Here is a 121896-nt window from a genome sequence, read left to right on the forward strand (position 1 = left end):
GGCCTTGCTGATGGATGTTAGAATGCTGCATCACCCATTGGGTTGCCTGAAAACACTATAAGTCTTATGCCCGGAGATGCCCACGTAAGTCTTATGACTGGAAAAGGCTGTAAATTTTATGCCTGGAGAATGTCCTGTCAGTTGATGCTTTTCAATTTTAGACAAATGTCTTTTATGACAATCTTGGACTAGATTTGCTTCTTCCTTATATCCAGAAGAACTCTAGCCCTGGCCAGAGTCCCAGGCTAGAACAGTTACAGTCTGCACATGGTGCTTTGTATTCAAGGAGACTTTTCAGAAAGTACATATCTTCAGATAAATGAATATCATCTAAAACAGTGGTTCTCAAACTTTTAGCACAGGAACCCATATTTTAGAATGAGAAACTGTCAGGACCCACTGGAAGTGATATAATGACTGGAAGTGACATCATCAATCAGGAAAATTTTTAACAATCCTAGGCTGCAATCCTACCGACACTTACCCAGGAGTAAGTCCCATTGACTATCATTGTTAAAAACATATACCTAGTAGCCTGTTGGAAGTACAGATCTGTCACATTTCCACAAATGGAGTCACATACCATAGTAGCATCAAGTCTAATATATTAAAAATAAAATATTGAAATGAATGGGGACCCAACTGAAATTGGCTCACGGCCCACCTAGTGGGTCCCGACCCACAGTTTGAGAAACACTGGTCTAAAATGTATAAGGCCTTGTCTCACTTTTAGAGCAAAGGTTGTTTTGACAAGAGTATTGATCATGAGACAGTACCTATAAGCCATACTTTCTCAAAGATAAATGTGGCATTCACTGAGTATCATGCTGCATGCTGATGTGATTTTTGGCAAGTTTGGGGAAACCATAATAATATTCTTGTTCCAAGATGAGATAATATTTAATAAGAACAAAATATTTTACTCGGCTGAACACATATTGCTTTTTTTTTCTTTTTATGTATACATTATGGTGTATCAGCAATTTACTTCTTTCTTCGAACTGAATGTAGCCCAATTAGGGCACATAGGTCTCAGGGCATGGTCCAAGGACATATGATACAGCCACCTTGGTGACACTATATAGGCCTGGAGGGAAACCACCTGGAAGCTTCATGTATGTCACCATGAGTTATATCATGTCAGAAAGATGGAATATAAACATCATAAAATAACCACTCATTCGCAATGATAGTTTCATCTGTCCCAAATGCACGTTGATGATTACAACTAAACCAGGAATCTGTAAATCAGAGACCTTCAACCTTTTTCGTGCCACAACCTCAATAAGTAAATAAACTATGAGACCAGGGACCCACCACTGATCCTGTCCCCTCCAGGCCCCAGTCTACCCACTCCACCCACCTCATGTGTTTTCACAACCACCCTGTGAGGGGTTCATAACAAGCCTGAGCAGGACTGGCCTTAGATTGGTTGGCAACCTTAAGCCTACAGTGCCCGGTATTCCCAGGCGGTCTCCCATCCAAGTGCTAACCAGGCCTGACGCTGCTTAGCTTCCGAGATCAGACGAGATCGGGCATGTGCAGGGAAACCCTTTTATGACTGGCCTTAGGAGCTACAGAGCAAGACAGCAAGAAGAAGCTGTGCAAGATTACAGTATGTCAAGAACTCGGTTTTGATAAGGCATACCATTATTGGATTAGAACTGAGCCCTCTCGCACAGAAAGGTTGAAAGGTTGCAGTGACCCCCTAAATGAGGCTTTGTGACCCCTTTGGGGATTGCGACTCACGCGTTGAAGAACACTGCTGTAAATAACGTGATTCTCCAGCTATTCCCTAATAGCTGTATGCATTTTCTCCATGCCAAATGATCTGGCTGAGGTATCTGAAGAAATGAGTGGCTGTTAATAGCAGCTCTCTGATGGGCCAAAGACTAGCTAATTTTGTGAAATGTGAAAAGTGGACTGCAGCCATACATCTTTGGAATATGCCAGTGGGCTTCATTCATATCACATGAGTAAATGAAGGCTGCATTTGGCCCAGTGTTTTTATATCATTTTAATATTTTTAAACACCTTCAACATTCTATATACAGTATTATAGATGCAATTGCTGGGAGCAATCAATCACCCATTAAACCTGCCAAATGTTTTCCATTACTTTTCAGCTAGCAAAACACTAATTGTCCAGGCAGAATTTTTTGATGCCGCCTTTCTGACTACAGTTTAACTGAAAGAAAGAAAGAAAGAAAGAAAGAAAGAAAGAAAGAAAGAAAGAAAGAAAGAAAGAAAGAAAGAAAGAAAGAAAGAAAGAAAGAATTACAGTGAGTTTGCTGAAGTTACTCTAGCAGCTCCTCAGAATGAGGTTGCTAAGAAAAAAAAAGTTAGTTTTGTCAGCATTAAGTGTTTAACCACAACCCATTTTGTTAAGAGTTCTAGCATTTCTAGCACCTCTATAGGATCCTGGAACTTGGCAGGGACTAAAACTGAATTTTCATTGCCCCAGGCTTCGCTTGGATCATCCTTAGTGAACTGGCAGCGGCAGCAGTAGCTCTTTGGGAAAAAAAAGAAATAAGCCACACTTCTTGCAGAGAACAGATTCGCAATGGTTGACACGCTCTACAAACCCGCTCTGACTGTGTGCAGAAAGTCAGCGAAGCCCCTGCAATGTGTAGAAGCAAGGAGAGGGCAGTGGGGAAAATCGTGATAGTTTGAAAGTGTTGTAAAGAGAGAGAAAGCATTCTTCCTACTTAGGATAGGATCAGAAACAGGTACCCTGTGTGTGCCAGATCTCATCTGATCTTGGAAGCTAAGCAAGGTCAGGCCTGGTTAGTACTTGGATGGGAGACTGCCTGGGAATCTTGGGTGCTGTAGGCTTATACCATAGTCTTTCGAGACTGAAGGTTGCCAACCATTAGAAACCAATTCCTTTGAGCCACAAGGAAGCACATTTTGGCATGGCATTGTCGGGGTTCAACTATGTTGGACAATGCCTAGGGCCCATGTCCATTTGATGGCCCACCCACATGGGCTACTCCTGAAACCTATAGGTATAGATAAGTCTCCTTTTTGTCTGTTTAAGCTTTTCTTGTTTGATTACTGTGTTACTCTGCCTGAAACAGTGGTGTACAGCAGTGTATGCTGAGCTGAGATGCTATGCACTATAATCAGGGGCAGAAGTGAGCCCTCGATTCCCTTCACAACATGCCTCAGTTCCACCCATTCACCACCTCCTATCGCTTGGCAGTTATTATTGCATAACAATAATGTAAGGGAACAAACATTCCCTTACTTTGAGGAGGCCTCCTTGAGTGACACCCAACTGCAGGATGCAGCACATGTCCCATTGGCACCACTATGCCTGTGCTGGAAAGCACTGACATAAGGGGTTAGGATTGCACCCTTAACCTTATGCTAGCTGAATGCTAAAAATCATCACAGTGATTTCCTGGACCAAGACCATGGTGGGTCCCAGCCTGGATTCCCACTCTCTGCTGTGACTACTATTTACCAAGATGAAAAACACATCTCACTGGTGCCAGATTTTTCTTCCTAATTTGCAAACGGCAGCTCTGGAGGGGATCCTGATTGGGGCTAGAGTGGGATACCAAAAAATTTTTCCTTCTTGTGGTCCCAGTCTGTGGGGGGACCAATCCAGATGCTATATATATAACAATTAAAAAAAACAAAAACCCTCGCTTACAAAGCATATACTTAAAGTAAGTTGTAATTTTACTCTTGTAGGGTTGCTGGCGTAACAAGATATGCAATCCTATCCTCACCCAATCAGTGTAACTCAAGGACAGGATTCCACTGATTGAATAAGGCCCAACTCCTAACCAACTTGCCCGCACTGACACAGCTGTGCCAATGGGGCATGAGCTGCATCCTGCACTTGGGTGGCAGACACGGTGGCCTCCTCAAGGTAAGGGAACGTTTGTCCCCTTACCTTGGAGTTGCACTGCCCTTACCTTGGTGCTGGAAAGTTGGTTCGGATTTCCTAAGTGTTCCTATTTTTCTCTGCGAAATGTGGGATTAGTAATCACTGATGACATATTCAGGACAAGAACCATTGCACATTTAGAGCTGCATTTGGGGTTTGGGGTGATGCTTAATTTTTTTTTTCTTTTTTTGTGCTTAACATGCAGGTAGAGAAGTACATCCTTCAGCCACGGCAGAGATCTTGTTTTTGAGATCCTATTTCTGTCCAGCATTTGTTCTTTTAAAAGGGAAGCAGCCGGTTGATTAGCTCTTACACGACCTTTGATAACTGCTCTCTTTGTTTTGTTCAGCCGTGCTGGGCCAAATGTGGGCCAAGCATTCCAAACCCTGGAGCAGAGCAGCTTGAGTAGAGAGGGAGAAAAAAATTAAATAAGTCACTCAAGGCAAAAAAAAAGAATTAAAAAAAAAAATAAAAATACACACCAAGCACTTGCCGCACACAATAGCTGGAAAGCGGGAGTGGAGTGGTGTTTTCCTCTGTCAGTGGATCAATGTGTTCTGAAAGCACTTCCATCCTGTCAGGTCCCCTGCTCCGTCTCCACCTGCTAGTTGGCTGACTCTGGAGGGAATGCTGACCAGGCCACTCCCTCGCTTTGCTGGCGCCAGCGGCTTGATGGGCCTTGCACTTTGATTATTTGTGTTAACAGTTAATTTAGCACCAGGGACACGTGTGCCAAAGCTGCCTCCACTTCCTTCAGCCTTCCAACAAATGGGACTTTTATGAGATGCCTTTCGCAGCTCTCCTGCCTGCCTGTCTCCCTCTACCCCACCCCCCGCCCCCTGGAGCATAACCCCCCCCCTCCCTTGCTTCAGCCTCAGCTGTAATCTTTTCTACATCTTGCAGGAAAAGAGCTATTTCTGGCAGCTCTGTCTCTTAACACTCACCCCAGTCCAACTGATTTAATGGAGATTTATCGATGCAGCGCTACACCACTCTGAGGCACTTTCCCAAAAGTGCCATAATGCCAACATTATGTCTGGAAATTATATTTAATGTATAGCGTTGAGCCACACTAGTGACTATGAGTGTGGCATCGTTTGGGTGTTTATTTTGTTTTCTTTGCAAAACAATGCCAATGAAATTATTTCAATTAACTACAGTCCTGCTCATTCTAGCTAGTCATATACCAATATCAACAGAGAAAGGCAGGTCCAGGTTCATCAAATCTAAGACTGTGCAGTACTTTGTGTTAATACTTCCTCTGATCTCCAGTAGTGTAAAGTCTGGGATTCCACAAGAAATAAATTGGATCTTAAGACTCTTTTTGCCATTACACTTTACTGCAACCATTAAAAACATGGATTCAAGAAGGATTCATGGAAAGGATTTTTTTTTTTCTGTATATGTATTTTCTTTCTATTTTACAAAATGGGTTTTTTTTTCCTAAACAAATTAGATTTGGGAGTTCTAATGTCAGTCTCACTGTAAAGGTTCCTATGAAATATTCTGAACCTGTGCAGAGGTCCTAAATGAAGCTATTCGTCTTTCAATTTGCTGCACTTCCTGGCGTACTAAAAGGAATTTAGGGTCCAAAACTGAAGTAAGCAAGCAAAGATAAGCACAAAAGTCCATCCTATGAAGCTCTGTATCATTCGCCCACATTAGTGTGGTCATGCAAACCTATCCTCAGCTGAGACTACAATTCTACAGTATATCCTTAACTGAGAGTAAGACCCATTGACCTCAATAGGTCTTGCATCTAAAAACATAAGAGCCCCGCTGGATCAGGCCAAAGGCCCATCTAGTCCAGCTTCCTGTATCTCACAGTGACCCACCAAATGCTTCAGAGAGCACACAAGAAAACAAGACACAACCTGCATCCTGGTGCCCTCCCCGGGATCTGGCAATCTGAAGTAGCCTATCTCTGAAACCAGGAGCTTGCACATACCTTGTAACTTGTGATGAACTTTTCCTCCAGAAATTTGTCCAATCCCCTTTTTAAAAAGGCATCTAGGCAAGATGCCATCACTACTTCCTGTGGCAAGGAGTTCCACAGACTTACAAGGAGTTCCACAGACTGGCAAATTGTTCCACAGTAGAGAAGATACACACAAGATTTTGCTGTTAAGGGGACATTCTAACTTTTATTCCCCCCCCCCCCCCCGGTATATACAACCAAACCCTTGTAGTATTTTCTTGGGAAGTTTATTTTATGGGTCAGGGCTGACTTCAGGTTTCAGGGAAGCCTCGGAAAACTACTGCCCACAGACTCCTTCCAACCTGGAAGTCACTTTGCCACCATCCCAGAAGAGTTCAAGAATCAACAGTTCAAGAAGCGGGCCCTTCAGGTGGTCTTGGGCCCTCTTCCGCTGCCCAATGATGCCAACACCCAATACCAGCCCTGGAGTTATACAAAGATGCACTCAGACGTGCTGCCCTTCACCTGCCAGAGGAACCGATAAGGCTTTAGCTCATGATGATTCTACATGTCTGTAGAACAGCTCTCAGTTACAAGATCTGTGCAAGGCCCAGATAATTGTTCACATGGGAGAGGAAAGAGACTGAGAGGAGACCAAGACCCAAGAGGATAATGCGGAGCTGTGCCCATTGTATTGGTCATTACAGGACAACAGAGGGTGGGTAGATATTTGGGTGAGTAAGGCTACAATCTGTACACATTTTCCTTTGAATAAGCCCCATTGCATACAGTGGGGCTTACTTCTGAGTAGACATGCCTAGGATTGCACTGAAGTAGCAAGAAAAACAGGAGCACCTCATGCTCAACTTGCCCTCCCCTCCCACTCCCAGTCACTGCTCTGCAATGTGGAAGAGCCTTTGGAAGAAATCAGACATATGACTGTGGGTAAAATGGGGGAAAGAATTAGAAACTGTAATTCAGTCTAATATTTGAGGCTTGGCAAGTGCACCTATGGGATTTCATGAAAAATCCTGAATCTTTTTCATTTTTGAGCAATTAACCAGATCCCCAGTATTGCTGGCTCCAGTGAGCCGCTTAGCTCTCAATTTTATTACCCCATTTCCTTTCCCCATTGCCAGCATTCGCTCCCAGCGCTGTTCTTGACAAAAAGAAAATCCCAGGCTGTTAAGGTGCCACAAAGGGGCCACCACAGACAAGTGCCAGGCAGTGCATTTCAGAGCTAACGCACAGCATGCATCAATGAGACCCACATTTGGATTCAAATGCTGTTGTGTGGAGCCATTTATGTGTGGCATAATTAAAAACATCCAGCAGTAATTTAATAGATCCCACCAAGCACAGACATAAAGTCTAGCAGGTTTTTTTTCCCCCTTCTTCTGCAGATTTAACCCTTAGAAACAGCAACAGAGAGACTAGAGGAAACACATTGGGACTACAGAAGGCTCTTTTGTTCACAGCTCTTTTTATTGAAAAAGAATACAAATAGCTTTTGGAAGATGGGGGGCAGTATAAATAGCAATCACATTTAAATTGCTCTTAAGCCACCCCCTCCCTCAGCAACAATGCTAGGAAATGAATCCTTGGTTTGCACAGTGCATTGTTTGTGGTTACATGGAAAGATTAATGAGCTGTGAAGATGCTAGGGGTATTTCAGTATATGAGGCATGTGGTTGATTCGAAAGAATTTGTGTGCATGCCTGCCTGTTTCTGCTGTTGTGCTTTTCCTGGATGGATGGCCGTCTTTATGCATAATTTGTGAAATATGCATAATATGCATTTTATGAAAGGGTCGGCGTGTAGCATAATAGAGCATGTGTTCAAGTTGAGATGTCTCCAATGCATCTCCAATACATTAATACATCTCAATACAGTACCTGAGGAGGTGGAGAGGGTTGCTAGTTTCAAATTCCTAGGTATTTACATCACAGGGGACCTCTCATGGACTATTAAAACCAGCATGTTGATAAAAAAGGCACAAAAGCGGTCATATTTTCTGAGGAAGCTTGGGGGGTTAAATTTGTCACAGCAGCTGCTTGTGTCTTACTATGGTTGCACCATTGAGAGTGTCCTATGATATCTTGGTGTGGTGTGGAAATTGCTCTGCAGTGGACAAAAAAGCTCTGCAGAGAATTATTAAGATCACGCAGCACATCATCAACCTTCATCTAACAGCTTTGGAGGACATCTATACATCTCGCTGACTGCAGAAGTCACATAGTATTCTGAGAGACCCCTTCTATCCGGCTCATAAGTTCTTTGAACTGTTGCCTTCGGGTAGATGATACAGAACTATTAGAGCAGCACCACACGATTCCTGAACAGCTTTTATCCCACAGCCATAATTACATTGAATAAGGCGATATAGTTGTTACCATGCTCTGGGGCATTATGGTCCGTTATACTGTTTTTATATTATGATGCATGTTGTGTAGAATGTGTGGGTGAGTGTGTAGAGTGTGATTGTTGGAATTGTAGTATATATTTATGCTTGTATCTCAAAGGTGCATAAATTTCGTTGTGCTGTAGCACAATGACAATAAAGTGACTACTACAATAAAGTTACTACTACTACTACTACTACTAAATGCTAGTTTGCTTATTCACTAACAGAATGAACACAGGCAACTTACAAGGAGTGGCTGTAGCACAGTGGTAGAGCAAATGCTTTGCATGAAAAAGGTTGCAGGTTCAATCCCTGATAACTGTAGGGAGGAGTGGAAAAGATCATTGACTGAAACTGGAGCAGTCACTCGACTGAGTTTGCCGAATTACTTATCTTACACAGTATAAGGTAGCATCGTATTTATTAAACTCAGATAATAATAACAGCCTACCTTAAAGGGTTGTTGTAAGGACTGGTGAGAAGCTCTGCTGTGAGCACTTCCGAATCATGCAATATAAATGCTAAACATCATTTCCACATTATCTTGCTATCCAAATAGTCCATCTGTTCAGAAGAGCCTCTTAAAGAGCAAGAGCATGTAAGAACTTCTCCCATTATACTCTTTGCAACGCGTGGTTTTACAGACTTGTGATATGTCCTAGCACTGACGTTGAATGGATTGTAGAAAGACTGGCTACAATATAGGTTTTTCCTGAATGAAAAGTACCAAGTCGGTTTTTCAAGAGTACAAAAGGGAGATGCTTTTAAAACATATTACTGGGGGGAAAAATCGAGTCTTGGCCTTTTGAGTCTGATTATTTTGTCAGTTGCTGGGATTCCATGTACACTGGGCTCTGAATCTGTTACTCCCCCACCCCCACAGATAGGATTACCTGCCAGTTTAGTAAATTGCCTTGCTGTCTGTAAAAAAAAATAAGTAAATGTTACTCTCCCCGACCAAGACAGAGCAACTCACAAAGGGAGAGAAAGCAAAGAAAAAAAGCAAAACCCAATCATAGCTGAAGGGTTTTGCTTTTTTTCCCCTCAATAAATTCATGTTTCATTGGCATGCCAGGCCTGAGTTTCAGTATCTGTGGATGAAATGAAAAACATGGCAATGAGTAGGGTCATAACCTAGGATGCACAGCCCAGTTCCCAATGCAGCCAGTATGACTTTGCAATAGCCACATAGGCCCATTGTAGACATCAGGTACAATCCAGAAAAAGTGACATGTGATTCATAAAGCCAGTAGAACCTATATGGTAGCCCCTAGAATTGAGTGGGGCATTCAACAGGCTTACAGGACTAACTGTGGACTCAGAATTCACTCAAGATCTCTGAAAGAGAGCCATTATATACTGTAAACCAGTTCTATATGGTAGGGAACCTACAGCTGACACAATTTGCACACCTTTCCGGCTGTTCAGATTGAATAACTCAGAAAGCCACATAATCCTGGCTTGGCAACAAACATCCACCAACAACCTCACACCCTCCCGCAGCCCACTGAATGGGGACAGTCAGCTGCATGAATTAGCCTGCATCATATAGAAATTATCAGGATTTAGGTTAATCACAATGCAGGTGACACTCCTATATTATTATTATTATTATTAACAGTATTTATATACCACTTTTCAACTAAAAGTTCACAAAGCGGTTTACAGAGAAAAATCAAATAACTATACACATTTACCTGGGAGTATAATGACTATAATGGGACATATTTCTGAGTAGACATGTATAGGATGGGGCTCTGGAACATCCTAACTAGTACAAGTGTACAAAATTGTGCTGCATGCCACATTTCTGCATTGAAAATGGCTTTTTATCTAATATTAAACAATATCCTGTTTTTGTGGCAGCAAATCAATGTGAGATGTGACTGCACAAGTGTCATGGCACCTATTGGCTAATGTCTGTAACGTCATACTTCCACCCACCCATTATACTTATGACATTATGGGCATAATCCTAAAATGTACTTAGGCTGACACAAGTTCTTTGTGCCAGCCCAGGAGTGTCGCAAAAGTGCCATAAAGCACTTTTGCACCATCAAAGGGGAGACAGGCCGGCGCACAGATGTGTGCCAACCTCCCTACACTGCCATGGGTCTCAGAAAAAGGGTAAGTTGCATTGGCCAATGCTGGGGTTGGGGAGGGCGGGGAGGGAGGCATTTCAGGATGGGGGTGGCAGGTAGCAGGCAGAACTGTGTACAGGCGGGGAGCGGGAGGCAGGGCCAGGACCCAGCAGCTAGACCTGTTCCTAGGCAGCCCAGGGCAGTCCCAGGCTGCTTGGATTTGTGCCACCTCATCAGGTGCAGCAGATCCAAGTAGACCCCTTGGGGCCACTGCAGCGCAACATGGGGTAAGGAGAAATGTTTCCCCTTGCCTCAGGCTGCACTGCTTTGGCTCCAAACTTGCACTGGGTGCAGCACAGGCCTAATGGCCTGCCTGCTTCCAGCACGTTAGGATTGCGCTATATGTGACTTTTAAAAATGGATTGATTTAATTTTTGAAATTTTTCTAGACTGATCAGTCCCTTGTCTATTTCTCCAGCTGCAGTTACTCCATCACTTCCTAGAGCTTCTCTTAGTTTCTGAAGGCAGTGTGCTCCTCTTCTCCATCACAGCTCTATCTCTTCCTAACTTGCCAATTTCATGTCAGTTTTAATAGCCTGAAATCAGGGCAGAAACATGTGGGCATGTAGTTTGTCCTTATGAGAAAGTATAGTCAATGCTCTTCTAAGTAGCTGGTTGATGGTACTACTCTATAGTACCTATTGATTTACTTGACACCCACCTTGTGTGTACCTTTGGTTGGATGTATCTTGAAATAAATAAGGGGGTGCAGGGGATAGCAATTGCACCTGGCAACAAGTTTTAGGGGGGGCAACAAGCTGAGTTTGATACTATTGGCCAAAATTGTGAAAACCTTGGTATGAAAGAATAATGCCATCAAGTTTTATATCATTGGAAAAGTAATTTAATTTAGAATGCAATGAAACAAACCACATTGGAATGTCTGTATTCTATCAAGGCCAATTAACCAGAATTGGCTTGGGCGCCATCTTCTTTGCCCGCCACTTTTCTATAACGCTCAGGCGCCATCTTGCGGACAGCCCGCCATTTTAGCTTCGTGGGGTTTGGGCTCTGCGGGCAGGGGGGTGTGCTGGCCAGCTGCTGCTGCCCCCCGGTGGTGGTTTCTTTAGCCCCCCCCTGTTTTTCCCTCTCGCTGGAAGTGCCCCCCACACACACATAAAAAAAATAAAGCATTCCCTTAAGAGCTTTAGTGGGAGGGCATTGGGTTTAGACCATTGGTTGCCTGGGAAGGGGCATCAGGGACCCAATAAAAATAAATAAATAAATAAATAAATAAATAAATAAATAAATAAAAATAAAAAATAATAATTAAAAATAAATAAAATAAAAATAAATAAAATAAAAATAAATTATTATTATTATTATTATTATTATTATATATACATCTCTTCCCTTGCAGTGCTGCGAAGGTAAGCACTCATCATGCCTAAGCGCCCTCAAAAGCGGTGCGGCAAGGCTTCGAAGCGCCCACCTCCCACACCTGTAGAGTCTTCTTCGTCAGATGACGAAGGAAGGGATCTAGGCAAGCTCAAGGCGTTAGTAGCCCGCCTAGAGGCTCGCCAGAAGGAAAAGGCCATGCGTAGGGCGGGCAAAGGCGACGGGGGTGGGGCTTCGGGAGTCGGGGGATCTCGACGCAGTTTCGACCGCCCAGTGGTTGTCTTCCACTAAAAAAGGTAGAGTCAGAGGGTCTCGGACGAGGAGTCGTCAGTGGTTTCCGGGGTTCCAGCGGCTGCTGACACTGAGACATCGGCCCGGGGCAAGGCAACGGCAGCCAAGGGGTGTGCAGGTGAGATAGAAGGGCCAGAACACGATCCATTTACGCCAGTTTGGGGTGCGGAAGGTGGGGCACCTGACCACCCTAATGTACAGGCATTTAACTATCCTTTTGGTAGTTTTTGGTGGCCTTCCCAGGCGCCGTTGCCTTATGGCAGTCCTGCTTCCCTCTGGACCCCCGGGTCTTCTGGCTTTGCTGGTCCGGTTGCCCAGCATTCCGGAACTCCTAGCGGGCCTTTTAATGCTCCCTTTACACCAGGCCAAGTGCTTCCCCTTGCTCTAGGGCAGCAGTTGGCACCTCAGGGTGCCCCGATCCTTTCGGGCCTGGTGGCTGAACCCAGCGAGTGCTGCCGGATTTCTTATGGCGATATTGCCTTGCCGCTGGGTGGGCACTTGGCCCTTTCAGTCAAGGAGCGAATTTGGCGGGGGGAGTTTGTTGATATCTTCAGTCTGTTACAGGTGGAGCCAGAGCCTGCCCCGAAGCTGGGTGAGCCCCTTAGGGACCAGGAATTAGTAAGGCGTAGGAAAATTGACAAGAACTGGACGAACTGGCTCAATGGCTTCATAATTTATGCCTCAGTCGTCCTTCAAATGTATCCTAACAAGGCGCCTTCACTTTTCAAGTACCTTGACATTATCCATAGGGCATTTCGTGATTATTCAGGCCCTGCCTGGTGTTCCTATGATGAGCACTTTCGCCTTAGATCCTCCCACGATCCCTCGCTAGACTTGCGTGTCCCACAGTGGGAGCTTTGGGCGCAGTTAGTTATCCCTTCGAGACCCACGATGGGTGACCGGTCAGACAGTGGTCATCTGATCGCTAGGAACCGGTCTGAGCCAGCCCGAGCACCTCAGGGTGCGCAGGGGGTTCAATACCCGCGCACCTGTTACAAATTCAATGCCGCGGGCTGCTGCAGCCGGCCAAACTTTTCCTTCTCCCATTTGTGTGTCCAATGTGGGGCCAAGCACGCAGTGTCCAGTTGCCCCAAGCTCGGCTGGGCTAGGTCCCGTGGCAGAGGTCAGGCCGGGGGTGGGCCAAGAGGTGGTGAAAAAACCGAGGGTCCCACCACTTGCCTTACTTTTTTGGGGGTGGAGCTCAACTCTGTCCTGCAGCAGAGCCGTCTCCCCCTTGCAAAACTGGTTAAGCTCCGTGATTTGCTGGACGCCGCTTGTGCGGCCCGCAAGATCACGTTGCGGGACCTCCAAGTATTAATTGGTCATTTAAATTTTGCTTGCCATGTCATCGCCCCGGGCAGGGCCTTCCTCCGGCGTCTGTGTGATGCCATGAGGGGCTTGCGACATCTGCATCACAGAACGTGTATTACGGCCCCCATGCGCGCGGATATGGGCATGTGGTCTGACTTCATGCGGCATTTCAACAGTGTCTCATTTTGGAGAAGCCAGAAGTTGCTGGAGGCAGAACTACAGGTTCATTCTGACGCCACGGGGGGTTTAGGCTTCGGCCTTTATTTTAGGGGGCGCTGGTGCTCCACCGTCTGGCCGCCTTCCTGGACGGCAGCGGGGGTCACCAAAGATTTGACCTTTTTGGAATTATTCCCGATAGTGGTGGCAGTTTTTATTTGGGCTGACATTTTTCGAGACTCGGCTATTTTGTTCTGCTGCGATAATCTCTCTGTAGTGCACATCCTTAATCGGCAGACTTCCAAATCGGGCAGGGTCATGCGCCTGGTTCGGGTGTTTGTTAGACGGTGCCTCTCGATTAATGCAATCTTTACTGCTAGGCATGTGCCAGGGCTTGACAATGGTATTGCTGACGCCCTCTCTCATTTGCAGGGGGAGCGTTTTCAGCAGTTGGTCCCGGAGGCGGCGCAGGACCCAGATCCCATGCCCAGCCGGCTGTGGAACCTTGGTTCGTCTGAGCCCAAGGGGCCATTTGGGCATCTCTAGCTCCTTCCAGTCGGGCTAGTTACCGCAGTAAGGCACAGGAATTTACCTCGTTCTGCATGAACGCGGCCCCTGCCCTTTCCACGGCCTCTCCGCCCGAGGCTGTTATGTGTTTTCTCTTGGCCCTTAGGGACCGCAATATTTCAGTAGGGACCATGGCCGTTTACCTGGCGGCCATATCTTTTACCGCCAAGGCATCCGGATCTAAGGATCCAGCTGCAGATTTTAGAGTCCGCAAGATGCTCGAGGGTTTCAAAAAAGTCAAGCCCCCGCTGCCGGATCACCACAGGCCAATCACAGCCACCTTGCTGCATGGACTCTATATCGAATTTGGCTTATTGTGCTCATCTCAATTTGAGATCTGTTTATTTCGCACGGTGTCCATCGTTTTCTTCTTCGGGGCATTTCGTGTTAGTGAGCTTCTCGCCCCTTCAAAGGCGGCTTCCACGGAGAGAACCATGCAGTGGGATGACTGCGAAATCCTGGGCGACTCGGCTCGCTTGCACCTTTGCCGCTCCAAGACTGACCAGTTGGGTAGGGGCCAAACTGTGCTTCTTCGCAGGTCACCGAATGTACGTTTGTGCCCTGTTCATGCCCTTACAGTGTATCGGGCAATGGCCCCCCCAGGTCCCGGCTGTCTCTTTCGGCATGGGGATTTAACGCCACTCACTCTTTACCAGTTTAAGCGGTTGTTTAAACGGGCTATTGAGCAGATGGGGCTGTCGCCTGAACAGTATGGGCTCCATTCTTTTCGTATTGGGGCTGCCTCCTTAGCGGCACAACTCGGTTTGCCCACCCCTGTCATCCAGAGGATTGGCAGGTGGCGCTCCGGCGCCTACCGCTACTATCTGAGGTAAGTGCATGGTGTAAGCCAACTTCATGGCCTACTGTTACTGTCCCATTGCAGCTTTGTTGCCTTGTTGGCCTTCGGTTTGTTACGGGGGATGCATGCCCAGTTGTAGGCTGATCCCAGTAGTTCATGTGGGGACTCCCTCTTCCCCCTAAGAGGGTTTCTCTGAGGCTGTTGCCTTTGGGCCTATGGGTCTTGTGTTGGGGGAGGCCCGCCGCCTCCCCTGTGTTGGCCCTAGGGCAGGGGTGCTCAAACTTTCAACTTTAGGGATGCTGAACCTTTAACAAGTGTATAGAAGAGAGAATTGCAGCAGGTGCAACTTGTCATCCCACAGATGACAAGCTGCACCTGCTGAAATTCTCTCTTCTATACACTTGTTAAAGGCCCAGCATCCCTAAAGTTGAAAGTTTGAGCACCCCTGCCCTAGGGGGATGTTGGGCCAGTGAATCATAGTCCTGCGGGGCTAGCACTCATGCCTCCCTGTGGGGGGGCTCCAGCGGCTTCGGCCGTGTGCAATCATCCAGTCAGGTTTTGTGCTGTTTCTCTAAGGCTCAGTTCCCTTCCTTACTGTTCCTTTTGCCTCGACAGGTTCGCCTCAACCGCAGCTTGTTCAGACTTTAGTCATCGGGCATTCTATCGTTTTCTGGGCCAGGAAACACGTGATGTCCACCAGCTTCAGGTCTCAGCTGGGCCTGGCGGGTCACACCAATGTGGTTTGGCTGGCCCAAAGAGGCATGTGCTGGGGGCAATTCCTGCCCATGATTTATGAGTTTGTGTCCACCCATCCGCCTCTCCAGGTAATCATAGTGCATCTGGGAGAAAATGACCTCTGTCAGAGGACAACCCTGTCCTTGAGGCTGCAGGCCCATAGTGATTTTCTCACCATCCATAGTTGGTTCCCCGGGATTTCGATCCTGTGGTCCGACCTCCTACCCAGGAGGGTGTGGAGGGGAGCGCGTAGCATGCGCTGGGTTGATGTAGCCCGACGCCGTCTTAGCGATTACCTGGGGAAGGTCGCTGTGGCTTTGGGCGGGTCCGTCATCCCTCATCCCAATATTGTGTGGTCTAGCCCCGCCCTTTTCCGCAGCGACGGGATTCATCTTTCGTCTCTGGGCTACGATTTATTTTTGACCAATTTACAGCAGGGTTTGAAGAATTTCCTCCTTCATGGGGACAGGAACGACAAGCAGTAGGCTGTCTTTCCTTGTGGCGTGGTGCGTGCGGGGTCAGGGTAGGTAGACACACCCCCGGTGTCCGTCTAAGACAGCAAGGTCAAGGGGTGAGCCAGTACCGCTCACATGATGCTTTCCCGGCTCAAAGAGGCTGGCTGGCAAGCCCCTTTGACTGGACTGGCACGCCTGGCAGGCTTGACCTACGGGCCTCCAGTCCTGCTGTTTTATCCATTTGGGTGACGTTGACAGGCTGTCCTAGGCCGTAGGGTCTGGTGACAGCCTCGAGTCGGACGGTTTTGCCCTGTGACCTTGGGGGAGGTAGACGACTAGGGTCGTTTCCCCCTATTAGCGACCCCGCACGACTTAGGACTGGGTGTTTTTAGTCAACTATCCCAGTCACCCTGCTGTAATGTTAAAGATCAATAAAGTGGCCCAGTTTTAAACCCAAGCCACAGTCTGGTGCATTTATTTGGGGGAGTGCGTCGGTAAAAGTAATTTAATTTAGAATGCAATGAAACAAACCACATTGGAATGTCTGTATTCTATCAAGGCCAATTAACCAGAAAATGAAAACACAACTGCCTTATGGAACAAAAAGTGGATTTCTTTAACTCAAAACTGAACTGTGAGACTGACTGTTCTGAGAGCCAATGAGATTTTTTTATGATACAGCGTGGAAACAATAAGCTGGTAATGTAAGTCAGCTCTTATTTCCATGTATCATAATATAACTATCCCTGCTAACTGAGTAAAGAGGCACTTTTTCAAGTGGTGTGCCTCTTATATTTAGCAGGGGGAGAATAACCATCCCTCCTCACCCCTGCAGTGTCTCTGACTAATAAGGGGCACACTTTTTATTTATTTAATTCATTGATTTGATTTGATTTTGTTGTCAAACTGTCTGGGGGGAGACAGCAGAGCAGAGGGAGGGGAGTTGCTGTGGGGAGGAAGCAGATTTTCCTTGATTTTCACTTTTTTAAAAACCTGGGTTGTATGCCAATAAAGGTCTTATCTATCTATCTAAAAAGCCTGGGAGTGACATCACTTCGGTTGTGACACCACTTCCAGGGCATCATGTTGAGTTCGGCACTGGGCTACATAATCATTAGCTATGCCACTGGCTGCATGTAGTCTGTAACCTTTGCTTCTACATGTATGTAAAAAAGAGTAAATCCCCATGAATTTTAAATGCATTCATATAAATACATACTGGACCACAAAAAGGTACTGCATGCAAACGAGATGCTGCTTTTAACCTTTTCGGTTTGCGCAATTAGCATGTTTAATGAAGGGTGTTTAGATGGGAATGGGGTGTCTAATTCTGGAATGCCACTTGCTTCCAGACAGGGCTGTAACCATGTTGATTTTGATTCAAGGATTACTTTATTGCGGCTTTTATTGTTACTTGAGAAGAATGAAGAATCAGCATGAACAGAAAAACGAAGCCTCCCTCAGCTAGTGGAACTGTGGTTTTCTTCCAGTGGAATATCCTGATGCAAATCTCTTCCATGTATAAATAAAAGCAGAACACTTTTTATACTGCAATATTTTTGCAATGTTACAGTTTCTCACAATGTCATTTTGAAAGGGTGCTGGGTTGTAAACCATCCCATGAGTGAAATTAATCTGCCTTCCCCAATGAGTGCATAACTGCAACTCGTATAACTTTTTAATAGAGGGGGAAGATGGCATTATGCTGCAGACCACAGAATCAACAAGGGTCCTAAGCAACATCTAGCCCAAACTTTTCCCTTCGGTAGGATTCTCAATACATTAATAGATACACCATATATGTAGCCTCCAATTAATTAACCCACTCCCTCCAAATTATGCTCAGAATGGCATGCATTTCACAGCTGCATGAGTGGTGAAATTTTGATCCTGAGCACAAAATTCAGCACACGTAACTCTTAACTCTTCCAACTTTCAGAACTTAATGCTGCTCAAAAATAGGCTTGAAAGCATGTGGGGGGTAATGCCTGATAAAATCTCTATACATGGGGTAGACTCATTATCAAGAACTCTACTAGACAAATGGCAAGGCTTCAGAATAAATTAAGCAAACATGTGAAAATGGGTAAATTTGCAGGTAACAGAATTCGGGCCATAGAATTAGTCCAAGATGAAAGCAATCTTAACGCAGAGATGTGCTTGTTTGTCCACATTGTTTGACAATATGATGGATTCTTCTTGTCTGATCTCCACTTTGGCCTAAAAGGAGGAGGGTCTGGTTTAACAATGGAGGTGTTCAGACGTGTCCCATCCATGAAGCCAACATGGCAGTTGTCTCCGGCAGTGTACTGGCAGGGGGCACCCACTGCTTGCCTTTTAAACTACTAACTACTCCTACTCACTCTCCTCCCATGTACTCTTCTGTTCCATTTCACTCTTCTTTTTTGAATCCAGCGAGGGGGAGGCCAAGCCAAGGAGGAGGCATCTGGAGTGACAAGGCACTGCACAAAACAGAGAGTTGGAACAGACAAAAGCACAGCACTTTAAAAGAGACAAACTCATGCCAATTTGGAGCTGCAAAGGCAAGCTTTGTTTTCAACAAATTCAAGATATTTGACATTAGCACTTGATCTTTGCCTTAAAATGATTAAAAATTCAAAGAATTAAGGGATTAAAATAAAATGAAAGGAATTAAAAATGCATTCATAAATAAACTCAAGCTAAACCTGCCTTCTTCACATTGCTATAGCATGGGAGATGACAGCAAAATGGTACCATATAAGATGGTTATTAAATGCTACTTCCCACGGTCTGAAATCCCTGGTCAGCTTTAAAACATTAAGTACCATGAAAGCTATGAACACCAAACTCCAGCATTGCAATTTTAACAATGATCTAGATAATTTTCAATGCACTTTAAACAGAACTTGTAAAGGTTAAATTAATTCCCAGATCCATTGAATTAAAAGACCACAGCACAGGAAATCTGCTTTTCATTAAGATGATAAAGGTCACCTGGATGCATCTCTTTCCCCATTAAATCTATTACATTTACTTTAAAGGAAAACAATGCTTTAAATAAAATATGAAAGTATAGATAATAATAATATCTGCAAAAATACAAATATGCCTCCAAGCCCTCCAATGTTGGGAGGACCACTGGTGCACCTACTATAGCAGCATTAATTCTCATGCCTTCCAGCACAAATAGTTGTTGGTAATTGGAACAAATGCCCTTATCTCAGAAGAAAAGGAAGTGTCATAAAATTCTGACCCAAGTGCATTTTTTTCATTAGCTGTTTTCACACCAGACATTAGATGTGGAGGTTAACAAAATGTCTTTCACTTTTATTGTCCACCCCAATCGCAAAACTGATGCTCAAGGGAAATAACAGGCCAGCCAGCAGAGACGTTGTAGGAAATGCTCTCAGGTCCTTCTAGGGTAACATCACATCATCAAACTGCTTGCAAAACCAAGCTGTTTATGAGAAGAGCTCCAGCACAAGCCTCTATAAAACTTGGAAAGAAGGCTCTGTGGGGATGCCTTGTGACACAGAATTTGATGGAATAAAGCAGTCCAGCAAATAATGGCCTAGGTACTGGTGTGTGCATCACCACCCACAGGAGGGGCAAACTAGACCCTACCCATACATGTGTGTAATGAGGCCCCAACCCTTTTGTAAAATGAAAAGTCATTTAACGAAACTGCTGACCCAATCCTAACAGGGCCTTAGACTGCTAGTTTACGGCTACCCATTACGTCTATCACCAAGTGTGACAGGCCACACAACATAGCCTGGCTGCTGCCACAACCATTGAGCGGCCAGATCCATGCACCACCAGCGGCCTCCTGACAAGCCCTGGTGAAGGTAAGTCACCACGAGGGGTGGGAGGGAGGCGACGGTGGGCGGGGCAGGGCAGGGAGGGGGGAAGAATGGGGAGGAGGCTAAGGTGGGAAGGAGGATGGATTGAGGCCGGGAAGAGGGCTGTAGTAGCAGCAGCAGCAGCAGTGCCGCTAATATCCTGCGCTCCTGAATCTGTCTTGCCAGGTTTACTCAGACATGAAAGAGCTATATAGCTGGTACAGGTCCAAGTAGACCCAGTGGGGCAGTGAGGGCTTACCCTGGAGCAAAGGAACAAACAAAGTTCCCTAACTTCATGGCTCAAAACTCCTCTGCAGGATGCGGAATGCAACCCACTGGCATTGCCACATGGGGAGTTAGGTAGGATTGGGCTGCCCAAGTGTGAGTGGAGAAGTGACAATAAAAGGTCCTGCTCCTCCCCAATGCTAATTGAACAGTAAAGAGGGGGTGCTCTCAATAGCTTCCCCCATCTTGATTTAAAAAAAAAAATCATGGAATCCACACAGAAAGGCAATTTCTGGAAAAAACAGAGTCCAGTCTGTTAAATCTCTGACCATGGCTCTCCAGCTCAGGTACCAAAGGTTTTCTGCTCCCCTTGACTACTCTGTTTTGTTTTGGTGTTCCTTATGCATGTTGGCAACCTTCAGTCTCGAAAGACTATGGTATCGCGCTCTGAAAGGTGGTTCTGGAACAGCGTCTAGTGTGGCTGAAAAGGCCAATTCGGGAGTGACAATCCCTTCTACACTGGGAGCAAGTACAGTCTGTCCCTGGTCTGTCTCCCTGGCTATGGGCCTTCCTTCTTTGCCTCTTTGCCTCAGACTGTTGGCCAAGTGTCTCTTCAAACTGGGAAAGGCCATGCTGCACAGCCTGCCTCCAAGCGGGCCGCTCAGAGGCCAGGGTTTCCCACTTGTTGAGGTCCACCCCTAAGGCCTTCAGATCCCTCTTGCAGATGTCCTTGTATCGCAGCTGTGGTCTACCTGTAGGGCGCTTTCCTTGCACGAGTTCTCCATAGAGGAGATCCTTTGGGATCCGGCCATCATCCATTCTCACAACATGACCGAGCCAACGCAGGCGTCTCTGTTTCAGCAGTGCATACATGCTAGGGATTCCAGCACGTTCCAGGACTGTGTTGTTTGGAACTTTGTCCTGCCAGGTGATGCCGAGGATGCGTCGGAGGCAGCGCATGTGGAAAGCGCTCAGTTTCCTCTCCTGTTGTGAGCGAAGAGTCCATGACTCGCTGCAGTACAGAAGTGTACTCAGGATGCAAGCTCTGTAGACCTAGATCTTGGTATGTTCCGTCAGCTTCATGTTGGACCAGAGTCTCTTTGTGAGTCTGGAAAACGTGGTAGCTGCTTTACCGATGCGAAACATATGCCTGAAACTAACCGATATGATACTTATGCCTGAAACTCCCTCTAAGGCCTGCTACAGGGGTCCACCTCTCTAGCTTCTTCCAGACATTCTTTGACAAGAGAAGTCCTTTTCTGAAATTCTTTGAAAGTGTGGAGCGGGGGAGTGGGATCACACCCACTCTACTCACTCACATCCTCTACACATTGTTCTGAAGGTCAGCACAGAGACTGTGTACATACAAGTCCCAAATGCATGGAGAGAGCCATAGATTCATGCAATTATATGCAGCTAAACTACGTTCCAAGTCGAACTTCAAATGAACACGTGAGGGCAGGGAGCTCTCTTTACAAGGAGGTCCCAACTCATGTTATATCAGCTGCGCGGTAAAGGGACAAGGTGTACACCACTCCTCTACTATGTTAAGGCCTTGAGTAATACATGTGTACCCTAAACTTGGTGTGGGTTTCCTCATTCTTGCAGCCCCATTCATTTTCTGGGGTTCCTTTTTTAAGAGCGCAATCCTAACCCCTTATGTCAGTGCTTTCCAGCACTGACATAAGGGCAATGCAGCTCCAAGGTAAGGGAACAAACATTCTCTTACTTTGAGGAGGCCTCCGTGAGTGACACCCAACTGCAGGATGCAGCACATGTCCCAGTGGCACCGCTATGCCAGTGCTGGAAAGCACTGACATAAGGGGTTAGTATTGTGCCCTAAGTCAAGTCCATGAGGGCATGTCCCTGTCAGTTCATGAACTATTTGTATGGTCCAAATTAATTTTTGGAATCCCTATTCGTTTGTTATTTTTTTTCAAACTATTTTAAAAGTCATGCTTCTAAAATGTATCTTTACCACCCCCTGTCAGTAGCAGCAGTTGCTTCCTAGCAGCAGCCTTCTTAAGTCCCTATGTGTCCTGGGATGCAATGTTGTCCAAGGGCAATGTGGCTAAAAAATGGCCACTGCTACCCAAAGGACCACATGCCACCACTGACATAGGAGATGGAAAAGAAGAACTTAAAGTAAGATGTTATAAAATATAGAAACAAGGAATAAATGGGGGTTATAAAAACAGACCCCTCATTTGTCCCATTAATTCCCTCCCTTCTTTTCAGAACTATTGAAATTCTATTCAATTTGGATTCTGTTCTTTCAGAGTATGAATGTTCATCCCTTCTGTGTAACATATCAAGTGGAGCTCTATGTGAGGACAAGGTAATTTGTTCTCTCTTGCTCACTTTCCTCACAACAGCACTTTGCAAAGACCTTGGTGCCCACTCTACCATTTAGAAGGCCAAATAAGAGCCCAATCCTGTGCTCGGTGGAACGGCTTCGTGCCACCAAGCACTGTCACAAATGTGCCATAAGGCACGTTTGTGAGCCTCTCCGCCAGGCTCCCGCCCATGCTAGTCCAGAGCCGGCTGGTGCTGGGCTAGCATGGGGCGGTCGCCCAGCCTCCGTGGCTCGGCAGTCTCATGGACCGCCAAGCCGTGGCACAGTAAGCGGGGGCGAGGACAGGGAGGAGGTGTTCCGGGGAGGGGGGAGGCCGGCGGGGGGTGGAGTGAGGGCGGGGAGGAGGCATGACGTGAAGGCGTGACACAGGGAGGGGTGCCGGGGGGAGGGAGGGAGGTGGGTCCGCTCTGTAGGATCCAAGGCGCTTGTGGAGGGCTCGGTGCCCTACATGAGCGCTTTTACCTTACCACCGACCTTTTGGTAAAGTGAGTAGCCCCATTACAAGCTGTTTACCTTACCCAGGGGAAGGGAACAAAAGTCCCCTTCTCCCGAGGCGCCTCCTGCAGTAGCCCAGGGCACGCAGGATCCAGTGGCAGCCATTTTCGGTGCCACCGAGCCTGGGTACCCCAGGCAGCTCAGGATTGGGCTGCCCAACTCCTGTAAGAGGAAACCAGAGGTGACCCCATCTCTCTCACCTGTGTTAGCCATCCGCTTGGCAAAACCTCTTTCATTCTCCCATGCTTAAGCCTGGTTATATGTGAAGATGTTGTTTAAAATACACAAGTAATGCACACAAATTAGTAACAGTCCTGCAGGAGATTGCACACTGAGACAGGAGTTGGGTATGCCAAACAGGATAATTGTCATACCATTTGTTTGTCGCCTTTCATATAAGCAAGAACAAACTGTCAAATCAGCAAATAGCATACAACGTTGTTCTTTGTTTAGAATCCATGTGTGCCAGCTATAGCGTATGGGATAATAAAATATTTCATGTGTAATATATGAGTTGCTAAAAAAGAAGGGGAACTCATCATTTTACAACTAAGCACTTGGCAGAATTCAAATAAATTTCACAGCTTTGGTGGAAGTTCATTTTTCCTCACTTAATCAGTGTCTGTTGAGAGACATGCTGCTTTCCTTTTAAAAAAAACACAGAGTTTAAGTGATGGAAAAGGAATCTTGCTCTCATTCTTCATTACTTTTACCTTCCCCTTTAAGAAAAAGAAAACAGAATCAACTAGCCAAATGTAAACTTTTTTTGTTGTTGTTGAAAGTGTGAGAATTGGGAAAGCTATTTCCCACCATTATTTTCAATCTGGTCCCAATATTTCTTAGTACCAGAAGTATAAATATTAAGCACACTGTAAAGGAGAAAATGAGACAATACCTTTATCAGAGCCAACTAATATTTACATTGCTGGAAGCAGGCTTTTGAGTTGTACAGGACGTAGTAGCCATTATTCAAACCAGAGCACTGCAGACATCACTGTGCTATTAACTCCGAAAATATGTATGCAAGCTCAACTGTTAATCCCACATACAGTCTTATGGTTGTCATTCATGTACTCCAACCCTGCCCGTTGCCTGCTGTAAAGCTGGGCCATTGCCTTCCATGGCACGATTAACCAGGGGGTGAGGCAAGGAGGAATGGCTCATACAAGTCCTTGTCCCACACCTCACAAATTAGGTTGCTTCACACGAACCTTTTATATCCAGAGGGTCCATGTGGAGCAAGCATGATTGGACAGGAGTAGAAAAAGAGTTCCTATAGTTCATGGGTTCCTCCTCCATTCCCAGCCCCCCCCCCAGCCAATCATGTTGGTCCCAGGGTCTCTCATATGTCCTAAAAACCCGCTCCATAGCTTTCCCAGTCAGCAGACAACCAAGCCAGTAAGGTGGGAACAGGATGGGACAAAGGCGTGCAGGGCATGCAGGGGGGTGAAGAAATGTAGGGGAGAAAAGAAAGCCTGACCATGGGGGGAGGGGGGCTGCACATATGCACAAAGGCTTGCACAAAGGCTTCTCCATGGGTTGCCCTAGGGCCCAGCACAACCCTGTTAACTTGCTAACAGTTATTTCAATGGGCAGCTTGTGAGGAATTAGGAATGCAACAAGAAGTAGGAATGCAACAAGAATGCATATCCGAAGAAGTAGGCATTTATGAAAGTATGGTCATCTCCATGACTTACGCAGCCTAAGGGCTGCTTCCTGCAATACCTTTCCTCACATGTTGTTAAAACATGGAGTTTTTGTCATACTTGTATCCATCACATTCATCAGATATCCTGGACATTGGAACACATATATGAGATACATCTATGAGTCTTTACAAGTTACAAAGTACATCTGCCAGCTGCTTTCCACCAGTTACATCCTAGACTGGGTAGCTGAACAAGCACCATGTTTATTTCAGAAACCATATTAAGATTCTCCACACAAACTCTTTACTCTGTTCCTAAACAGTACCAGTACCAGAAACTTTGTGCTTTTAGGGATCAGAGAAAAATTCCTTATGCCCTAACATGTTTAGGGACCATAACAAACTAATTTATAATCACAGGATACAGCAGCATCTCAGAAAACCATTATTGTGAATGAGTGTCAGTATAGGGGTAAATTACAAGTGGCATCCTGACTAGCACCTCTACCATTGGAAACTCAGTCTACAAATGGAAGCTTCTCATGAGCAAGAACCTGTTCCATGAGTGGAACACTCCATTCACAGAGGAAGCTTCATTTGCATAGTGAACTCCCAAAAGCAGAAATGCCTGTTGGGGTGCCATCCAGTGAATTCTGTCCGAAGAACTGCATGACTAGTTCCATGCGCACAAGGCAGATATGGATCTGTATTACTTATATGGAGCTATATGAGGACTACATACTAAATCAGTGTTTCTCAAGGTTTGTCCTCCACCGTACCACTTCACATGGTCCACCAAAGTACCACCAGAAGTAACTGGTGATGACATCATTGCCAGTTACTTCTGGGTTGGGAAGCCAGATGCAACATGACAAACACTATTAAGAGGCTCAGGGTGGACTGGAGGGCTTTTTCTAGTGCAGAAAAGCATGCTTCGAAGCTCTGCCTGCCAACCAAGTCTCCTTCCACTGTTTGTTACATCATGTTCCAAGTCTTACTGCTGGATGACAGGTGTCCAGGGTCCTGTAAGTACCACCTCAAGTACCACTGGTGGTACCCGTACTACCAGTTGAGAAACACTAAACTAAACTGAGACAATCAAGGGTTTCAGCTAACTAAAAGTTGAACAGTGGTAGTCTATCTATGAATGTCTATATCCATAAAACCTCAAGGTATCAACCTGATTTGCAAATCTGTGCTTGTCACCCTTCTACCTGATACAAAAGCAGCCATGAACCAATGTGCAACAAATGCTCAGCAGATGTGCTCTTGGATCCCTGTTTCAGTAAATTAAAAGTTTTTTCTCGCATGGAATGGAACAGCAGGTTGCTCCTTCAGGGAAAAAAAATGGATATAACAGAATTACCAGTCTTTTTCATTAACACTTTTTTAAAAAATGCATTTTAAGAGTTAAGTAAGTGGAGGCTTTGAGAATCATACCCTGGGACATTAGTTTGACTTGTATCGTCTTTTAACTTGGCACAAAAATCACTGAAAGTGATCCAAAAACGATAAACATCTACTGAGGTCATTCCTGCAGTACTGTGGTGCTACAGTTCTATTTGAACACAGTGAGCTGTGTGGGTGACTCATTCAGTTCATTAAGTCAGTCCTGCCTAGACTGTGAATATGTTGGAAAGAATGACATCTAGTGGATCCTAGCGGCAGCTGGCATTCGTGTATCAAAGCAAAACGTTTATTAATGAAAAGGCAAGGGAGAGAAAATCCAAGGGCAAATAAAACAGGGACATGACAGGGATGTGACATGCAAGCTTTAAATTAGGAGAATGGCCTGGATTCTTTCTTTGAACATGTGCTTTTGTTTGGCATTTTTGTCCCAGCCATATTATGTCCGAGATTGCTTTGCCAAAAGCAACAACTCTTGTGCTAAAGCAGGTGAGTGCATCCTTGTGAATGAACTTCACAAGGAGAGACTCACTGTGTGGGAATGCGATGTGACACAACAGCCACAATTAGACAGAAAGAAGTTTGCCATGCTCTGAGGTTGCCCCAAACTTTCTACCTTATTGATGGATCGGTACTACCACTGTCAGTAACGAGATCAAGCTAGATCAAGAAGATGTTGCAGGTCATTGTGGCAATTTGACTTTTTTTAACCCGAATTCTACAGTGCACACATACACAAATGTGTGTAATTCAATGAGCCAGTTCATTCACATTCACATTCATGTAATTCATTCACACACACTGATACGTGTAATTCATTTCACGGATGAAAGCTGCAAACCGGAGACAAGGCTACGACAGGCACTGAACCCATTAATTGTTTGCTTAGGAGCCCATCTGCCTATCAGAGCAGCACAGATGACAATTGTCATCAGCATGTGGCATTGTTGGCAAACATTTGATAAAATGGCTTTGGCACTCTTATAAAAGGAGCCTGAGTGAAAGAAAAGTACTGATCTGCTACAAAGCTCTGGAATGTATCACTGACTCTAAGAAACACCAGATTATGGAAGTAGATTCCTCTCCCTACACCCTGAAATGGGAAGCAGGACTGAGTCTATATATTTAACCAGTCTGGACAAGGCCTTCTTCTGCACTCCTCCATCTCTTTCTCTCTTACAACTTCTTTTCTCCCTCCTGGCTTTTGTCTTTTCCTTCTCCCAAAATAATTCAGTGCTGTACTCCCCCAAAGAATCTGAGAATCAGTGGTTTAAAGGAGACTTTTACATCCATTTCAAAATTCAAATGAAATGCAACTAAGTCGCCTGATTGAGGTGGTTGCCTCAGGCAGCAGGTTGGTGGAGGTTCCCAACTCTGACCACCCACTCCACCACTGCTGCTCCTCTTCCTCCCTGAACTGGAAACAGAAGAGGAAGATGAAGGGAAAGAGGAAGCATGGAGGAGAGTGGTGGGCTAGAGTGCCTAAAAGGACCAAGTGAGTTCACTGCAACCAGCAAGCAACTCTGCCATTTTAGCACACCATTCTCCTCTCCACCACACTTCCTCTTCCTCTTCATCCTCCCCTTTCCTTTTTCAATCCAGGGAGCAGAAGGAGCAGATGCTGGCACACCACCAGGTAAGGGATGATAGCATTAGTCAGTCACCAGAAGTTCTTGAACCAGCCCTGCATTTTCCCATAATGTCATTAATTTATTAAAGGACAGAAGATGCACCAGCATCACTTCCTGTAGCAAACTCATGTTCCTTGTAAACCTCATCACTTGCCTACCACTGATTTTGCCTCCAGTATGAGGTCACTGCCCTTCAGACCTTTGTCTGGAAAATCATTTGCTCATCCAGTTCATGAGGATTTTTCTTTCTTTATTACTTTGCTTGCATAAAATCTAATAAAATTATTCACCAGATGAATCACATATGCCAGGAATGTGCAAAGAACCTTTCAAATGAATTTGTGCGTTTATACTCTGGGATGTGATCAAGCAACTCCCTTTCAGGTTTTATTTACTAGTAAAACAACTTAAAGGATTCCTGTTGTAAACGTTGCACAATGCTACAAGCCGAACCCACTTAACTCTGGGAAATCTGCCATTACCATGAAGACACATGAAGATACTAAGAAAGATGCATCTAGTTAGTGCCACCCCACCATGGAGCCATACCCCCTCATTGCCAGAAAATAAAATGTAGCTGAAAAATTAGAAGGAAGTCTACAAACTGGTTGTAGGGATCAGACCTTAGCTATTTGGGTAGGTTGCAACTGTTTCTTTCTGCTCTACCTTCTTTTACTTCTGCCAATTCAACAGCACTCAAACACAAGTGCAACTGTGCAATGCTACAAATTCAGCAGCAAGCAGTTTATGTCTTAGGGCTGCTTTGCACATTACATAACAACTTAAGAACATAAGAGCAGCCCCACTGGATCAGGCCATAGGCCCATCTAGTCCAGTTTCCTGTATCTCACAGTGGCCCACCAAGTGCCCCAGGGAGCACAGCAGATAACAAGAGACCTCATCCTGGTGCCCTCCCTTGCATCTGACATAGCCCATTTCTAAAATCAGGAGGTTGCACATACACATCATGGCTTGTAACCCGTAATGGATTTTTCCTCCAGAAACTTGTCCAATCCCCTTTTAAAGGCGTCCAGGCCAGACGCCATCACCACATCCACTGGCAAGGAGTTCCACAGACCAACCACATGCTGAGTAAATAAATATTTTCTTTTCTCTGTTCTAACTCTCCCAACACTCAATTTTAGTGGATGTCCCCTGGTTCTGGTGTTATGTGAAAGTGTAAAGAGCATCTCTCTATCCACTCTGTCCATCCCCTGCATAATTTTGTATGTCTCAATCATGTCCCCCCTCAGGCGCCTTTTCTAGGCTGAAGAGGCCCTAACGCCGTAGCCTTTCCTCATAAGGAAAGTGCCCCAGCCCAGTAATCATCTTAGTCTCTCTCTTTTGCACCTTTTCCATTTCCACCACATCTTTTTTGAGATGCAGCGACCAGAACTGGGCACAATACTCCAGGTGTGGCCTTACCATCGATTTGTACATTGGCATTATAATATTAGCCATTTTGTTCTCAATACCTTTTCTAATTATCTCAAGCATAGAATTGGCCTTCTTCACTGCCACCACAGATTGGGTTGACACTTTCATCGACCTGTCCACCACCACCCCAAGATCTCTCTCCTGATCTGTCACAGACAGCTCAGAAACCATCAGCCTATATGTGAAGTTTTGATTTTTTGCCCCAATGTACATGACCTTACACTTACTGACATTGAAGCACATCTGCCATTTTGCTGCCCATTCTGCCAGTCTGGAGAGATCCTTCTGGAGCTCCTCACAATCTCTTCTGGTCTTCACCACTTGGAAAAATTTGGTGTAGTCTGCAAACTTAGCCACCTCACTGCTCACCCCTGTCTCCAGGTCATTTATGAAGAGGTTGAAAAGCACCGGTCTCAGGACAGATCCTTGGGGCACACCGCTTTTCACCTCTCTCCATTGTGAAAAATGGCTCATTGACACCCACTCTCTGTTTCCTGGTCTTCAACCAGTTCTCAATCCATGAGAGGACCTGCCCTCTAATTCCATGACTGTGTTTTTTTAGTAGCCTTTGATGAGGGACCGTGTCGAACGCCTTCTGAAAGTCCAGATATATAATGTCCACGGGTTCTCCCGCATCCACATGCCTGTTGACCTTTTCAAAGAATTCTGTAAGGTTCGTGAGGCAAGACTTACCCTTACAGAAGCCATGTTGCTTCTCCCTCAGCAAGGCCTGTTCATCTATGTTTTTTGAGATTCTATCTTTGATGAGGCATTCCACCATCTTACCCGGTATAGATGTTAGGCTGACCAGCCTATAGTTTCCCGGGTCCCCCCTCTTTCCCTTTTTAAAAATAGGCGTTTTTTAAAATAAAAGAGGACATTTGCTATCCTCCAATCTTCTGGCACCGTGGCCGTTTTGAGGGACAAGTTGCATATTTTAGTCAAGAGATCAGCAACTTCATTCTTCAATTCCTTAATAACTCTTGGGTGGATGCCATCAGGGCCTTATTGATCTTTAATTTATCAATGAGGTCTGAAACATCTTCTCTTTTAACCTCTACCTGACTTAATTCCTTGGTCAGGAGGGGCCGTTTGGGCAGTGGTATCTGCCTGAGGTCTTCTGCTGTGAAGACAGATGCAAAGAACTCATTTAATCTCTCTGTCATCTCTAAGTCTCCTTTTATCTCCCCTTTCCCTTCCTCACCATCCAGAGGGCAAACCGCTTCTCTGGCGGTTTCCTGCTTCTAACATATTTGAAGAAGCTTTTATTATTTCCCCTAATGTTGCTGGCCATGCATTCCTCATAGTCTCTCTTGGCCTCCCGTATTACCTTCTTACATTTCTTTTGCCACAGTTTATGTTCCTTTTTATTCTCCTCATTAGGGCAAGACTTCCATTTACGGAAGGAAGCTTCCTTGCCCTTTACAGCCTCTCTAACTTGGCTCGTTAGCCATGCGGGCACCCTCCTGGATTTAGTGGAGCCCTTCTTTCTTTGTGGTATACACCTCTGCTGGGCCTCTATTACTGTTGTTTTAAGCAGCCTCCATGCACTCTGGAGAGATTGGACTCTTTTTACCTTCCCTTTCAACCTCCTCCTAACCAGCCTCCTCATTTGAGGGACGTTTGCTCGTCAGAAGTCAAGGGTTTTTGTGAGAGATTTGCCCGGTAATGTTCCCCCAACGTGCATGTCGAAACGGATCACAGCATGATCACTGTTCACCAACGGCTCCGTAACATTGATATCTCTAACCAGGTCCTGAGTACCGCACAATATTAAATCCAGAGTCACCTGTCCTCTGGTGGGCTCCATGACTAGCTGCTCTAAGGCACAGTCATTTAGCATGTCAAGGAATCCTTTTCATGACCAGAACACAATTGACCCAGTCAATATGAGGATAATTGAAGTCCCCCATGATTACAACCCTGTACCTCCTTGCCACCTCCCTGCTAATTACACAATTAGCAGGTACACTGTGTATAGTCCATAACAAAATAAAAAGCTGTTCTGTGCCTTTTGTCATGGTGCATACAGTTGCAGAAGTGGAAGCAGCATTGGTCATAGCTTTCCACTACCTGCTGGCAATAAACATCAACAGTCCTTCCTCTGTATCCATGGATGATATGTATCCCGTCCCTGCCGAATCCAAAACCATGGATAAAAGGGAACCCTATACTTACTGTGGCATCAAGCACTCCAGTCTCTTCTGTTATCAAGCACTAAAAGAGGAACGTGAGAAGCAGCCATCCTGAATGCTGGAGGAGGGAGACTAAAAGCAGGAAATTTCCTACTTCCTGTTAGCAGTCTCTGACCTCCAGTGTTCTGGATGGCTACTTGTGTTCCTCTTTAGTGTTCTGCAGCAGAAGAGACAGGAAGAAAACAAATAGGTAATGGGCATGGGGCGAATGGGAATGTGTGCAGAGAACTGTGTATAAGTGGATCCACAGTTATGGGATCCGTGGATATGAGGAGATGCCTGTATTCACCTTCCATGTTGCACGGTACACTGCAAGGATACACATTATACCCTGTTATACATACTAAACTATCATGATGCAGCCATTACACAATTACTTACTAATGTTGATTAACATCCTTTGATGCCTTCTTTTTAAGTCCCTTGGGATTAAGCCATTTCTGCCCAACATTGCATATATGCAACAGGAACCAAATGTGTACACCTGTGAGCCGGGCAAAAATGGGTTAAAATTCCTGTTTGCAAGGCCTTGTTGGGTGAGTGAATTCCAGTCTCATGCAGTTAAATAATATATTGGTTGGGGTCCAAAGAACCATGAAATAAATTCTTCACATTCAAGAAAGCTTTTGAAAGCTGTTAGTACTTGAGGAGCACTTGAGCACGTGTCCCCCACGTGCCACATGGCAAATGCCTTTGAAACTAAGGCTTTCAAAAGCAGATGATGAAGTGGCATATGGGAGTCTGTTCCTGGGGGAAGGAAACAATCCACAGGGTGTGTGCATAAAGTAGCTTGCCTGAGGTGTGCCAAGTGGTTCATAAGACCGTATGTCAGTATATTTAATAACCAAATAATTATCTTCGGCTGCAATCCTATACATGCTTACCTGGAAGTAGGCCCCATGAAACTCAACGCAACTTGCCTCTGAGCAGACACGCATAGAATTGGGCTGTCAATCAATGGCATGGCACACCAGATGACCTATTTCTGTAATACTTTGCTGGTTAGCATTCTTTACATGAATTCATTCCTTTTCCCCAGAATCAGTACAATGGCACAGTCTTTAATTATTCACTCATCGCACTAGCCAAGTAAAATAACATTCTGGCAGGACTTTTCTCTGTTTGTCTGAACATGTCTCTGCTTTGTTAAAAAAAAATGAACAGTAGCAGCAAGCAATCATATCTGAGAAAGAACAAGCTATCAGATGCCATTATTCTAAGATTATCAAAGTTTTTTCTTTGGTCTAAATTACAATAATGCCAGTTTCTTAATATGAAAGGTTGGTGGAGAGATGGCATTTTACTCTTACATACTGACAGTCCAGGGCTACTGCGAGTGTCAGGTAAAACCATGCTGTGGACAATACTTCTGCCAGAAAGTGGGCCTGCACTGGAGTCTTTTTTGTGATGTTGCTGCTGCAAGCTTTGGAATTGTCTCCACCACTAGGCCCACTGAACTACATTTCTTTATGCAGTTTTTTGGCACCAAGTTAACATCAACATCATCATCAAGTATTTCTATACTGCTTTTCATCAACAACAACAGCAACAACAACAAAAAGTTCACAAAACAGTTCACAGGCAGTCCAGTAACTAAATGGCTCCCTGTCCCAAATGGACTCACAATCTAAAAAGATGTTGAACACTACCAGCAGATAGCCACTAGAAAAGAGACTGTACTGGGGTGAAAAGGGGCAGTTATGTCTCCCCGTTATAAGAGTGGTGTTCCACTTGAAAAAGTGCAAATTGCCCAGTTACCAGTGGGGTGAGGCAGCTAGTGAACCACTGTGAGAAATGGAAAGCTGGACTAGATGAGCATTTGGCCTGATTCGGCAGGGCTTTGCTTATGTTCTTATGTAGCAGTTTGCTACAGCATTATCTCTGACCAGTTTGACTCAGTTAAGGTAAGTATTTGGAAATGAAAGGAAGCATATGACAATCTTTGTGTGTATGTGTGCCTGCTGGGTGCGTAACCTGTCAAAAACTGTTTTGGTGATCCCCCCCCCCCCCGGCTTTCACTTCCTATCTTTTTGAGTTGTTACCTTAAGGATGAATGTCAACTGTATCTATACAAGTAGTTTGCAAGAAGTTTAGATTAGCAGAATTGTTTTGCAGAGTGGCATTTATTTATTTTATATCCCTTTTCTCATGTAAAATCCCAGAGTGGCTTAGAAAAAACTAAGATAAAATGAAATCACAATTTAAACAATATAGGGCGCAATCCTACCCTGCGCTGGAACAGGCAAGCCAAGATGCTTGTGCTGTATCCAGCGCAGGATAGGGGCCCCAGGTGGCTCAGCCAGAGGCAAGGGGAAACTTTTCCCCTTACCCCTGGGTAAGGTGCCCTTGTCCCAATGGGTCTCCTTGGACTTGCGCCACCTCCTGAGTCGGAGGACAGCGAAGTCCGAGGACAGCGGAGTGGCTTGAAGCCACTCCAATCTCACTGGGAACGGGGGTTGGGATCTGGCATAACTACCGGATCCCAGCCCAGCTTCCCGCTTCCCACCCCCCCGCCCCCAGGGCCGCCCACTGCCCACCCTCTCCCCACCCTTCCCCTGCCCAGGAACGCCTCCCTACCCCAGCTGGGCCAATGCAGGGCTCAAGGAGTAAGCCGTCACTGAGGGTGGATTCACCGACACGGCTTATGCGCTAATATGGTTTATTCCCGAGGAGCCACAAACGTGCTTTACAGCACTTTTTCAAACCTCCTGGGCCAGCACAAGGGACTCATTCCCTTGCCGTCCCAACTCATTCTCAGGATTGAGCCCTTAAGCTTATAAAACACAATTTAAAAACTTCTACTACAAGAGAGGAAGATCAAGAAAATGTCGGTTTTGCACCAAGCTAAGCGTTTTCTGAAATAAGAATGTCTTTAATCTTCTTTTGAAGATGATGAAGGAAGGAACCTGTGGTGGTGTAAGGGGCTTACTGGGTTGGGCACTCCCCAAGGGCCCATACCCTTCAGAAGGTCCACCCAGCCAGGTCAATCCTTGGACTCGCAGTATCAATGGCAACCAGTGTGCCATCAGGGATTGCAAGTGACACCATAGAGGGCCTAATGCAAGACCTTATGTCAGGTTCCCCAACAAGCTGACATCACACTAAGGAAGCTAGTGAAATATCTTTAGGGAAGGAGTTTTACAGGTAGGGTACCATTACTGAAAAGGAGCCTTATATTATTGGCCGGGTCCCAGCTGGCCACCCATTTGGTCGGAGGCATCCCAGGGAGCTGCAATTCCCCTCCTGGCTGGCAGCCACTCCAACAAGGCTGCAGAACCCCCTGCAACAATGCCCACAGCCTGGAAAGGCAGAGCATGGTAAAAGAGCCACAGTTGGGGCTGAGGCTTTGGAAGACAGAGGCGAGGTGGGCAGAGTACAAGGAGGAACAGATGCATAGAGAGAGCAAGGGGGAGAAGGGGGGCAGGATCCTGCAACAGACTATACCAGAAAGGGAAGGAGGGGCAGTTCCAGAGGGGGCCGGCAAACCCTTTATAAGGCAGGAGCAGGCCAGGGATGAAGATCAGTGATGGCAGATCAGGAGGAAGCTGGCTGGCCTGTGAGCCTATAAGGAGCCATGAGCATGGAGCATAAGGGTGAAGCAACCCCCTTCCCCCCTATAGCTGAGGCCTATAGCTCTGAACCTGCAAAGGGGGAGTTTCTTCTTTTACCTGACAGCCATGACCCCTCATGGACCCCATTAAGCCTGACACCCCTGGGGTGGCAGGTGCCCAGCCCAGGGTTGGACAATTATCAATGCAGGTATTGAAAGAAGAGGATTATTTGTGTACTGAAGGTTTGCAAGCAGCACATGTTTCATATTGCTGTTGAGAATACTTGCAGGAGACCTTGTACTCAGGAGAGAGGTTATAGCTGTATAAATTAGTGCTCTGTGTGTGTGTGTGTGTGTGTGTGTGTGTGTGTGTGTGTGTGTGTGTGTGTAATTGCCTTTGAGTCTGCTTTAACATTCATCCTTTTAAACTAGCAGAAAAGGGGTTCAGCTGCATTTCTCCAGGGGTAAGGGGACATCTCACTTCCTGGAAAACAGAATTAGAATTCAAAACTACAGGTATAAGAACATAAGAACAGCCCCACTGGATCAGGCCATAGGCCCATCTAGTCCAGCTTCCTGTATCTCACAGCGGCCCACCAAATGCCCCAGGGAGCACACCAGATAACAAGAGACCTCATCCTGGTGCCCTCCCTTGCATCTGGCATTCTGACATAACCCATTTCTAAAATCAGGAGGTTGCGCATACACATCATGGCTTGTAACCCATAATGGATTTTTCCTCCAGAAACTTGTCCAATCCCCCTTTAAAGGTGTCTAGGCTAGATGCCAGCACCACATCCTGCGGCAAGGAGTTCCACAGACTAACCACACGCTGAGTAAAGAAATATTTTCTTTTGTCTGTCCTAACCCGCCCAACACTCAATTTTAGTGGATGTCCCCTGGTTCTGGTATTATGTGAGAGTGTAAAGAGCATCTCCCTATCCACTCTGTCCATCCCCTGCATAATTTTGTATGTCTCAATCATGTCCCCCCTCAGGCGTCTCTTTTCTAGGCTGAAGAGGCCCAAACGCCATAGCCTTTCCTCATAAGGAAGGTGCCCCAGCCCCGAAATCATCTTAGTCGCTCTCTTTTGCACCTTTTCCATTTCCACTATGTCTTTTTTGAGATGCAGCGACCAGAACTGGACACAATACTCCAGGTGTGGCCTTACCATAGATTTGTACAACAGCATTATAATACTAGCCGTTTTGTTCTCAATACCCTTCCTAATGATCCCAAGCATAGAATTGGCCTTCTTCACTGCCGCCTCACATTGGGTCGACACTTTCATCGACCTGTCCACCGCCACCCCAAGATCTCTCTCCTGATCTGTCACAGACAGCTCAGAACCCATCAGCCTATATCTAAAGTTTTGATTTTTTGCCCCAATGTGCACGACTTTACACTTACTGACATTGAAGCGCATCTGCCATTTTGCTGCCCATTCTGCCAGTCTGGAGAGATCCAGACTGGAGGTAGATTACCCTTTATCCAGACATCTGAAATCCAGACGTTTTTGCCCTTTTTTAACTTTCTGTACTGTGAACATTAGAAAATCTTGTGTTCATTCCAACAAACAGTAAGGGTACAGGCTGTAAGTTCTATTCTGTGGTGTGTACCTGTACAGACATTGTTGAACATGTCAAATAGGTCAGCAGATACCTGTATGTAACAGTGAAAAGAGCAAGCATTTCTCATTATATTTATGCAATTATTCCAAAATTCAGATAAATCTGACACCTTCTCATTCCAAGCAGTCCGGATAAGGAATACTCAACATGTATCATGACACTGGGCCCATACCAGTCCAATGAAATCCAATTGAGACCAATGCAAAGTTTTGCACATAACTTTTGTGGATAAATTCTGCTCTATTTTCCAAAGTTGACAGGTGTATTTATTATTTTTCTGCATGCATTATATTGTCTGCATGTTGCAAGTGTTTTCCTACAATTTACCCCCTTTATGGCTCCCCCTCTAGAATTTGTCCCTTTTTTTCCCTCCTGGATATATTTCTTTTGCAATAACTTTGGGCTCATGTGTGTTATAGCCAAACTTTTTCCAGTGAAAACAGACCTTTTGTATTTTTGGATAGTAAGTCTAGATTTTTGGATAATAAAATTTGGATAATAAAACAGAGCGCCTTGGGGAAGACTAGGTGAACCTCAACAATGGCCACCTGTTTTCAATTGATCATCAAAATGAGATACTATGATATAAAGAAACTGATTGGTTTGGGCCTTATTTAGATTTCTAGTTCTGCCTTGTTCGTCTCTCTGTGTATAGAAGACATTTCACATATATGATCATTTTAGTTGCGATTATCTGCCCATTCTACACTAGCTTTATACCTTATTGAAGACTGAGTAAGAAAGAATGGGATAAGATATGAACCTAAATAGCAGGCTGCTCACACATCATGCTGTACCTGGTTACAGTACACCTCTACCTGGATACAGCTTTCCATATGAATGACTGTACCTGGATTTATTTTAACAGCTCAACAGTCCCTATACACAAGTGGTTCCCAACCTGGTGGTCCACGAGACCCACAGAAGTGGTCCATGAAGTCTCAGAAAAAAAGATGATCACCTCTATCACTTGCAGTGTCTCGCTGAGTGGAGATTCCCCCACAGAACACCACAGAGAGTGGGGAATGGACAGAGGCATAACTAGAAGCCCCAGTGCCCAGGGCAATGATGTCATGATGTCACCTGACACTGTAATGTCACTTCCAGGTTCTTCCTGGAGTAGGAGGCACTGGCAGCTTCATGCCCTCTGTTCCTTCTCCTTTGGAGGCTACCCAAAGGGAAGCCTCCTTCTCCAGGAAGAATCCCAAAGTGACTGCCTTACATGTTGCCCCCTCCAGCATAGCACCTGTAGCATGGGCCCCTCAGGCTTCACCCTGGTTACACCTCTGAGAATGGACCACCCACAATGGGCACTGAAGTATTGGCTGCAACTTTAGGAGGGTCTGTTCTCCACTCATGCTGGTAGTCCGTGGGGGAGACCATTGAGAATGGACTGCCCATAGCCAGCACTTCCAAGGTCTCACTGAGCACTCCCCACAGACTACTAAAATTTTTGTGTGTGGGGGGGGGATTGCACGTAGTCCACAATGGTTCCAATTTTTGCCTTAGTGATTCATGAGCTCCTAAAGATTGGGAACCGCTGCTGTACACTGTGTGCAGATTATGCCTGAATTGAATGGAATATATGAAAAACTGTATCCAGGTAAAGACTAACAATGATGGCACCAGGGTACACAGATGTGCCCAGGCACATTTTAACATGTCAGTAGCCCTACTATAAACCCAAAGCCTTGGTATCCAAAGCCTACTCATTTCTCTACCTTTTTGCAACATTGATAGCCATGAGAATTGGATGTGAGATATGCTTCACAATCTAAGATGCCTACACTGCATCTTCGTAGAACTGCATTTTTGTGCTTCTTTTGTTAAGAAGAATGTGGGGTTCCTTTTTACAGACACACAAAACTTGAGAAACTTAGCATTCAGCTTTTTTTCCTAGTCCAAGTGAGGCTGCTGCGATGCCTGCTGGAGACCCAGCTTCTCTTCCAGATGGAAAGAGATCAGATCTTTCCTGGTGATTATCCCGACAACCTGGTTCTGCAAATCCACAACTGTCAGGTGGCGAAGGCCCAGAGACCGAAAGATGATGTATGTGCGCTGCAGTGAGCAATGAGCTTGAACCGACACTGCTGATTTGTTTATGTACGGCTCCTGCAAGATAAAGTAAAGACGCATGAAGAGAACAAGAGTGAAACCCTGACACATCTGGACTCCCAAATGAAGCCTTGGGGTGGCAGGATGCTAGTTGGCTTGTAGGTTTTCTTTTCTTTTTTTAAAACTCAGTTGCAGTTGCATAAAATGGCAAAAAGTGCACAGTAATGAGATTCTATTTTCCACTGGAAGATCAGGTTAATGCCAAGTTGTTATTATTGGAGTATACCCAGGTCACACAGGGTAGGGTAGCTGAGGCTAAACTCCATTGGTGTTCAGAGTTTCTGCTTGGAAATCATAAATTACCCTACATTTACCAACTTGAGGATGTTTTACAGCCAGGCTTTTGTTGCTCTGTCATTTATGACATCCTGTCATGTTCTGCAACTGGGGCTTACAAAACAAAACATGTTGCTTCTACACTAAAAACAACTACAATTGTCCCCCTCATCCCAAATGAGGCCCTTTGGCTGAAGATCCATCGCAGCCACAAGTATTTGTGAGTGAGCACTGCCACATCCAAAAGATATTCCTAGAAAATGCAACGTGCAACCATAGAGTTAATCTCCGAGTCAGAAAAATGAGTAGGCAAAGTCATTTTTCACTTGTGAAGAATGGCCTGGGAGGGTTGCAAATGTGTCGTAAAGCACATTTGCGCCTCCTCAGGTCAGTTGGGCCAGCGCACAGATGTGCACTGGCCCATGGAGGCTGAATCCAGCCTCCACAAGACAGATGAGTCTATGCTGGCTGAGCTCAGTCGGTGCGGGAGTCTGGGGGGGATGAGTGGAGCATGGGGAGCAGGCATTCTGGGGTAGGGAAGAGCAAGCAGCAGGCAGGCAGGGAGCAGGGGATGGGGCCAGGACCCAGCACTTGTGCTGGATCCTATCCCCAGGCCGCCAGGGGCAGTCCTGGACTGCTCAGATATGCACTACCTCTTTAGGTTGCGCAGATCTGAGTAGCCCCATTGGGGCTGCTGCAGCTTTACCTGGCGTAAAGGGAAATGATTCCCCTTGCCCCAGACTGAGCTGTGTTTAGCCCCAACCCTGCTTTGGATACAGGGCAGACCTACCAGCCTGCCTGCTCCAGAGCATGTTAAGATTGGGCTGCCTATCAGTTTCTGTCCTTCAGAAAAGTTCTTAGGAAGGGCACATGAGACTGCTGTGGGGAGGAGGGTGAAGAGATTTTCCTTTGACCTAACTAATGAACATTAGGATCCAATCCCATTTTTCCACGCTTATCAGACTGTCATTGGCAGAAGGTTGACAACAGGTGCACATACACAAAATTTAGCACTTCAGTCCAAGAAACATACCATGTTTTGGTAGCAGTCAACATTTGTATGCTTCTCAGGTTAGACCAGTGTAATGTACTTTTAATGAGATTGCTCTTGATGAGAGTTCAGAAGTTCCAGCCATATAAAGTCTACTGGCCTGCCCATGATGGATTGCTCCACTGAAAGCTCATTACACCACTATTCAATCATCAGCATTGGTTCCTTATTGTTTTTTAGGCACAAATCAAGGACTAGTTTGCAAAACAAAATCCTTAATCGCCTGAGTCCAACTTGCCATGTTACATCATGACCTCCATGATTTTCCAAAAGCATAAGATTGAGGCTGCCACCTGTGTGCCATGCCAGGCGCTAGTGCTTGCAAAAATACAAAAGCGGGCACACGGTAATCCTTAGGATACCCTACAGCTACTGTTAAGTGAAATGGCATTCGCAGGCAACACAGTATAGATCACTGAGTAGTCGCTTCATGGGCAAGTCAATAGAACAGAGGTGCCTTTGGCATTCACTTTCAGTGCAGCAGTTAAGAACAGGCACAGGAAAATCAGTTTGTCTCTCCTGTGTTGTTGGAATGAGATATGATGGTGAGATATGATGGTGAAAGGGAGGAGAAAAACTCAAGATCCTCATTGTGCCTTTTCAATTCCATAGGAGCCAAATCCTGACATTGAAATGATCTGTTCCATTAACATTGCATCTTTTTTCCCCCTGCCAATCTGGAATGTGTTTTCATTGCAAACCCCCTTGCAATGGTTGCCTTTGTTGTATTTTCTTGTTGGCTGACTGTATCAACATCTGTTATGTTTATATAATGTGAATTAAAACTCAGGAATGTTGTTTGTACTTGGCTACTTTGGTTGAGAGTGCAGCGTCCCAGGATTGGCAGTGTTTATGTAAATCAGTGTAGCTGACACAGCCGTCATAAACAGAAGAGAATGTATAACAAACACATTGTTCGCAGAGGAAATGTTTGTTTTCAGAGTTGGCTTCACTCTTACCAGATTGATGAAGAGCCGCTGATACCGAGGGTCTGTGCTGTAGCAACCCAACAACGTGGTCATCCGTTGCTGATCAGGCAGTTTTTCAACTCTCATCTGGAACAGACAACAACATGATGCATCACCATTGCTGGGCGCTGACGCTCCAAGTTTCTAGCACAAGTGTAATTAGGTTGCGTTTTAGCAAGAAAATCCCACCACAAGTTAAGAAACCTCTGCAATTCTTCCATAGGCATTTTCTCATAGAAATCTATCCTGTGACTGATTAGAAAAAGACACAACAAAGACCATAGCTCAGTGGTAGAGCACAGGCTTTGTATGTGGAAGGCCTCAAGTGCAGGCTGGAACTGGTACCCGCCTGGAACCCTAGCGAACCACTGCCAGTCAGGTAAATGGACCAGTGGCAATATAAGGCATCCTCCTATATTCAAATATATTCTTCTCAGCCATGGATTGTACCTAAGCTTCCACAGGTGGGAAGTTCACTCACCTCCCCAGCATCCTCTAAAACCCTAAAAACCTGGCAGGGTCCTTCAGGAATGGTTTGGAGTGGGGAACAGGGAGCTGCAGGAGAAGGGGAATTTCCCCCAAATTGGGTGCAAGCCTATTTCATGAGCAGAGCTCCACTTACAAATCATGTTTTTGCCTGGTTTGGGGGAATTCCCCCTCCTCTAACAGCTTCCCACATTCTACCCCATATATTCTTGGGGTGGTGTCTCCCCAACCCCCAAGGATCTGCTTTCCAGGGCCTCAGGGAAGGGAGCTACAATAGAATCCAGTAGGTTGCACACATATCCTAGCTCCACCCTTCCCTGTCTTGTTAATTTCTGTAATATACGGGAGTCATCCAAATCGCCCCTTTATACATGCTACATTAATTTTTTAACCATGATGCAAGCTCCCTTAAAAGGCTAAATTACAGAGAGATCCAGTGACACCTCTGTCTCTTAAACCCTTTTTTTCTGTGTTTGCCTGCTTTTGTCAAAAGTGTAGCAAATGCAGCCAACAAACAGTTGCTTTGGAAATAAAAAACAAGACAGATTTGAGACCTTATGACTTCAGATTAATACATCAGTGGAGGTCAGCAGATAGCCATCAGAATTTAGACCTGGGAAAACCCAGGTAAGAATTCCCCTGCTGTAAATGACTCACTGTAAGGCCTTGGGCATGTTGCTGTACCTCAGGAGCCCTGATAAAGACAACTGGTTGTGCAAATACATCGGGAAGTGGCACAGTCATGTTTATTTTATTTATTCAGTGCCATTTGGTCCCTAAAGGCTCACAATAAAATTTTAAAAATTACTAAAACAACAATAAATCAACCTAAAATTCAGTTTTAAAAAACAACTCAAATAAAAATTAACACAAATAGGAAATGTCAAATAGCAACCCAAGAAAAAACCAAGGAAGAGGAACTACACAACTCTTATGATTGGGATCTGTGAAAAGGAGGAATTCCCAATCAGCTGGAGAAAACGGTACAATGTATAGTTGTATTGGGGGGGCAGGCTCTGTTCTGGCTAGGAAATGAACACCCCTGGAGCAATTCTACTCAGTCCTACTCTCTCCCATCACACTCTCTCCCAACACACACAGCAGGGAAGGGTCAAATCAGTTCTCCTGTAGGCAAGGTTTTCACACCCCCAGTATTTAGATCAGCCATAAGGTCTTCAGATAACCTAAGAGAAAAATGTACATCTCCCTGATTCCCTGGGTTTACGCTCAAAATATGGAATGCATTTATACCAAGAACTCAAGAGCCAAAAGTTCCACCAAACAACTTATTGACTTTCTCTCGCTATAAAAATAGCATACATGTTACATAGAATGTCGACTCCTAACACAGATTATTTCAAGAAGTGGGGCTTCATAGTTCAAGAAGCATTGTCAAAGCATTTAAGGAGTATTGCCTCCATCAGTTTTGATCAAGGTCTTTCCACACTGGCTGGAAAGCTTCCCAAGTCAGGGAAAGGGTGAAGTATTTCCTCCAAGCTGCCTAGCAAATCCCTTGTCACTCCTTTGCTTCCTTGAACCTCTTTTTCTTAAGCAGGAGGTTGCTTCACCACAGCTATCTAGCCCCACAGATCCTGCATCTCTGTATAGTTTCAGAAAACCATCACAGCACAAAGGTAACCTTGGCCATTGGTCCTGCTATGCTGTTTGCTGTATCTCCTGTGCAGCAAAATCGGTGACATGTTGCAAGTGTATGTCAAGGACTCTTTGTTAGTCTATCTTTTCACAGGTTAAGCTGAAGGCCCAGAGATTAGCCCCCAAACTTCCATTTCAGGTGGATTTCTTTAATCAGCTGTTCACAGTTGAAGCAAGCCTCTTGTTTCAAAGGCTTTTCCTTCAGGATAAGGAAGGGAGGTGCCCTAGTACACAAAGAAGCTGTCAATGCAAGCACCTGCAAAGGCTTGTTAAGAGAATACGTAAAGATACAGTAGGAGAAAGCAGCTGTTTCACCACAAGCGAGTGGTGCATTATAGCCTCTCAAGGGGCTTACACCTGAAACTATTATTCTAGACCAGGGGTGTCCAAAGTTTTTGCCAGGAGGGCCACATCATCTCTCTGACACTGTGTCGGGGGCCAGGGGGAAAAAAGAATTAATTTACATTTAAAATTTGAATAAATTTGCATAAGTTTACATGAATGAATATATTAAAGATGAACTTATATGAATGAATGAAGGTCTTGCAATAGCTCAAGGCCTATAAAAGGTCTTGCACAAAGCCAGGCCAGCCTTTTCTTTGCTGCTGCTACTGCATCACAGACGTGAAACAGCAAGCAGTGGAGGGAGCCCTCATCCCACAGCTCACGCAAGAGGTCAAACAGTCACCCTCACGCTGAGAGCAGTTGCATCGGGCCAGTGTGGGCTCCAACAAATCTCTGGAGGGCCAGAGGCTCATTGGAGACTGGGGGCTCCCTGAGGGCCGCATTGAGAAGCCTTGAGGGCCGCATGTGGCCCCAGGGTCAGGGTTTGGGCACCCCTGTTCTAGACTACAGTGGGTCCTAGCTCCAGCAGCAGTCTCAGCTGACCTCTGCAGTTTCTTTCCCCCTTCTACCCAAACTTTATCCTCCTTTCACCCATGAACATGCAGTGCCCTTCCTATCTTTGTCCTCTCTGGGTTATCTCGCCTTCTACACATGCAATATCCTTGTGCTCCTCTTTTCTCAACTTCTTTCGTTTTGTGCATTTACAGCTTCCTCTCTTTCTAGGAATTCTTTGATTGACCTAGCTACTAAATTAGCAATTGCATTTTATCCTTGATTTCCCCTCCCTCTTATTATACATTTATCCACACAATAAACAGACTGCTTTGCAGCTATATCCTTGACTCTTTCATCCTTGCTAAATATCTAGTTCCACTGTGCCACAAGTCAATTGCACAAAGGTCCTTGTACACACATTTTTATTCCCCTGTGAGCACATTACACATGTCCCAGAGCACAGTTGGTAATCTCTATGAGATGTCATATACCTTATATGATTGCCCTGGTAAGGAATAGCCTGTTGCTGATCCTGTGTCAACCTCACCATCATAGCTATATGGAATTTGTAAATGACTTGGGTAGGTCTGGACTACAGGATTTCTCTACCTGAGAAGTGTCATATTGAGATTCCATATAACAAGTACTGGTTAAAGTCCTAGAATGATGTCTGAATCAGTTCTCAATCAACCTCAGGAGGAAGCAAATAGGTTCTCAGTGCAATCTTAAGATGTTAGAAGTTAACTCAAGTAGTATTCAATGGGAAGGTTTTATGGGCACCACAGGGTGGCAACAGCAGACATCCTTCCCTTCTTTAGGGGTCAGCTGGGATGGGCCCTCAGACATCCTTCCCTTCTTTAGGGATCAGCTGGGATGGGCCCTCAGGTAGGCATAGACCCTCAGCCAGTAGTCAACCTGGTTGACCCTTGATGCCAGTTTCGAGGCTTGAATTGATGGGAGGAAGGAGGGCTTATTCCGTATCAGAAGATAAAGACATGTCTGTTCTGTGCACCACGCATCACACATGTATTCATTACACATGAATGCATTACACACCCATCGACTACTTCAAAACAGATAGGGTGGTCCCCAGACCAATGTGATTTCTCTCTCACCCTGAATGAGACCAGATGTCCAAGAAAAATACAAGAGAAATTGTTACCTTCTGGTAGGAAAGAAGAGGTGGAGAAGATGGAGAAGTTTCCATAGCCTCTGCTTCAAAGGTGTCTTCATTCTGCAGTAGCACACAGAGCTCAAGCCTAGATTTATGGAGAATAAATGCATCAGCACACAAAATGACCAGTCCGAGGTAACTATGAGACTGGAAATAGAAAGGGGCCACCAGTGAATTCCCTTTCCAATATTGTGGCCCACCCATCCACCCCTGACTGCCATCCTCATAATGGCTTAGTTCTGCATTTCTTCTGAATGCAGGCAAATATTCAGATGAACACCAAACACCAGAGAAAAAGAACCCAATCCTGAGTTCATCAGTGCTGGTGGTACAAGTGTACTGCCAGTGGTGGGTGTTGCAAACATGCTGTAAGGCATGCCCATGACACCTTCCGCCGAGTCAGCGCTGGCGCCGGACCAGCACCAGTTGGTGCTGAGCCCAGTGCCAGTTGCACACTACCTGGAGCAAGGGAAGAGCTCCAGGCAGTGGTAAGATTTCATGGTAGGGGAGAGGCATTCTGGGGCAGGGGGAGAGTGGGGCAGGAGGAAAGAAGCAGGTTGGGAGGAGGGGAGCAGGACCAGCTGGATCCAGAACTCCGTGTCAGGCCTTCTTGCCTCAGGGCCCAATCCTATCCAACTTTCTAGCTGCAATGCAGGCCCAAGGCAAGGGAACAAACCTTCTCCTACTTTATAGAGGCCTCCATAACAACCCTCCCACCACAGGATGCAGCACACACCCCATTGGCACAGCTGCACCAGGGCTGGAAAGTTGGATAGGATTTGGCCCTCACACGGAGTCTCTTAACTCTGTGCTAGCAAAATAGTCGGCGCAGACTTGAGAAGCCCCATTGAGGGGCTTGGGGTTTTCCCTGGAGGAAGAAGACAAAAGTCTCCTTCCCCCGAGGAGCTCTCTAGTGGCTGCTGCAGGGCCATAGGATGCAGCAGTAGCCTCTTTGGCACTGCTGCACCTAGTGGGGACACAACCTTTAGGATCAAGCCTGAAGTCTACTTATCACCCTAGTTGCCTTCTCTCTAAGGGAGCAATCCTAATCCCTTATGTCAGTGTTTTCCAGCAGTGACACAAGGGCAATGCAGCTCTGAGGTAAGGGAACAAACATTCCCTTATGAGTGCCACCCAACTGCAGGATGCAGCACACATCCCATTGGCTGGAAAGCACTGACATAAGGGGTTAGGATTGCGCCCTAAGTCATTCTAAAGAGTACATTTTCACCTAGAAAGAGAAAGTTTCTCACTACAGGAAGAAGCAGACCTGCAACTATTAACAACAAACAGGGAGAACTGCACAGGAAACTTTAAGAAAGCCTATCAGAAAGGACATTCACAATTAAGGATCAATTTCCCATTGTTATACACTCTTCACTTTTCCAAGAAGTGAAACATTTCAGGGTAGTGGAAGAGAAAACAGCCCTGTTCCACAAAGTGAATTTCCTCTGTAGTATTGGCAACCTTCAGTCTCGAAAGACTATGGTATCGCGCTCTGAAAGGTGGTTCTGGCACAGCGTCTAGTGTGGCTGAAAAGGCCAATCCGGGAGTGACAATTGTCCTAACGTTCCAGGTGCCCAGCTTTAGGGCAGGAGTTTTCTGTTTTCTGTTGCATGGTGCAGAGTTGTCGATCCGCTTGTCAGTTTTCACCCTAAACCCCACGCACCCCATGAGGTTAACGGACCGTGGCGAGGCAACACCTTACTGGCTGGGGACTGCCCAGCTTAAGGCGGGCGGTAGCTGCCCAATGAGATGCAATGACCTCTCCCACCGTCGGAAGCAGCCCCTGGCGTCATGCTCTACGCCAGTCGAGCAAAGACTTATAACCGGTAAACTGCTGCTTCCCGTGTTGTGCCGACGCCGTATGGCGAAGTTGGAGTGTCCTCTCCAGTGCGCGAAGCCTGGGTAAAGAAGGTATGGAGGATAGGCTGTTACCCATGCAGCAAATCCCCCCTCTCCACGTCGCTGGAATGGTCCAATGGAAAGGCAGAAGCCAATACGGTTGGTTCCAGCGGCGTCGCAGGAGTTGCCAGAACGTGACTGTGTTCAGCCATGAACTGCCTAAGGAACTCCGGCTCCTGATTTTGCCTCGAGGTTGACTCCTGAAGCCTTTTCCAGAACTGGATGTAGCCACAAGGCAGTGGAGGTTTGGGATCAGAGTTTCCTTCTCTTAGATGAGCTGCCTTCCTAGGCTGACGAGTCCCATCTACCCGGTGGCTGTTTAGTCGCCTCTTACGACAAGTACAGCCAAACTGAGGGCCTATTCTTAGCCCCCAGCCCCCAGAGGGATTTCCTCTGTAGCCTGCCTGCAATAACACACACACCCCTCTCCAAAACCAGCAAGGTTTTCAGCCCTACCCAGTGCCCAGTTCAATTTAAGAACTTCTCTTTAAACCAGTTCCCTGTCAGGATCCACCTGGCTTTGCAAGTCTCAAAAAAGTTCACCTTATCAGTTGAAGCCTCTTTTGATCCTTTTTAATGGGGGGGGGGGGAGGCTGCCTTCTGGAGCACTTGTTTAGCTCCAGGTGCATAGGATCAGGACCATTCTGGTAGCCTTGTACTCTCCTTCACCACTGATCTTCCACACCACACAAGGCACATTTGCTTACTCACGAGTAAAGCAAAGGCTTAGTTTCGCTTTCCATAGGGCTCAATACATTCATCTGGATGGAGAGAGGGACTTCCTTCTCAGGTGTTTTTGGGGGTTGCATTCATTGGATCAGGACGATTCTGAGGGTGACTGTTTGCTCTTGCGAGAGCTGTGGGATGAGGGCTCCCTCCACTGCTTGCTGTTTCACATCTGTGATGCAACAGTGGCAGCAAAGGAAAGGCTGGCCTGGCTTTGTGTCAGGCCTTTTATAGGCCTTGAGCTATTCCAAGACCTTTATTCTTTCATATAAGTTCATCTTTAATATATTCATTTATGTAAACTTATATAAATTTATTCAAATTTTAAATATAAATTAATTCTTTTTTTCACTGGCCCCTGACACAGTGTCAGAAAGATGATGTGGCCCTCCTGGCAAAAACTTTGGACACCCCTGATATATAACACGATGCTATTATTCCTCCAAACTGTGATTTTAGTGATTTTGGTCACTAGTGGTGTCACCTCCCCCCGGGTGTCAATTTACTAACACCTTATTGCAGCAGTTCTCAAAATTTTAGCACTGGGACCCACTTTTTGGAGTGACAATCTGTCCAAGAACCACCAGATGTCATGGTGGAAGTGACATCATCAAGCAAATTAAAATAAATAAATATAAATAATTAAAGTAAAACAAATAATTAAATAAGCAGAAGCTAGCCCTGTTAGTATATCTTTTCACAGGTTAAGCTGTTGGGACCCACTAGGTGGGTCGTAAGCCAATTTCAGGTGGGTCCCCATTCATTTCAATTTATTTATTAGATTTGTATTCTGCCTTTCTCCCCGAAGGGCACCCAATTTTATTTTATTGAAACAAAATTTCAAAGTTATTTTTAATATATTAGACTTTATGCTCCCATGGTATGTGGCTACATTTGGGGAAAGTTACAAATCTGTACTTTTAATAGACTACTGTGTATATGCTTTTAACAATGATAGTCAATGGGACTTACTCCTGGGAAATTGTGGGTAGGATTGCAGCCTAGGCTTGTTAAAAATTTTCCTGCTTGATTATGTCACTTCTGGTCATGACATCACTTCCAGTGGGTCCTGACAGATTCTCATTCTAAAAAATGGGTCCTGGTGCTAAACATGTGAGAACTACTGAATAGAGCATAGGATACCTTGAAGAAGATTAGACTTGCCATTTAAAAACAGGCTGTGCAAGACTGTATTCTGACTCCCAAGCTCATTCGAGTAGACTTTTAAAAGGGGAACTCCATTAGTTTCGATAAACAAAACAGTCAGGAATCCATTAAAAAAAACATTATTTACTTGTAAATGTACAAGGAGTTTTATAATACCTCCTCAAAAACCCAGTGAGCTAGGTCATGTTGACATCCCTTTGGGAGCTGGGATCTTAGCCCAACTTCTTAGCCTTAACTTCTCAGCTTGCAGCATTCTCTTCACCATTCAATTTATAAGAAGCAGTGGCAGAGATGGAGGTTGTACGACGCAAGTCCTCCCTGTCCTATTTGCATGTGCTCTCCAAGTGCGCAAGAACAGAATGAAGTTGCCAGACAGGCTGCAGGCTGGAGGAGATGGCAGGCAGATGTGGGGATCAAGGGCACCCCCACCAGCTTGCCACCTGTTCCAGCCCGCCACCTGAGGCAAAGGGTTCAACCAGCTTCATGGCTGGGCTGGCTCTACAAAGAAATGTCAAAAGTTTCAGAACCACTTTGTTTTGCTCCCACACAGGTTGGAGGTTTGTGTAAAAACTTCTGTGTACACAATTCATCTAACAGCATGACCAGCATCCCACATTAGCAAAGGTCAGCTCCTCAAGAGGAGTCACAGTAAGACGATTCATGCAGCTGAAAGTCTTTACACGAATTCTTACCAGTGAGGAATCAACCACACTGTTTGCAGCACATATGAAGGGGCTTTCAGAATAAGAGTGTGTCAAAAGCACAGTGTATAAAAACACTCTGTGTGTACAAACAGGCAGGGCGTGAAAGATAACTTGGGTGGTGATGGGTCATAGCTCAGTGAAAGAGCATTCACTTTGTATGCAGAATTCAATCACATCTCCAGTTAGGGATGGGAAAGATTCCTCTTTGCAACCCTGAAGAGCCAATGCCAGTCAGTGCAGGCAGTACCAAGCTAGTTGTCAGAGGGCCCAGTCCAGAACTGTGCGCACCAGCTCAGTGCCAGAGCGCAGTGTTGCAAATGTGCCATAAGGCATGCCTGCAACATGTTCGCTGAGTGCTCAGCACAAGCCCATGCTGAACCAGTGCCAGGCAGAGAACAAGTGACTGCTGCCTGGAGCTCCAGGTGAGCGCATAAGTGGGGGCGTGGGGTCGACATTCCAGGGTGGGGAGAAGGAAGGGCAGAGCAGAGCCTCTGAAAGGAATTTTATCAGGGGGTACAAAGTTTCTTTTGGGCCCCTTCTCAAAGAAGACGGGGTGAAACAGAGTGGGGGGGTGGTCAGAATGGGGGCATAATAGGAAGGGGGAAAGTAGCAACAGCCAGAATTGACTTTGGAGCCCAGGTCTGCCAGTCTTCCCAATGCAGAGTGTTGGCAGCTAGATACAGTAATATGGAAAACGAAACACACTCCTAAGTCTCTCTAAAATCTTTCAAATGTAGAAAATCATTGCAAGAGATTAGTATCATTATATTTGGGCTCACACTAGAATGGAAAGTGTCCTGTATGTACCAAAACCTGCTTCTGCAGCAACTGCAGTCCTGCAGTTGTGTCACTGAGCTCCTCTACGCTCATTCATGGTAAGCGGATCCACAAGCCAAAGAGCTACTGTAGCAGGTCAGTTTCCTCCCAGGAGTGACACTGTTAAGTAATGTATGCATTCCTGGGCCTGGTGTGTATGTCTTGTGGCTGTAGTCACTGCCATGTGCCCATGCATCCTGCATGGACAGTGAGTCTGGGTGAGACTGGAAAATGTCAGATCCCAGGAAATTTCTGGGCCCCCTCCTTTGGCTCCTGGGCCCCCTTTTTGACTCTGGGCTCAGGTAAAAAGTTACACCCTTTACCTCTCTCTCCTAGGCCTTCGGGCAGGGGCAGGAGTGAGGCCGGAGGGTGGCAGAAACAACAGCCCTGCTGGATCCATAGCCCCGCATGAGGGCCTCCCGGTCTAACATGGGTCTGCTTTACTCTGCAATGGCTAAATATCTGGTGCACAATCGAGTAGCCCCATTGCGGGACATTTGACCTTACCCGTGGAAAGGGGTTGAATGACCTCTTCCTGCAAAAAACCGCTAACAGTTGCCCGGTGTGCTTAGGATGCTGCGGTAGCCATTTGGGTGCCACTGCAGCCCTGCACTCCAGGCAGCTCAGGTATAAGTCAATTTATTATGTAAGAATTTATCTGTTTTACTTTCGTCTTCAGGCAGGATGGAGGAAGAGAGCCAAAAACTTACCTACCCCCCCTTTTTTTTTGCCCTACTCTCTTTTGTTCAAGTTCATATGCTAGCCCCTTATCCCCTTCCACCTTTTACTTTAAATTATTAGATATTAATTTATTAAAGATCCAGGAGGCTCTCCAGACAATCCATCTGCCTCAAAGTTTTTGTTCCTTTCCAATCAAATAATAATATTAAACAGTTAGTAATATAAAGAGGAGCATCTTTGCCCAATTAGCTGAAGTAAGTGATGTATGAACTGACAAACATTTGCACAAATAAAATCAACACTCAAAACGATGCTCCCTCAAGCTGATCTAAAATGCTGTTTTAAAAATGACAAAGAGATGGAAATGAGATGTAGACTACTGGCACCCCTTCTGGAATTTGCTGCCTGAAATGTAACTTGGCAAGGCTGGCTGTGGAAGTCTTATAAAAAGATAACTACTTGGGCTGTCCAGTAAATGGTATACATCTGGAGCTACACTGCGTCCATCTGCAGCTCCAAAGGAAACACTTTCACATTCATGATATAAAACATCTCTACCTCAGTGTACTAAAGACCAGGGCTTTTTTTGTAATGGAACGCACCGGAACAGCATTCCAGCACCTTTTTTCCCCCTCCTCTCTGCCCCCACCTTTTTCCCCCCCTGCCTGTACTGCCCCACCCCCTTTTTTCCCTCCTCCTTGCCCCCACCTTTTTTCCCCTGCCTGCACCACCCCGCTCCACACTGCTGGCTAGGGAGGGATTCGAACCTCCAACCTTGTGCTCCACAACCCAGCACTCTTTCCATTGGGCTATAGGAAAGCCTATTGCTAAAGTGTTCAGAACTAATATATAAGGTCTTGAGCCCAGCTGGTGGCTATTAGTGCCTCAAGTATTAGTTCCAAACACTTTGAACCTAAGAGCTCTGGTGGCTCAATGGATAAACTGCAGGTCTGTGGAGCCAGAGGCTTGGGGTTCAAATCCCTATGAAGAATAATTCTTTTTAGGTGGGAAGGTGCTCCATGGCTGCAAAATATAAAGGTTGGTTGCTAGTTGCCAAAAGGGGAGCCAGTTGAGGCTGCAAAACTCCTCAAAGTTCAGTCCCAGGCAGGCTCTTTTTTGAACTTTTTTTTTTAAAAGTCCCAGGTAGGACTTAACCCACAGCCTCCAGCAGGGGGCTCACTCCAGGAGCTTAACTGTGGGTTAAGTTCTAACTGGAACTTAAAAAAAAAAAAGGTCAAAAAAGAGCCTGCCTGGGACTGAACTTTGAGGAGTTTTGCACTGATGGCCACCAGCTGGGCTCAAGACCTTATATATTTGTTCTGAACACTACTGTATAGGCTTTCCTATAGCCCAATGGAGCACCTCCCCACCTAAAAAAAATGGGGTGTTTCACTCCAGCTGTGGCAGGAGTGCTTTTGCTATCAGGGAGCTCACACGGGATGGATGTGTGTGTGTGTGTGTGCATGTGTGCATGTGTGCATGTGTGTGCGTGTGCGTGTGCATGTGTGTGCGCGCGTGCGCGTGTGTATAAAAAATGGTTTAAAAATAAATAAATAAATAAATAAATAAATAAATAAAAAGTTGTGAGTTCCTGCACCTATTTTTTTTACAAAAAAAGCACTGCTAAAGACTGAAATTGCATGATTGACTATGAAGTCATAAAAAAGCAAAACAAGAAAAATAGTTTGCCAAACATGGAAATCTCAGCATTTTTGTTCTTTGAGTATTTATCTGATGTATTTATACCTCATTCTGTCCAAAAGAACTCCCATAAATAAATGTAAAAGCTATAAAATACAAAGATTTAATAAAACAATACAATTATAAAACAAGAGAGAAGGCAGAAAGTGTCCACATTGCTACAAAATGAAACCTAAAAATCTCAAAGCTGCAAGATCCAGAAGTCCTGACCAAGCAAATAAATCTTCAGCACGGATTTGTTTTGAACGCCACTGATGTTATTGGTCTATCCTGGTGGGCGTGAGAAAAAGACATCATAGTGTCTGGTTGAGTCTCCTTGGGAAGAGTGTTCCATAGCCAGTTTCACACAACTTATCCCTAGACACTAGGGATACCTTACCTCTGGAGGTGAGGAAACCTAGAGAAGGGCCTCCAAGAATGATCTCATAGATTGTCTAGGTTCATGTTGAGAGAAGCGAGGTAGGTCTTAAGACACCCAGGTCCCAAGCCATTTCAAGCTATCAAGTCAATAGTTTTATTTTTTTAAGAATATCATAAATGTTCTATTTAGTATGATATGAATGAACAGAAACATTTACTGAGCACAAGGAGTCAAGCTGGTAAACTTGGTCAGATCCCAAATTATTCAGCACTCATTGAAACAAATTCTGCAGGGAGTCACATAGGAGTCAGGCTTTGAGAAATGAAAGAAAAACCAGGATCATGAAATGGGCACATGCAAGATATATACCACAGGCGCAATGAAGGAAAGTTTTGGAACAACACTGCTAATGAAAACAAGCCAAGGCAATGGAACTTGCCACATTCAAGAGAAAAATGAGCACCCATTATTTCACTTGGACTTGCAGAAGTCATGCTTCAGAGGCATAACAAGATCACTCTTTGATGTTGCATATATCCTTCCTATCACTTCATCAAGTCTGTAAAACAGCAGCCCAACCGTGTTTCTTGCACTATATTTTTTGAGCTTAAAGCAGTTCTAGGGATCAGGCAATGAATTGGCAATTGTTCCTTTACACTTTATTTATTTAGAAAAGGAAGAAACCCATTTAGAAGCTCTCTTTCAAAGATTGCCGGGCAAGGCTTTACAACAGTTTTATTTTACAAGGCTAGTTATAAAACAGGCATCACAAAGACACACAATTAAGATAACAAGTATCCAAAGTAATCCGAACCTGGATGCTATAGACAAGTATCTTGATGCTGAAGCTATCAAGACAGAAGACATCTAAATCTCTGTCTCAGAGTATAGAAAATTCTACACATGAGCAAAGTGACAAAAAAAAAACCTTTCCAAAATAGCAAAAAAAACAAACCAAAAAAAAGCATATGAAATAAATGGAGCACTTATATCATCAATGAGATAAAAGGCAGATATCAAGTTTCATCCCACTTGTTATCTTTGCATATTTCAGTCTAAATCTAATCTGGCAAAAAACTTCATCCAGGAATGTGTGGTGTACAGATCAGAGCATCGCAACCATGAGACAATTATAATTATGCTTCCAAATACAGCAATTGACTCATGGTGTATGTCCTATCTCCCAGTTGGATTTGTTTCAAAGCCTAGTGATGTGAATGGTGACATATTCTGATAGGTTTTAGATTTACAGAGTAAAGAAAAACATGGACGCAATATTTCCCATTCTGTCAGACCCCAAACGTCTTAAATTTTCCCCACCCCTCTGATTAGCCATAGTGAATGCCAGGTCCCAATGTTATCATTTACAAAATTTAAAGATACAAGCCTTTGTGAATCAAGTTAGGAGAGAAACTCTCAACAAAGGCATTGCCCTTGACTGCCATACTCCATAAGTGCTTCTGAAAGCACATCCATTTAATTGTCCCCAGGGAAGATTACCAACATGTATAAACATTTAAGTCTGAAAATATTTTTTGAGGCAAGCTGTCTTCTCAGCCCCTGCATTCAGTTACATAAAATGATACAACATGGAACAAGGATTTTACACATCAGCAGTGATCCTTCCTCTGGGTGAACCACAGATTAAAAGGGGTACAAATCAAGCCAAGAGGATGCTAATGTGGTTAAATGGCAGAAGCAACCAAGCCAAATAAAGCAAGAAGGCATCTTTTGAAAAGTGAAATGCCAAAATTAAGGAAGGAGGGAACAGTGCACAGATTCTAGCAAAAGAAATATATGTTGACAGCAAGCAAATGAAGAAGGAACTGGAGGAGAAAATTCCTAAATGCATAAAGACAAATGATAAAAATTTCTTTAAGTATACCCAAATCAGGAAACCAAGTAGGGAGGAAGTGGGACTGACAAACTTGTGCTAGGATGGCTGAAAAGAACAAAAATAGAAAACTTAGTGAAGCTGATGATTGCAAATTTCATGCATGCAATAATTTAACTGCTTGTTATATATTTTTTATTTCTGCTTGTTATATATTTTTTATTTCCTTATCAAATATATTTTGAGCAATTCCCTGTTTTTATGCCTGTATGGTCAACATTTATCTGACCAGGCAAATTTTTTTTTTAAGTCTCAAGAAAGATTGCAAAAGCCATTGAGACACACACAGAGAGAGAGAGAGAGAAAGAGAGATCCAGGAACAATTGTTTGACTTCTGTCCCAAATATTTGGAAGAATTTTAAGAGCTATAATTATTAAACATACAGAAGAACAAGCATTGCTGAGGTAGAATCTGCATGGCTTCTGTAAAGCGAACTCCAGTCTATGGAGGAAAGCTTCTGGGGTGTCTGGGCCTGGTAGAAACACTAGGAAACCAACATTTTGTATTTGCTTCACCATACAAGCAGTTTCTGTTGCCTGCTGTACTTTAGTATCCAGCTTAAATCTTCTGTTCTATGGATCAAGAGCAAGTCCTCATTCTGGTTTTGCTCCAGCTTCATCTACTGAGCTTAAGAAACTTACTCAAGGTCTAGATTTTATGGTTGGTCTGGTATGGCCAGCCAAGTGATGCTGGGATGCAGAAGAGATTAAAAACTTCAGTGAAAAAAGGCAAAGGAGAGTCTTCACCCTTGGATGTTGTACTGCAACCTCTAGCTAAAATTAAACTACCAATTTTTAATTAATTTTTTCTACCCCCAGCATTATTCCTGATGGAAACCCTCTGTAGTAATACTTTAATTTATATTCAGGATGTATTACAATTTCTGTTGTATTTTCATATAATTCATAGTAACTGCCATGTTGTCTGCAGTGCAAACTTTTCAAGTGTACACAAGGTTTTGCCCCATCAGAATAAACTCAGCTGCTGAATTCTGACTCTATTATCTCCATGATCTGGTCAGGTCTTGCTGTAGCCGTTTGGGCCTCTTCAGTCTAGAAAAGAGACGCCTGAGGGGGGACATGATTGAGACATACAAAATTATGCATGGGAAGAATAAAGTGGATAGAGAGATGCTCTTTACACTCTCACTTAACACCAGAACCAGGGGACATCCACTAAAATTGAGTGTTGGAAGAGTTAGAACAGACAAAAGAAAATATTTCTTTACTCAACATGTGGTTGGTCTGTGGAACTCCTTGCCACAGGATGTGGTGATGGCGTCTGGCCTGGACGCCTTTAAAAGGGGATTGGACAAGTTTCTGGAGGAAAAATCCATTACGGGGTACAAGCCATGTTGTGTATGCGCAACCTCCTGATTTTAGAAACGGATTATGTCAGAATGCCAGATGCAAGGGAGGGCACCAGGATGAGGTCTCTTGTTATCTGGTATGCTCCCTGGGGCATTTGGTGGGCCGCTGTGAGATACAGGAAGCTGGACTAGATGGGCCTATGGCCTGATCCAGTGGGGCTGTTCTTATGTTCTTATGTTCTTATGTTAGCCAAGAGACAAAAAACAATGGGGGGAGGAGGAAAGAATGCACACACATGCTTAAGAGGCTTTAAAACGCTACATTTGACTCTGGAACGGAGCAAGTCTCCTGCTCTTGCTGCTACTTCCAGTTGGTTCTTTTACAAAAAGTATTCAGAATCAACTAAACTACCATTCAATTTCAGATGAGCCCATCACATATTGAAGCTATAGGACAAAATCATGATCAGTCTTTCCACTCTTACCTAATTTTTACCTCATGCCCCTACATGATTCCAACTTTTAAGAACAGCCTGCACTTGCCTCAAAGCCACCCACGGCTGCAATTTGGCTCCATATGTTTTTAATTTGCCTTTCAGAGTTTTCATTTGCACACCAGATCCGTCCAGCATATTCTGGAGAATTCCACACACCTGCACAGTTATTTGAATAACAAAGCAAAACTTTTATTTTTAAAACAATACGAAATAATGTTTCTCTTAACAAAGACTTTTTTTTGCACTCTGGATACACTAGATCTGTGCCTCAGACATCTGCCCCAGAGCTCCCTTAAAACACCTTTTAGACACTGAAAAAAACAGAGAAAATGCTATATGGAAATTAAGTCACAACCCTATTCACCAGTTGTTCTTAACCTTTTTTGGGCCCCAACCGCCCTTGAGAATTTGATATAAAATGCGCATAAAAGCATACACACAGAAAAAAGCTGTACTCTGTTCATGGACCCCCATGAAGCCCATCCATGGTTAGGTATTCTTGATATACGCATTTACCTAGGAGTAAGTCTCAACGAGTTGACTAGAACTTACTTTCATCAGACATGTATAGCATTGTCTACTTGATAGGTTAATCATAGAAAGAACTCTTGTGAATGGATAATATACATGACTAGAAAAAAATGCTTAACCTCAGATAGTTTTATTTAAATTATAACTTTATTACTTTGTCAGTAAAGTAGGGAGAAGTGGAAGACGTGAGCCTATTGAGGGGTGGTTCATGACTGGAAAACAGTGGGACACTCTGTCCATTTGAACACTGTCTCTGCATGGTGGGAGACTCTGAGAATTTAGCAATAAAGTAAATAGTTAATCGGTTTGTTCCTTTCTGCTGCCTTTATAATATATGTAACTAAGAATGCAATCATACCCTGCACTGGAACAAGCAAGCCAAGAGGCTTGCACTGTATCCAGCACAGGATAGGGGTCCAAAGCAGCTCAGCCAGAAGCAAGGGGAAAGGGGAAAGCGCCCTTGCCCCTATGGGGGTCCTCGGACTTGTGCCACCTCCTGAGGTGACACAAGTCCGAGGAGAGCGGAACAGCTTGAAGTTGCTCTGAATTTCCCGGGAATGGGGGTTGATGCTGGGCTGACACAAGGCTTGCCACAGAGGCTGGATTCAACTTCCATGCACCGGTGCCACTTACTCCTGAGGAGGCACAAACGTGCTTCACAGCACGTTTGCAACCCTCCTGTGCTGGCAACAAGAGACTTGCGCCAGCACATGTCATTCTCTGGATTGCGCCCTCATTCACTTTTTAGAACCCTCCTTTAGAGCCCAGTATGTGAGGTGGAGAAACTCACCAACATGAAAAAGCATTAATTAAAATTTTAAGTAAATTGATGTAGTATGTGCTTATTCAGTGGTACTCAAACTTTTCTGGCCAGTGGCTCCCTTGACCCCCATGACTGTTGGCCATGAATCCCCAACATGTTTCTGAGGGCTGGAAGTGACATCATTAAACAGGAAGTGGTCAGAAATATTAACTATATTAAATATAATATTATATAATATTATATTTATTATAATATAATATTAAATATTAAATATATATTAACTATTAATATCAATTATATTAATCATATCATTAATTAAATGCGGATCTTAAAAATATATTATTAATACACAGCAATATACATGCTTTATAAATGATCAGCTGCTGATCACTGTTGGAGACAGGATGCTGGAGTAGGTAGATTTTGTCTGGTCCAGGAAGACTCATTTTTTTTTAACTTTGTAAGCATACCAATAGAATTGTTTTATCAAATGAACTTTGTGAACAATGTTGCGACCAGATCAGAAAGAAATGTCTAAATGTTGTGGTTTCTTGAAAGATAGAACCTTCTTTTAAATTGTAAAAATCCCTACGGGGATTTAATTAGCCTGCCTATGTAAACTGCCTTGAATAAAGTCCAAGGAGAAATCTGAGGACCAAGAAAGGTGGTATAGAAATACCTGAAGGGGAAAAAAAACCAGTCTGACCAACATTACACACACACACCCCTGCGGACCCCAATCCAACTAGTCATTTCTCCCATTCTCCTTGGATAGGACTGAACCTTTTATTAATTTAATGCAATTAAATTTTTCCAGCAGCTAGTGGGGAAAACAAAAATAGACCATGAAAATATATCAGCGCTGATAAGGGTTTGGTTAGGAAGCTGATTTGTCTCCTATACTAGGAGATGCACAGCTCAAGCCTATGCATGTCTACTCAGAAGTAAGTCCCATTCGAGTCAATGGGGCTTACTCCCAGGAAAGTGTGGATAGGATTGGGCTGGCAATCACTTCATCAATGGCTGATAAGTATTCCCTTCAAATAGCAAGATTCATAACTTTAAAAATACAGCCTTTCCTCTTCAGTAAAACAACAAGATTAATAAATCACTTTAAAAACAGTACCCTTTTTCTGCTCCTGGCCAAGTAAAGTGTGTGCTTGTCTCTCCCCTCCCCCCTTTGCCAACTGCATGGAAGCAACTTTAAGACCCCTGGTGACTGGTAAAAATAGGAAGCATTTTATTTGGGGAGGGGAAGGAAAGCGGGAAGGTTTGGAGATCGAAAGAGGGGAGTGGAAGAGGGAGGGGTTGAAAAGAGAGATTTCACTTTGATGAGAAGCGATCCCAGGCTGGGAACTAGGAACCAACCAGACAAGGATCAGGGAGAGTTAAGGACTGCAAGCTGAGCATGCTCGGTACTTGCCAGATGGGGGTTGGAGTCAAAAACAACATGCAGCAAACACAGAAGGCGGCAGCCTTGGAGTGGAGGGAGAAGAGAGCGGGGTGTCAGCAGCCACTCTTGCAGTCACTCTTGGAGGGAGCAGCTGAGCAACTCCCATTTCTTCTGCTTTAAAAAAAAAGGGCAGAAGATGGACTCGTATTCTGCCCAGGGGTGTGACTGTATCGCTGCAAGAGGACATCCCACGCCTCCCCTTTGAGTTCCTGGTGCCTCCCTAAAGAGCCGCACCTCACAGTTTGAATAACACTGTTATTGGTTGACCAGTGGGAACTTTTGGAAGTTTGGCTAAATTGCCTGATAACCCAGTGTTTCCCTTCTTTCTACCTGCGGCAGGAAACTTGAGAGCAGGGGGAGGTGGGTACGCTTAGCAGCTTGCTGGGTGGATGAGGTTGAAAGGAGGTGGGGTTTGGGTGTATAAGCTGGGGAACTGTGTAAACTGCAGCCCCTGTTGCCTGGAAGACCCTGGATGCCTTTGGTCTCTTGGGAAAACAAAAGGAGAAAGGACTCCCTCATTAATATTCCATCCATTTCACAGCTATTGTGTGGTTCTCAAACTTTTAGCACTGGGACCCACTTTTTAGAATGAGAATCTGTCAGCACCCAAGAGAAGTGACATCATCAAGCAGGAAATCTTTTAACAATCCTGGCCTGCATTCCTACCCACACTTACCCAGGAGTAAGTTCCATTGACTATCATTGTTAAAAGCATATATATAGTAGCCTGTTCAAAGTGAAGATCTGTAACATTTCCCTAAATGCAGTTATATACCATGGTAGAATCAAGTCTGACATGTTAAAATAAAATATTGAAATGAGTGGGGACCCACCTGAAATTGGCTCGTGACCAACCTACTGGGTCACAGTTTGAGAAACACTGATTTATGCAAATATGCAAATATTCCGCAAATATGCAAAAATATGCAAATATCACCTCTTCATAAGCCATGGCATAGACTGTAATAATGACTGTTTCATTGAATAAGGTCAAGGAAGTTCCTAGAAGGAAGCCCTCATATATCATCTCATTGCATTATATCATTTTATTAAGCCGTACATATTCAAAACACACTATTCCAGTGAAGAACATATTTGTCCCCAAGTAGTTTTGGCTTAGCAAGTTTTCAATTCACTTTGCCAACCAGAGGAAAAATTATACCCAATAAATCATGATGAAGTATACATAGACAGAGTCCTTTGGATCAATTATTTCTTTTTCAAGGATGTTACTGTATAATGCAGCTTTAAGTTTTCAACTTTGTCATATTTTCTAAACTATGATCTCTTCAATTTACTTTCAGTTATGGGACAGCACTTTACTGGAGTGAAAGTATTTATTAGCTAAACAAAGTAGTTTGGCTTTAGAGTTCCCATGCATCATCATGAAAATGTTTGTCTCAGCAATTTTGTAATTATTGTTACTGAGTACAGCTGCGCTGCCATCTCTAACATGGACAACAAGACTAACTATGGACCAGTATGCAGAAAAACTAATCTTATCCAGAACTATGGATTGGGGGTGTTAATAAGACAATGAGTTGAACAGCCCAATCCTATCTAACTCCCCAGGTGCCAATGCAGCCACGCCAACGGGGCATGTACTGCATCTTGCAGGGGAGTTTTGAGCTGTGAGGGCCTCCTTGAGATAAAAGGACATTTGTTCCCTTGCCCCGGGATAAGCCACTGCAGCCCCACTGGGTCTACTTGGACCTGTGCCAGCTACTTTGCTGGTATAAGTCAAATGAACCTGGGTCGAGGATCAAGGCTGGCAAGGGGGATAGTATATCAATGGCACCTCTGCCACCAATACCACTCTCCTTCCCAGCCTTGATCTGCCACTCTCTCTATCCTACTTTCTCTTACTCCCCCCTGCATTCTCCCTTTTTTCCCTATTCCATCCACCCCCACCCACCCCATCCTGACTTATCTCCACCAGGGTTCATGGGGCTCATTTTGCCACAGGCTCATTTTGCAACAGCCATAAAGCACATTGACTAAGTCACTTTGGCTTCTGAGGACAGGATTAGAAGCAGTGGACTGAAACTGCAGGGATGTATTTTTAGGCTGGATGTAGGGAAAACTTTCCTAATGTAACAGCTGGCCAGCGCTGGAACCGTTTGCCCTGTGCAGTTGTGGACAATCCCTCATTGGAGGTTTGCAAGAAGAGGCTGGATGGCCTCCTGTCAAGGGGGCGGGTGTGTGGGGAGCCGGGGGCAGGGCTGGGACCTGGCGGTTATGCCAGATCCCAACCCCCGTTCCCGGGATGGAGGTGGACGCAGATCCGAGGAGGTGGCGCAGATCCGAGGAGACCCATAGGGGCATGCAGCCCTCACCCATGGGTAAGGGGAAGAGCTTCCCCTTGCCCGTGGCTGAGCCGCTGCTCGCTGCAAACCCGTGTTGGATGCAGTGCAATCCTCCTGGGTTGCCTGCTCCAGTGCGGGTTTGGATTGCGACCTAAAATGCATATATAGATGGCTCAGGAATGAAATTATCTTATTGGACACAAAGTAGTGACGGTGGGGTTTTTCAGTTAATGGTGGGGGCACAGAGACCGAGATCACATGTGAGAATTCACGAAAGTAGAAGCGCAGTAAGGTGAGAACCAGATGTTTATTCACACTCAAACAGGAGCCTATAAGTAGAGATGTCGTTAATGTCACATCTGTTTTGACCCTCTGTTCTGAGGCCCTAGGACAAATCCTGTAAAATCAAATCAACTGCCTTTAAGTTTAATTTAAAGAAAGGCTGGAATGGGGTGGGATAAGTAAATAACTATCCTAGCATCTTCGGACAATGTTTCAAAACCAGTGATTTTCAACCAGTGTGCCACGGCACAGTGGTATGCTGGCGAATAGTCTACAGGAGTGCCATGGAAGTTTGGTCGTTTATTAGCAGGGCCATTGGGGGATGTGAGCTCCCTCCCAGCAGTGCAGTGTGCCTTGTCAATTGTCAAGAAACTGATGGCATGCCTTGACATTTTCAGCACCTTGTTGGTGTACTGTGAGATGAAAGAAAATGGTTGAAAATCACTGCTCTAACCCCTGTTAACTGGGCAGAGAGAACTTTTAAAGTGGCATTCTTCTCATATTTAGCAGGTGGAGAGCACTATAGAGCAACAGCATGTGAGCAAAACCACCCAGTCAGTGGTGTGGTTATGTGTCAACCCTCCACTAGCAAGGAGAGCTGTAACCTTGTTGCAGTTTTAAAAGCATGTGGGTTGCTCTCTCCTACTTTGACTAGATCTCTTTTTCCTGTCTTCTTGTTCTGCACATGTAACAATGGCTGCAGTTCTTTTGTTGTTGCAGTAAAGTTATTAATAAAACTCAGTTCTGCGGAGTTTTATTCTAATAGCAACTAACTTGATTAATTCCAATATAATACCTTCTCTAGAAAATGTTTGGTGGTATCTCTTGCATTATTATGTTTGTTTGTTTTAAGATGGGGAATGTGTTTTGCTATGTAAAGCAGTTTATAAACTTTTTTGGTTAAAGCACCTTCCAAAGGCATTCTTCATCGTGATAACAAAATAATAATTCATTGCCTAAGGTCATATTTTTTTACAAGAGGAAATTTTGTGATGATCTCATTTAATTAGTAAAAAGACAGATGAACAACTACATTGGATGCAAGCTATGCCAGCTTACTAATGTAGGTTATCCAAAAGTGAGCGAAAATACCTGCCACCCAAGTGAAACTGGCAGGGCTGTTTAAAAATAAAATCAAAACATCTTGGCTTATTTTCAGTTTCAGGTTGGGTAAGCTTGTGGCGGTATCTCCATTTTACAAAATGGTTTAGCCTGCAGTATAATAATTTCCATCAACCACTGATATTTTAGTAAGCTCCAAGGTTGGGAGGAGAAGGGGTTGCCTAAGTAATGACATTATAACGAAATTGGGGCAACATGCCAGAGCTTTTATTCATTTTGCCAAACTGGCAACATAAGAAGGTTTCACCAGTTTCTTTTTACAAGTAGAGTGTTTAGTATGTTCTTGGATACACTATATGCCATTGCCATTTCTGGGTAATCACCTTTTCCCAGTTCTGCTAAGTATACTTGAAACATTTCAACAGACAACAGATTTACCTGTGTTGCTGCTCTTGATATCATTTCTGCCCCCAATACTAGTCATTCCACCCTGTCCCTTTTCAAATGATCAAAAGGTGTACATGTGTGGACGGGGGAGATGGATGCCATTTTTCAGCATTTTAAAGGCCTTAGAAGCCGTTCTGGGGGCCAGGGAGGCCATGGGCAGTCTCCCCAACTTTTAAAAGGTCATCTAAGGCCTCAAAAATGGGCCAGAAAATAGGACCAAAAAAAGAAATAAAACAGTGGCGGGGGTAAGGTCACAGCAGTACCCCCTGCATGGTGTCACCTGAATAATTTGCCTCCCGGCACACCAGTGACTAGAAGCCTATGCTTTTTAGCTTTTTTTTTTTTAAAAAAAAAAAAAACTTTAAATACAATATCTTACTTATCACATAGCTTGATTTTCAGTCTTAGTGAAATTAGAATGTACAGATGGTGCCTTGATATCCTTGGGGGATCCATTCCTGGACCCTCTCCACAAATACTGAAATTTGTGGCTAATCAAATTTTTGGATTGTGGCACCTATCTTCCAATGCCAATTTTCAGCCTTCCAGAGGCCTCAGAGGGCCTTCTGTAGGTCGGGGAGTCCACGCACAGACTTCCTGGCCCTCAGAAGTGCCTCCAAATGTGACTGGAGCATAGCTCTGATCGTGATCAGAGGAAAACAGGTGGGGAGATCTGTGAATTCAGGAACAGCAGTGAGGTAAAACTGCAACTTCCAAATCCACAGATAAAGAGGTCCCACCTGTATTTCTTCTCTGCTTAGGAAAAAGGGACATCAATGTGATGGGGGTGCATTTCTGCTACTGATAGTCAAGGAAAGAGTAGGGTACATCAACGATATGTGTTGTATACCACTTTAACTGTCTTGGACATTCACCAGTCCATCTCACTGAGGAGCAAGTGTGAGCAACTGCTTTCTACCCACCTGGCGAAGGGTCAGTCCTTTGCATGGTTACAAGGAGGGTAGGAATGTTCAAATCACACCTAATTGCTCAGTTAATGTACTATAGTAAAGGAGTCATGTCAAAGAATTCTGGAAATTTTAGTCTGAAGATGGGTTGAGAATTGTTTATTTGAGAATTGTAGCACCTCCCAAAGAACTACAACTACCAGCATTCCCTGGAGATAAGGAATAACTTTTAAACAACTGTCACATAGACCTGACTCTCAGTCACCCCATCTCAAATACATAATGTATTTTCTGTAGTATCTAGGGCAGTGTGGTGGTAATCCTTTACTAACTCATATGGAAATGTGATACACTCCTTCACCTTATTCTCATTGTCTTCCAATTTACTGGGGTATTTGTGCACATTTTAGACACTCTCTCAACACTGGCAAGTGATGCAAAGAACAAAATAGTAGGGGTGAGTTAACAAGGGAAAGAATGAGGCAAGTCTTTTGGCTCCATAATTTACGACCATACGTTCTAGTTTTATTACAGTGGACGGCTGGGAAATAAATGAGTGGTCTAAGCTTATTTAATGCAACATGTAACATATTCAACCTGGTGGACTCTGCAGTTTCTGAGCCATCAGATATACAGCTCTGTGATTCTTCAAACACTTATTAACAGCATTTAATAGAAGTAGCAGGAAGACCGTAGATTAGGCATCACATGAACGTGTGCCTCGTCACACATTACATTTATAGGTGTACACCTAGAATGTAAAGTACAACTGTGACAACCACAGGTTCATAAACATGTGTATCATGTAGACAGACTTGTCAGGATGATAAGACTGGCTGCCTCAGTGGAAAAACTCCTGTTTGCCCTGCATAATGTGTGAAATGACTATGTAAGAAAAGAAACAATGGGAATGGTTATGACCATGGTTGAAATAGACAAGACTTGCATATAAATCACTCCAGTGTGCATTTCATGTATTTAATACTGATGCCTTGTATAGATTTTAAATCAAATGGTTTTCATTTTAAGACTTGGTTTTTTGTTATTGATTTGAAATATCCAAACGACATATGCTCATATTTCACAGTTCATCATCTTCAAGTTGTTAGGAATAAATTGTTAAAAAGTTCTCTGTTTACATTCCAAGTAGCTCCAAACTTTACTTCAGAAAAACACATTAATGGTTGGGTAAGCAAGGAGACCAATCATCTGGGCAGTGAAAAATGAAGATGCTCTGGTTCAACTTTCCCAAATTCTGATGAATGCCATATATACACACATGCATACAGGCCACTTCTGTCTCAGACAGGATGAAATCATGTAGATAGAGGATGCAGGGTTTTCTTTTTCATTTAGTTCTTCAGTTTTTGTTATTTGCAACTTCTTTTGGTTAATGATTTATTCATTAAAAATCATTAAAATTCATTCATTAGTATTTCATTCATTTTCAATGCGCCCATTTTTTAAAATTTGTCATTAATTTCAGTGGAATACCTAGCTGCCCTTCTCCTGCCAGCAGCTTCTATGCTCTCCATTCATCTGGCATAACATTTTAAAGTATTCTACTATCTCTTCAAGTTACCAGATCTACCAAGTTTTGGACAAATAGAAATAAAGGTCCCTGTTTTAGATGCAACTAGAAAGGGCACACAGAGACACAGCCTATTTATTATTTAAACGAATTGTACCTAGACCTAGTAAACAATGTACAAATGGCAGAGGAGGGGTCAGGCAAACAGATTTAGGAGGCAGGCTTCAGCAGAAGGTTTCAATAGGGCAGATGAGTGATCAGGCACTCCGCAAACAGATCTTAATAGAGATTACTATCAGCTAACATCAACTACCAACTACTAGAACTAAGTACAAAAGAATGGGAAAGACACACTAAAGTTGTTACAGGATCCGATTGATTGAGAAAAGTATTTTTTGCACAGATACAAAGAAGAGCCCAACAGAGCAGTCTGCAAACACTCAATCCCTAAAGAGAAAGAACTCACACAGCAGAGTTGGCCCAACCATGAAGCCAATTGAAGTAGTTGCCTCAGGCAGCACACTGAGAAGGGGGTCCCCTTCCATCCACCTGCTGGTGTTCACTAATCCTCCCACTCCCTGAATTGAAAAGGAAGAGGGCACAAAATGGAACTGTGGAGAAAAAGAGAGCATTGGGCTAGAGTGCTGGAGCATTAACTTGGAGGATGGTACATCACCAAGTTAAGTGAGGCAGCATTTGGCATGCTGCCTCAAGTGCCAGAAGGTTTTGGGCTGGCCCTGTCACACAAGCTATAAAACCCCCTATCCCATTTCTTTGGTGCCCTTTCTTATAGAGTTCCTAGACCCTCTTCTTGCCACTGTAGTTTCTGAGATGAATCTGAAAACAAGACCTATCAGACGTGGGACACTTCTGCAACAATGAGACCGAGGGCACAATCTAGAATTGGCCCAGGTTTGTCAAAAACATGTTGTAAGATGCAAGTTTATTGTGCCTCCTCAGGAGTTGGCTGGGCCAGCCCAACGATGTGCAGTGGCCCGCAGAGGCCGCATCCAGCCTCCTCACTGCAGGGAAATGGTAAGGTTGCGCCAGCGAAGGGTGAACGGCATGGGGGGTTGGAGAGGGCAGGGGAGGGTTCAACTGGGGAGATTCAGGGTAGGGATGGGCTGGTGGGTGGACCACACCCAGGAGAAGGGAGGGCACTTAGGCGAGATCCTAAATCCCTTCCAAGCACCCCAGCATTACACTGGGTTGACTGGATCTGTGCCAGTAATTTCACAGTGGCTGGAATATTACTCCAGGTAAGGGGACATAAGTCCCCTTACTGCAAGTTGCACTCCATCCACCTCCAACCCTGCAATGGATACAGCACAGGCCAACCGGCCTTCCTGCTGAGTGCAGGTTAGGATTGCGTTGTGGACTGAAGATTAGAAGGCTTTACAGCATCACTTTCCTCCCTTTCCATAACTTCAACCTGATATATTCTGACTGGTTCTAGGGAAAAAACAGATTGAACAAACCCAATTCAGAACTCAATCTGCCTCACATTTGTTTCTTTACTAGTAACAAACATGGATGGTGTTAGAGGTTGATCAGTTCAGGTACTAAATGAGAGCTCATGAACCTGACCCCTAATGCTCCTGGCAGCTGGCAAGCAGGTTCCAGTGGCCAAGATGGTAAAAACAGGGCAATTGCTCTTATCAAACCAGCAGTGCTGAGAAAGAAACAGCCACATTGCTCTACACACCAGTGTAATATGGGGGACCCAGGGCAGGTGTTTGTCTGAGGACTCCTTAGAACCCGGCAGTGATGCTGATAACAAATCAAACAAATTGACTCAATTCATTTCAATTGTTAATTTGTTACAAAACAACTATGTGGTCATATTACTAGACTTTTTTTTTATATCAGTGATCCAGCAGAACAGCAATGGTTCCAGAATGGCCCAAACATCAAAATACAAGAGCTGCATGACTGATAACAGGTGACTGAAGCATATGGATCTGGCCAGGCATTTAAAAAAAAGACTGATGCTTCCTTGCCCAACTTTTGGAAAAATTATGTCAAAAAATCTTATTGGAACGATTTGTGGTCTCAGCAGCACAGCAGGAAAATGTGGCATCCTTGATTGGAAAAAGGCTTTTGTAGGAAACTCTCCATCTCACACCATACCAACATTTGTACTTTTCAGTGGACAACTGCAGCGTTTGTCAGTAGTTCCTGGACTGACTTCAACCCTAACAGTCCACATAATGTTGTGCATGATCTTGCCCGAAGTTTCACATACTGTTAATGTTAGCAATTCTCGATTAGTCTGCAAACTTGAAAGGCACTAGTTGTCACAAAGGAACCTTGAAGAACAGACTGTAGTACAAAACTCATACTTCTAACAGTAGAGTTAACATCCAGCACTGTGGATCTTTTGAACATGCTACCATAATGAGTTTAGGTCTTATCATACTCTGGTAATGGTTAGCAAATAGGTAACTATAAGAGGCACACATCAGCTTTCAAGCAGAGCAAAGAATGTTCCCTGTTAATACTTGACTTTTGCAATCTGTCTCTTTCTGCTTACCCCTATCATCTCCTTTGGTTTTTGTCACCCTAGAGCAGTGGTTCTCAAACTGTGGGTCAGGACCCACCAGTGGGTTGTATCCCAATTTTTGGTAGTTCATAAAACTAACAAGCTGATAGCTGACAAGGAAAAAGTATTTAGTCCTACTGAAACGGAAATGGCGCAGCACTTGTGTATTTGTTTGTGAGTAGGTAAATGTGCCTCAATACACTTCAAAGGGCAGGCAGAGGGGAACACAAAACCACCAGAATTGTTCTGATCTGATCAACACAGGCCCCAACAAACTCTCAAGAAGGAAGTCCTCCCCTTCTTTCTACAAGGAAAATGTATTGAGCCCTATGGAAAGCAAACCTGAGCCACACATGTACACTTATTCACAAGTAGGTGACTGTGCCTTGGCTCTTATTGAAGGCCAGGTGAAGGGGACCACAAAGCCACACCAGAACAGCAGATCTGATGAACATGGAGCTCAGCAAATGCTCAAAAAGGTGTGTCCCCCCCACCAGAGTAAAAGAGATAAAAACAGAGGCTTGAGCAATTGGTAGCGTGAAACATTTCTTTTTGCCTTGTAAAGCTAAATGAGTGCCAACAGAGTGTCACTTAAGAACATAAGAACAGCCCCACTGGATCAGGCCATAGGCCCATCTAGTCCAACTTCCTGTATCTCACAGTGGCCCACCAAATGCCCCAGGGAGCACACAAGACAGCAAGAGACCTGCATCCCGGTGTCCTCCCTTGCATTTGGAATTCTGACATAACCCATTTCTAAAATCAGGAGGTTGCACATACACATCATGGCTTGTAACCCATGATGGATATTTCTTCCAGAAATTTGTTCAATCCCCTTTTAAAGGCGGCTAGGCCCAATGCCATCACCACATCCTGTGGCAAGGAGTTCCACAGACTAACTACACGCTGAGTAAAGAAATATTTTCTTTTGTCTGTCCTAACTCTCCCAACACTCAATTTTAGTGGATATTCCCTGGTTCTGGTGTTGTGTGAGAGGGAAAAGAGCATCTCTCTATCCACTTTATCCTTCCCATGCAAAATTTTGTATGTCTCAATCATGTCCTCCCTCAGACACCTCTTTTCTAGGCTGAAGAGGCCCAAACGTCGTAGTCTTTCCTCATAAGGAAGGTGCCCCAGACTAGTAATCATTTTAGTTGTTCTCTTTTGCACCTTTTCCATTTCCACTATGTCTTTCCACTATGTCCTTTAAAAAGTGAGTCCCAGTGCTAAAATGTTTGGGAACCACTAACCTAGAAAACTAGATTGTGGACTTAAGATGTTTACCCATGTGAGGAAAGGGAGGAAAGATCAGTATTACCACAGTATTGAGTTTTGTTGCATGCAATTGCCCACCCCATGCTGTAACACACAGCTGGTCTGCATGTGTATCATCCACATTGCAAAACATAGGAGAATCAATGTGTTCATTATATAGCTTGGTCCTACAAGCGTGTAAATTGCTTTAAGTTAAAAAGTGGGCCTTTATGGTGCCACTCATGGAAGGAGTTACAGTAGCAGCTGTACTCTACAGAGTTGCAGAAATTTTCAGCTTGTGTAGTAAACTTGTAAAAGAGGTAGTGAGATGTCTTGTGTAATAATTTTCCACTAATGCATGGTCTAGTCTGGAATGGAGGTATCTTTCTCCGTAAGAACTTTGCGTGGTGCCCTTCCACTTGTGTAGGAAAATTTCTACTAGTGAAAGACACCTTTGGATGCCGCATCATGTATTTTTCCATGTTCTCATAGGAAAAAGGAAAAAGATCTGGGATTGTTTTTAACTATTCATCTTTGCCAATCATCTTTATCCATTTCCCCATAATCTGAAAATGAACAGATTATGTAATGCGTGCAGGATCCTCATTAAAGACCGCGCAGTTGCCATGACGAGAATTTAAAGAAAACAATTATAGAAGCAACACTGTTTGCAATTTTCCTTATTCAGGGGATTTTTTTTGTGGTTGAAATATACAGTTGTGCAAACATGAGAGTCACACTATGCTCCATGATTTAAAACATGAAAACAACAGAACAGCAGGAGGAATTAGGAGTTGTGCAATTCTCAGAGATTTACAAAAAGGAAAATGAAGATGAAAGGAAAACAGAAACTGGAAGCCACTGCAAAGCATTCTTGGGAAAGCCTGGTTGTGCCAGAACAGCCACAACTGTGGGCACAGGATGCAATTCCCATTAAACAGAGAGCCAGCTGAACATTGCCTTAGCATTGAACCAACATAGTTTCCAAGACAAGTAACTTTATTTACAGCCCGGGCAAGCATAGTTATTGTTCTCACACTCCTTTTGCTTATTCTCTCTAAAAGGTAGAGTCTGGCTTGGATTGGTTATACAAGCCAACACACATTTTGCTATCTTAAAAGTAAGACCTATTCCTGGGTATATTTGGGATGCTGATTCCAAAACCGGCATCGGTTTGCCCTTATTGCATCTCATTTCGGAGGTATGGCATAGCCTCATTAGTGAATGGTTCAAGCAGCTCAACAATGGTTCAAGCCCACACCACGGCTCATGAGGCAGCTATTGAACCAATCACTAGCGAGATTATGCTGTATCTTCAAAATGAGATGTGAGAGGGCAAAAGTGATGTCATTTTTTAAATCAGCACCCCAAATTCATATAAAACCACCATAAATTATTTCTGACCCTCAATTTTGCAGGCCTGTGTTATTGCCATCCTGTCCCCGTCCCCCGTCCCCCCACACAAATTCTCCCTCTTCTTTCTGATCATCTTTTCTAAAATGGCTAATCTGGTCTCCTTAATCCAGAAATCTCCACAAAACGCTAATTTTTGCACCAAAAGTCGCACCAAATAAAATGGAAGATTCCAAGGAGTCTTTCAGGGCAGAACTGCAACAGATGTACAACTTCCCAGTAGCTGCTATAGACAGAGTCAGGACCAGCCCAAGACCTCCTTGCCATCAGAGGTGGCATGCCCACTCTAGCCCACCGCTCTCCTCTCCTCCTTATAGAACTCTAAGTGCACCACAACCAGTGGTCAAAGATCCCTTAATGTGCTTGTTCAAGTACATGAGTAGGTCCATTCTCACATGTTCCTGAAGGTGGGGTGAAATCATTGCTCATATTTTGCAAAACTGCCACAGAATAGCCTTTTCTGTTTGCAGATTGACTCTCACTAAGAATGAATGTCAGCTATCCTTATGGGAATTTGGGGGGGGGGGTGGAGACAGTCTTGCACAATGGCATCATACATTGAACTCACATGAGCAAAAACATCCCAAATGTACTGCCACTTTCTTTCCCTTGTGATAGCCCTTTAAGCGGTAGTGCTTGCTTGCTTTTGTTCCTGTTTACTGAAACAAGCCGTCACAGGTACGATAAATTCTGCTGTTCTGTCTGAATTGTGACATGTTTTATCTTGAAAGAGGTGAACTTGAGTCAGGGAGTAAACAAAGGAAAGCTTGCCACTAACTTTTTCTGGTAAGTTGGTTCTGCTTCAGTTTCATGATCAATTTGATCCCGTAAGTCATGCTGCATCTCAGTTCTAATGAATAAACTCCTAAGTGCCTTGAGGCCTTGGCCTGTTTCTAATGGTGTATTGCATAGTAATAGAGAACAACACCAAGAGGCCTATTTATAAAAAGCTGGGTGAAAATATACATACCATAGTTCTGGACGATCAAGAGAAATCTGCTATGGATCTGAAGGCCTCTACTTCATGACATGGATTTTCATAGCACAGTACATTAAGGCTTTCATTCTTTATTCTGAGTACTGGCCTCAGGGACCATTTATCTTTAAGAAAGAATGCAGTGGTGTCTTACCTTGTAATCGTTCCCAGGAACATCTCTGCCTGATCTGGCTTAGATTTGTAAACAACTGGGAATCCACTATGGCTGGTGTTGGCAAGGAGTTGCGCCAAGAAAGCAACGCTTTCCTTTAAGCGGAGGACTCTGACATGAAGTTTCATGACATCTCTGGCAGCAAACAATTCCAGGTTTAACCTGAAAGACACAAAGCAGACAGCCAATGATTTGTTTAGTAAACAGGAAACAAGGCGTACAGCACGATGCTTTGAGGACTTTATAATGTGGCAGTCGTTCATGTCAAACTGCAAATAAACTATTCTTTATTTGGGAATATTTTGTTTTAAATGTAATTAGGCAATAAAAGTGATTATTAAGCATGGCCTTCTGCTTTCATCCACAAGAAGAAAGTACAATAAATTCAACCAGATGCAAACACCGGTACTTTAGAAAAGGACAAGAGCTATCAATCAACTTCTATGGCTTTTTGTTTTAAATTCCTAATTGAAAATCAAATCCTCAGAAAATCATGGTTAGGATACAAACCATTCTTGAAACAGGGAGGAGAGAAGGAAAGAGAAATGAAAAGAAATCCAGCTTTCATAATAAGGACAGTTAAAGGCACTCACACCAATTGCCCACAGAGGACAATTCCACTTCTGACTTGCCCACCCTGCTCAGAATTCTACCTCTGACTGGGACCACTAGTGACTGCATGAAGATGCAGAAAACCATTAAAAACTACTGAGCTAGTCTTCTATGGATTTCGGTGAACACTAGAGCCACCTCTTTTATGGCTACTTTATTTTTATCCAACGGATGACATGTATTCTCTTTTCTGTAACACAAAGGAAAGCAGGCCAAGTGATATCTAGCAGTTCCATTTCATTACTGTACAACATTTGAGTGCAAGAGTGGATTAATGTGTAAAGCAGTAATCTGTAGTTACATAGTCTATTAAACATAGTTCTCACAAACAGTAGATGAGGTGGTAAACCTGTTTTTCAGCAGTATCACTTAAACTGGGGATTGGGGTTCACATGATTGACATACAAAAACATCTCTTGCATATTGAAAATTATGGTAGATGTCAGAAGAAATCTCCTCCCTGATGTGTATGTTTTTATGTGCAAGGAAATTTTTGTTCACAGGTCCCAAGCCATAGTGGATTCACAGGTCCATAATGGACCACAGCGGTCCAAAGTGGATTCCCAGTCATTTACAAATTTAAGCCAGATCAGGCAGAGGTGTTCCTGGGAAAGAAATTTTTTGAGCACAGATCATGTGAACCCTGTTCAATCATGTACAGCTCAGAAAGAGGGTAACCGCTTCATTTTCCTTTTGTGATAACTAGGTAGAGTGATGAAAAGCAGGGTAGTATATACTCAGCCTAATTCTGATTTCTAGTCTTCCAATATTTCTCTCAAAGAGCATTTTAGATGTTCCAAACCGGACATGCTCATGAAAATCAGCCTGAGAGAACAGGCGGCTCAGCTCATTCACATGTTTTCAGAACTGGCAGTTTTGCTTTCTCTGTTCAGCCCTCACTCAAGTGACTTGCTTCATTTGGTGAGAATGTTTACCCATTGACTAGCTGAACGTCTTCTTCATCAGAACCACATTGGATTTTAGCCGGGCTTCTTGTAAACCATTGTTTTATTGTGCTAAGTCTTGCATGTTATATAAATATATTTAAAGAGTTTGTTTTGGTGCTAGCTTTATTATCATGACAGTTGCCAGTAATCTTTAGACTGAGCATTAAAAACTCTTTTAAAATTCTTTTTGATCTTTCAATTACACAGAATATTTACAAGGTGGCAACCACATAAATAAATCACCTGTTAATAGTAATTGTGTTCATAATTAAACCAGGTCAGTCATTTTTAAAAGTAATTTACAATAGATCATTGCTTTTATACAAAAACAATTTTGGATTGTATCCTAAGTTTAATTCATCATGATGAAGGAAATTAATCAGACCAAGTCCCAGTGAAATCAACGGGACTTAGTGATGGATACAGCTCTTTGTTTGAACTGGGAAATAGTAATGAATGTTTCTCCCTTCATTCTGCCAGGTTACTATTGTGATTCATGTTAGCATTCTGATTCTCAGGGCCAAACTACACATTATATTAAACACATAGTTTAACTCCCTGCGTTTCTAATTTGAAAATTATGGGGGGTAGGGGGAAGGATCCGAACTGGGAGGATCCTTTCCTGCTGTACTGTGGTTCTGATGAATATCACACCTCCAAAATAACATTTAGTCTTGGAAGAGAAGCTTCCACTGACACCAACACAACCTCCCAGAGCTAAAACAAACTTCAGTGGCATGATTTTAGTTAAGACCTTGGCTCAGCAGGGAAGGATACTTTTCCTGACTGTTCTGGTCCCAACCTTGACTGCCACACTCTTAACCTGCAAAAACAAGCACACGGGCAAACTGCATATTTACTGGAACATATACTGTATGCTGGCCCTCGGAAAAGGATCTCATTGTGTTTAGGCTTGCATTCTATTAACTCAATGGCAAGTTCATTAGCTACCGCCATGCAATTGAGATGGGTCATAAAAAGGTCGAATTCCCAGCATTCTCTGGTGCTGGCCACTTGGGCTGCTCAAATGAGAGCAGCCTTGGCTGTTCAGCTACATAAACAAAGTTATTTATCATTATTATTGATTGTATATACTGCTTTTCAACGAAGGGTAACTAACAAAGTGGTTTACAAAGTTAAACACTAAATAAATGGTTCCTTGTGGAAATTTGTTGGGGTTATGGTTAGGGTCTATGTCACTTGCTTTAAAGAGGATTAAAAATATCAATTGTTTAACAACTACTGGTTGAACTAATGGCATTCCATATGTCCTCTTCCATATGCACTCTACCGAGGTGGCAAACTGGAAGACTATCTACAGCAAGAAAAATCTGCAAATTTCAAAAAGCACATGCATCCCTCATTGTGTTGGGGCTAGATCAGAATGTTAAAGTATCATACGAACTGGCCCATAAATAGTTACAATGCAGGAACCAGTCAGACATTAAAAGTTTGCTGAAAGAAGTAGATAGTAACTGCCCATTGAAAAGCAAGGAAAGATGGAGCCTAAACAAGTGCGCTGCACTTCAGATGACATGACAAATAAGGACCAGTCTCTCCTGCTCTTATGCTATACTTCTGCTGTCAAGAGAACACAGAGCTGGGCCTCCGATGCCAATGTTAACACACAAACAGGATTCTATGGCTGAAGGTGGTTTCTCAGGTATCCTAGTTTAAAAGATTTTTTAAATGGGCCAGTCTGATCCATTTCTATACCAACACAGCTGGACTTTTTGGGTACTTTTAAGTGGAAAACCTCAGCAATGTATTCTGTCCACCAGCTGGTGACCAGATATTAAGACAGCCTTAAGCAATTAACAGAATGTCACATCCAGTGGCTAGACTCACTGTGTGTTCCACCTGCAAACTACCGCATCTGAGAGCTGAACAGGGATCAATGTAATCCAAAAGCTGTAGCTCCAATAAAGGAGCCGAAACAAAACAAAAAAATTAACTTTCCAGCCAACAGAAACTATTTTCTGCTCAGCAGGAAGTCAGTCACTCTCTGCATGTTATCTATAAAGACCTGCTAAAAAATAGATGATACATCAGCACTCCAGAAGCCCGAAGCAAAATTTATTAATTCCACATGCTGGAGCTTCCTTCTGCAAAATGTGTACAGAAGCAACTTTGGTTTGTGAGAACCACTTTGGAAGACAGCAACAATGGCCACTGGGGCAGCAAGGGCTGTGGAAGGCCATTTACAGCCCTACCCAATGCTAGGAGCCAAACTTAGAGAGACAGCTGCCTTGGGTTAGGAAGTCACACCCAGGGAAGAAGGTTCCATCTGGCTGCATTCAGACACTTGTAGTTTAGGTGGGTACTTGCCATGAAGTTCACCATGGGTGGTGAGTCACATCTAACAGGATCATCCCTTTTAATCATCGCTTCAAGGAGTAGTGAGGGTCAGCCCCATTCCAGCTTTTTATCTCTGCCTGTTACAACAGAGTGGGCTGAGCTTTGAAGATTTTAGAATTTTGCTCATTTTCCTTAATACTACCAGGCCTTAAATGGAAGGGCAAAAAAAGTCCCTTTTCAGACTTTTGACTTTGAAATGGCATATTAATAGGGGTCAATGACCCCTAGTGAGAGGGTGAGCTTAGTCTGGACAGTTTGGGCACTGGCTGCCCATCCTCTTGGAGGTGTCTTTAAGTTGCAACTTCTGAAGTGGAACATGGAAATATGCATGGCCTTGATGTGATATACTATTAGGTTGTTAGGGATGAATTCCAAGGTCAGCATCAGGAGGTCAACTGCTGAGGGCCCAGAGCCTGCAGAAGGGCCCACAACAGATCCCCAAGACCACCTCTGTTCCCACAGCCTTTGTGCAGTGTTTGCAAATTGACTCTCTTAGAACCCACCAAAGACAGCAGTTTGCCTGTTTAAGCCATTTCTGCCCAATGTTGCATGCACGCAACAGGGACCAAATGTGTACACTTGTAGGCCAGGCAAAAATGGTTAATTCTATTGTTGCATTATGTTATCATGTTGTTAGTAATAACTGAATTCTCATAATTTCATGATTATTCAACTGTATTTGTTGCTTCATTTGGCTTTTGAATGATTTGTTAATTGTTTCCTGAATTGGTTTTTAGTTATTTACGTATTGTGTGTAATGCTTCCCTGCCTTAATGGATCTTTGTTGCTGTTGTAAATCACTCTGAATATCATTTAGACACAAATATGGATTGAACTTGCATTTTCTATGTAGTGTTGGCTACAACTGCTGCTGTGCTTCTGGTACTGTCCCCTCAGCTACTAAGAAAGGAGGATCTAATACTGTGGTAGGCCAAGCGGCAGGCAGTCAAATCCTAGTGAAAGAGGGAGAGCAGTGATAGAGGGAGATGCCAGGACAGTATGACCCAGGCCAGTGCCATGACTTTAGAAGCAGAAATGATGGCAAGAGGCTTTAGGTCCCACAGGCTATGAGGAAGGCCCCACTTTTCATGGTCAGAGCAATCACACACATATCACGAGGCCATCTTGGAAGAAGTATAGGGCACAGCAGGGCTTTCCAACAGTCTGCCAGTTTAGCCCTACTCCCACCAGTGATGCACTCTTAGCTCTGTCCCCACTATTCATGTGCATAGCCTGCTCTGGGTCCAGTTGTGGGTGGTCTGGCAATACAAAGGGACCAAAGACATTACACATAGAACTCAGGAGTTTCTGCAGGCACCAAAAGTTAGGACCATGAACAGCTCCAAGGGGGTGCTGCAGACTAGAGTCAGTATTCGATTCAAACGGATGCTGTTCCAGTGGCTGACTGAGGGTTTTTATGGCTGCTGAAGAATATAAGGTGGTCAGGTCTCCCTTCTCCTGGGAAGCTTGCCATGGCTTAATTGATTCTTGCTGGATTTATCAAATCTTGACTCCTGTGGCACAGGGGAAACTTGTGGGTTCTACCAATGAAACTTCTGAATCCAAGGAGAGGGGCAGGACTATCCTCTAGCAACAGAGGGTATACTGAGGCCAGTTCATGAGTTATTCCTTCCACAGAGGTTTTAAGGAAGGGCAACCTTATCTGAACCCAGAGCGTTCCTGACTCTCATCCCCAATTGCAGGGGCTTCATTCCTGGGGTCTTTACACTGTGTAAGCATTTGTCTGTAGTGACAAACGCTGAACAAGGAGAAAGCTTCTTCCCACGAGTACAACTTTAGAATGTTCTAAGGCTGCAGTCATGAGGAGGTGGTCTCCCTGCATTCAACATTTGTAACTGCAAATTCTTGAAGATGGGGGCCAAACCATTGCCATCCTGGGAAGTTCTTATGCTTTTGCTTCCATGAAAGAATGAATTGCCCAATAGGGCTCGTGCCAAATAACATTCTGCTTCCCCATGCATCCCTTTCCTTCCAGTTCTCATATAAGCATGTCTGGTAAGTGCTTTCTTTCTCTCTCTCATCTTTACAAGACCCCAGTACTGTAGCCCCCATCCCGTATCTGCAGACTTGGTTCTGCAGTTTCAGTTATCTACAGTTCCCTAATTCCCCTCATTGCACTCCATCACCACTGCCATCCACCATTAACTCATCTGTTCCTTTGTCCCTGTTTGCAGTGCTTCTGTCGCTGTCTCCTATGCCATCTGGGTCCCCTCACAGTCTGTCTTTGTTTGCAACTCGTCAGCCCACTTCCTATCCATATTTGTTGGCAGCCCACCAACCCACCCAAATGTCCACTCACAGATTTTCAGGGTGATTGTTCACCAGAAAGGGATTCACTTCAATTTCAAAAGGTATTTGCAGAATCAACCTCCATCTTCAGGAAATCCAAGTCAACATTTTAAGATTTGAGTTCCTGCATCAAGGTCTCAGCTAGGTAACATCTCAGCTATTAATATGCCACTTTCCAACATGGACTTATTTAAAACAATGCATAATGACTATGAAATAGAATTCTTGGCTCCCCATATCAGCTTTCTATAGCACTTCATGTAACAATCCCCAGAGACAGAGCGCCAAGTCCTATCCAACTTTCCAGCACTGGTGCAGCTGTGCCAATGAGACGTGTGCTGCATCCTGTGGTAGGGGGACAGCCAAGGAGACCTGCTCCTGGTAAGGGAATGTTTGTTTCCTTAGGGCTGCATTGCAGCTGCACCAGCACTGGAAATTTGGATAGGATTTGGCTCTAAGGCTGCATCTAACTTACCTGGGAGTAAGTCCTATTAAACTCAGTAGGTCTTACTCCTGAATAGACATCCATATAATTGCACAGTAAGAGGACTTTGACAAGGCTAATGATAACCCTTAAACAGAATAGGCACCAAATTCTCGTAACTCAACATGCCCCATTAAAAAGTAGGCTGCAAGTTATTTTCTCTCTCAATTATATAGGGGCTTATAAAAGCAGGAAGAGCTGCCAAGTTGTAGATGTGTTCAAGTACTCTTGCCCTAATTAAAAAAGCACTCCCTGGCAGCAAGCAGCTCTGAGCATTCCAGTTAGTTTTTGTAAGGCGGGGGGGGGGGGTAGAATTTACAGTGGCATGCAGCTTAGCTAGAAATCACATTACACCTCTTTGTTAGATATAGCTTGATCATCCAAGGGTCCAAAACATACCAGACTGTATGACCAGAAATAAGAACTTACAAGAGAATATGAATCAATACACTTTACAACAAGGTAAACATCACAGGAATAGCTGGGGCCCCACGGGTCATTGATTTATTACTGGAAGACTGATTCAGCATTTGACACCTCTTCCAATCTGGGTGTGATGCCCAGGCTTGGCTGAAAACAGACTACAATGAATACATTAGCTCTTTCCCATCTGTATATCACCAGTGTGTCAGCACAGAGAGCAACTCAAAGCACAACTCCTCCACAAATGAGAAGAGAGGGCCAAAAATGATCTGTCTTCTTTCCTTCCCAAGCTGCATCACATCAATCATTATGTTCCAAATGGCTCCCTGTTCTGCTTCACTAAAGCTAATGTCATTTTGCATGGTTTAAGGGAAGCCACTGCAGACAGATAATCCTATAAACATAATAGATTACTCAGCTATCCATTATATTATATCCGTGGTTTCCAAGGGCATGTGTCCGCAGTACTGGCTTTGCTATCTGCTCCTGTCTTATTTAGTTGCTAATAGGACTGGGGAGAAAGAGCTGGCAGTAAAGAAGTCTAGTATGATACACACTTCTGTGGCTCCTAATATTTGAGATTTATGACTGTTCCTGTATTCCTTTTAAACTTTATATAAGGCTTTCTGTGGACACGTTAAGATGACATGGGACCTGGGGGTCACTTTAAACTATTCTCTCTTATATCTAAAAGGTTTCATATTTTCAAAGATTGCTTGTACTTGCTATTTTCAGAATGACACAAGACTTAGAACCAAATTTTGATACTTCACGTACAACCTTTCTTGTCCCTAACAGATTCCAATTTCCAATTGCTAAAGCAGCAGAAAGGAAACACGAAGTGCCACTCAGCCTGATGAGTCCTCAAATACTTCCTTGTTTGCTAGAGTATATAACAGTATTCTTTCCAAAACTCAACATTCAACAGATAGGCATGACTCTTCTTCTACTGCGACATAATACACAGCATAGATAGAAGAGATTACAGAGGAAACACCATTCTGTGTTAACTGTATCATTTTGCACTCAACCTGTTGTGCTTTTCCTCTGTTACACAGTGTACCTGCTCTCTATCTGCAATACATGATGATATAGACTATGGGCACAATCCCAAGCAGGTCTACTCAGAAGAAAGTCCTATTGTGTTCAATGGGACTTTCTCCCAGGAAATGGGACTTACTCCCAGGAAAGTGAGGTTAAGATTGCAGCCTTAGGGCAAAATCCTAACCAGGTCTACTCAGAAGTAAGTCCTATTTTGTTCAATGGGGCTTACTCTCAGGAAAGTGTGGTTAGGACTGCAGCCTTATTCAGATAATTGGTTGGGAAGTGACAGAAAGATGCACCTGACTTGCTGCTGGAAGTCAAGCTACGATGCTTTATTTGTGCCTCTCCTCTCTATGTAATATTGTAGTATAATAACACAGATCCAAAAGCACAGATCTTAAATCAGAAGAAATTACACATTATGACAAAATTGATGTGTAGTCATTTAAAAGTAGGAATGTAAGGAAATCCACTCATTCTATTTGCACTCCCAGAGCAGTCATAAGGAGAAAATCAGAAAAACTCACCATTTTTTCCTATGGCAAACAAATGGCTCAGCATCTAAATAAGGAATGCATTTCAGCTTTAGTAAAGAGCTGTACAGAGACATATTAAACCAGTCGCCAACCATTTTGGCTATCATGACAGTCAGCATGATGAGTAACAAGGACTGCACATCATTTGTGAGCTCTACCTAAAGCAGGAGAGAATTAGAACATTATTACTTGAAAATAAGTGTGTTGTTGATTATTGATCAGTAGGCTTCATGTTCAAAGGTACGTTATAACAAACACCATCATCATCTAGGGGTAAACTAAACACACACCTAATTACACAAAGTAGCTTGATGGGTGCGTTAGGGCACAATCCTAACCAGGTCTCCTAACCAGGACTTACTTCTAAGTCCTATTTTGTTCAATAGCGTTTTTCGGCCAAAACTGGCTTCAGAAAGCCCTCTGGAGGGCTCAGGTAAACCAGGTCTGGCTCAACATGGGTCTGGGGGACCCATGTTGAGCCAGATCCGTGGATGTACAATCCATGGATACAGAGACCCACTGTACACCCAATGGGCTACATTGTGCAATTAGGCATTATATCTAATTTGTCTCTTACGCAATACTTTTTCAGTACTCAGAGCACTTCACAAACACTATTTCTGTAATCTTTACAGCAACCTAGCAAGACAGGCCATAATTTCCCTCATATCAGACATGACAGGTTGGGGATGATAGGCAGTAGCTACTTGGGGCCCAATCCTAAAGTTCCTCAGTGCCAGTGCTGAGGTCTAGCGCTGGCACTGGGTGTCACAAATGCGATGTAAAGTATGTCTATGGCATCTGAAGAGGAAGGGCTGCCAGTGCTGGGCCAGCTCCAGTCAACACTGACCTGCATGGAGGGCCGACTAGCATGTGCTGGCCAGCAGTAAGTAGTTTCAGGGTGTGGGGAGTGGGTGGAATGGGGTGAGGGAAGGGTAGGAAAGAGGGAAGAACCGGGTGGAGTGGCAAAGCAGAAAGCTCCACCTGATCCTGAACTCAGTGTTGGGCCAGGAGGCCAGTAAAACAGCCAGCACAGACTTGAGAAGCCCTTGTGGGGCTTGGGGCTTTCCCAAGGGGAAAGGGGACAGAAGTTCACTTCCCCTGAGACTCCCAGCGGCTTTCTGGTGCTTGCTGGATACAGCAATAGCTGCTCCAGCGGGCTCCAAGAAGCTCAGGATTGGGCTGCCCATGAACTGATAACTAAAGCATGAATTGGTAACCTCTGAGCTCACACTCCTATCTGCTACATTGCACCAGCCTTCAGGTGATATAAAACATGAAGCAAGAGGTGGAATTGCTGTTCCCTTATTAATTTATAGCATTTGTGTTTAGAAATCCTCTGACTCCCAGTTCAGAGTGCTGATAGAGGGACATGCAAGTAGAAATAAAGTTACTTTTGAAATCCATTTTTATTTTTACATTAAAGCAGCTTGTTTTTAAGCATTAAACAAAATCACTTCTCAGGGGGGAAAAAACTGCACAATTTTAATTGCTGTGTAAAATCTGTCATAGTTCTTTCATTTGGAGTGATTTGAAAGCACTTTAGATTTCTTTCAAATGAATTTTGAAAGCATCTGATTCCCACAAAAATCCTTCTAATACAGAATTTTGAATCCTAAACGATGCAAGTCAGTTTTACATTAGTCACATTCCTGGAGCTTCAGGTCTCATATGGAAAGTAAACAATTGTAGCTGAAAAATATAGGTAGGGCTCTGAGTCTATGCAGTAGGTGAATCAGTTGATGAATACAATGTTTCTTCACATTGTGATTGTTTCAAGAAAGTTTTAGAAGGAACTGAAAAAAACATTACATGAGCAAAGTGCTTTTCCTCTTTGATAAGCGTCAATACTAATAGGCAACAACGAAGAATTTTTACAATGTTGGTAATTCAAGCCTTTGCAAGTGAGCCCCATCGAATTTATACAACTTACTCCCAGGTAAGCGTGCATAGGATTTCAGCCAAGGTTTCTGATAATATAGAACTCTTTCATCTCCCACAAAAGGTAGAAAATTAACAATGCAATTCATTTATAACAATGCAAGGCTCCATGTAAGAGGCCCCTCCCACTTACACACAAAGCCATTCTGGGCACCAATGGAAACACGCAGGCACTCACTGAACCAAGCAGTGTCTCCTGCATGCTGCTGTCACTGCCCAGAATGGCTCAAATGGCTAGTGGGAGGGGTTGCTTACCAAGCATGTTGCAGTACCTGCAGTACTTACCACACCACCCCCTGTAGCTATGCCACTGATGCAACCCTATGCACACAGTCATTCTCAGCTTTCCAGCTGTAGAATGGGGATAATAAAGGACTTGGTTTATGGGGTTGTTTTAAGGTACATTTGCTGATGTACCTTAAGATACATCAAGATAATAAATATGAAGAGCTGTGAACACTCAGAACATGCTATATCAATCCTAAGTATTATTATTACTACCATTGAGAGCCAGGGTGATGTCGTGGTTTGGGAAGTAGACCTGGAAGATCCAGGTTCAAATCCCCCCTCAGTCATGATCCAGGTTCAAATCCCTCCTCAGCCATGAAGCTTCCTGGGTGATGGTGGGCCAGTCACTTTCTCTCAGCCTCACCTACCTCACAGGGTTGTTGTGAGGTCAAATGGCCAGTGAAGAAGGGTGGTATAAAAATGTGAAAAAATAAAATAAAATAAAAAAATGAGTGACTCAGGAAAAAATAATTTATTTTTTAAAAAATTATTTTAAAAGACATAATTTGGTCTTTATCTGCTCCTGATAGAAGAACTTTCTCATCAATCAGATTTGGAGATGATACCAAAGAAAGAAGGTTGTGATTATTATGCTTTCGTCTTTATGCAGGATAATAGCAAGACAAAATTTTTAAAAGTTTAGAAAAAAAATATCCTAAATGCCTATCTGGTTTCCATGTTCTCAAGATAACTAAAAATAACCCCTTACAATGATTAAAGGCTGGATGAGTTGCAGTCTCAATCCTCTTGAGGACTGCTTGATTGTTTTAAGAATTTCATTCCAGTATGACATATGAAGATGTGGTCCTTCTCATTCTGCCATCTGTTTATTCTGCAGCTCATCTAGGGGACAGCCCAATACCGCACCAAAAAATGCAAATATAAATTCATGGGTTCTCATTATGGTTTCCACAGAATTTATGAGTTTAGCCAGATCTGAATTTCCTGATGCTGCCAGATACTTAGGCAATATCTGAACAAGTCCTGCCATAAATTCTATGCCTACTCATGGATCCTTTGCATCAAGTCTAACCCCATGAAATGACACACACATTCCTTGTACACTCACATTTAACTGCAATCTGTTTTAGACTTTTTCTTCATCAGGACAGAGACATGCCTTTTTCTTCTAACTGTAAAGCACCATGCCTATTGATTGAACTATATAAATAATAAACTATAATGATGAATGATATAATCAATAAATAAAATAATACAATGAAACACCTAATAGTAATAATAATAATTCCTGAGGGGACCTCAGAACTTAATAGCACCCATCGCTACAGAAAGGGTCACATTTTCCCAGTCGTGCTACATTATGGTTTTAATGCTGGAAAAATGTACCATCCCTAAATAGAAGAATTTTCTTGAGGAAAAACACCTGGATCTCATGCAGCAAAAGGGTGACAGCTGCTCTAAAAAATGATAATCTGAAACGACCCCCGCTTCCCCGCAAATCACTTGCTTCTTAAACTCGCTATAGCTATAACCTTCACCTTCACCTCGCTATAACCTTCACCAAACCTTATGTGGAAACGAAACGTGTTTAGAAGGAAGAGATGAGAAAAAAATAAATTGAAAATGAGGAGGAAAACACTTACAAGAACAATAATTCAAATATGGATGGGAAGAAAAAGGGGGGAAACAAGGGAACAATACAGTCAATACATACTAATTCTCTTTCTTTAAATCATATCCATTGTAGTGCGTACTTAGCAGCTGATCATAAAGGAAGCTTTGCAGGCTATGCTTGCTTTTGCTGCCTTACTTAATTCAGATCTTATGGAGTTAACGAGGCATGCTAAAGACAGGTTGACTTTAGGATTCCTGCAGCAGCTGTAAGGCCAACATTGCTAATGGGCTGTGGAGAAATCCTGTTAATAGATAGATTTATTAATCAGCAAATAAGTTTTGCCTACTTACCTCATATATAATTGCATGATTAGTGAAATGCTTTAGAGCCTTTTAAAAAACAACATTTCCTTTGAGTCACTCATGGAACTTTCCTGCACATCCCAAAGTGCTCCACCTCCAAGGCTTCCACATCATTACAGCCCACTGGCCCCCTTCCTATTATTTCTGTTTTATTACATAACACATACTTATGCATTTCATTAAGAGCATCAACAGGGCATGGCACATCAAAGGGAGTGGGCAGCTGCCCAGGAAACTCAAATGATGCCTTTTACGTAAAACTACTGATAAAAGTCCTGGCCCCATTTCTCAGCCACACTGTGGTTAACCTGTTTCATGGTTTGGCTTTCAGTTTTGAAAAGGATAGTCAAAATGGAACCTCATTAGAGCTGGACCTGCTGATGCAGCAGACTTTTAGCAAGGATCTTTTTTTATTTGATTTCATGGTAGAAAAAAATCCACTTAAAAGTAAAATCATCTGGTGCAAAAAGCATATTTTGTACTTCATAAAGGCAAAGGCAAAAAGGGCACCATTTCTATTTACATTCATAAGAAGGCAAGTGACTTGTGGTATACATGAATGTCCCTTGAAACAGAACAGCTGCCTGCCTCATTTAGGAGATAGTGGCTGCTCCCTTACTGCATTCGTCCAACCATGTCAGACTGTTACACCGACTTTGCAAAGATGATTTGTACCAGGTCTGTGTAGCTCCAAGCATTCTGAGGTTTTTATAGTTTTTTGCTAACTCTAGAGGGCCACATTGCTATATTAATGGGGAAAATCATGTTTGCTATTTTAATTCCCTGTTTTCTTTTTAACCCGTTCTCTCTTGATCCCCTTTTCTCTCTGAGAGCCACAGCATGTGTTCTGATGAGAGATTATTTTTCATGGAAAAAGAGAGCAATGCAGACATTGTGATGCTAGCATTCACCCATTCCCACTCTCAGATAGGGTTAAGACACTACCACAAAGAGGCAGGAAATGGGTTCCATAATGAGTATCTGGAATTCTCCCAAGGGGCTGCAATCAATCCACAGGCCTGATGTCCTGAAGGTCTGAATTATACTGATGCAGTTCCATCTGCTGGAAAAATCAGCATTTGATAGAATATAGAATTCACAATGTTTCAATGGTCATATTCATCCTGGCAAATGTAACTAAATCCTAGCATATCGAACATAAAGGCTGGTACAGCAGTATAACACTGGGGAGTTCTGTGCCAAGGAGTTTAACAGACAGGTAAATAGGTGCACTCCTCCATGTAATCATTTTTTTTTTTTTTTTTGCTTGCTCAGTTGTGGAAACAGAAGACTTCCACTTTGAAGTTGCTGCTGGTGTGAGCTGAACACAGCCAGAAAAGCACTTAATGACGCCAACAGATGTTTCAGCTTTTTACAGCAGATGGAAACCTTTTAGATATTTATTTTCCTTTCCCAAGAGGAAATGCCAGCAAGGTTGTGCTCCAGCCATGACACAAAAAAACTGAAGTCATGCTCTATCCAAGAGCAACAAAATACATGACTTCTCCCAATGACAGTTTTATCTGTTCTTGACATAGTATAAATATATTTGTGACACTAGGTGAAGTTCCTGGTTTCGCTAGATCACCATTGATACTCTGCTTCTACTTGTATCTTATTCACCACTTCAAGTCAAAACATGTTCATAGCTAGCAAAACCTTTGAGTGACATCTTCTCTTCAGTAATATTCTTGCAATATACTGAAGATTGGTGGCTTCTCAGACTTAGATGTTTGCAATTACTTGACACCTAGAGTGTTCTCCAGCATAACACATACTTGATCTGCACAGTTGATACTGAAAACATCTGAGAAACCTAAGGAGGTTAGTGCTGGTACCAAACTGAAAATGGTGCCCACGTAAAGAAGGGCAACACTGAAATTTTTCGACTTAGTAAAGAGCTCCCCATATTGATGATCTGCATCAGACAGGCAGCCCAATCCTGAGCTGCCTGGTGCGCGGGGCTGCAGCAGTGCCAAAAATGGCTGCCGTTGCATCCAGTGCACGCCAGGCAGCCGCTACCTCCTCCTTGGGAGAAGGGGACTTTTGTCCCCTTCCCCTGGATAAACTTAGGCCCGCAATGGGGCTACTCGATTCTACAAAGACCTGAAGGTCAGTGTAGAATGAAGAGCCTCTGTGTTGGGTAGCCCACTCCCTCCCTGCCTTATCCCCACCCTCCCTTCGCCTTCCCTCACCCAGGAATGCCTCCTCCCCACCTCCCCCCATGCCCCCACCTACATCACCGCTGCTCGGTGGTCTGAGTGACCGCTGAGTGGTGGAGGTCCAGTGCTCCACCGGTGCTAGCCCAGCACCAGCCAGCACTGAGCTAGCACCAGCGCTAGGGCCCGCAGACGTGCATTAGGGCTTGTTTGCAACCAAGCGCACCGGTAGTGAGCCAACACGCATGCCTTAGGATTTGGCCCTGCATGATTACGCTGACATCACTCCTCCCCTTAAGTCATTGGACTGGTGCGTTGCTCGCCTCTCCTTGACTGTGCACTGTACTCAGCACAGTACTCAGTACTCAGTACTCAGTACTCAGCTTTTTACCTCCTAATTTGAAAGCTCTTCAATGCATCTCTCAGCATAATCTCATTTTAACATATTTCTCTTTCTCTTCTACACAAATATCTAGGTTGCTTGATCCTTCCTCCTGCTCTTTTTCTTCATGGTTTCTGCCATGCTGCACCCTGTGCCTGGAACAATCCCCTCCACCCTGTTTTCCAAACCATTTCTCCTTTACCCCTCTCCTAAAGACCCCTAGTTTCACTTTGCCTCACCACTGCCACCTTAAAGGCTTGTCAATCTTTCTCCTCCATCTTTATCCTCTCTGTCTACTGCATACTGTAGGTTCTCTGAGCAGTGATAGCACCTTGTCTGTGCATCATACCTAGCACACCAAGGGTGCAGTGGGATTTTTAAAAGAGACAGAAGACATTGGTAGATAATGGAAGTCGGTGTTCTTCATGCATCCTGATGCACAGGCAAATTATCACTGAATAAGTTAACGTGCAGAATTGAAGGAGAAGAAGAGAAGCTAGAAATACATGCAGAGGAATCCAACCCTGCCAAAAAGAGGAGAAATAACCTGTGCAGGGATGATTTTGCTCACCCCCTGGCCTGCCATCTTCCTAGAAAATGACCTCCCTAGAGTTGGAGACTTCCCCACTGAATGCATCTAATTCCCACAAAAGATGCCTTCAATATTTGGGAAATTTTATTTCAGTGTCAACTGGATCATTTTTATGACTCCATTCTCCCTTTGTGGTGAATGAAAGAGCAAGCAACAAGCCTGTTTGACTTTGTTTGGTAGTGTGTGGTTGCTCTGCATTCTGTTTTATTTTTTAAATTTTGTACTAGTCATAAAATCATAGATGAACACATTGTCAGTTGTTCTACAGCCAAAAACATTCACATGTAAGCACCCAAATTTCCAATGCTAACTGCCAATGCTTGTGCTACTTTGCATTTATGCTTTGAAGCGGCTTTTAAATCGTCATTCTAGAACAGGCGTGTCCAAAGTTTTTGGCAGGAGGGCCACATAATCTCTCTGACACTGTCGGGGGCTGAGGAAAAAAAGAACTAATTTACATTTAAAGTTTGAATAAATGTACATAAGTTTACATAAATGAATATATTAAAGATGAACTTGTATGAATGAATGAAGTTTTGCAATAGCTCAAGGCCTATAAAAGGTCTTGTACAAAGCAAGGCTGACTTTTCCTTTGCTGCCACTGCTGCAACACAGATGTGAAACAGCAAGCAGTGGAGGGAGCCCTCATCCCACAGCTCACACGAGGGGTCAAACAGTTGCCCTCACACTGAGAGCAGTTGCGGTGCGGGCTCCAACAAATCTTTGGAGGGCCAGAGACTCATTGGAGAGTGGGGGCTCCCTGAGGGCCGCATTGAGAGGCCTCGAGGGCCGCATGTGGTGCCAGGGTTTGGGCACCCCTCTTCTAGAACTTTGTGAACTGTCAGCCTTTCAGCTCTGGAAACCTGACTACAACTTTAGCTTAATGCCTAAGTATAAAAAGAGAAGAGGGTGTCTGTATCTTCCCAGTGAACTACTCCTGTCTCTGTGAGTATGTCTTGAGAGCTCTAGATATATTGTCAGAAAAGCAATGGTCTTACAAGATGCATCCAATCACTGATTCATGGCACAGGAACTTTCTAATCCAAAAAGTGTTTACTAGCAATCCAGCTGAGTCCACCTCAGAATGTAAAGCATCCTTGTGTCCAAATCCTAGAAGCCAGTATCAGGGAATGATAGCAACCTGTCCACAAATGCATGTCTTTCCCATCTCTTTTCCTTCTCAAATAACTGCCCCTCAGGTTTGACTTTCCTGACACTTTTAACAGTTGAGCAACATGGAGAAATTGAACATGTGAAGTTTCCAGTCCTCAAATATAAAGCTTTCTGCCTCTGTTGTATTTGGTTGTGATCCAATTTTCAGATGTGATTTTCAGTCACCCACAAGCTGGTTCACATTTACAGGAACCCCACCCAAGCACCTTGGCTGCTAGGTCCATGTGCAGTGTGCAGATTTCACTTACAAAGAGTGCTGCTGTTTGTAAAACACGCAGACCTGCTGTAGTTGCAAGAGTGCCATTGCGGCACGTATAGATGGAGACACAAGTTCTCACAATGACACTGCTACTGCACAGCCACAAGCCCCCCAGCACATGAGCTTTCTGGAAGAAAGACAGAACCTAAATGTAACAAATAAGCCAATCAGCACCTCATGTACTTTCCTAAGGCATGGATCTGTTTTGGACTCTCCTAATGGATCTGTTTGGGATTCTGAACAATTTCTCTGTTTAATCTTTTTTAAAATATCTGTCTGCCTGGTAATATCCAAAGGAACACAACCTGGGTCTCCGAGAGGAATTTTATCAGGGGGTGCAAAGTTTCTTTTGGGCCCCTTCTCAAAGAGGGAGGGGATGAAACAGAGTGGGGGGGGTAGGAATGGGGGTAAAATGAGCAGGAATGGGCAGGAGGTCTGGTCTAGAGGGTTGAGCCTCCATTTGCCTGAAGATAACATCCGAAGGTCGCCAGTTCGAGTCCACCGGCACCGTGAATGGCGAGACCTTGAAGCAGCTGACAAGCCCAGCCGAGTTATTCCACCTGCTCTTGGAGAGATGAAGGAGCTGCTTGTCAGCCTGCGTGGGAGAAATCTGGAGGCCAGAAAGTAATAACAGACCATAAAAGATCCATCTGAAATGTTGTGCAGTTCTTGAAAGACAGAACCTTTCTTCAATTGTAAAAATCCCTATGGGGATTTAGAACAGCCTACCTACATAAACCACCTTGAATTAAAGTCTGAGGAGAAATCTGACAACCAAGAAAGGCAGTATATAAATGCCTGTATTATTATTATTATTATTAAAACAGGGGAAAGTGGCAACAGCCAGAATAGTCCTTGGAGTCCAGGTCTACTGTCTTCCCAATGCAGAGCTCAGGTCTACCTACCTGCCCGGCGTTGGCAGCTAGATACAGTAATACAGAAAACCAAACACATTCCCAAGTTTCTCTAATATCTTTCAAATACAGAAAATCATTGCAGGAGATTAGTATTAGGCTCACACTAGAGTGGAAAGTGTCCTGCGTACACCAAAATGAACTTCTGTGGTAGCTGCAGTTCCGCAGCTATGTCACTGAGCTCCTATACACTTCTTCCTGGTTAGTTAGTTCCTCCCAGATGTGACACTGTTAAGGAATATATGCATTCCTGGGCCTGGTGTGTATGGCTTGTGGCAGTAGTCATTGTCTTGTGCCCCAGCATCCCACGTTAGCAGTGAGTCTGGATGAGATTGGAAAATGTCAGATCCCAGTAAATTTCTGGGCCCCCACCTTTGGCTGCTGGGTCCCCTTTCTGACCCTGGGCCCAGGTACAAATTACCCCCTTTACCCCCCTCTCCTAGGTCCTGACACAACTATAAAAGATGCAATCAAGACATGATCTGAGAATGCATAATACATTATTGAAGGCAGGATGCACATACTGTATAATAAATAAACATGCTCCAAAATAATAACTACTAAAAAGAAGACTAGGGCAAATACTTGGACCTATGTTTTTAGCTCAGCAGAGTAACCTCTTAACACATGTACTCCTCATACACAGAATACAATCCAATATGGAGCTAAATTTAAGTCTACTGGGCTTGAGCACATCTTACTCTGTGTTTATTACAACACAGGATTTGAACTGGTTGCTGGCAAACCAGGATAAATCTCACCCGATCTAGTATTTTCCATAAAAAGCAAAGGATGGCGGTCAAATGTCAACATCGAAAAGGTCAGCAGTCAAGAATGAAGTGGTGGGCAAAAGTCTGTGGGGTCTGCTATTTTCAACAGTAACCTGTTCACTACCCCTGCATAACTCTTTCCAAATGGAAGACTGCGCAGAAAGCCAAAGCAAACATTCTAAAATGCTTTTGGAACCTCTCAGACAATATAAGAAAAAATATGTACATTTTATGGTTTGAGTCCACAACCTTTTAACTGTTTTTGCATTATCACATCCAAGTCCTTTTTCACCTCAAAAAAAGAATATTTCCTCAAATGATGCCGTGGTTGACATTGGATGGACCTGAACTGAAATAGTTTCCTGGTGAAGGGGGGAAAGGCAGATAAGAGTTCTATCATGCCACCTAGGGGAATTATGAGTGCATTGCAGGGCAGCCACAATCATGAGCCCTGCATCTCCTCAACTGTTTTTTTTCATGCTGCCATGATTTTCTGTACTAGTTATTTGGTCTCAAAGCCTCAGGGTCTGTGGAAGCTGTACTGTTTCTGACCTTTTTATTACAAGTAAATTGTGCTGAATGCAGGTTTTCCACACAGAGAGTGGAAAATGTTCAGAGAAGAAAAAAAATCCCCCCCCAAGATCACATTTTACTCCAACAGAGGTGAGATTGAGAAGAGGGTTTAATTTGCCTCAAAAATTCTGAGAGAACCCTACTCTCATCAGTCTTGTATAAATCCAGTTTTAAATAATGCTATATTCTATTACCTGAGAATATTGCAAATTTAATTGCTATGATTAAAAGCAATTCATTATTTGGAAGTTGCTGCTGCCTCAACAGTGTGGTCCTTACAGATAAATAATTTCAAATGTTATGTTTGCATAAGGCTGCTTCGCACTACTTATTTATTAGAATTACATTCAGGTTTCAAGACCAGGACCGCATCTGAGTTAGTCTGGGGACTGCTGCTGGGTCTGCCTCAGAAGGTGAAAGGTGGCCATTGGCCCTAAGGACCCAGAAGGCAAAGAAGTCTTCTTTGCCCAAGGACCAAACTAGATGTTATGTTAAGCCCATCAATGGAGTTAGGTGTATATAGGAAGTGCCTCTCCTTGTCAAAAACTAACCACAGGGAGGCAATACCATGGCACACTGGGAGGGGGATTTAACATTTTTTCCATGCTATGTTCCTGCCAAAAATCCCTGGAAGGCAAGCGTTTTCCTCAAAGCAGTACATAAGGAGGCAATTTTCAGCAGGAAAATGGTACAGCAGAAAACATTACCCCACGACCACCACACACTCCCTTCACTAGCTACCACTGGTGTAGCTAGAGGGGGGAATAAGTTTTGCAGGGAGCCTCCCCGCAGCGTGCAAGCAGCCCCTCCCCCTCGGGAGTCATTCACCTCTGTTTAGCCTCACTGCAGAGTGCAAGCATCACCTCCCCTTGTCTTTGGAGCCACTGGGGGGGGCAAAACGGAGGGGAATGGCTCCCAAGAGGAGAGGGAGGGGCTGCTTGCATGCTGTGGGGAGGCTCCCTGCAAAACTTCGTGCCCTGCCCCCCTCTAGCTATGCCAGTGCTAGCCACAATTCAGATTGCATCTCCCATCCCCCAGCAGTAGTCTGTGTTTGTTTTAAACAAGAAGAGGTGCTCTCTGTTTTAAACCTGCTTCTTACTGTACATGTAGTTTGGGCTCAAGAACCACTCTTGAGTACAGGGGAAACATGACAAGCACAAACCAGGCCCCAGTACTGCCCCCTAGGTTCCACAGAACACTATTGCCAATGAGCTTGGGCAGAGGCAGCTTCTTTAAGAACACTGATAAGAAATCAAAAATAGTTGCAAGTCATCCTCAGGTCAGGCTGCCAAAAAAAAAAGTAGCAAGGCAGTCTTCAAGACTCAGTTTAGAACCAGCATTAGCAGAGCTCCTTTCTTCAGGACAATCTGCTTCAGCATCTCTGTGCACCTCCTCAATGCCACACTCAGGCCTCTACATCAAAACGCTCCTTCAGTCTCTTTAACAATATCATGATGACTGTTGACCAAACAACTCTGCTTACACACCAGCTTAATATCCAAAATACATACCATGATCACAGTAAGGGAGATAGTGAGTCTTGAAACGCCACTGAAAAAAGAAGCTGCTCCAACTGCAGCAAACAGTCCTGGGTCAATCCATGCGCCCCACTCATCAGTCTGAATCCCAAACATGGAAACCAGTATCAAACCAACAATCCTGCCATATAATGCTCCTATATACCTGGAGAAGAAAAGGCAAAAGTGAGGACACTGCTCAGGGAAGATGTGCGTTTTTTTAGTACTGCACTTTTACTAGTGCAAATCCAGCCCGTCATGTGACATTCTGTCTCCATATAATGGAAGGTGGGGCAGTCTTGCTGCAAGCAGCAAACCAGCCTTTCTGTGGGGGACCATCCCTTCTGCTGTTCCATGTGGCCCTCCCTCTGCTCCCCGTTGCCAGCTTATCCCACCCTCCCCTGCTACCCTACCTTTATTGGTGGGCCTGTGATGATCTGCCAGCACATGAGAGGCTGCTCCAGCCTCTCCACTGGCACTCCTACAGCATGCGACTTTGTGCACTGCCAGAGTGTCTTTTACAACTGCCATAAGGCAATCTACACTGGTTGAATGCACATTCTGCCAGTGTACAGCCCCAATAAAATTGGGCTGTTAAAGTAATACAAAATATTTGCAATACTTACAACATAGGTATAACCAAACCACTGGCCACAGCAGAGCCTGCTGTTAAGCAGGACAACAGGAAGTAAAATACCAGTGCTGTAAAAAGAGAGGCATATCCAAATTCTTCATGGGTCCCACGTCTGAATAAGTACATGATTCCTTTCATACCATTCTCAGCCAAGAGGGCAGCAGCTTCAAATGAGTGAAAAAGGGAACACAGAGAAGGGTTCATGATGTAAAAATGAAATTTCTTTTCTTTGGTTTAATCCCCACTATAGCAGGTTCAAGCTAACCTTACTCGGGGGAAGGGGACGAATGTCCCCTTCTCTTGAGGAGCCTCCCGCGGTAGCACGGAAGGCGCAGGATTTGGCGGCAGCCCTTTTTGGTGCCGCTGAGCCTGGGCGCTCCGGGCAGCTCAGGATTGGGCTGTAAGTCTTTTGGTCAATATCCTACACATGGGTGTGCACAAAGGTCATCTATTGGGAACTGAACAGCAATACAGCATGGTACAGTTGGAATGAATCTGATTTACTTGAGAGATCAGGGGTCTCTTTTCTAAAGCTGTGGTTCCCAATCTTAACAGTGCCACCACTTACCTCGTCCTCCACAGTGGGTTGCAATGCTTCTGGTACTGCCAAGGAGGCCTCTTCAGTGTTGCGCTGAGCCAGTGACTCACTCTACTGGCCTCTGAAGGCCAGAATGGCCCACAGAAACCTCTGAAAGCCACTTCTGGTTTCCGGAGGCAAACAAAGTCGTATTCGAAAACCAGGAGTGGCTTGTGGAGGCTTATGCGGGCCATTCTAATGCCCATGAAGGCTAGTAGAGTGGATCACCAGCCTGGTATGACCCAGAAGAAGCCTCTGGGGCCATCCAATGTTTCTAGAATGGCTCCAATTTGGAGCCATTCGGATGCAAGGGCGGGTGGGAGGGCACAGTACATGACCTGCCTCACATGGGCTTGTAACCCACACTTTGGGAAAGGTTACTCTAGCGCAGGGCTGTCAAACATAAGGTTCAGGGGCAGGATGTGGCCCCCAGAAGCTTTTTATCTGGCCCTCAGGCTCTCAGCTGCTAAGGCGTTACTGCTGAAATGGCAGTTCACTTGAAAATTGGGCTTTCCCAAATCTTGAAATATGATCAAGATTTGCATATTTTCTCTTCTGTCCTTTGCAGTTAATGAGTTTCTATATGTCAGGGGTGTCCAAACCCCGGCCCTGGGGCCACATGCAGCCCTTGAGGCTTCTCAATGCAGCCCTCAGGGAGCCCCCAGTCTCCAATGAGCCTCTGGAGATTTGCTGGAGACTGCACTGGCCCAACGCAACTGCTCTCAGCATGAGGGCGACTGTTTGACCTCTCGCGTGAGCTGTGGGATAAGGGTTCCCTCCACTGCTTGCTGTTTCATGTCTGTGATGCAGCAGTGGCAGCAAAGGAAAGGTCAGCCTTGCTTTGTGCAAGGCCTTTTATAGGCCTTGAGCTATTGCAAGACCTTCATTCATTCATATAAGTTCATCTTTAATATATTCATTTATGTAAACGTATGTAAATTTATTCAAATTTTAAATGTAAATTAATTCTTTTTTTTCCCCCGGCCCCCTGACACAGTGTCAGAGAGATGATGTGGCCCTCCAGCCAATAACTTTGGACACCCCTGCTATATGAGAACAAGGTCTGGCTTCTGGCTATTAGCTGCTTAATGATGTTACTTTCTTCTTAATGACGTCACTTCCGGCCCTCAGCAGGAGCCCTGAATGCTAATTTTGGCCGTCTGTATGAAATGAGTTTGACACCCCTGCTCTAGCGTGTTATGTTTGCAGATGTCTCTGGCAGATCATCCTTAGCGTATCTACATAGTAATATGCCGCACTGAGTTTAATGGGGCTTACTCCAGGGCAAACATGTAGAAGGATGCAGCAAAAGTTATGTTTTAAGATGTGTTCTTATGTGTTCTTAGATCCTGATCAGGAAACAAACTAAATGTACTCTGAAAAAAATGTTTCCTTGGAAAAAAAGCAATTAAAAATACTATTCTGTATTTCTAGTTAAATTTTTTTATTTACCTTCATTAAAAGTTTGGTTGAAATATTTCTCAGCATCCGACCCAACATGCAATGCTGCCAGTGGACAATTATATTGTGAAATTTGCCACCTGAACTGACTTATACTTGAAAATCAAAAAAGAAAATAAATATTAGGTTCATGAATGGAATATCCAGTGCTACTACAAAATACTTATTTTCGATCAGATAGCTCTAACATTGATGCTTATTTAGTTCCTGCTGCTTTTAGGCCACAACTGATTTATTTTGCTGCTTTGTGAGCTAATTTTGTGATACTTTGTGATACTAAACTGTTTTGTGAGCTAAATTTTAACAACAAGTATTTTGTGTCTTAAAGACTGGAGCTGAACTTCATGGAATAGGAGGAGGTAGTATTGTGTTCTCATTAAGAGGCAAGCGCAGAAGTCCTCAGAATAAGGCCATGTGAAAGAACTGGTAAAGAACATGTGAAAGAACTGGTAAAATCATTTCAGGGCACTTCTGTAGCAGTTACATATCTCACATTGTCACCAAAATATTGGATATGAGAAAACAGCAGCACACAATTACCCTTTTCTAATAACTAAAATATTTATTTCTAATAATTCACTGGAATAGCCTAGTCTAGTGCATAAAGGCTTAGTTAGATTGGTGAACAAAAAACAGCCACAACTTTTAGATCCCTCTGGACCTAGGATTGTTCAGGCCCCTGAGGAGATTACAGACCACTCATACAGGCTTCTGCCACAAAACTGAAACTGTTTCTCCAGATTTCTCACACAGCCTTTGCTTTCTGAAGCCTTCTGGACATGTCTCTTTACAAGGCAGTACACAAGATATATGGTGAATGCTTGTTTTTGTACAGTACCCAGTTGTTAACCTCCACCAATTGACCCAGAAGCAGATCAAGCCCTCTAAAAATCTCTCTTTTTTTAGGCCTTTGTGTCTCTAAGAATAACAATCCAGTCACAAAAGGCCCTGTAGCTCAATAACTCTAGACATGTCATTTGAGATTTACTTAACTAGATTATTTTTGTGAACTCTTGCCAGCCTTATAACAATATGGCTCTGTAATTCTGTTATATCATTCAGAAAGACTTCTGTGATAGAAACTTATTCTAATGTTTCAAATAGGAAACATATCTGAAGTATGTACACATGACTTTTCATTTCCTATGGTCCCACAATCAAGCAAGCCTGTGGCACAAGCATTATGCACAAGCAGTCTCTGAAGTCATATGGAACTCCAGAAAAGCTTTGCAAACAAAGGGACCAATTCACAAACTGTAGAAGCAATATAAAGTCAGCAACCCTTAGAGAACACAAAAATCTATCCCTCTCTTTCATAACTTACTTCTCAGACTTAAGGGCATGCTCAGGCATTGGTGGCAACTTGATTGGAGTGCAGAGAAAGAAATATGGCAAGTAAACTGTAGAAGTAACAGTTAAAACCTGAACATTAAAAGAAATGCAAAAAGGAGAAACATTGAATATATGTACAGTCTATCATCATTCCATCAGTAGCATGATTTCTGAGCGCTGAAAGCACTATTATCATTTAGTGCATTTATTATCATCACTATTATTGATTATCATGAATCAATAAAAGTATCACACCTATGGATATAATTCTTATAACAATCCTGTGCAGTAATTCATACTTAAATGAAATTAACAGCCCAGTCCTAACCAACTTTCCAGCACTGATGCAGCCATCGCAACAGGGTGTATGCTGCATTCTGTGATGAGGGGGCAGTCAGGGAAACCTCCTCAAGCGATTTTTAAGGTTTTTCATCTCACAGCACCCTGAGAAGGCACTAAAACAGTCAAAGCACACTGTCAGTTTTAGGACATTTGACAAGGCATGCTACTCTGCCAGCTGGGAGGCTCACGTTCACCAATGACCCTACTAATATATAATCCTCCCCCAAATTCCCGTGGCACACCTTCAGTCAATTTGCAGCACACCAATGTGCCGTAGTACAATGGCTGAAAATTATTGCCTTATCTCAAGGCTGCATTGTGGCTACATTGGCACTGGAAAGTTGGTTAGGGTTGGTTTATAAATTATTATCCCCATATTGCAGCTCAGGAGGTGAGGCTGAGAGGGAATGGCTTACCTGAGGCCACCTAATGAGTTCAGAGCAACCGGCAAGCATCTATGCTACTTTAGCTCAGTACTCTCCTCTTCCTGTTCTGCTCCACTCCCCTCTTCCTTTTTGAAGCCAGGGAGCAAGAGCAGCAATGGTGCTGGTGGTGGGTGCCCTTTGTCAATTCATCACCAGAGGCTACCGCCTCAAATGGGGCCATTGCCTATTCACCCTTTCTTATTGAGGCTCAGGCCTTCACTCTTCTCAAATCCAATATAAATGCAACTTTGGACCACTCAACCAATCACCCCTAAAAATACTTACAAGAACCAGCACAGCTTCTAAGAGTTTGGCTGTTTTTCTGAGGGATGCTTTTGGGATTGTGCTGAAGAACCCCAGCCGTAATTTATTAATCTTTATATTCAGGAAGACAAAGAAAGCTCCTAAAAGGCCTCCAAGGACTCCAAGGAAAATGGCTGGAATGAAGGCCAGAACGCTCATATCCAGTAAGTTCTTAACCTGAGTCGAAAGGAAAGGAAACAGTTGTATGGACTTTGTCAGTTAGCTGATGCACAGCAGTCCATAGAAGAAATATGATCCGATAGCTCAACAAAGAAGCAGAAATTAGGTGTATAAAAAGCAGATTGCTCTTGTAATCGCATATGGGTCATAGCTAACAACTTCGTGCCAGATACTTCAATATATCTAATGATGCCTTCTGCTTTTAAGATGGAGCAGATGGATCAGTGTAAACATTTTGTACTGAAGTTATGTGTGTAGCTTTGCATAAAACCAGAATTCACCTGAATTAAGCTACCGGATAGGCTGCTCTGCAATGTGTTAATGATAGTTTATCAATGTTCATCTTAAGAAAGCATCACTGCTTACTCTTTGAAGTGTTATGTTATGCCACTTGAGTCTGCAGGGTCAATCACCCAACTTCCTAACCAAAGCTGGCAGGAGAATGAAACATTCGTGCCACAGAGCCCTGCTTGCTAAGAAATCAGTCTTTATTTGCCAGAAAGGGAGACAGTAAGTAAGACCTCAATTCTATACACACTTACCAGGGAATAAATGCTACTGAACGCAATGGGATTTACTTTTGAGTAGACATGCCTAGGCTTGTGCTTCCAGTCTCTATGATGGGATTGCGGGGAGAGGTAGCTAAAGAAATGAAGGCAGAGGAGTGAAACTTGCCAAGGGAACATGATTATCAGGGTGGACTGGCCTACTGGGAGTAATGTTCTTCAAACATGCTAGTTATGGTGCATGACTTGAGTGATAATTCATTGATGAACAGAAGAAGCTACCTTCTGCTAAAGTCAGACCACTGGTCCATCTAGATCAGCACCATCTACTACACTAATGGCAACAGTTATCCAGGGTTTCAGTACTACTTAGAAATGCAAGGGATTGAACCTGGAACCTTTTGTGTGCAAGGTATGTGTTCTACTACAGAGCTACAGTCCCATCCCCATCAGCCTACAAATTCCTGCATCTTCCTGCAAATTCATGGTAGACTTTACTCTTAACAGGTGTGATTTGCATTTTCTACATGCTTGTAAAACCTGAGGAGCCACAGTATGTCATACACTGTTCAAAAACATTGATACAGATATAAAGGTACAAGTAACCCCATATCAGCTCATTTAATTCCTTTAAATAGACTCTGACTCAAGCAGAGTCTTTTGTGTTCCACTTGTTACTGTGCTGGAGAGGGTTGGACCCATGGGCTAGCCATAGCCCCTGAAGCAACTTTCTCCTATCCTTTATCTGGTTTATAAAGAGTCCTGTCTGAAGCTCTGCATAGTTGCTACCCATCAGTGGAGACAATACTGACCATGATGTATTAATGGTCTGACTTGGTATAAGGCAGGTCAGATGTTCATAAAAGCAAAGGATCACTGCCAATTTGCTTACGCAGAGGATCTGTCAGAGGATCCATTTGTCCCTCAGACCCCTACCAGTTGATAACCTCATACCATCTAACAATGTGCTCCAAATCTATTATGTCAACTACAGAAGTGGACTATCCACAAGGTGACTCCTTGTTCAAATTAAACCTGTCTGGCTTTTTCATGTCAAGTTTAAATATGATGGTCAATGGTGAGCATGGCAATAAAAAACATTTTGTTCTATTTTATTTGTATGAGTATCTACCTTAAGTCCACTACTTGTGGCATTCTCCAAAAACAACTGTACAGGAAGACTCCTTGGCCCCCATAAATTGAGCATTTATGAAACTTATTTCAAAATTGATAATATCAGAAAGATCAAGGATCAGAATTGTGATTTGCATTTGCAACATGAAGTTGTATTGGTCCTGCTGGAGTTCATACCTGCTCCTTAAAACATAAGCTTTATCTCCAACTAAAACAATCCATGCTTTTCTCTAAGAAAACAGTAAGTTTTCACTCTAATCCTATGCATGCTTACTCAGTGGGACATAAGAGCTGTTCACACACCATGCTATACCCAAATATAGAATGTCTGAACAGGGTGGCCACAGAGTCCCTAGGCATGAAATTGTGTGGATTTGGGATTGAAGCCATTTACAACTGCATAGGGACTCTGTGGCCACCCTGTACACATTTCCAAATAATTTTACCTGGAGTCATGTTTGCAGATCAGCAACCCATTTTCACTGTACTGACATTGAGTGGAATGCCCAGGTACAATTTAACATGTGAATGGCCGTTTATTCCCAAATACAGCTTTCATAACAATAAACTCAGACTTCCATAAAACCTGCACTTTGGAAAATCAAAAAGATTGCAGTGCAATGAAGCCTACATTAGAACACTATGTTGTGTGGGGTGAAACTGAAGAAAAGATCTATTTTTCCAGAAGAAAAAAAAAATAGCCCACAAGCTTTCTGTTCAGAATTTGTTCACTGTAAACCAGACTAGTTACTGCTTTAAAACATGAAAGAAGCCAAATTTCCCTGGAGTCCAATGCGAACTGAAATGAAAATATTTCTGATTATCTGGCCTAACTGGCATGCAAAACATGGTAGAGCCATGGGAAAAAAGCCATGCTGGCAGCAATCTATTCAGCTTTTCCATTGGGGATATGAGTCAAAATCAGTTGCTCTTGTGTGAAATATTCTTAAATCAGCTTGATAAAGAACTATAAAAGTAGCAGTCATTATAATACACTATATCAGCATTTCCCAAACTGTGGGTCACAACCCACTGGTGGGTCGTGATCTGATGTGCAGTGGTCACAACATAATGCTGTCTGTCACACTGCAAAGCATTACTGGAAGCCTCCAGAGGCAGCTTCTGGGTCGCGCTGGGCCCACAACTCACTCCATTGGTTTCCATGGGCACAGAATGCCCTGTGAAAGCAACCTGAAGCAACTTCCAGTTTGCAGCCATAACTTCTGATTTGCTTCTGCAACTTTCAGTTTGCTTCCGCAAGGAATTGTGGGGCCTTGGAGCCCAATGGAGTGGGTTGCAGGCCCAGCATGACCCAGAAGCAGCCTCCAGATGTTTCTAGTAGTACTTTGCAGTGCAATAGAGTGCACTGTGTCACGACCCACCATGGAGGACAACAAGGTGGGCTGTGGTGTGAAAATGTTTGGAACCACTGAATTATATTTTTTTCAGTAATTACAGAGAAGAGCTCTTTTCAATGTAGAATGAAATCTACTTCTAAGGATGAAATTCCATCAACCAAACCAGGAGACACCACCAAAAAGGTCCTATTTCTAACTTGACTTCAAACTGTGGTAAAACTTAGAGCACCAGTTTTCACACTGATCTCTACTTACAGAGAATGCAGTGATATTGCACTCTGGAAAGTTGAACTTGGGAAGCATGACCCTATTGATTCTCCTTGACTTCACACAACAGCTTTCAACACAGCAGGTTTCAACACCATCAACTATGGTATCATTCTGACCTCCTTATGGGGGATGGATGTGGGGGCACCATTTTTCATTTGCTCATTTCTAGAGGGCCAGTTCCAAAAGATGGTGCTCCATTCTTTGGCCTTTGGATTAGGTAAAACTGAATTAAACTGAAATTTAGACAAGACAGTGTTGCGGTTGGTTGGTGGACCTTGAGATTCTGGTTACTTGACTATATCTCAAGTATATCAAGTAGAAGATGAAATATATCTCTTGCTCCTGGTGGGGTTGCATTCTTTCTGAAGGATCAGCTTTGATTTGGTGCTGTTTTTGGAAACTCAGGTAATGGTGTCAGAGAGTGTTGTTTACAAGCTGTGGTTGATATGCCAGCTGCATATTTTCCTGAAAAGGTTGGACCTTGCCACAATTACTTCTGGTCTAGTTACCTCCATGTTGGAGTACAGTAACACATTTCATTGGGAATGCAATTAAAAAGCATTCTGAAACTTCAAGTGGTGCAAAATTTGGCTGCCAGATCAATCCCTTGGAGCAAGTTACTCCAGTGCTATTCAATCCACACTGGTTACCTGTTCCTTTCTAAGTTCCTTTCAAGGTGCTGTTCTCAACTTTTGAAGCTATAAACAGCTTGGGTATGGGACCAAGGGAACTGAAAAAAAAGAACCTGCTGTTTCTGGAAAGAATCACACTCAGACAATGTCCTTGAGAAAGAGCTGTAAAGCTGGTTCTATGCCAATTTTCTAAAAATAAAACCAGAACATTACTATAGCACTTTTAATATTTTCTTTTTCTTTGTGCCTTTTGTGATTGATCTTTCTGTGATAACATGACTGCAAGGTCCAAGTTTGAGAGAAAAAGAAAATGAACTTCACTAGCTCATCACTGGAACTCATCCATTAGAATGGAATAGCCCTGATAGCCAAAATACACCCTCTGCTATACTGCACATTTGCTAAAAACTAACGTATACTGAGTTCACTACAAGAGTTTCATGTTGACAGCATGGCCTGCTTGTGATTTACTTCTGGCCACTACCAGTGGGCAGAAATCTGTGTAGGACAAGCTATTGATATTTGAAAATGGTGTTATATTTTTAAATAATAGTCAAAGTAAAATGCAAAATGTGGTGTTTTGTGTTTTTATTCACAACGGAATACACAATTCCAGTTTCTTTACTCTTTACCTATGGATAGAAGTGTTTGAAAAAAGTGGTGTTTTATATTTTTACTACAATGAAAATGTGATGTTTGTTGTTTTTATTTAGTTATCCACAAAAACAAACACCTCTAGCTCTTGCTCTGACCCATTCACAGCCAAATCCTAACTTGCACTGGAATGTGGAGGCCAGCTGGCCTGCCCCGTGTCCAACAAGAAGTTGGGGTCAAAAGTGTCTTAGCCCGGGGCAAGGGAAATCACTTTCCCTTATCTCAGGTAAAGCTACAGCAGCCTCAGTGGGGCTATTTGGATCTGTGCCACCTAAAGAGATCGTGCAGATCCAAGCAGCCCAGAGCTGCCCTGGGCTGCCCGGGAACAGGGATAGGATCCAGTATAAGTGCCAAATTGTGGCCTTGTCCCCTCAACCGACACCCACCCATGGACTTGCCCACTGCCTGCCCTCCTCCTGCAGGCTTACCGTTGCACCGACCTAACAAGGTTTGAGCCCGAGTTTGGAGGCTGGCACACATCCATGCATCAGCCTCCTTGATCTTAAGTCAGTGAAAAAGTGCTTTACACTTTTACGACAATGATGGGCTGGCTCAAGGGACTTGTGCCGGCCCATCTACCTGTCAGGATTGCACCCTGAGTGCAGTACTGCTCATGTTCACATCTGTCAATGTTGTGACCATTCTCTTTGACTAACTTTAGCAAATAAATAGATATTATATAAGAACCAAATGCAGGCTGGCCTATATCCTTTTACTGAACTTTCTGCCAGCGGTTCTTGTTCATCCTAGAGCACCATGACTGGGTAACTAAAGAGTAAAATATCACCACCACGTGGCAAAAATGCTTCAAATTAAGTAATTAAATTCCGCATCTATAAAAAGAATTAACTACTGTTGATCAGATGATGGCTATAACTCTACTTGTGCTTTGAAATCTGACTTTCATACTGGGGCAATATTCCTTTTAGAATAATAGTGATAGTATAAAGAAAGGCACCACCAAATAAGCAGGGGTTTTGATACTGTCTGGAATTAGAATGTTCACTGTATCCATGATCTCATCTGTAATGTCTATTGCACAAAGGAAGAGCCAGTCCCTAAAGATCTGAGGACCTCCTTGGACATCACCTACAGGTAAATGTATTTCTGTAAGACTGTTTTATTTCTTAAAGGTTTTTTTTCTTCCCCCCTCCCTCCCAGTTGCATCCAAATTCAATTTGCTAAAAACATACATCTGAATGGAGATCAGATGAGAAAGAACACAACTCCACAAAGGAATACTAAGTAAGAGCCTGCAAGAAATCACATTAGAATTACAATCCACTATGCAATGGAAAAAACCCACTGGTATTTCTAGGCAGTGCAGCAATTTTTAGTATTCACAGCAGGAAAAAAGTATCATGAAACCAGTAAGATCGTTCTGCAAAAGCTTTCTCTCATTCAGTTCTCTCAGCAAGTCTCTAAGCCTGCCAAGAACACAAATATTACAAGGCATTAGTTATCCCCAGCTATGCTTAGCATTCATTTTTTTGAGCGCACTCTCCAGTTCACAGGACCAGAGCCTATGTTTTATGACTTATTCACAGAGGAAGCATAAATTCATATGTGCTTACATCAATCTGTAATGCAAACATAAAAGCTGCAGGCTGCCCCATATTAACGTCAACACACAGCACAAACAATCTGACAGAGGTTCAAGGAATTCTTCGATATCTTCCTTATTTAAAAGAAAAGCAGCTTTGAGATGAAATAATCAGAAAAGCATCCCAGGGATGGGGCGCTTTAACTGTTTCCTCATCCACTGCTTGTCGGTCCTCCAAACTGTTCCCCCCTTCATAGGGTTCCCAACATGTTTGCTCTTGAATAGAGTGTATGTTAAAAATAGAGCAATTATCACTTAAAAACTTTCTGCAGTTTCCTGGAAGATATAGAGAAGCAGAACCAAATTCTACAGCAGTTGTACTGACTTCTTGGCATGGTTCAGGATACTGGTTTTAACCTTTAAAGCCATTCATGATCTGGAACCTGACATCTTCTCTTTATAGTAATGTTTCTCAACGTTCCCTGCCATACCACTTCACATTGTTCATCTATCCAAAGTATCAATGGAAGTAACTGATGATGACATCATTGCCAGTTACTTCTGGTTGGGAGGCCCAATGTGATGTAACAAACACTCAAGCTGGATGGGAGGGCTTTTTTTGAGCTTTGCCCACCAAGCCGAGCCTCCTACCACCATTTGTTGCGTTGCGTTCCTGGTCGTGCTGCTGAACGGCAGCTGTCCAGGGGTCCCACAAGTACCACTAGAAACCACCTCACTGGTGGTACCCATACCACTGTTAGAGAAACACTGCTCTATAGGTTTTCCCCACATCATGCGTCAGGTGCTCTGTTCAGTGTTTCATCACAACACAAGGTCCAGTTGACCTCAGCAATGAACAAACCTTATTCAGTAGCCCCAGGCTGTGGAATGGGCTCCTAGAGACAGTTTTCCAAAATATATCTCTGATAGAAAATCTTGCAACCCTGTCTGACAGCTTCTTCAAAAACATGGTTGGGAGTTAAGGCCAGTTGAACTAAATGTCGCTCCTGTTTTGGATGTTTTAATTACTTGTCATTATGTTTTTACAAATAATTGTCGTTTTTAAGTACAGTATGGGCATGAGCTACCTTTAACATAAGAGGTGGCACAGTATGAATATTACAAATAAATAGGACCAATTGCCAATAAATAGGCAACACATTTGAGTGTTGCCATGCAACTTAGTACATACCCAAAATAAGATCCTCTTCTCTGCTTTGAAAAATCCAAATTGCCCTCTGTAGACAAACCCACTGAGAGAAGAGGAGAGTAAATCTGTAGTGAAAGCAGCCATCAAGCAACAGAAGAAGGTTTGCCAGGCCAATTTGATATCCCAGAAAGAGGCCACTTCCTCCAGTGTAAAAAGAAGTCCACCAACTGGAGCATGGAATACAGAGGCAATCCCTGCTCCTGCACCTGCCGTAACAAAATTCCTCCTGTAACAAGGGTGAAAAAAATACACTTAAGACAAGAAAACACACTGAACCGTAGCACAGGGTCCTTCAGAATCCCATTATGTTTAGAAAGCTCTAGAAAACTCTGCTGTTCGCATTTAGATCACAGAATAACAGGCTTACAGGGTCAGCCCACCCATGAGACCAACTGAAACAGTCACCTCAGGTAGCAGATTGGTGGGGGCACCAACCTCTGCCTGCCTACTTGTTCCACTGCTCCTCCTTTGTCCACTCCCTGTATTAGAAAAGGAAGAGGGAGATAAAACAGAATAGGAAATAGGGAGGGGAGTGATGATCTACTAAAGTGGGAGGAGCAAGCTGAGACATCATTGGATAAGGGGGGCAACATTTAACATGCTGCCTCAGGCATTGGGAGTCTTGTGAAGGCATCAATAATTGTTATCTTGTGAACTAGGAATAAGTGAAAAGTCAGAAGGTGGGACACATGCTCTTGACACACACTTGATGGTGACTGGACCATTTTCCGTTTGAAAATGGAAGTCATGTGAAACCTGCTGCCTGAGGAAGCTGCTTTATGGTAATGTTGGCACTGCTTAAAATGGTACATTTCAAACAGGGCAACATTGTTTTTTTTTTCCAAAATTTGAAATGTGATGTGAGAAAGGAAAAGTGGTACTCACACTAACAGTTTACGGCACATGGAGAATGATTAAAAGCAGTGAAAGGCACATCAGAACTCTGCATACTGCATACAATTATACTTTGATAATTGTGACATGACAAATTATGCTTATTAATACAGCACCATGTATATGCATGGTCCTTTCCCTCGTGTCTTTTGCCTTTTTAAATGGCCTCTTTCTTTGTGCCCTGCAGAGAAAAGTAATACACATTTTGATGTGTCTTTCTCTGTGCCACAGATGTGCAAAAATGTGTGTCAGTATTGCCCACTTCAAAGATCTGCTGCACCAGCAAAGGATAATAATAATAATAATAACAGGTATTTATATACCACCTTTCTTGGTCTTTATTCAAGACTTTATTCAAGGCGGTTTACATAGGCAGGCTTTATTTAAATCCCTTATTAAACAGGGATTTTTACAATTTGAAAGAAGGTTCTTTCTTTCAAGAACCACTACATTCAAGGTGTTTCGTTCCGATCTGGCTTCACATTCTGGCCTCTATCCTCCCATGCTCAGAGCAGATGGAATGGCTCGGCTTCAGCTTGTCAGCTGCTTCAAGGTCGCACGGTGCCGGTGGCCTCGAACTGGCGACCTTGTGGATGTTATCTTCAGGCAGACGGAGGCTCTGCCCTCTAGACCAGACCTCTTGCCATTTAGGATGGGCTGTAGAAACTGCTGGTTTGTCAGAGACCATAAATGTGAACAGGCAAGGTAATGTCATTATACTGTCATTGCAACCAGAAGTGTCAAGAGGCCCAAACCAAATACTGAAGATGTAAGGAAGCAGGCAAAAGGGAGAAAGCATAGATCTCAGAACTGTCTGTTTCACAGAACTATGCACATAAACCCACACACAGTGACTCCACATCTTGTCAGCCCACATGCTAATGTACAAGAATGTACGTATATTGTTTCTAGGCTGGCCAGAAGCAATCTTCTTTAGAGCTAGCTGACTCTTGTCAAGCTGTATTAACCCAAGTACTCTCATAGAGAGGCGCTCAAGGACTAATGTACTGACTGCAAGTAACCTGGGCTGAGTGAATTTCAAATTCCCATAGGGACTTTTGCAAACATGCAAATAGACCTCTGAAATCTGTCTGCTTGGTCTTCTAGAAAATTTCTTCCATAAGTTACAGCTTAAGAAACATATCCCTAACTTAACTTCACTAATTGCTGAAGCAACTTAAAAGGCAAAATGTATCATGTTTATTTGGGCTGTCTGATTATCCCTGGGCCACAGATAACTTGTAATAGCTTTTTGTTTGGATGCACAACAAACAGTATGGTCAAGGGCATATGGTTATTTACATACTTTCATAAGCCAGTGTCTTAAAGCTATAGAACTTGATCCTTCAAACTCTTCCATATGGAACCTTGACATAAACTATTGCACTGGTATAAAGATTCAGGTTAAAATCATACTGTTTAAGGTACCCCATGGATTTGCAAATGCCAACATTTCACGAATAAAAGAAAGTATTTGTAGTCTGTGCTTAAACTGCAACATCTGCTGATTTGTCAGATCTCCGTATCTTGAAATTACATTGTTTATATACAAGGTAATAGGCATTGGTCATGATAGTCCATTGTATCATGTGTGGCATCATCTCATCTGAGAGCAACAACAACTTAAGGCTACGAGCATGGCGAATAGAGAGTTCTGTTGTGTACATGCTGTAGAGCAGAGTCAGACATTATTTCAGTATATAAAGATCAGGAGTTCTAAACCTGATGTTCTTCTATGCATTCAGCAGAGCACTTTGATAGTATTTGATTGTCACAGACTCCAGAACAAAGGTGATCAAAACAGTGTCATAACAGGTCTCCCTAATGAAGATTCTCCAATCATGACAAAAATATCAACAGTTTGTTTAGCAGCGTTCTTACTTGTCCAAGAGCTAAGAGGAAGCTTAAGTTGGGGACATGTATATGCCTAAAAAAATTTCAGATTACAGGGGTAATTGGACAAGTGAATTCCCAGATTGTCCTGTAACCACACAAATAATTGGACTAGAGGGGGTCAAATGGAAAATATAAGCAACCTACATATCTCACACTTTAGGGATGATGGCTCCATTTCTCCATTTCTACAATAGCTACACTATGAAAAGGTGCAGAAGTTCACAGAATCATCATGTTCTTGCAAAATGATTCCACAAAGTCTCCTGGGTGAAGAAGCCTTCTTTTCTCTCCTGCCTCCGCCCCATCAGAGATAATAAAATAGGACAGCATCCAGCAGAGCTATTCTAATCCCAATGCTGTAGCAATATTGTAATTGCTATTCAAGTGTAAGGGAGAGAGGATCTTTAAAGAACTACAGGAATGCTCATGGAGTATAACAGAAAAGCACTCGAGGTCACCCTGGACATTTTTTAGAAATGGGCTTAGAATTTAAGAAATGGGCTATGTCAGATGCAAGGGAGGGCACCAGGATGCAGGTCTCTTGTTATCTGGTGTGCTCCTTGTGGCATTTGGTGGGCCGCTGTGAGATGCTGGACTAGATGGGCCTATGGACTGATCCAGTGGGGCTGTTCTTATGTTTTTAAACAGAGAAAGAAAAGAAAGATAAACTATCAAGATACACACCAAAAACAGCATGCATTCAGGGGAAGGGAAGCTGTCATCAAATAACACAAGCACTATCTAATATAAGTCTGTGACTGTCACAGCTATCACAACAACTGAAACATTAGCACAGGGGCAGGAGAGAAGAGAATCACCTTTAATGAACAACACTGGCAACCCAGTCCTACCAAACTCTGCACTGTGATGCAGCAGCACCAACATGGTGTCTGCTGTATCTTTTGGGGAAAATGCAGTGTGTCAAGGCCTCCTCAGGGCAAGGGAACATCTCTTCCCTTCCTCCTTGGTAAACCCCATAATTGTCATGTGTCAACTCAGGCCTGTACCAGCGATATTGCTGGCGCGAGTCTGCGTTGACCAGTGAAGGTGAATTGGGCCAAGGAAAGGGGTTAGGATTTGGTGTGCACTGCTGCCACCGAACCTGCCCCCTTACTGGGCCTATCTGTTTCGCCCATCCTCACCCTGTTCCACCCTCTCCCTGCCTTCCTTCTGACCCGTGTGTTCTTACTAGCAGTGGCAGGTGTCCACAGACCATTGTTGCGCAGTCGTGGCTCTTGCTGCTTGCAACAGCAGCCAGGGCCCTGATCACTAGCGCTGTTAATTTTGCAATAGCCAGAAAGTTGTTTACACCATGTAATGCTAATTTTGGTGGTATAAACAGCCCTCAGACTCAAGCTCTAAGGCTGCAATCCTTCACACCCTTACCTGGGAGTTATTCCATTGAATTCAGGGAGGCATGTTTTTGAGTAGATACATAAAGGCTTACATAAACTGTAAGCTGCTGTGTGAATGCTGCACTCCCTGCAATCGAGGTGTGACTTGGAACAAGTCTGGATTATTTGAAACCAGAAAGGACATTCTCATTTCTCAAAAACAATGTCTCCACAGTAAAGCAGTTCTGTCTACATACAAAATCTCATTGTTCTCATGGTTCTTAATGGTGCCTTACATCTAATATTTATAGGTTTCATAGAATAGGGGAGCCCTTAACAATCTCTCAGAAAGTACTTGGATAAATTTATTTAAAGAAGCATCCTTACTTGTCAGCTGAATTCCAAAATCTGGTAAAAGAGGGAAGATGAATTTCAAGGATCTCCAACTTGAACTGGCTCAATCCATATCCAATAATTGCACTGAAAAAAATATTTCTCAATACTAATATTTATAAATATTAATGCTACATTAAAATAGACACATTTGCAAACTTTAATAGCAGTTAGGTTCATTCTTAAAAGAATGGTTTATATGCCCTTTCTCATACAATATTTAGCATATGAGTAGAATTATTTTCTCTCCCGTCTATAGGTTTCAAGTAGAACATGCTACTCACCATGAAAATAAACATCATCTACCTATTTAGAGCCCAATCCTGTGGTCCGTGCCACACCTCCGTGGCATGGACCACAGTCGCAAACGTGCCATAAGGCACGTTTGCAGGGCTTACCGCCGGGCTCCCACCAGAGCTGGCTCAGCTCCAGCCGGTGCTGAGCCAGTGCACGGTGGGCGCCCATGTTCTGCAGCTCAGCAGTCTGTGACCGCTGGGCTGCGGAACGGGAAATGGAGGTGTGGTCGGGACATGGGGGAGGTATTCCAGGGATGGGGGAGGCATGGTCAAGGGCATGGGGGGGTGTTCCCGGGGGCGGGCGAGAGGCGGGTCCATGGAGCCAAGCTCCGCAGGATCCAGGGTGCTCGGGCAGGGCTGCTGGCCCTACACAAGTGCCTTCACTTTAGCAGCGACCAAACAGTCGCCGCTAAAGTGAGTAGTTCCATTGTGGGACTGCTTCCCTTACTCGGGGGAAGGGGGAAAACGTCCCCTTCTCCCAAAGAGCCTCCCGCGCTACCGCGGGAGGCTCTGGATCTGGTGGGAGCCCTTTGTGGAGCCTCCAGGTCCCACAGCTCCGGGCAGCTCAGGATTGGGCTGTTAATCTTTTCCAGAAAATGACTATGCTAGGGTCTGTCCAGCCTCTCTAGGAATATCCTTTCTATTTTGTCAACCTCTGCAGTCTCCAGGCAGTAAATTGAATTGTTGAAGTAACAGAAAGGTGTGACACATGTGCAGTCATCTCTTTTCTGAGAAAGGTTTGTCTGAGAAATGTTTGAAACCTGAGAAAGGTTTGAAATCTTGTCTGAGAAAGGTTTGAAACTGACAACTTCTAAGAAAATATCAACATTGATGCCTCCCCATTGTCTGTGAGTTGTCTTGTTTTAGCTACAGACCTATCAGTATGAAAGCTAGAGTTCAGCATTATAGGAGTAGATTTCTTACCCCAAGTAAATCATGGGACCTTCTGGTCCACAGAAGAGTCCAGATCCCACAGCCAGAACGCAGGAGAGAAATGTTCCCACAAATGTCCTGATATTAAAAATGTGCTGAATAGAAGAACCATTCAGAAATCCAATGACTTCTGGAAGTCCACTTGGTGCACCTGTTGGACAAAAGAACTGTCAAAAGAAAATAGACAATATTATTGTCACAGCTACATATTCACATGGATGACAGCTATAATCAAATATGTTGCCGTCGCCATTGTCAGTCAAAGCTATAACCTAAACTGGTTTTGACTATCGTGGTCCCTCTTAAGGAATACTAAAAATTATGGCCTCCTAAGAATTCTGTTTGAAATCCATAGCTTTCTCCAGGAATTGCAATTGCTATGACTTCAGGGCCAAACTAGAGACTGGGTTGTATCTTAAGAAAGCTAGTTGTCCCTAAAACCCACTGAAATTAATGAGATTTGTCTCACTGATTTAAGTGGTGCTTGGTCATGACTGATTATAAGGTATGTCAACAATCAGAATACGCAACCAATAATAAGTGGACATGAGCCAAATTCACAGGGTATAAGTGCTGAATCTCATTCTCTATAACTAAGACTGTAGCCTTCACTTTTCAGGATGTGGTGTGCCAATAGCTGAGCAAGAAGTAGGAGTAAAAGTAAAGTTAGTACTTACCACAACCAGTCCTGATGATGCAATTATCATAGCTAGTCCAATGCCAAGTATGCAGACCCAAGTCATATAAAAGTTGCCTTTCTGTAGATTTTACAAGGAAACAATTACTGGCAGAAGTCACATAAAACAATTGGATACATACTTGCCACACAAGTTCCATTGCGTTATTATAAGATACCGTCTTATGACCACTTCACATGGTATCTTTATCGCATGGAAGAAGCTGGAAATGGTCACCACATAATGGCTTCTCCATATGCCACAGGTATAATGTGCAAAGTAGCTGACCACATGGTTTTTCTGCCTGAAATCAATACTTTCTATGCTATCATCAGCTGCTGACAAGGAGGAGTGGCACTTGTGTGGAAGCTTCATGCTTGGTGGAAGAATAAATAAATAATAATTTATCCAAGTACTTTCTGAGAGATTGTTAAGGGCTCCCCTATTCTAATGACACCCCCATATCCATACCACAGACATACAGCAACAACATCACCTTTAATTTGTTTCATTAGGGCAGTGGTTCTCACATGTTTTAGGCCAGGACCCACTTCTGAGAATGACAACCTGACCAGGACCCAACGGAAGTGATGTCATCAACCTAGAAGTGATGTCATGACCAGAAGTGACATCATCAAACAGGAAGTGCCATCATTGTTGTGCCAGAGCCTGAAATGATGTCATCAACCAGGAAGTTACACCACTGCTCTCACGTAGGAACTCAAATTGCAAACAATAAAATAAAATATTGCAGCTCAGAAGCTATGTCCAATTCCCCTGCTACCAATGGCTTCTCAGAGCACAGTAAGCCACAAATTGAAAGTCAGAAAACTGTCTTGTTTAGTACAGCTAAAAAAGCCAAACAAACAGCAGGCTGCAAAGAGAGCCCAAGCAATATTTGAATCCACAGTAGGCTATTTACACTTCACCTAAGTGGAGGAAAGATGAGATCAAATTATACTAATAGTTAAATTCCTAAATTTAACGGGAAATTGGGGTGTGGTCAGGGCATGGGGGAGGTATTCCAGGGAGGGGGGAGGCATGGTCAAGGGCATGGGGGGTGCTCTTAAATTCCTAAATTTAACTATCAGGTTAAAAAAAAAAAAAAAGCTGGAGTTTTGCCATGGGTGTTATGCAGCCCAGTTATGTGCAAATTCACTTGTAAGTCTCACGAAGATAAATGGGGTTTATACAAAAGCAAGTGTGCATAAGATTATAGACTCAGGAAGTCCCCTGCCTTCCTCTGTTGTCTCTGCTATGATAATTATTCATAAGCTCCTTGGGGCAGGGACCTGCTGGGAAGTTCTCCATGTGCATCATATTCTCCTGCCATCATATCACTTGCAGAATCCACCTTTATGCATACCCACAGTGACATGTACATGACCATTTTCTTCACCAGTATTTTGTATCTGTGTGATCCTCCTTACTTGGGAGTAAGTCCCACTGAACTCAGAGTAGGGCTTACTTCTGAATAGACTTCTGAGTAGATCTGCATAGGATTTGTAGTGGCTCAATTGGAAGTTAATCAGGAAGCTCTTTGTGGCTGGAGGGGTGGTGACAGGGGCCTCCCTTTGTTATTCCAACTAGCAGGGAAACCTGCAGAGAAATGGCTCTGTTACTGAAAGAGACCCCCACCCCACTCCTGCAATGACCAAGGAGAACACTTAGAAGCAAGTAATTGCTGCAAGTAGTAACAAAGGCAGGCAGTGCTTCCTGGAAGTGGGATTCAGCTGCTTCTCTGCACTGCTTTGGAAGGAAACAGGGGTGAAAGGAGCAAGGGCAGGTCCCTGGGCCGTCTTGAATAATTAAGGAGGGGAGATTAACCATTCAAAAATAGAATTGCCACCCCCCCTTAAAGATTGCTGCAAGTAAAAACAGAAGCAGGATCTGACTGCCTCCCTGCACTGCCTTGGAAGGGAGGCGAAAGGAACTAGGGAAGGTCCCACTCAGCTGCCCTGAATAATTAAGGGGGGGGAGAGAGCAAAGAAAACAAAGTAGCTGTCTTTCCAGGCACAAACAAAAGCAAAGCAGGCAGCCCACCTCCAAATCAAGAAGCACACACTGCAGGAGCAGACACAAGCACAGCCTCACTCCTGTGCCTGCCGCTCTTTTGCTCCTGGGAGGAGCTTACTGCCCAGGAAAGGCTGTAACAGTCTATTTTGCCAGGCTTCAATTTCCAAGATGGTGGTGCCCACTTCAATTGCCAGATTCCAAGATGGCGGCTTGGATCTTCTCGGGACCCACCTGACATCAGCTCGCAACCCACAGTTTGAGAAACCCTGCATTAGGGTATTTTCCTCTTCTGCCCCTTATTCCTTCTTTGGAATGTATTATATAGGCATGTCCCCATATCGCCAGACCCAGTACCTATTGATTCAGTTATCCATGGATCTGGGGGGAGGGTATCCCGCTCCCACAATGCCCATTAATGCTGCTTGGATCCTTACTGGGGTGAAAATGTTCTTGCTTTTACAGATCACTATAAGCATTCAAGCTTATAGCTTTGTGCAGGCAGGCTACCGACAGCTTGAATGCTTGAAGAGACTCAGTTGCCACTATCAGGAAGCAGTTAACTTCCTGCTAGCATCGATCTAGTCTTTTTAAGCATTCAGACTATTGTTCAAGCTGAAAATAGTTAGCTCCTCCTGCTATCTCACACATATAAGATTTATTGTATTGGCAACCTTCAGTCTCGAAAGACTATGGTATCGCGCTCTGAAAGGTGGTTCTGGCACAGCGTCTAGTGTGGCTGAAAAGGCCAATCCGGGAGTGACAATCCCTTCCACACCGGGAGCAAGTGCAGTCTGTCCCTGGTCTGTCTCCCTGGCTATGGGCCTTCCTTCTTTGCCTCTTAGCCTCAGACTGTTGGCAAATACATACTGATAAATCATATGCATATTTCTTTTAAACTCTTTTGAGGCCAAATGGCATTCTTAGCATTGCTTGATAAACCTTCCCAGAGTCATTTATTTGTCAAGATATTCCTACAACATAAAGTGCCAATTAATAGCATGCCTAACTAAATCTCCCAAGCCCTATTTTATTTGAACATTGATTAAACTGTAATTCAAATACTGTAAATCACCATCTTCTAAATAAGATGGTCTCTCCCTGGAAAAGCGAATGCCATTGAAACCTTATAGTCTCTAGCATCCACTTGATATTGGATGTAAAAGTTTGTTAAGTACAATCATTATTTTAGAATGTTATAAACAATTCCCCCCATTCTAAATATTTTGCAAATTCATCATTTAGCATGTCCCCTTTTGATCTGCTTGTTTGTGTCTCATTTAACTGGCGCATTGTTGTCTCCAGTGCCTATCACAAGTAAATTGGCTCCCACACATTTGCAAAAATTTCACAGTGCTGAGGTTAGATTCACTTGTGTCTGGAAGTCAAAGATGCTTCTTTTGTTTCCTAACCTTAAATGGTTCAGCAAGCTACCACAGACTTCCTGCCGTAACCTCATGTCAGGTCTTTGACTGTAAATTGCAAACATGTGGCAGTGGTATGCTGCAGCAAAACAGGAAGACCAGATACATGTAACCTGGGTCTATCGCTTTGCAAATTAAAGGGGTAGATCTCTGGCTCCCAAAATCTTTTTCCCTTTATTTTCCGGTTTTGCGGAAGTGGAGTGCGATCGCTCCACTTTCACTTCTAATGAGCTGGGGAGCCCTGTAGACACTCGCGCAGGGCTCCCCATACCCCAGGACGGCTGCTGCAGGGACTAGTAATGCATCCCAGTCCCTGCAGCCCTCCTGAGCGGCGCAATCCTGCGGATCACGTCACTGCCTCCTCCCTGCCTCCCCCTTGCCCCCGCCCCTTAAGGGGAAAGAGGCCAGGGCCTTCGGGCTGGGGCGTCGCAATGCCCCAGTCTGAAAACCACTGGTGTAGTAGAATGGCAAGAAAAAAGGAGTAGAGGTCACAGTGGGATTTATTTCTGAATACCTACGTAGGATTCCACTGAAATTCAATTGATAGTTACTGCTAATGAAGGGCCCTATCCTATCCAACTTTCCAGCGCTGATGCAGCCACAGTGCAGCCCCAATGTAAGGGAGTAAATGTTCCCTTACATTTGAGAAGGCCTCCGTAACTGCCTCCCCACCACAGGATGCAGTGCGTGCCCCACTTGCATGGCTACATCAGCACTGGATAGAATGCTGAATAAAATTGGCCCCTGAAGGTTCAATCTTGAACTCAGCCAGCACTGGTGCTGATTCCTAGTGCCAGCACAGGGTGCCATAAATGTACTATAAAGCATGTTTATAGCACCTGGCATAAGAACATAAGAACAGCCCCACTGGATCAGGCCACAGGCCCATCTAGTTCAGCTTCCTGTATCTCACATCCACCCAGTAAATGCCCCAGGGAACACACCAGATAACAAGAGTCCTCATCCTGGCGCCCTCCCTTGCATGTGGCATTCCTCCTTTGCAGGACTTGGGTCTTTCCCCCTTCCCCTGAGGAGACCCCTGGCTGCTTCCTGGTCCCTGCTGGACAGCACTAGCTGCTCCAGGAAGCACTGGGAAGCTCAGGACTGGGCTTCAAGAGGTGTTGGCTATCAGGTTGTCAATCAAGAGACAACAGTTCTACTTGCCAAGGCAAAATCAGTGTAGTCTTAGAAAACCTAGCTCCCCATCCTCCCTTCCCACTGGCAAAAAGGATGCAATTCTTCTCTTGCTCCTAACCTGCAAGAGTGGGATAGGAGGAATCATGGCCAATCCCTTCCCTGGTTTTCAAGTAGGGAGGAGCTGCAGCTTATTGCTGCTACCTGTCACTGGTAGACATGCCATCTATTGACACTGTCCAATAGTAACTTTGTTCGGTGCTGGATGGATGTGGTCATAGATGTTTTGATGCTTTTACCTGCAGTATTGTTATGATACATTGTATATTTATTATGAGCTTTGTAAGCCGCCTTGGGCATTTGCTTTAGCATGGGAAAGATGGGATATACATTTTTCAAATAAATAAATAAAATAAATAGACAGAGGTGGCATCATGCCAATGTCAGGTTGAAAAATGTTACCTGAACTTTACCACTGGTAAAAGTTAGGTGAAAGGAAAGACCAAACTATTTTCTGTCATTTTACCTGAATGTGGCTTTCCACCAGTTCCCACTTTAGCTTGATGAGATAATCAATTATTTGATGGATCAGAAAACCCAGCGTTCCTACTACTATTCCAATGAGTCCCATCAAGAGCCACCGATCCAAGTCCATTCTGCAAATTAAAAGGCAGTAATGCTTATCAGTTAACAACAACCTTCAGGTGTTAACAGTGATACATTTGGTAAAGGGTCCAAAAAGCTAGAGAGAAGCAGATCACAGAATCCAACATTTGAGAGTGACGTCTGGTGGCTTCTTCAGAGGAACATTCTCAGTTTCTAGTTGAAACAAAACCATGTTTTTCTAGCCGTCATCATGTTGTTTAGCTAGTGCCTCATAATCCAGAAGGCCTATACTGAGCAAGTAGGAGGCTTCTTGATCCAACCCATCAGTCCCCCTTCTCTATACACCTATGCAATTACCTGCAGACAACTGAAACAGCCTCTGCTCAACATGTCCCCTCTCTGATTAATCCAATCCATGACCAGAATCTCAGGTTTTCTAGAAGGAAAGAGATGCTACCAAAGAAAATTAGTTTGATTTTCATAATGCATTCCAGTTCCTGACTTTGACAATTACAAATATATATAGGTTTTCAAGTTGTTATTTACCAGTAACAAACTGGTTCTTTAAACTATTCACAACAGCAGTTTGAAGTGACAATGCACAGGTGTGATGTCTCCCACTCCTGTCAAGATGCAGGAATGTAAAAATAGATCCAAAGATCCACTTCCTGCTGGAAAACAGGCCCGTTTTTACATTTTCAAAAATCCCAGATCTGCTTGTGTTCTTTTTCAATAGAGTTTGCTGCTGCAGCAAAACTTCGTCCCAGTTTGGCTTCATTAATCAGCCCAGTGTAGCCCACCACATTTTCTGGTCACTTTCTCCCTTGCAATGTATGACCAGTAGCTTAGCAACAGCTGTGTATTGCTTGATTTTATCAACTTCACTATGAAATGATTCTAAAAAAATAAATCCTGCTGATGTATGTTTCCAGCAGGCAGCAATTCCTCATCCATTCTTAAACAGCAGTTTTCCACAAAGATCTGAGCAGGCACTTCGCTGCCACCAATAGATGGCATCAGAGGACTTTAGTTGAAACCTACTGATGTAAAGGTATGTACAGTAAGTCCTCACAAAGAAGAATGGGAGATATTTTTAACTGGTAAAAATGGGAGATCTCACCTATGAGGGGAAAAAATCATCTGCTAAATACATAACTCGGTTCTCCTTGATTGCATTTGCTCCTTGGAGAGAATTGAGATTAGACAACTCTAAAATGTCTTCCACATTGGGGGGGGGAGAGAATGGGGGGGGAGGAACTCTAATAAAGAAGGGAAAGAATAATCCTCTGTCCTATCTTACCTAGATGAGCGTGCTTCATCTTCTTGAGGGCTCACCATGTTGCAGCAGAACCAACAGAGCCCATGGCACCTTGGTTGGCAACCTTCAGTCTCGAAAGACTACGGTATAAGCCTACAGCACCAGGTATTCCCAGGCGGTCTCCCATCCAAGTACTAACCAGGCCTGACCCTTAGCTTCCAAGATCAGACGAGATTGGGCATGTGCAGGGTAACAGTTGTGCTTCATGGCACCTTAAAGGCTGACAAATTTATTCTAATATAAACTCAGTGTTGTGTTTGAGCACACATCTGTTAACACAGAGGTCATGGGTCAAAACTTAAAAGTGTTTCAGTCTGGCTGAATCATGTTCCTAATGCCTCTGTTGTACCCTAAGAATTACAAGTCATTTGCATCTGTGTAACAGCAGTGAAACCAATGTAGGATTAGCAGAGTTCAGCTTTGACCTCAGGAAAAAGGTTTAGAAATTAACCATGGCTGCAATCCTGTACTTACTTCCTTGGAGACAAGTCTCAATGAATTTAGTAGGACTCACTACTGTGTAAACATACATAGGAAAAATTTTTACATACAAGATTTTTTTACACAGCAAGTTTAAAAAGAATAAAATACATTTATTCTCAAATTATGCAACGTTACCTAAGAAAACCTAACAATAAACACATCCTTGGGCTCATTTTTTATTTAGCCAATAAATTCTTATTGACAGTTCAGCACTAATTCCAACAACTCCCCTGATAAAGCAGTGTGTGGTCCCATTCTGACCAAAAGAGGGCCACCAATTCTGGAATGAATGTGCAGTTTCAGGTGCCCATCCCCAAGCCAATTCCCCCTCCCTTTACAGCAGGAGTCTCCAAACCCTAGCCCGGAGGCCAGATGCGGCCTGCAGCAAGCCTCTTTCCGACCTGCAGCCAACCTCTTGTCCCCTGAAAGCCTCTGGCTCACTCAACTGAACATGACCAGAACTGTGTTCTGATTGTGTCTAGAGGGTGTTCTGAGGGCCAGAGAGGTTGAACGAATGAGCCCATTCATTCATTCATTCACTCATCTAAGTTACATCTCTAATTTATTTATTAAAATTTTATATTAAAAAATTTTTTCCGGCCCTCAACACCACGCCAGATATTTGATGCGGCCCGCTGGCCAAAAAGTTTGGAGACCCCTGCTTTACAGCAACAGAATGGGGTGAAGCCAACAGCGAGTTCTGTGGGGGGTGAGTTCCAAGCCCTAGCACTAGAACACTGGGGAAAGTTTCCTCACCATATCTCCCCCAAATGCAATTTCTCACAATCCCCCAACTTATTACTAATTCAGTATCAGTGTTCAGTGTGCGCACTGAGGACATTGTTACCTGTAGGCTTGGCTCTGCAACCATTTCTCGTAGACTTTACTGTGCGAAGGCAAATAATTCAGGCTCTCACGGACAAACAAACATTCGCCTTCCTTCTCTTGGCAACTAGCACTTCCTGAGCACGTTCTGTTTTCAGTGCTGCTTTTGCATCTTGGGTCAAGAGATTCAGTCAGGTCTGGCCTATCTTCTGCCAGCAACAGCTGCTCTTCAACACCTTCTACATACCTCTTGCAAGAAAAGAGGGATGGCATTGTGCAGAACCAATGAAGGAAAACAAACTCTCAGACCTAAATCAGCAATGGAATGAGATAGGTGACAAATCCAGCCACAATAGATTCTCCCTGTGCACTAAGGGCTGACTTTAGTTGTGGGTTGGGTTCCTGCAGTGGCGCACAGATCCAACATGTTTGTGTTGCCCACAACCTGTTCGAACTAGATCTTGTTTTAGGTGACTTTTCTCACTAGAAGGGTGTAGTATGCAATAAACCTGATTGTGCTTCTTTCTGGAATAATACAGAGACAGAGAAACCTTAAGCAGGTTTAAGATCAAGCAGTAACAACAAATGGATTGGTCTTGTTAAAAATCATGGTCACATAAAAGCATATCTCTTTTTAAACCAAAGAAGCTGCTGCTGGAACAGCATCAGTAAATATATAACACTATGACTGCTCCAAGCAGATGGGGGACACTGGATGACCATGGCTACACTTGTGCAGCCACCCTTACAAGTCTGGCACACTAATGGCACACGGACACTTCCTAAGTGGCACACATAAGTCACGTTATGGCTGTGCCAGACAAGCAGCACTCCACAGCTGCTAGCACATGATTCCAATGGTGTAGCTAGGTCATTTGATACGCGGGGCCCATAAATTTTTGTCACCCCATATGACTTAGGGTGCAATCCTAACCCCTTATGTCAGTGCTTTCCAGTGCTTTCCAGCACTGACATAAGGGCAACAAAGCTCTGAGGTAAGGGAACAAACATTCCTTTACTTTGAAGAGGCCTCCGTGAGTGATACCCAACTGCAGGAGGCAGCACACTTCCCACTGGCACCACTATGCCAGTGCTGGAAAGCACTGACATAAGGGGTTAGGATTGTGCCCTTAATTAACTAAGGACGCAATCTTAACCAACTTTCCAGCACTGGCATAGCTGTGCCAGTGGGGTATGTGCTGCATCCTGCAGTTGGGGGACAGTCATGAATGCCTCCTCAAGGTAGGGCAATATTTGTTCCCTTACCTTGGAGTTGCATTGCCCTTATGTCTGTGCTGGAAAGTTGGTTGGTGTCCTAACCACACTTTCCTGAGAGTAAGCCCCATTGAACAAAATAGGACTTGCTTCTGAGTAGACCTGGTTAGGATTGTGCCCTAACTAATGAACATTTTTATACCACCCTTCCTCTAAGCAGCTCAGGGTGGTATACATAGTGCCTCCCCTTATTTTGTCCTCACAACAACCCTGTGAGGTAGGTGAGACTGAGAG

The 121896-nt window shown here is 43.8% G+C and overlaps 1 protein-coding gene across 1 annotated transcript; it reads right to left on the bottom strand.

Annotated features, from left to right (window-relative positions):
- Nucleotides 1-38311: 38311 nt before the first annotated feature.
- On the bottom strand, nt 38312-120660 carry LOC136647459 (chloride channel protein C-like). The gene is made up of 16 exons (XM_066623011.1): nt 120410-120660; nt 117682-117811; nt 112585-112665; nt 111899-112074; nt 110673-110765; nt 106144-106387; nt 98657-98851; nt 97597-97694; nt 96264-96367; nt 94227-94398; nt 93595-93766; nt 81086-81252; nt 72363-72542; nt 44967-45063; nt 40817-40912; nt 38312-38527 (listed from the first exon to the last, which is right to left on the bottom strand). The coding sequence occupies exons 1-16, from the start codon at nt 120658-120660 to the stop codon at nt 38312-38314; spliced, it is 2472 nt and encodes an 823-aa protein (XP_066479108.1).
- Nucleotides 120661-121896: the final 1236 nt, after the last annotated feature.

This window comes from Tiliqua scincoides, chromosome 4 (assembly GCF_035046505.1).
Source record: "Tiliqua scincoides isolate rTilSci1 chromosome 4, rTilSci1.hap2, whole genome shotgun sequence".
Lineage (NCBI taxonomy): Eukaryota > Metazoa > Chordata > Lepidosauria > Squamata > Scincidae > Tiliqua > Tiliqua scincoides.

What these genes read in the sequence shown, in the direction of transcription:
- LOC136647459 (XM_066623011.1), bottom strand. Translation starts at nt 120,660, where the DNA reads ATGCCATCCCTCTTTTCTTGCAAGAGGTATGTAGAAGGTGTTGAAGAG. An exon ending in TAGAAGCTGTGCTGGTTCTT is followed by an intron (nt 97,695 to 98,656) that starts GTAAGTATTTTT and finishes TTTAATGTTCAG; the next exon opens with GTTTTAACTGTTACTTCTAC. An exon ending in CAACCAAACTTTTAATGAAG is followed by an intron (nt 94,399 to 96,263) that starts GTAAATAAAAAA and finishes ACTCATTTGAAG; the next exon opens with CTGCTGCCCTCTTGGCTGAG.